General features: G+C 31.7%; 2 protein-coding genes across 2 annotated transcripts; one reads left to right on the top strand and one right to left on the bottom strand.

The window, feature by feature from the left end:
- The first annotated feature begins 35327 nt into the window (after positions 1-35327).
- On the top strand, positions 35328-43896 carry Loxl2 (Lysyl oxidase-like 2). Its single transcript, XM_068769518.1, has 9 exons — positions 35328-35516; positions 36896-37036; positions 38198-38457; positions 38971-39202; positions 39913-40064; positions 40243-40379; positions 41087-41244; positions 41935-42029; positions 43726-43896. The coding sequence occupies exons 1-9, from the start codon at positions 35348-35350 to the stop codon at positions 43846-43848; spliced, it is 1467 nt and encodes a 488-aa protein (XP_068625619.1). The 5' UTR covers positions 35328-35347; the 3' UTR covers positions 43849-43896.
- A 5140-nt stretch (positions 43897-49036) lies between these two features.
- osy (oskyddad) lies at positions 49037-121531 on the bottom strand. The gene is made up of 16 exons (XM_068769605.1): positions 121410-121531; positions 79808-80068; positions 77108-77267; positions 64262-64398; positions 62141-62266; positions 61386-61479; positions 59487-59672; positions 56910-57151; positions 55901-56144; positions 55289-55466; positions 54246-54361; positions 53277-53347; positions 52621-52718; positions 51747-51914; positions 49827-49934; positions 49037-49468 (listed from the first exon to the last, which is right to left on the bottom strand). The coding sequence occupies exons 2-16, from the start codon at positions 80062-80064 to the stop codon at positions 49275-49277; spliced, it is 2379 nt and encodes a 792-aa protein (XP_068625706.1). The 5' UTR covers positions 80065-80068; positions 121410-121531; the 3' UTR covers positions 49037-49274.
- Between the last annotated feature and the right edge of the window lie 13761 nt (positions 121532-135292).

Genomic DNA, 135292 nt, shown 5'->3' on the forward strand with positions numbered 1-135292 from the left:
CTAGTTCGTGGTATCCACTTCAGAATCAAGGCCCCAGTCGCCACATGTTCTGCGGGCAACTTAGCTTGCCCGCTGAATTTATATTCTATTGTAATATTTATTCAAATCATGATTATATATTTTTAAATTTCTTTAACTTTCATACTTGAAAAGTTCTTACCGCTCAGTCCCATTTCATTGAACATTCAAAAGTTTTAACACGTTTATGTGCTCCTCTGCGACGTCATTTAGACAATTAAAACTCCTTCGTGTATTTAGAATTATTCTTAAAAAATATGTTAAATATATGAAAAAGATAGCCTCATTAAAAAGAAACTGTATAAATTGTTGCCTATGAAAGTTTAATTAAACACCCCCAATAATATAACAATAACAACCACAAAACGTTATTGAACTAGCATGAACAAGATGGATAATAAATTAATAAATTGACGAAAAAAGTTTGTTATTCAATATTTAAGTTCTAAGAATCCGTGGCAGTGATGTCACCTGATTATTTTGAATTCATTTGGACTATTTCTGATAACGTGTGTATTTACAAATCTGTATTGTTAAACTTTATTAAAAGATATGTTTGTTGTGGAGTTTACTTCTGCTTATTCTCAACTACAATAACACCTTGCGAAGCAGATTAAAAAATTAAATAGATTAAAAAATAAATAGATAATAAGTTCAAAGTTGAATTAACAAATTTTATATTTTATCTTTAACTATCAGTAATTTAAATTTCGTAATAAATAAAAAAAATATTTATTCCTTACACGATGGATTATATCATGTGTTGAACCTAGCGAGCTTCATATTTATTAAAGAATATAAAATTACATATTTCGTAATCATTGAAATAATATCTTCTATGAAATCATTTACGTTGTATTTACACTGAACACGAAAACGTTGTTTGGATTATTTATTAATATTGCTTGTTGAACGTATTCTGAGATCCTATTGTAAAAGCGCAAACATTAGAAAAGTTCGATAAGTCAATAAAGTCGAGCTGTAGGTGCACAAAATTTATTTATGCTTCTGATGTTTATATTATGTATACTTTCTGAGAAAATCGTGAAATTGTTTTGTAAATATTTAATACATTTTCATACAATTATTGAGAAACAACATTCGACATTTTTATTTCTTTAAATTTTTTTATTAAACATAGTTTATAATTCGAATTATAAATATATTATTATAGACGTATTTGTAAGAGTGGTTAAAGCTACAATTTTTGATTTCTATTGTTGTATGCATTAACCCTTTCAGGACCATAAGGTTACGGTACCTTATTTAATCAATTTAGCTAGATGTAATGAATTAATAGGCATCCTAAAAACATAATTTATACTAAAAATTCAAAAAAATTTTACATATTTTTTGGAAATTTATGGGACAAATATGTCCCTATGGTCGCTAAAGGTTACTTTCTACTTAAACTCTAAATTTTGGTTTACTTATTGGTAAGTCTGTTTTGTTGAAAATAATGTACATTTGTTACTTAGTGTACTTTTTTTTACTTGTTTATGAATAATATAAATATAATAGGGCAAGTTATTTGTGGTACTCGGCGAAACAATTCCTGTTGTTAGATGATTGGTTAATGATTAGATGGATTGTTTTTTTGAGACGTTGAAGGTTCAGGTGATTCTTGCCGTTGAAGAGTCGTCGTTTATTCAACCTCGACATCAAATACCCCTTGGTCATCATCCTGTACTAGAAGTCTTTGGTCTTCGTCATCAAGCACTAAGTCATCTTCCTCATCGCTATTGTCACCCACAAAAATTTGAAGAATTTTATTTTTTCGGAGTTCAAAAACTCCAAGTCCCTTACGAAACATATTCTGAGAAAAATATGAATAAGAAAATGATAGTATTTTGGTATATCACCAGGCCAAAAGTTAAGAAATTCCGTATAAAAAGTATCCCTTTACGCCGACAGGGACATCCGTGTCCCATAATCTTTATAACGATTTATCACAGATTACAACATAAATACATTACTACTGAATATTTAGAATAACAATTTACTTTACAGGTAATGATAATTTGACACTGTAAAAACTTGAAAAGCACTTTTACAATATCAATTATTTATTCCAAACAGCAGATCATTCGCGCCAAAAGAACTCTATCGTTCCGATGACGATAGACAATAAACGGTGTTAGTTATCCTATATTGCCAGTAAAAAATAATAAAAAGGTACTTTCAGAAATATTAAAACAAAAAAATAATTTACAATGGTTACGTAAATATTTAATTAATCCATGATTTTTGCTTGGGACACCGACGTCCCCGTGGTCGTGAAAGGGTTAATATTGTCTATGATTTAAAACAAAAAATATTGTGTGGGAAGGAGTAAGACTTGCAATCATAGGTCGCGAGTTCGATTCCCGAAAGAGTCTCATAAATATAATTCAGGCTTTGTGCACTCACTATATAGGATTGCTACTGAACACAAACATGTTTCCAAAGGATAGGCAGCAGCGTCCTCAGTGTACCATAATACCACAGTGTCGCCAAGCATGGCAATTACAGTATATCCTCCCATAGATATCTTTGGGAAAAGCCTATACCTTGCAGTGGGTGCTGAAACGACGACTTTTTCATGTGATTCTTTAAATGTTAAATAATAATTTAGTTAATTATTTCATATGCTGGTTAGTCAATACCGATGGGTGTATCAATCTAGAGCAAAAAATATTCTTCTAACTAGTCGCATTTCGTTCGCGTGCTGCAGGTTGACCATCTCTGATATACAAAGCTCCCACTTTACGATGAGACTGTTACGGAACTAAAAATAAAGCCCATACTTTAAAAAAATGTTAAATGTACTATAATTTAACACTTGAAAAAAAAAGAAAACGGAATCCTCGAGTAGCTGGTAACGTGCGTGTATACTGAACATAGGTTTGTAATTGACTAACATAAATTTGTGTTAACCTACGAGTAGATAGATGCAAGTTAAGGTGGAGTGTATATCTTGTTTATTAATTTACGGCTACTTTATATAAAACAACAAAATCTTTATCTTCCATATTCAATATAAATATTGGTGATAAATATAAGAATCTACTACTATTCTACTGAGTTAAGAGTTTGAGACTTTTTATGTTTTTTTTTTCACGTAGAAAATTGCTTAGTTATCGTGTCTAAAATTTTAAGGTACATATTACTGTACAATAGTAAAAAATTGAGAGTGTGTTTAAATGTTTAAATACAGGCTTACTAAATAAGGTTAAACAGAAAGATCAAGTAAAATTCCTTAAGGTGCTAACCCTTTATCCATATTTTTCGAAATGCTTCTGTCATTTTCTTTATTAATTCTAATTTACATCCACAAGGTTTTTTTTTCTACAATATATTTTTCGCTTTTACTAAACACAGACAGTTGGAAGAGGGTTGCCGTTATTTGATACGTATATAATATTTCTTCTCCCAGCTGCGAGGCACCATAGCGTTTTACCATTATTTACAATATTTCTTATACAGTTTTATCTTATGGGTAAATACAGCTAAGATTTATACATATTAACAATACAATTTGGAAGTTCTAATTTAAAGTCAATTATAAATTATACATTAAGTGATACATTATTTTATTTCAAGTCGCTGCTTAAGCACTACAGACCGTTAGTTGCCTTGAGGTTTAGGACAATGTGTTTTGACCCAGGTAAAGTGTAATATAGCAGACGTACGTGCGTGTATCAAAATGTGAATTTGTGCGACGATGGGGTGAGTGTTACTTCTATTCTGTAGTGCGACGATAGCCGATTGCGAGTCCGCGTGAATAATTGTGTATGTGTTTGGGTGTGTTGAACTGGCCCACAAACAGGCTTTCAAAATGGCGACGAGCTCGGCTTGCAAAGACCGACAAGTGAAGTCTATATTTTTTTAAAGCGGTCTGGCATCCTTCCAGGAAAGCAACGAATGTCGCTCCTACGGAGGAGTCCTCCAACTTGCTTCCCTCAGTGCAGATATTCAAAGCATGAGGATAGTGTTGAATATAATTACTATCTCTAGAGGGGGAAAGGACAGAAATGGATACTTTAGTAGCGAGGTGCAATAACTTGTGAATAACATAGGGCGTTTTAGAGCTGTATCACAACGGAAAAGATGAGAGACGCCGGTAAGTCAAACGTAAAGATTATTTAAATATTACCCCATTAATTCGTCTATTTTACCAAAAGGACCTAACTAGGAAAAGTGAGAGTCATCATCATTTCAAACATAGGCCTCCCTCGTAAATTTTCTTTAGGACCGGTTGGAAATGGCCTGCATTAACCGTCAAACTCTACAACGTCGTTTGTCCACTTGTAGATGTTTTGAACGGTTGGTTTTCAAAATAATATCTAATGGTATCAAAGCCAAAACGAGATACCACAAAAAGGTTAAGTACCTAATGTTTTCTGTATTATAGGTGAAAAAATGTAATTACATTTGCGATCGCCCGATAAAATTCAACGTTTTAATATAGTTTGTTTAGAAACGACAGCGTCTGTTTAACTCAGTGACCTAAATGAAACTATTTCGGTAGAGCCCGCATGCTAATTTCATTAAAGCCAGTGAGTTTATTTTTAGATCCAATTTTTTTTCTAACTTGCTGTTAGTTGTCGAATATTTTTGAAAATGGTATCGAATTTAATGCTATTTCAGCAATTGTAATTCAATAAAAGCGTAAGTTCCACGTGTTTTTAAATGAAGTGAAAGCGTGAGAAGAGAAAGGTAAAATTTTATGTTTATTTACTATTACTAAAAGACGTTTAAATACTTAAATTGTTGAGAAAATGTACAGACTTTTGAAAAATAAAATCCGGCTCAACGCTGGAATCCTATTGTCATCATCATTCATCATTTCAACCATAGGAAGTCCACTGCTCCTCCAAATGGACTCCACACCAACTTCTTAAAGGCAGGAGACTTCTAAAATTTCGTAGTGCTGAACTTCCTACGAATAATTAAACACTAGTTATTTTTTATTTAGAATTTCTCGCACAGACACTTACTTATGCTAGCCTCGAAATCATGCAACGACCTGTACCCGTATTCAAATTTTAAAGTTGCATTTATTTTAAATGACATTGAAGAATTAGATTAAACATTTAACTATGGTATGTTCACAAATCATTCGTTAATAAACATCTTTCTAGATACATCAGATTTGCCTGTTTATATGTAACAGACAGGCTTTTGTTATATTTTTAAACTTTAAATAATTTCTAAGAAGACCAATGAAATGAGTGAACGTAAAAATATATGATTTTTTTCTATAATTTTTTTATTATTTTTCGTATTGTATGCATATGTAACAGAACCATGTTTTAAAACGCAAAATAATACTGTTCAAATTTTTTATTTCCTAATGCAAAGTATGCTACTGTTGTATTTACTTCATACTTTCAAATAATAAATAAAAAAGAAATTATTTACCTTTCTCGACTCCGTTATCAGCTAATTAGCGTCAAGTTAATTAAGTACGGCTTTTAATCTATTTTAAAGAAATATTCTTTAAGGCTTCTTTACTCTTTTTTGTTTCAAAGCGGCTCTTTAATATTTTCTCCCGTCCATTTGAAAATATAACCGAAAGAAGGATTAATTCTTGAAGAATATTTAGGAAAAAATTTTGAGGAAAGCGTATAAAACTCGCTGATTAAAGTACACTTTGTAGGTATCTTGTACCCGTGTAGCGTCTGTTTATATGTCCAAATATTACTATGTTCATTTTTAGAGCCGTAAAGATATTTTAGAAAATAAATGTACAGACAGAAATTTCTTTTCGAGAAACACTTCGTCGTACTTACTTTTGGATTGCTAGGAAAGGTAATCATCTATTCAACATCACTGTATAGTAGCTCGCGGGGAACGCTTTCATACATCAAAAGCTTCGCCAGTGATTTGTTCTTCCTTCTGGAGTAAAATCATGCTGGTACGTACCAACGCTTTGCTCCAAGTTCTCAAGCCTGCCTACCGAAACCGGCGGGTACCAAGTGAGCAAATAAGGGTAAGAAAAGTACAAATTCAGCTGGACATAGGCTTCCCCATTGATTTCTATCAAAACCAGTCGGGAGTAGCCGGTATCACGCCAACGACCTCAACAAGATCGTCTGTCCCTTGTGGGCAGAGTGGTCTGTGGTCTTCACTCGAGACAATTAACTCGCCAGTGCCTGCCACTTTAAAATTTCATCACTTACCAATTTCGCTAACTTATGTTACATCTCCTCGTTTCATATGAAATCTCGTAGACGAATTGTGTACATTACCTTTTTCTTTGACTCTTAGGCTGATTGCAAGTTTGCCAACAAAATTCAAATTGAGGGACCATGTGTCACACGCACAATCACACTGCCGCCAAATCTAAAAAAAGGAGAGCATTGCTATACTGACTCCTTCTCCCACTCTTTTCCGCTGTTTCATCAATGAACGGTTACCAAAAGAATTTAATTTAATGTATAATAAAGTCAAACTATAGCTCCCTATAACGTACTTTCCTAACCTTCCGATATACTTTTAAATAAATTTGATTATAAGAGCCACACAAAAAGGCCTATATATTACTTACAATTCCTAAATGGTAAATATATAATTTTATTTATTTAAGCTTCGCAATTATAAATCGATGTATCCGACGTTAACGGTGGTATCAATCACAACATGGTTTTTAACACTTACAATTTACGAGTAAGACTTTTTTGGGACTTAATTTTCTTGTTTTCTTTTTTTGTTCTTTAGTAAATGTTATTTATAAAGTAGTTCATTTAATATGTACATTTATTACATTGTAGTTTTGGTTACATACTTTGATTGGATATTTAATATTAGCCAACCGTGAGAAGACTACAAATGTAAATGAAACTGTAATGAAACGTGTATAAAATATTACAGACTCATGATTTGTCTTTTTCCTTTTATATTTCGCTGTAACTTTTCTTGCAGTTTTAATTTTCTGTTTTTGCTTCCCAGAAAAAAGCAACTAATATCTCTCTTATCTTTGTAGTTTTTAAAGTAATAACAATTTTTTTTTTAATTTTAATCCCGTGTAGTAGTTAACTTTGAAACAGTAAAAACTCTTTTGTTATAATAACTAACAAGCTTTTTCGAGGTTACAACATGACAAGCGGAAATTTTTATTATTTGTAAATACGAGGTACAAGTGCATGGTAGCTGTTACAAAAATATCTTTGTTTATTGCTTACTATTATGTATTGTTCTGAAACTTGTAATAATTTGACCTAGTATAAATCAGTGCATTTCATTTTAATACGGTTTTGGAACAATAGTGTTAATACTGAAAATAACGAATATCACGTAAAAAATAGAGCATTTTATTCGACTTTATTTCAATTTATATTTACACAAATTCATAAAACGTATGCACAACTAAATATATAAAATTACGATAAACATAACAGTAAATCTTAAAACTATACAATACACTTTAAAAATGAATGTGCAATTAATTTATATTGAAATTATGTATAACAAAAACTGTTTTTCTTATTTGTTTTTTCCTGTAAAATATATAACTACGTAACAACTTCGATAATATCTTTCACCAAACATTGTGTTCAGGACAAATGTAGTTTTATTTTAATGAACATAAAACTGTGTGACTAAATGCTTATAATATTTTCTGATGTAATGTTCCTGTCGTTATTAATGAGAATGGAATCTTCATTGCTTAATTGGTGACTCTAGATTTTGGGAATAATTAAACAAATGCCCTTTACCTGAATGGCAGGACGGGTGAGATGGACATACGATTAGCTGTCTGTTCTCGAATATCTCGTGTGCATTTTGTCAATCACCGACATATAGGCGAATTCTGTACAGTTTTTACAAACAAATAAATCATGTAAAAACGTATCAAATGAAATATATATAATGGCTAAGTATTGCGAAAGTAAATCTGGAGACGAAGCTAGAGCTTGCCACACGCTAAAACGGATTAAGTTCTTTCCTAAGATCTATTACAAGATTTGTATCAAGCCATTCGTGCCAACTCCGTTCCTCAAGATTTATAGACGAGATGTTTTATAGTGCTTTGCACAAAATAAGAGATATAAATAAAATGCCTTGACGTTTTACTTACATACTTTTTTAAAACACAGATAATATGAATTGAGAAATACAAAAAGTGTAGATTTGCGTGTTCGTAACACTTTTAAGTGCAACTCTAATGAATTGTATTATTGTATGTAAAACCGAGTGAAAAATGTTCTTGATGTGATAACATAAAATTTTTACAATATGTATATAATTCCATGTCTCTCTTTAAAAAAATTGTAGATTTATCTATAGTAACTAATTGATAAATAAATTTAAAAAATTATATAATATCGCTAGGGAAACTCTGGAAATATTGACTTAACTTTTTAACTTGTTCTATCCAAGGCCCATACGGTAGATTGGCGACTGTTTCTGTCTATTTTTTAACTATTAAGAGTCACATTATCTTTAGTTAAAGCGTTATTAAGTTCTCGAGTTGGATTTGACTTAACTTAAATAAGCATGTAATTACTGTTAGTCGAATAAAAAAGTTTTTCCGAAACTATTTTATCAGAAGCAGAGTTATAACAACAATCATGTTAGTCGTATAAAAATTAATAATATTCGATTTTAAACACGCTCTATGACCCACTGCTCCTTAATATATATATGTGAAAGTTAATGTGTATTTGCCTATAATTAATAAAATTTAAAAACTTGGTAAAAATCGCCGTAAAAACTTGATAAAAATTGCCGTAAAAACTTGGTAAATTATAATTTATATCTCCAAGAAGGGTTTTGAAAAATGTATTTGTCTATTACTTTATGTTTAAGGTACCAATACTTCCTTTTTGTTCAGATTTTTAAGTAGATGCATAACACAGACACGAGTGAACGTGTACACCTATTTGTAGTATATTATAAAGTGCAGTATAAATATGTTCTAGAATTATCAGACAAAACTAAAATCTCTGTTGTGTATCTTTTTTATTTATAATCTTAATTTTTATTTGAATTTAGTACATACATTTGACATAAAAATTACTTAAAAACCTAGAATTTTATCCAAACACTAGATTAACACCAAAGCTTTCTTCAAATGAAATTTATCTGTATTGAAATGACGTCGTTTCAATCCAAAGATACTCATTACAAGATATACGCCTCTTCCAAAGATATCTGAGGGGGATATAGCATAAATGCCACTCTGTGCATGCAGTATGGCGGTCGCAGTGTGATATTATGGTACACAGAGAACGCTGCTGCCTTCCATCTGGACATTTATTTGTGAACAGTAGCAATCTTATATAATTAATGCACAAAGTGTAAAATATATACTATATATGGTTTTACACCTATATCCAGTCATACAAACCAATAGTTTATATATATCATACGTACAGTATGTAAATAACTTTAATTCTTTATATGACATCTTAAATCTCGATCTGTAACCAAACAGCTATGAAATATATCAAGCATTTAGAATAAATAAAATTAAAAACCCATTAAAGTGTTAAAAATCAATTTATACTAAGGTTTATAAATTACAAATATCGTAAAATACGTACCATTTAACTAATGGAGTACAATATTTCTCTAGTCCTCTGTTAAGAAACGATTTGCATTAGTTATAGACGTTCGGTCGAATATAAAGTTGGAAAGTTCAAATAAATTATGGCTTTTCCTTTGAATTGAAGTCATTTACATACAGGTTGGTTGTAGGTGTAAAACCTTTAGAGGGGTGAATGTATAGCACATTTGTCAGCAAAATGCTTTAACACATTTTACCAGTCAACCGGTATAGTGGTAACTCGCAAATACGTTACATTATTTTTTAATTTAAGCATTTTAAAAATTCAAATTAGTACAAATTAAAAATTTATTTTGGTTTACTATCTGTCCTTACAGATTTTGTACTGCCAGAAATTATTAGCCTGTCGCATTCCAATAGAGTTTCAGATATATTTACTTTATACAGAATTACTGGAAACAGATGTAAAAGCTTTAAAGTTCTTTGCTGTCAAATAAGCTATACATTCATTCCTCTAAAGCTTCTCATATCCATAACGAATTACTCTGTATTTTGTTAATTATTTTATTGCATCATTTATGGTAACTTTGAAATTAATAAATATTTAATGGAATCAGGCGTTATCTTGCGGAAGTCCTAAGTAAGAAAAGGACCAATATTTAGCCACTTCCGCACATGCAGTGGTAGTCGTGCAACAAAGTGCACCGCCCGCCAGCTCGCTGATAAATGCGTATGCGGCAAACAATGCGAATTACACAACCGCCACCGATAAATCACTCAGCACGTGTTTTACCCCTCAACGGGGCATCTTCAGGAGTCATGTTACACCGATTAGTGTATTATAATAAATTCAAGCCGTAAGAGATCCACTGCTTGACATAGATCTCTCCCGGAAATTATCAGTGGTAACAGTTAGGAGCGATCAGCATTCAACGTTTCTGTCGACCTTAAACCATGTGAGTGAATTTCGTACGCTGCGCTTACGGGTCCGGGTTTCCACTTCAAAACCTTAAGGCTATAGTGAACAGGTCAGATGGTTGTTCTGCGCGCCATGACACACGCCTATTGTCACTTGTATTACTAACGTCGTATACGAATCTCCTCATTCCTTATTCGATCTTATAGAAATATACCGAGCTGAGCTTTATGACTTTTTGAGTGACTTTGAGCTTACCGACGATGCTCTCGTTTTATTTTTAAATTATTATTAACTAACTAATTATTGTGGTAATAAGTCTTCTTTCTCTGTACTGTACATTTCTAAGTTGTGGTAAAGGGAAGTTTTAATAAATAAAAAAATTAAAAAAACATTTTAAAATAAATGTAAGAGATTGGGAGGAAAGTTGCAAAAAGAGAATAAAAAATAAAATAATATATTAACTGTTTACATGTATACTGCGAAAATAATAATATTAAATATATATATATATATATATATATATATATATTTAATATTATATATATATATATATATATGTACATATTTAGAAATATATATATATATATATATATATAAATATATATATCACCCATTATGCATTAATTATACAGGATTATCACTGCTCACAGACAAGTTTTCAGAGGATGGGCAGCAGCGTCCTCTGCGTATCATAATAACATACTGCAATCGCTAACTCGCCTACTAACCGTGGCAATTATGTTATATCTCGGCATTGATATTTTTCTGGAAGGCCTAAGCTTTGCAGTGACGTCTATGAGATGAAACCTTTGTATGTATTACCTATTACGTTTCATTTTTACCATACTTTTTACCATCTTGTAGGGAAGGACTTGACACTATTATTTAATTAAATTATTGAAAATAACTAACCTAGTACGTCCTGAAATGATTTAGTTCGTTAAACTATCTCGATTCATTAAGAAAATTTAGAGACATTTCTAGCACCTGTTTCTACAATCGTATGAAAAGTTTTAATGTGGTTTGGTGAAATTGTAATGATCGGCGATTTAACTCTAAAGTGCGATTCGCGAATACGTGAGATACGTGCTAATCTCGAAGCCAGAAACAGAGAAGTCTAGTCTGCACATCAATCCTGAATGCAGTGCACGTGTTTGAAATAGCTTTATCTTATTAAGTTTCTAATGTTACACTTGAGACACGTCTTTTCTCAGGAGGGAGTTTGGGCCAACGTACAAGGCTCAGTCTATTACCCTTTTGCACTACTGCACATTGAAATGACTACAAATACAGATACATAAAATAACTAAATCCTTGATAAATAACTTGTAAATATTTATTAAAAATTTAGGTGGTTTTTCAACATCAACTTAAAATTTCATTGTATCGGAAATTATTCAGCACTATTAAAAAGTGTAAAATAAAATCGTATAGTACAACCACATTTAAAAAAAGGCGAAATTCGAGTTACAAAATTGCAATCGGTGCGAGCTTTGTATAGGCTCTTTTTAAATTGTTAAATATCAGAGTACTTCACAATAAAAATTTCAAATAAATGTCGAATCGTTGATCACGATTTTTAATTCGATTTTATAACGTAATTTAGTAAAACTACTTTATTTGCATATTTAGCAGCGATTATGCCAATCACCCGAGTGACCAACACTTTTCGAGGGGTAAGTTTTCGACTGGACCATTACCTTGCTTCGGAACTAAGATCTAAGAAACATGATGAAACGATGAAAAAAGTTATTTCAAATTACCATTTAATCTAAATCAAAGCAAAAGAATATGCAAATATTCAATACATTCTTCCTTCCCTTTTACCTGAGAGGAAACATTAAAAAGATGAGCTACCTTTTGAAATGTAAATACACTTCATAAATTCACAACATTGCTATCTTTCTACTGACGTGTTTAGAATTTGGTAATTTTTGCAATTTGTATATTCAATCATTATCTTCAATTCAAAGCCGGGTAATGTTTCATCTATAAAAATTTTGATCCATTATTATCATTTCAGCCGTAAGACATCCACTGTTGAACAAAAGCCTGCGTCTTACGACAACCTTATCAAGGACCTGTGCCCATTCTGTGAGTGGATGTTCTGAGCTGTGCTGTCGGTTTGAAAATTAAACTCATGAACCGTGGTGGTACTGGTGAATAGAATTGTCTAACATTTTCGCTCCGGAGTTGCCGTAAGAGCTGAGAAAATATTTACAGACGATAGGCTGCAACATCTCCTGATCATATTTGAAATAAAAAAGTTGCGTTTGCCAACTCACATGGCATATTTAGATTGGCACAAACCCGCTATATAGGTAAATAGATAAAAAGACAATTCAAAAATGTACTAATTTCGGGTTCTTCTTCTCCTTTACAGCCACTGCAATACATAAGCCTCCCCCAAATATTGCCACGATGACCGTGCATGCTCTAATTCCTAAGTGACTTCTCTAACTGGAACCAACTTACTATCTGGTTCTACTTACTAACTCTATGTAGCAAATTTATAACATAAAACTAAAAATAATGTAAAACAACAGATGTCATCCATAATATATAAAAGATTATAGAAAAGTAGATTCAATCTTTTAAAAAATCGTACATTTACAAAAGAGCAGATCAGTAAAAAAATTAACTCATCTCCTGCCAACGTAACTATGTAAATTTGATTAAGTTGACCTTTTATTGACGCCTATCCAATTTTTATTCAAAAACTTAATTTTATGTTCTAAAAAAGTTTGAAATACAACCTTTCGTGATGCCTGATTTACTTCATTATATCAAAATAAAATGAATGAGAATCGATATGATAGCTTATTTTTATAAAAACTCCTAATTCCTTGTGACAAAGGATTTAGATACACTATCGATGGTCACGGGTTCGAATTCCAAGGAGATGGGTTTTACCACAAGTAAAATAACTGTGGTAGAAAACATCGTGATGAAACTAGTATTTCTTAGAATTTATTCCTGCAGTTTATTAGTCGATATTGGACGTGATGGATTTACTCATGTCGCTCTTCAAAAACCAATAGCACAAAAGCGCATTACTAGACCAGCTAACGGCGAATATGAAGTGAAAAATGTATATTATGTAAATTTAATCTTGTGAATGCAAAACAGCGCTCGAAAATATTTTAACTAATAATTTTTTCGTGCATCACTCGGAAATTTCCAACTGACTTAAGTGGCTTAAGCAGAACATCTCTTATATTTTGCAAGATGCTTTTAAAGTGAACTTTACTTATTTACAGAGGTAGAACACTTGAAAGAGCACTGGCCTTTACAAGCAGGAAATTTTAATAGTACTTTATGCACCTGGAAACTTTCTATTATTGTTAGACTTATTTTTACACAGAAAGTGCAGATAACAGAAACAATGATCTACAACCTAAATTGTGTAAATATAAAATAAAAGAACACATTTTTATGAGTCGAAACCTAACCTTCGCTCTTCGGACGTCGCGAAGATATTGTCTATTTATTTGTTATTTTCTGACTAGAGATTTTTTTTTTAAATAAAAGAAAATAAAAAATTAAATTTTTATTTTTCATGTAAATAAGAGAAAGACAAAAATTAATGTTAGTTTCAAGTATTTATACTTACCAGTATGCACTAATGAAAAAAATAAGGCCGTGTACACACTAGCGGCTACTACGGGTCAACATTTAAATTTGCAATGAGAACCTACTCCGCTGTTAAACGTGCTGGAACGACTGCGGTATTGTGATTAAAAAAATAAAAATTAGAAAGAACAACTTTCACAATTTATTTTTAACGAGAATTGCTAGAAGGTAGGCACTTTTAAAGTTTTAAAATGTATTTTTTTAATACATTTTATATAAGAAATTTGTTCTATGGGATTTACACAGTATAACAAGAGTTAGAATCCAAAGTAAAATCAAAATCTAACAACTTTCTGTAAATATAAACCGCCAATGCAAAAAACATCTGAATTTAAAATTTTAACACTGAGTTCCCCATTATGATGATACTATCATATACTCGTATGTATCTCTTGAAACGTAAAATACAAGTTATAATTGTATTTATAGCCTGAACAATATTTCGTCAAAAAATATTGATATAATATATCTTATAATTATTAGATTATTTCATTACTTAATATTGTTCTAAGTTAATTTTATCTAAAAATGCTATTTTAGAAATGCCTCATGTAACTTTTAGGTTAATAATACGCAAAAAGGTTAAACAGACCTATTTGCTTTACCTCTATTTCAGTCCGAACAAGGAACACTAATGGTAATCTTTCAGATTTATATCATATGACAATAAATGTTCCAAAGCTTCTTAAATTGTAATTGCATAAATATAAAATCATTGAAGTCCGTGGTAAATAGCTTGTTTTATTAAAATATGTACTTGTCAGCTTTATGAATCCTGTCTTCGAGCTATGAAACTTACTGCGCTTGTAGAAGTTGCAACAATGGTCTCTGTAGTATCCTAATCAATCTAATTGAAATCATTATATACAACAACTTTATTTAGATACTGTATTAAGTATTAAGTAAGTTTTTATTTGTTTTTAGTTTTGCAAAATGTCTTATGTAATTAATTTTTGGATAATGTGGAATGCTCCAATTAATAATAATAATATTCGCAGAACGCAATTTATTCGACCGATGCTCATTATGTCGTTGTGATATTCTTATGTCATTCGTATTACTAATAAATTTATATGACATTTGTGGGGTTATATACATCACTCTCCTCCAAAGACCGGTTCACGGGAGATAAAAATTTCTGAATTTTACTCTGCGTTCTGATCTGGTTTGAGTTCTTTATTTTCTCTTTCGTGTTCCTGGGTGGGAGTTTCTTGTAATTTATATGCCGGTTTCAGGCGATCTATGGATACAGTGGTGGTCTTTCCATTCATAATTATCTTAAAACGCTCTGGACTTCCGACATGCAGGGCGACGGCGAGTCCGGTGAGGCTTAGCAGAAGGTGCAGGCGAAGGACTCGGAGGAGCAGACCATGTCGGAATGCGCTCGCCAGTCTAATCAATGAAAATAACTATAGTATCACGTCAGTTTGGACAATGTGGAGTTTCCCAATTATTATTAATAATATTCGCGGAACGCAATTAATTCGACCTATGCTTATTATGTCGTTGTCGCACTATAGTTCTTATGTCATTTGTATTACTCATAAATTTATATGACATATGTGGGGTACCCCACAAATTTTAACCAGTGTATGTTCTTTTGACCTGATTGACACTGCTATAAAGTAGTGTCCAAGTGACATTTGCTAATTCCGCGAGGCCGAGGGCGCCAGGCACAAGAGGTACTTCGCCTAAAACTTCTTTTATGTTAGCAGGGTTGAAGCTTGATAGCTCCTCGAAGAACTTCGGTTTGGGCCGCTTTAAGAATTGATAAGCTCATTAACATAATTGATATAATAAAAAAAGCCTTACAGAAGTGGTGCAATAAAACAAAATCTATTTACGATTTTGTTTTATTGTACCTCTAGTAACATACAGAATTTTAAAAGCTCTATGTATCTTATATTAAGTGCGACAGATAAAATAATGGACTGTCGTTACAGACTATATTACAACGTCATTATTCTTTTTCTACGCGAGATTCCGAAGATTAATAGCAGAGCTGCATTAAAGTATTCGGAGACTTACAAGTACACCGCTTATAGACGAAGTGGTTTCATTTTTATGAAAGAACATTAGTCAGTTTTACATTCAAAGCTGTGAGTTGCATTTATTTTTAATACATTGATATAAAAAATAAATACAGATATGTTAAAAGCTAAAAAATCATTTCGACTTTACCACTTATCGTTAGAAATATTTACCACATTTTTGGTAACTACACTTTTAACTTTCGTCCGAAATATAAATCCATTTAGCTCAAAGTGTAATGCCTAAATTATTTTATATGTGGTGTCAATAATCCGTATGTCATTACAGCAAGCATTCACATGAGAACACTGCGTATTACTATCCACTACGTTCACAATATTTTTAAGAATTAAATAATAATTGGGCGTTCGAATTCAAACTCCGATTAGAATTAGGAAGCCAGCAGTGAGATTGTCGCTGCCATTATCTTTGAGTGAAGGTCATAATTTGTCAATATTTTTTGTAAATACATTATATACAGTACAGCGATTATACCAGGATTTAATTTTTCTCGCCATGGAAGAAGGACTAACTACATGCACATATGGTACCTGCCATTATGCAAAACACGAGCACAGAGTACTTTTAATTTGATTTATAAAAATGTCCAAGATGCTCGAATATTTGGGTAATTAACTCTCTTATCAGACTCTTCCATGTTCCACATAACTTAGATATTAGTTTTAGTAGTCGCTATTGTAAGAGTCCTTAACGCTAATTATTACTAAAATTAGTAGAAACACGTTTCAACTCATTAAACCAGTTGTAAATAGTAATAACAAATGGAGCTTCATTACTAAAATCTAACCAGTGTTGTGACTTTTTTGCTGACGGAAACCGAAACGAAATTCTTAAAACAACTTACGTACATTATACGAAAGTTTATATATATTGACGTGATGTCTAAATAATGGCGCAGAAACGTAATTTATAAGTTCCCGAGAATACTTGAAAATAAATGACCACGTAAGACGATCAGTAAAAAGTTCTATTTTCGAATCAAAAATTATTTTTAAATATTATTATTATACTGGCTGTTTTTAATAACATATTTCGATGTCACTTACTTCTTTATGATAGCTGAGAACAGTTCAAGATTTAACATTCTATACTGAGATTATGTTTGCTTCGGAAATAGTTGCCAAACGACTTGTCGCTGTGAACTTCCGTCGTGTCTGTTCGTTACATCATTTCGCAGACTTGGGAATTAATTTAGAGTCGCTACGTACTCGAAGCTCTATCCAACAATTTCCACTAAGACGAGGCGAGCGAAGCAATTTGAATACTAAGTTTAAGTAAACAACATTTTATTTCTCATATATGCATTCAGTCTGTAAAGTCATTATTCGTTCATTAGTCATCATTAGTTTCATTTTTATAAATCATTGCAAGTGTGACGGCGTTGTAAAATCGCGTAGAGTAGACAAATGGAGTCACAGGAAATCGATTAATGCGAGCAACTGGTTATAGTGTTGATATTTAGAATAGGCATTTGCTTTGCAGTAAGCATCTATCGACTAATAAATTGATGATCTGAAATACTTTTTTAACACCTGATTGTTGAAAAGTATCTGTCACGATGATTATTCTTCTTTTGCACGGACTATAAAAAAAAAATTCTTTGAAGATCTATAACGAAGTTATAAGCAGATACGAAGTTATAATGTTCTTATCAAAATTAAATGAAGTAAGCAAATCCAGAAGTTTTAAAGAAACACTAATGAAGCTGTCTCCTGCATATTTATTACATAGCTAGATGTCCCGACAAATTTCATGGTGACAAAAGTTATTGGTTTATCGCAATGTATTATGAAAATATATATAATAATTTCAAATCATTTTGATATTTTTTTATTGTTTGAAGCTCTGAGTATTGAACAACAATAACGTGAAAAAGACATTTTCTGAGTTATACACTGCTAAACTTAGTAAAAATGCGATTAGAAATAAGTAAACAGTGAAAAGTTTTTCATACTATTTTCTTTGTATTGTTCAATTTTTTTCGTAAATCCTTTGTACGTGTCTTAACTAATATAAATAAAATAAGCTGCATAGATTGAGTAGGCCAATTATGGAGTTATGCAGTCAGTAACACATTTGGTGCTTTTTTCTTTTCATGAAGATATTTAAATACATAAATATTTAAAAATTTATTTCACACCACAATAATACACTCACAATTACTGTATTATATTACACAACGATAATAAAATAAAATAGAAAACGAAAGAAATTCACAAAATGAATAGTAATAAATAATTAAAATATATTTCTGTAGGTACAGTTAATGGATATGCCAGTTATATGTAATAAGACATGATTCAGTGAGCAAAATCACCCTGTGGTCGAAACACTGATACAGTAATACATAGATATTATATACGGTATCCATCTATACCTTCAACAAAAATACGTGTGGACTAATTGTTTAACTTATTTGTGAAGACAAAGAAACTATTTTTTGGTTAAAATCAAAGCAAATTTACTTAGACACTTACACAGAGATTCTGTGTTTGGTTTAATACTAATCGGTGTAACGTGACTCCTGAAGATGCCCCGCGGGGGGGTTAACACGTGTTGAATAATTTGGCGGTGGCGGTTGTGTGATTCGCATTGTTTGCCGCATACGCATTTATCAGTGGGCTGGCGGGCGGTGCACTTTGTTGCACGACTACCATTGCATGTGCGGAAGTGGCTAAATATTGGTCCTTTTCTTACTTAGGATGGACTTCCGCAAGGTAACGCCTGATTCCATTAAATATTTTATGAGTAAAACCACGTCGAACGCTTATTCAAATATGATATTTGTAACTAGTTTAAATAAATACATTTAAAAAACTTTTAAGTTAAACGGTTTTTTGATACTCATATTTTAGTGGTTGTGGAAAAATATGTACCTAGTCCGCCATATTGGAACGGCGTCCATCTTGAATTTTAAATTTTGACATAATCATCGTGTTTTACTAGTGTAGCCCTTTCACTTGATACCCATATTGAGGGGGTTAAGGAAAAATATGTAATCCGCCATTTTGTATCGGCGGCCATCTTAGATTTATAATGTTATTGATTTTATTATATTGTATTGTCATCTAAATTAAATGTGTGTACCAAATTTCAGATCAATCTGACAACGGGGAGGTGCTTAAATTTCAATTTCTAATTTTGACCCAAACAAATAAATTCCGTACGGGTCGAACTAAATAAGACCGTAAAAATCTGCAAAGGAACCAAATCGCCGACACAGCTCGAAGAATTTCGTGTCTGAAGTGGCAGTTGGTGAGGCACATCGCTCGTGCAATCGATGGCTGTTGGAGCTGAAAGGTTCTTGAGTGGAGACCAATTGCCAGTAGACGCGGCGTGGGTAAGCACCATATCCCCACTAAGTGGACCGATGACATAGTTATGGTCGCTGGAAGTCGCTGGATATAAGCAACGCATCTTGGCGATCTTTGCCAGATACCTAAGCCTTGCAATGAGAGTCCATCGGCTGAAAAGAAGAGTTATGGATTGTATAAATTCACCAAATATAGATGCTCATTATGAACAATAAATTAATACCGTTCATTTTTGAACTATGGTATATTATATTTAAATATTTCCAATTCACAACTAATTGGAAGGTCATCTGTTTGCGTAATCACTATACTCAATTTACAAAGAGCGTAGAATAATGTCGACATCTTTGAGTACACAAATAATAGGCTTCTTTTAGGTTAGTTTTATTCTTTAGATTTGTCAAAATTGCAAAATATTACACTTTTACTGATACATGACTCTCTTTGAGAAAATGTTTTATAAAAAAAAATTACGATCTGGACTATGTATATAAGAATATTAATAAATATAAGCATATGAGACTTGAAAAGTAGTTACTAGTCTTATAAATAAAGATAAGCTTGAATATTAATTTATGCAGGCAACTATGACGTAAAAATACACACTCGTGTAATGTATCTTAAATACCGTCTTAAAAATTTAGGAACTTTATAAAATAAAAACTTATACTAATTTTTATACAGCATAAAGGATGTTTTAAAGTGACAATAAAGCAAAAAAATAATTACTGCACTAACTGGTTAACATGACTGGTTTTTTTCATATCAAGTCGCATTTCAAACACTCGTACCACTATAAATGAGCTCAATCTGATTATGTTTACTATAAGATTAAGCTCTTTAAGCTCTTTTTTTGGCATTCTCCTCGAGATGTACAGTGGTGATATCTACAGATGTCGATATCGTTGTTTCGGGTACTCGAGAGTTGCTTATATACTTTTTGGTATTATATTCTTTTTTTTTAATTGTTTTAACATAACGGATATTTATTATTCATTCTAATAAAAATGCTTAAATTGTAAACACACGTTTTATATTAATAAGCGAAATAATGTAACTCTTCAAACCAAAAATAAATAAATATCTTCTAGGTAAGCGTATATTATAGACCTTTTCACTGCTTAACATTAGGCGAGACAGGGGTCAAAAAGGCAAAGCAGCCTATAAACATTAAAAAAAGAGATCGAAATAGATAACAATATGAATAAATATATGTAAACTGCTAGTTAACATTAGCAAAGTAGTAAATAAACCATTGTATTTAAATAAGTAAATGAAGAGACAAAAATAGTTATTCATTAAAGGTGATGAATGATGAACTATGTAGATTGGCACGATGATGTAGCAATAACCTCGCCAAGGACCGGCAAGCGTTGTGTTTATCCACCATCAAGACAGACAGCTCACCTTGTTAAGATCATCAAACACTGGATGCAAGCCATTTCAGACTGGTCCTTTTGGAATTCTAAGAGGAACGCCAGTGTTCAGCTGTGGACGGCTGAAAAAATGATTTCGATGATGACGAAGTACTTTGGCTATTCAAATATATCTAGATGTTTCATTAATGTTTGGTATTATGAAATTTTTAGAAATACGAAATTCTATACAGAAGCGCTTCTTAATGATACCTTGAGATTAGATGGAAAGTCTCTAATTACCGCATCCTACAAACCGTAACATGAAAAACCTTATGCACGGATGCTTGCCAAAAGAAATATTTGCCGCGACAGTGCTTTTCTTAACGAATCCTTGCCGACGAAACTTACCACCTGAAGTTATGTTTAAACAAATAATATAACAAAAATACTCTGTAATATTTTATTAAAACTAAACTTTGTTTTGAAACATTTCAAATTGTTGATATCGTAACTATAGGGCAAAAGATGAGATGAAAATTAAACAATGGTAAACATAATCTATACACTCTATAGACAATAGAAATTATGGAGCTCACCTGTGAACTGGATATGTATGTTAAATATGAACAATAAATTAGATGGAACATTGCGATGCGTTCAGATCTAATTTGATTTATGTTCACCATTAATTCTGTAACTAGAAATTACACACAAGCGATGTATTTGTTGTTGGTATCGGTTATGTGTATAGAATATAATCGTGTAATATAAGCAAAGAATCTATACTTCAGGCTGCTCTGCAACATAATCCGACATCCGACATGCAGATCAAACGCTGGATAGACCAAACGTTCCGAAAGGACCTAATAACGAGGTAAGCCCTAGGTTAAAATGCCCAAGGAAAAACCAAGCATGATCGTTCTAAACAATGCTCGCAACGAACAATATTTGCAGAAGCAGATCAGATACGAAGTGGACCAGGTTAAAAGGAGGTTCTCAAGACTGATCAGGATGGCTACGCATTGGAAAGAAGGAAACAAAATTGCAAGGAAGGAACTTAAGAAAAAGATGAAATACCTAACAAATCCGTAACTTTACAAACTATGATCTCCTTTTAACCAATGAACTTTTAGATTCTGTCAATAAAATACCATCACTTAATTATTAAACAAATAAACAATCATTAACGTTTATTTTTGTTACTTTTCCTACTTTAGTTTTTGTGAATGTCAGTGTTTTGAAAAAGAGCTTTTGCCGATATTAACAATATAATTTTGGGGATTAGAAGAAACTTTGTTATACCATTTAATTATGATAATTATTAGCATTATTTCATTTGGTAAAATATTATTGATTTAAATTTAATATGGGAAAACAGGACAATATCAAGCACAGCGCAGGATGTCCACTCATGAGGTGGAAGAATGAAATTGTTGAGATCGTCGAAACTAGTTGGATGCACGCTACTTTCAACCGGTCTTATCTATGAAGAAGACTTATCACTAGCTTCATGTCCTGCGATTGAAATGATAGTGATGATGAAGATTTTTCAAAAGTTGGCTTAAGTCATCTGATTCTTTACACCAGTAAGCCCATTAATTTATTTTTGAATATTTTTTTTAAGTGTCGAAATATTTTGCGTCAAAGTGTCTTCTCTATAAATCAGTAAAACAACTGCAAACATTCGCAACGCTCCGATCACGTATCGCTTGTAGCTCAGCTCGGCATTTCTTAAACGATCCTAGTTTATATTAAATTATCGAGACGTGCCGTGTCGTGAGCTCGGTGCTTTAAACTAAGGCGAGTACAAACGTCGCCTGTTCAACCCGCCGCGAGAAAGATAGCGACTGTGAGAAAGGGTTGTATGGAATATTATAATTTAAAAATTAATCTCTTCAAAAAAGAATTTTATTTTGTACGCTTATTATAGGTGATATCTACATTCAAATGCCAAAGAAATATTACTTAAATGCTAACCAAAGCAACGTCTATCATTTGTACGCTTAAGGCATAATGATCGAATGGCGATTTGAATTTCAAATCTTATTATCTTTTTTATTAAATTAAATTATTTTTCTGTTAGTGTGACACAACCGACACCCAACACAACGAGCCTATGTTAGATTAACGAGCTCCGGTTAGTCCGCGTTCCCCTATTACATAGGTTCGCTTTTAAACAAACGCACACACCCCGTTCAATAAATAAGCTATACTTTTACCACTATAAAGCTTTTACATATATGACTAACCATTCTGTAGAGGGGCATAAAAACTGAAAATCAAAGTATTTTTTATGATGTTATTTGACCATACTAATCTGATGTAACGGTTGCGTTGACGATGAGTTTTACATTTTTATAAAAAGCCGTCGAATTTGTACCACGAGGCTATATAACCGTTAAATCTATATAACCGTTTAGCGGTAATATGAAAATATTTTTCAGTTAAAAAGCACGTAGCTACTGAAGTTTACAGGTATAGATAACGTAAATTAATTTATTTTAAACTGTCATACAAAACCTTCCTGAAACTCTATTGTAAACCACTATTATGAACGCTTTCATTTCGTAACTTCATTATAAAATTGCTGATGTTATTATTATGTAATCCTCTTTATCATCATTGTAATCTAAATTCAATAGAAGCCAACTGCAAGGCGATAGGCCTCTCCTAAATATACCACGATGACCGATCTCGCGCTACTCGAATCCAGTGACTTTTCGCAACTTTGACTTTTTCATTTATTCATGTCAGCCGATAGATGCCCACACCAAGGAATGATATACTCCAAAAATCGTTACAGTGACCGATCTGCCTTGATAATTAAAAGTATTACACGAATTTAAAACGCGGTTATCTGGCTAAATATTTATAAATAGCAAACGACATAGCGACATGTCGGTTCAGTGAAGCCTACGCCGCATATATGTATCTACTAGTACACAGTGTTATATTGTGATGGAAATTAACGTTATGTTCTTGGTATTTTAAAAAGAAAACTATTTCAAAATGCACTTATTTTTCATTGTACACTAATTCCTTTTTTTGTAATAAAAATGAATTGTTTGCGCACGGTATTTGGGAAAATGTTTAGTTTTTTCATCTTACACAATTTTTTAAATTTGTGGAACATATCCTAAAGTATACCATACGTCATATGTTTTTAACACGTTTTTGTAATGGAGGTATATACCGGGTAAATAAAAAAGTTGGGTTATCAAGTGTCACTTTTTTCCTAAATCATGTCCGAAAGTAACGGATTTCATTGCGATATGATGAAGATAGCACCTAGAATCATGTAGTGTATATTAAACGATGACTTGGGACTTGTAGCCTATAAGAGATGCACTAGTCATTTCTTAACGTATAATTTAAAAATAATAAGATGTTAAAACCAAAACAATTTTACTTAGTGGAACAATAGGGAGGGCTCGGAAAAATTTTGTCAAAGAATGAGAAACTTTTTGACAATGAGTAATATTTAAACAACAAAAGTTACCGAATTTATACTGAAAGCTAAAAAGAAGCTTCCTAAACAGTTAACAGATTATAATGTGATCATTATTAGACTTCAGTCATGGTTTGGTGAAAAGTTAGCTGTAAAGAATTAATTAGACAATATTTTTGTGAAAGAGGTATCATGACATCGGCACAAGTACATTAAGATAAAAACTTTAAGAAGCTTGTTAAGCCCCATAAGAACAACATGTTCAATGACCAAGAATTATCCATTCAGCAGCGCTCGATATCGGGTTATAAAGCTCGATCCACCCAATTTTAGTTAAAAACGAACGTTCTAGACTTCATCAGAGCTGAAGACTGGCTGTCATCTAGACTTGATTTTAAACCATTGACTAGTGATCATTTTTTGGAGAGTAAGGCTTGCTCTAACTGCCAAGATAATTTGTTCCTAAAACAACGATTGGCAGTGAAGAATTTTTCCATAAAAAGAGTACTTGCTGCTGTTGATGCCTGGCCACAACGTTTGAAGGACTGTACTGCTCAACTGGAGACCACTTCGAATAAGCTTTATATGTTTTTATTTTTATTGGTTTTCCATTAATGTAATAAACTAACACATGACTCTGTGTTTGGCACTAATCGGTGTAACATAACTCCTGAAAATGCCCTGTGGAGGGGTGAAACACATGTTGAGTGATTTAACGGTGGTAGTTGTGTATTTTCGCATTGTTTGCCGCATGCGCAATAATCAGTGGGCTGGCGGGCGGTGCACTTTGTTGCACTACTACCACTGCGGAAGTGGCTAAATATTGGTCCTTTTCTTACTTAGGATGGACTTCCGCAAAATAACGCCTGATTCCATTAAATAACACACTATAATAGTAATATATGTTACATGCAAAAAAAAAAGTAGCTGTTCTTGTTACAATATTTATTGCAAAACTAAGTAAATTAGGATCATGTTACAATTAGATTACCTTGTGCGCGCGCTGCTGCAGCACGCATGCACCTGCTCGCCTGCCAAAAGCCTTATATTTGCCAGAGTCGATTAAAACAAAAGGATTTAATCAAACGACTCACACAATAGTGCGAGAAATCTCTTCGTGCTACTTTTCATCTTATATTATTAATTCGATCGGTCATAGTATATATCCGAGCCGCTAAAAAAACTTAACAGAGAAGCATTATATTCGTCCGCGACCGGACCTCACAGGAACTGTAAAATTTCAAAATTAAATAAATAAAATAAGAAAGAGTGTTATAAAATTTGAATATATGACTTAGCGATAAATAGGTATATAATAATTATAATTTTCTTTTACCTCAATAAAATAATATCAAAATAATAAAAATAATCAAAAAATCATTTGCGTAATGAAGTTTCTCAGTCGTCTTTTAATCATCAATAGATCTAAGCACTGTCGTATGCCTTAAAGAAATTCATAGCCTGTCAGCGAGGAGGTAGAAAACGCCGCATACTTTATTTAGTACATTAACATACTATTCTCATTTATTATTGTTATTTGTACAGTACTATTAACATTATTAAGGTCCCGGTGATTTTACACTAAGTAAAAAAACCGTAACAACAATTATCACTGCTATAAAACACGACTATATATACAAATTTCGTTAAAACAGAACAAATGTATTGAGAGGAACATATTATTTACATTTTTATTACCCTATTTCTAAATTCCACAACTCACAAAGTTAGACTACGATAACAATTATACTTAAAGCTTATCTTTTATTAGAGCTTTAACAGCTGAACGTGCTTGCGTAAATATAAGAGCATGATTTAAAGAGTGTATATGTGTGTGTACAACACGCACGTATGCATGATTGTATTGTGGCCTTACATGCAATTATTATACGTAAACTAGCTGATCCCGCAAACGTTGTTTTGCAAAAAAATATTTTTAATTTTAAATTTAAAAATAGGGGTTGATCGTAGAGGGGTGAAAATTTAGGATTGTATGTATTTTTGTATGTTGCATCATAAGAAAATAAAAATAAAAAATTTAGTCAAAAAATAAAAAAAAAATTTAAGGGTGAACAACCCTTATCACTTAGGGGTATTAAAAATAGATAGTAGCCGATTCTCAGACCTACTGAATACGCATGTAAAATTTGGTAAAAATCGGTCAAGCCGTTTCAGAGGAGTTCAAGTTCGAACACCGTGACACGAGAATTTTATATATTAGATTAAGCGTGGTGACTATTGCATATCCTCATAGATATTTTGAGGGGAGGCCTGCGCCTTAAACTGAGCGACTATGCGCTAAAACGATGACGCAGTTAAATTATAAACATAATCAAAGCAAAGCTCAACATCCTGACAATACGATAAAAAAAGAAAGGACCTTGAAAATAATATTAATCTTAAAATTAAAGTCATTCGTATATCAATACGGTATCAAAGACTATTGTCGAATGATTTCAATCTAATGCGTGACCCTTTTTAATCTTTCATCCCTTTTATAAATAAAGAGCATTTTAGTTATTTTGATCGAAGACCTCATAATTCTCTAAAAACAATTGATATTTGCCTAGATGAAATAATTGAAAAACTCCTAAATTCTTTTTTAATAAAGTGATTATTTAAAAATATGATGTAACAAACAAGACATTTTTCTTATCACATTTGATGTATTCTATTCACTACAATGTAGTGTTGACGATCCTTTTGAAATACAAAATTTGAAACAGCAACATATTTACACTTTTATTTTATTAATTTTAAATCTCTTAATTCATTTCCCTTTCCTTCTTCTGTTTCTTTCGGAGGCAAGTGCGATCGTACCAATACTGATCGAAGTCAGTTAGATGTTTTTATTTATTATTGTATTATGTATATACGTATAAAACCTTATTTATTATAAGTATATATGATATATACGTATGAATGTATGTTTAAGTATGTTTATGTATGTTTATCTTCGTTTGTTTGTAAATATGTATTTTTTGTACACGTAAACTATCCATTATTAGTACTATTTCATACTATGGTTGTCTGTAAGAGATTGCCTTGTGTGATAAGACCGCCTATTGTACTTTTTTGTATATTATTGTAAAACTTATTAAATGTATCTTAACGTGTACAATAAAGAATATTAAAAAAAATAATACATAAATTTCACTTATATTTTAATGTATACATTTAATATATAGACTTCTAAGTTGAAACGCCATCTAGTGATCTCTAGTAGTTTTCTCGTGGACGGCAGCGGCTCCGTAATCTAAGTACAAATGTTTGTAAACAAACGAGTTCCTGTTTTTCTTGGTTACGCCCTAACTTGAAAATAACTTCACCAATTTCATTCATTTTCTTTTTTGTACGTTTGCTTATACTTTGTAGCGCTTTTTTATACTCGTGGATAAAAGGAATAGAAAATTGGATAGAAACTTAAAAAATTGGACAATGTTTTAACTATTAAATGTGTTTTCATTGGACAGTTCGCTTCATGGTGTGATTAACAGTACAGGCTCTATAAACTTCGTTGGGTAATTATTAAACACAAAATTAATTTATTTATTTACCTTTAGTTAATTAATAATGATTCTGAAATATGTTACGTTAATAATTTTTTTCTATGGGAATTCGACAGCTTAATAACTTCAAGTCTTCCTACTTACTTCAAGTATACACACTTTATTTAATTGTCTTTAATATTTATTATGGCGTAAACAAAAATTAAAACCTATTAGTTATTAATTTCGCTATAAATGGCTATCTGAAAGAAATTTGTTTGTTATGAGACTGCCGTTTATACTTCTTATTATGCCGATTTTATTAAATTTATTTTCTTTTCTGGTGTCTTGATTTACAATAAATAGTAAAATAAATATATAAATCTTATTACGAAATTATTTTTAACTTATTAAAATAACTTGTAATTATTAAATAATAATAAAATGATATCTAAAATTAGTACATTTAGACCCACTGCAGGCCCATTGCAAATATTTGCATTGTAATACATATACACACTTACTTTTTGTGATACAACTTCACTTCTCCTTTTATTAATCGCCTTTTAGTTTGAGATCATACTTTAATATTTAAATCAGGATTTTTACTTTGTTTTTCTGGTATTTGTGGTACTTACGAACGTAAATACGGCGCTTCTATAATATCAATTGGAATGCAACTATTTTCTACATATAATACTTACACTTACATTAAGTTTAAATGTAACTTATTTATACAATAAATAGTATATACAAGACGAAAGGTTATTTATTTCTATTGTACTGTCTTAATTATTATTTTTTATTCCTAAGCATTGTATAACATCATGTGTAATATACAAATAAAAGTACAATCTATACCTATATAATCTATATCAATATTCCAATGAAATAACTCGCATAGAAATTCAATTATAACCAATTTAAGATATTTTATAATAATAATATACAGCTGGCTTTCATAATGTTAAGGGATCCGTGAGAAAAATTTCTGTTTTAAGGGTACTAGACTGGTTGCCTCTGAAATAAATTACTCTGCCCTAATTAAATAAAACAATAAGTCCTTACACCGAGAAAATAATGCAATCGACTATTTATATTACTGTCACGTTTTAATTTCCAGCTTCAAGCTTCCAACGCTACAGAAACTCTACAGAAATAATAAAAAAATACTAGAAGGGAATATAAAGTTTTATTATTTCTGAAATTGAAGTCGACATTTCAACTTCAAGACGAAGCTTCGACTTGTAAACTCTTGAATACATTACAATACAATGTACCAAATAAATATATGTAGCCCAGTATTTCGATTATTTATATATATATATTATTCGAAGACGGACTTCCGCAAAATAACGCCTGATTCCATTAAATATTTAAGATCAGCATGCCTAGCTGAACAGGCGCGTTTGTACATCAAATTGACCAAATTACATCGGGTGGCAGCTCAAAACTTTTGGTTTAACCAACAACGGAAGCGGTTAAATGTAGCTAGACTCTGTGTTTGGCACTAATCGGTGTAACATAACTCCTGAAAATGCCCCGAGGAGGGGTGAAACACGTTTTAACGATGGTGGTTGTGTAATTTGCATTGTTTGCCGCATGCGCATTTATCAGCGGGATGGCGGGCGATGCACTTTGTTGCACGACCACTACTGCATATGCGAAAGTGGCTAAATTGGCTTTTCTTACTTAGTTTGCGTCATCCTGTGGCATCCTTAGTAGTAATGTTACACCGATAAGTGCCAACTCGGTGTTTGAAGTAGCTATAAATTAGTCCTTTTCTTAATTAATATGAAAAACGGATTGAATTTTTCCAAAGCTAAGGCAAAAAAAACATTCGTAGATCAAGCGTTAAACAATCGGTCATAAATCATACAATGATTCATTCATCCATTCACACTTCAGGTCTCGTTCATTAGTACTTACATTCACTGAGCAGTCCGTTCCAGTTAATCCTACATATTTATAATTTAAATATAATTATTACCAAAAATTTTTTCTTATTACTTAACAACTTCAAGAGTGTTGGAATATTTTCTTTAAAATATCGTCCTAAACATGTCTATTATATGTCATGCTTGAGTCTAAAGGTGTGAGAGGAGAATAAGAGCCTTCAAGCGAGACGAAAGACGTCCACTCATAAGACAGATAAACGATACTATTAAGTGTGAACAGTGAATGCATTCGTTTTCAATAGGTCCTCTTATGAATCTATGGGTGAGGCCTATGCCCAGATGTGGACGTCCAACCGCTGAAATGATTATTATGATGATGAAAATCTTGATTTATTTTCGTTATAAGCCCATTCATACAATGTGATAATATTTTATGTCTTAAACAAACATACTTATATATATTTATACCATAAATATCCCGACCGGATATTGGATTTCAAAGTACCGTATCAGAAGCCTAAACACACTAATTTTGTCTTAAAAGAAGGCAGCCAACATTAACAGCGCTTTATAAATTTCCAATTATTATTCCAATTTCATCGTTAACGAGACAAAATCTCGTTACATCGCTGTTACAGACAGATATTAAAGAGTGATTTCTTCCACAATATATTCTCTGGCCAAAGAGTATCGTCGAAATGTCTCTAAAAGGCAATATATTCACTTTGGATTTCATTTCGGCGGCTCGGTGCCCTCCCCTATTGTGTTACGGGTCCAATCTTTTAAAAACTACGGCTCTTCTCTCTTTGTTAGTTATATGTACCTAGTATGTGATTTTATAAAGCTTTTTTCTGCAATAATTAAAATTTCGAATAACTTCTCAAAGTACTACATACCACTCACTGTCTATTTTACCGGAAAAGATTGTAAATTTTATTTACTACTGACATTTATAGGTACCTCTTTAATATTACTAAATCGATGACAACCTCGGGTTATCGGCGCTGGTCATAACTCTAATATTGTTTTGTTGGACTTGCGTCGAGTCTCTGGGCGCTTAAATCCCTCAGAAAGGCATCAGATGGTGCTGTCGAATATTAATAGAATAAACTGTTGTATATAACTAAATATATTTCAAATTAATACATAATTATACTAGTCAACGTAACAATCTTTTGGGAAGACCTTTGCCTTGCAGTGGACATATATCGACTGACGTTACGACAATGACGTAACAAAATATATATTACTTGTAACATTTTTATTTTTATACTTCTCATAAGAGCGCGTGTAGATTGATGGCCTCTGGCCGCCATAAGGTTCCGGAATGAAGACCACGGACTGTTGATAAACAACCTTGTTAGTGTCGTTGGAAGATACTAGATGCTGGTTATTTCTAAACGGTTCTTTTAAAAATTATGACGATGTAACATAAAGTAGCTCAATATATTATTAAACCAGGAAAATAGGAAATCGGCTAGATCATTTTGTCAATGTAATCCGTTTTTTTTTTTATTTCGTTTGAAAATCGACGTCAATTGATTGACTGTATTCATTACACATAGCTTTACATACAGTTTTATTGAAAGTCTATACACATTGAAATTAGAGCGAGGTAACGTGACATTAACGTATCGAACGAGAACCATCGGTCCCGTCGCGAATAAATCAATTCAAGTTCATTTTTAACCCTGATCTTTGATTGTATGTGTATTGCATTCATTAAAAGTATCGTTTCATGATACACCTGGTACTATTCAATATTTGCGCTTAAAAAATAGCGATGTATGTGGATTGAAACACTAAAGTCAGTTTATGTAACGTAACCTTATTGCCCACCAAATGTGCATAAATAAAAAACTTTCTTAAGCCCTGTTAACTAAAACGAATTTAATTTGCAGAATCTCTATACACTAGTAATATAAACAATGACCTGCTAATAAAAAAATAAGCTTGCATCTACGGTAGAGCCTAGAAAATATGTATAACCCATAATAAAATAATATCTAATATAATATTATTAACTTTTATACATATTGGCATGAAATTAGCGGTTGTGTAATCTTGAAATTAATAAAAATACATGTATATATTATGTTAAACCGTGAAAATAATTTTTAACTGTTTTTTAAACACTTTTCAAAGTTACTAATCTGTCTAATATAAAAAATCCAATAAGATTTTATAATATCTCTACTAAAAAGACTTGCACGGGGTCGCGGGTTTCATTCCGAGAATACAATCTTAAATAATTCAGACTTTGTGCATTAATTATATAGGATTGCCTCTTCTTACGAACAAGTTTTAAGAGGATGGGTAGCAGCGTTCTTTGCACACCATAAAAGTATATCCCCTCCCCCTAGATTTCTTTGAAGGAGGCCTATGCCTTCCAGGGGGCACCTATGGGATGAAACAGCGACGACTGAGATTAAATAAACTTATATTTTATTTGCATAATTATAAAACAATTCTTTATTTAACTAACTTAATATTTATGTGGGGGGGTACTTTGATATTAATACACCAGAACAATTAACAATCAGATAAAAATTTTACAAGGCGACAAAAAATGTTCGTAGAAATGATAACATTTAGGTCAATTGAAACGCTCCGCAATGGGCACTGTGTAAATTGGTCCCATTAAGGCGATGTCAAATTTATTTCGGCACAAAATTCCACTTCACTTTAATGACACTACGTTTTCTAGGGCGCTAGTGTTTTGTATGCGAGATCTTTACTCTTAAAAAAAAAAGTAAAACTTTTATGTCGTTGATATTAATATGAGTGTACTTATAATCTTTCGAAACGAATAGCTTTTAATAAAAAAACTGTTTCCAGTAAATTTATCAGTAGCTTTACCAAAATAAATAAAAACTAACACACCGTGCAATACGCGCGCTCGCATCCACAGCCGCATCCCCCACATACACGTGTACCATAACAAAAGTTGCATTAAGCACACTATGCTTGTGTTTTATGTTCCTTTATACGTTTCTTTTAGGGAGCTTGCAGAAGACGTCTATTGGATGATATAATGATGATGACACACATTTATTCTTATATATATTCAGATTCTCCTTCTTCCTCTACTCAGTCGTGCACTCTTCAGAGTGGTCACGGTCATGCCCCTGTAGGTTCTGGTGCCCCAGCTGCTCTCGCTATTCGTCACCAAGCAGCTTAGTGTTTGATGGATCAAGAGCATTATTTTTTTCATTTTTTGTATGTTCAGATAGTAATGTATTATTTATAGAAGAACAGAGTCCCATATAAAATACCTCCTACGTACCGTATGAAAATGTTTTATTACTATATTATTAAAATTAAGGCATTACTACATAAATAATACACGCAATCGCCCTGAATTCACAAGTTCTTTTGCGTCAAATAAATTACAGTTGGTTGATCTCTTCATCACGGTGACTCTAACCGTAGGAAGATTATTAATGGATATACGATATAAACCTACTTTACAGATTTCCAAAAGGATCGATTGAAAACAGTCAGTCACCGATGCCTTCTGAAAACCTTAGCAAGATCGTCTGTCTAGCTTGTGGGTGAACCTCTTTCAAGAACCTTAAGGTACCACGTCATCCGGTCGCACTATCGTACCCACTACCGCCCCATCATGCCAATCCGATGGACTACGTCAGTTTCGTACGTCTGCCAATCTCCTTATTCCGATTCCGTTACTGTAGTGAAGTCTTGAGCCTTGCTAGTTGAGCGTTTATAAGTTTATCAATGGGGACCGAAGCAAGAGACCACGTTTCTTTTCCATCACTGTTTTATTCACAAAAATTTTATAACTAATTTCAGATACGGTGATAATGACAATGACTTAGATTGTAATGAATTTTCTGTTTATTTATAAAAATGCTTCATGAGCTTCTTTTGAAAAAGTGGCCACCTGTAGAAGCTTCTTTAAATTTCTTCACAAATTTTGTCTCTTTCTTCTTTTTTTCCAGACGATAGACGCCCACTGCTAAGCAATGGCCTCCTTCAAAGATAGGTTGTCCGCTGCTAGCATCCCATGAGTTCCGTCCAGCTTAACTACATCGTCGGTCCACTAACGTTTGTCTCTCATTTGTTTTCAAAAATGCAGTTGAAATAATGCTTTACTACAGCAACCCGAGAAAAAAATGTTTGTTTTAATTTGATTTATTACATAAGTAACATCACATTAAACTGCGAATCCAGATAATGGACCATTTAATGTATTGAAATTTAATATTTTGTTGATACCATGTCACGTCGAGTACTTATTTTGAATTACATAAAATAATTACAATTGAAAATCTTAGCCCCTTGAGGTACGTCCAGAGATTTATCAAAACAATAGAGTAAATTACCTTTTATTAATTACTTTCGAATAAATCTAAAACGAAAAAGGAATTAAGCGGAAAATAATTGATTTGCCGAAAGAGTCTTATTAGAATTTGTGCGGCGAATTTTATTTTTATTTTTAAGATACAAATTATAAAACAGATAATATTTTATGATTATTTTCAATATTCATTTAGACGTAATAAGTACATAGTATAGTATTCTTAATGTTATATTCTTAATGGTACGTATAATTTAATGTTCTGTGTTCCTATCGTCTTTTATGGATGCCATAGTTGGTGAAAATGCAAAATCAAAGAGGAACATCATATATTTATATATATATATATATATATAACGATGTATGTATATATATCATAGTCTTTTCAGCCCATGGACACCTACTGCAAAGTATAGGCCTCCCCCAAAGATATCTATGGAAGTATATACCACAATCGACACACTTGGCAGTCGAATTGACGAACGCAGTGTGGTATCATGGCAAACAGAGTACACTACTATCCATCTTCTGGAACGTTGTTTGTGAGGAGTGGCAATTTTATATAATCAATACACAAAGTGTGAATTACGTACAAACTTGTAACCCGAGAATTGAACCCGCGACCTCCTGCTCAATTTAAAAAAAAATATGTACATATTGGTCTAATATAAACACCTTTGTTAGTAGCCCTTGGCAGATTTAATACCATAGAGGCATTTTCTGCCAATCTAGGGCTGTGCAGAAATGACGAGTGCAGGCAGGTATGTAAATGTAATAGAAAAATAATTAGTTGATTAGTTCATGCGTTGAAACTTATTTTTATCAGTACTTGTGTGAGGGTTGTAACTTTTTCGTTTTTTTTTTCTACTTATGTAACACGTCCTCTCTTGAGGTGGACCTTGTTGAGGTCGTCGAAAGAGGCTAAATGTAGGCAGCTTCCAACTGATCCTATTGGTCCAGAAGTTAACGCCCTATGGCTGGAATAACATAACGAATTCATACTAATACATGAAAATAATGACAATTATTATCGATATAACAATTTCTCAAGACCAATAGGACCCAGCGAACTTGATTTAATTGGTATGCGCCTTGTACATGTTACTGAAACACAATTACTTGACATTGAGCTAGAATCATAATAATATATTGCCGGCGTCAATTTAACTACACAGCATTTCAGTTGCCGGGATGATGTCAGAACTTCAGTTGTATCACTTGTTTCCGTAAGCGAAGTATATATTTACAATTTACAACCTTTAAAATAAATTTGATTTTTTTTTTAATATGAGAAAATTATTATAAATAACAGTGAATAATGTAATGCTGAAATATTTATAGTACGCGTTAGAAAACAAATATAATATTTTTAAAATTTAACATTGCGGAATGAGAAGCAGAAAAAATGATCAATGAGAAAATTTTAATTTTTCTCCTGTTCCAAGCAGTTCTTAGCAGAGATTTAAACGAAGACCAGAGAAGTGCAAGGGCAAATTTCATTCAAAAGATAATAAATAGAAGAAAGCATTTGGATGGAAGAATTAAATTGGTTGGAGGTGCGAATCAATACGAAGGTATGATGTATTAGATAGGTGTTATCTCTCTTGTTGTAGCTATTAATTTTGTTAAAAAATAAAATCAAAATAACCTTTTTTTTAAAAACGCTGTTACACAAACACTTTCGAATCGGTAATGAATAAAATATACCAGTATTGTCACTCCTACAGGAAGCTTTCGGTTCGGAAGAAAAGCCGGCGAGAAACTCTACAGTTACTCTTTTCAAATATAGTTTTACAATGAGTCCATGACAATAATTAGTTTCCGGAATGTGCATTAGCAATACTTATTTCCACACATTAGCATCAGTATAGTATTCTTGAATATAATTATACACTTTTTCATTTGTATGTAGTAATATTGGATTTAGATTTCTCTGGTGGCAGCTCTCCGATTATTTGTATATTTATATTTTATATAAGTATGTCGTGTGCCATAAATGATTTAATTAAATTTATAAACATAAAAACTATGAGTAATCAGTTTATTTTTATTCACATATCATATAACACATTACTAAACAGTATAAGATCATAGAGATAAGCACCGATATTTTTTTATTTATTGAATCCACAGAAGTTAGCGTCTGTCGCATTGTTTTTACAATAAGCGTTAATATTTCTATGACTTTTTTTGGTCCACATTCTTGCGTGCCAGTGTTTACTACGCAAAGTTACTAAAGTTTCTTATTAAACTAATTCAAACTAAATTACACTATTTTTTAACTTTTGGACTTTACAACTTTTTTTTTGTTTTTTTCATAACGCCCTAGGAATGTACAATTTTTAACAATACTATTCTTGCGACCAATTCCTTGTTCCTACTCCATATTGCTATCGTCAGATTGTAAGCCAGTATCAGTGCGGTAGTCGCCGATTTCACCACATCGATGAATCTTGCCATCGCCTCTTGAGACACATAAGTGTAATTCACAAGTACACTGATGTAATACACTAATACTGATAAATGTTACATTTCTTGGAGGCAATGATGATTTGTTATTTGGTTCTCTTTGTCGATGACTGAATTCGTTCGTATCCTAAAAGAAAAGGTGGAAAACTATATATCATTGATAAAACAGTAAAGTGGCTACATTCATCACGAATTTCAAATATTAAGACACTGTGAAAAAATCATTAATAATGATTTATTTAATACAATTTACTATTAAATATTAAAAATTTGATGATTAAGATTGATCTTCTTTAACGTAGAAAAGATATAAGTAAGAGATAAGGTGGACAAACCTTGTTAAGATCGTTGGAAGACGCTTAATGTAGGCTTCGTGCCGGTCCTATTAGTAATCTCTGGCAGCTAAAGTTAAGATTTTCATCATCATCCTTGTTTCAAATGATGCAAATGAGTTGAGATAAGAAGAAGATTGTACTAATTGCAGGTAACGTATATATCTACCATGCCGGGCGATGGGGCGCAGTATGTGATGACTCCTGGGACGACGCAGCCGCCCATGTGGTTTGCAGAACACAAAACAGGACGGGTGTTGCTACTCATGGTGGACAATTTGGAGAAGCAAAAAGTAATTCTCATCACTAAACACATTTCTTTATTTATATATATATATATAGGATCATTTAAAATAATCATATACCAATTTGACAGAAAATAGAACCAGATTAAGCTTATTTTTAATGGCACGCTTCGGGGGTTTCTAACGCGCATGATCTGTTTAGTGCCCATAGTAAACACAGAAGGGTTATATTTTTGGATATAAGTTTGCAAAATGCCTAAAAAATAAAAATACACAGAAGGGTTAAATTTTTCGATATAATTTTACAATATCCCTAAAAAATTCGTAGATGAATTAGTTTCCAAGCATTGTTATCAGTTGAAAATCCTTCACACTTTTAGAGATTTTTTTTACAAGTTTTAGTTTATTAACTTTTTAAATAGGTGATGAGTCCGATCTTCGGGAGGTAAAGTCTATGTGAAGGGTTTGTTCTAATTCACACAAAAAACACCACACACTGTCAAAATATTTGTATATCATAGTACAATAAATACGTTTTGTATAACATTTAAATATTTCTTCAAAGAGACAATTTGAAGAAATATTTTAATGTGACTAAAACACGCAAATTTAACTTACAACGCAACATTACAAGACACGCAAAGTTATGGAATATTATCATGGTAGGAGAGACACAGCGACTTAGCCACGCATGTTTAGACAAGAACTATGTTCTAAATATAAAACTAATGTTAGAAAGTTTGAACTTTACATAGATTATACTAAAAGTTTTTATAATTAACTAGTTATAAAATAATATTGAACTTTTTTTTTAAAAAGCTCTGTCTTCTATTTTTGAAATAGTATTTTTAATGATCATTTAACGCGTGATAGCGTGTTAAAATTTTATTTTATCATTCCTTTGCTTTTTGTAGTTAGGCTCCATCTCGTGCTACTATTTATAACTTATTTAATAAGTTTGAACGTAGTTTATGTACAACGATATGTAGATTGGTACGTTCTGGGCGATATTACACTTTGGTTAATTTTTACTATTCCAAAAACTTTCAGCTCTTCTCCTTATAAATATGGACTCTACCCTTGATTTTCAGTGGGAACAAAGTAACTTAACTACATTTTATAGCTAGGACTACATGTAAGCTTATGTACAGCAAATTACAATCCAATAAAAGTAAATTAGTGAAAATTCGTCTTGTTTTTTTTTTTCAGGAAAATTTTGGATGGACGACGTTGTTTGTGAAGGAGATGAAGCAACACTACCTCAGTGTATATTCACGGGATGGGGCTCATCCGACTGCGAGAGCACTGAGGCGGCCGGTGTGATTTGTAAAGAGAAAGAAGAAGAGGCATCGCCAATAAAAGAGTTGAAGAAGAAAAAATCTAAAGTACTGCTTCATGAAGTTCTAGATATTCGGGAAACAAGTTTGCGTCTCGTTGGCGGGAGAAGTTCTAATGAGGGAAGAGTCGAGGTAAACAGTTTCTTATATTGCAATAGATTTCTAAATTATTATCAAATGTATAAACTACTATTTACCTCTGGAAGTAATTTAAATTACTTTTTATTGTAATTATAAACTATTACGCTCACTCTTATATTTATGCCAAATCCATTAAAATAAAAATAATACACAGGCCACGTACTTTCATAACACAGAGATTAATTACTAGTTTAATTCTCAACATTAAAACCCGTATTAAGGGTATTATGATAACATTTATAACAAAACAGGTATGTTAACAAATAGTATGACAGTCCCAAAAATACTTAAACACATATTGTAACCACAAGTATTTATTTGTAACCTAATATGAAGATACGAGTATATAAACGTAATTAAAACATATAACTTTCCTGAAAAATCGATGTCGTTTTGGTAATCCTCTAACTTACTTATATGACTTATATCTGCAGGGAACAGTGACAGGCCAATTTAAAGATAAGCTGCATACAACTAATAATAAAGATCTTATTATGTTTCAAGATTTATCAAAATGGAGTTTGGGGCAGCATTTGCGCTGATGGCTGGACGTTGTACGAAGCTCTATCAGTTTGCAGGCACCTAGCTCTGGGCTATGCCGAGCAAGCTCTACAAACAGACTACTTCGGTTCATCTCCAGTCGTTTTAAGTGGAATACAATGCGAAGGCAATGAAACGAATCTATTTATGTGCAAACATGGTGACTTTGGCGACTTGTCTTGTTTAGGACAAAAAGGTAATTAGCACTTTAGTATGAATATTTCTTTTTTGCTTTTTAGGTTAAATAAATTATAATTAAATTTATTATCAATGATTTTTTTCATCATCGTCGTCATCATTACGAATCATGTATCAGGGTTTCTATTATATGATTCCATAATACTGTAACACAAATATTTCGTAATGTTATGGCATCAATGAACTTTTAAACATACGATTTTATAATACATACAAACTGATTAAGAACTTTTCAAGTAATCCATAAAAAATATAAAAAAGTTTTTTTTTTATTTTTATACTTCTTGATCGTTTACTTTAATTGCTGAAGCCTTGATCGAGGATTCGACGATCTTCACAGATCTCTATGACCTGATTTTCTGAGTGCTACCCTTATTGTGAGAGCCGTCACTACCTCCCATAGCCCACTCATTAGGTTGGTGATTACCTTTTTTGTCTTTGCTTTTCCTTCAACAACTTTGTTATATTAAGCAGAGGGTTAAAACTTTTAAATACTTAGATTCCTGGCAGAATCACGATTTGTTTGAGTTTTATAACATTGTAACCAAACGAAGTAAAAAGGCGAGCACGCTTTACTCGATTACTGAATTTGTGTAGTAACTTTAAAAAAATTACAACAAATTCATTATCCATGTCAGGAATATTACAAAACTGTCAACAACTCTATACCAAGATACATGTAATTGTTTTTAAAATGTTTCTGTTCAGGACACGTGGCGGGTGTAGTCTGCACGCAATATCTCTCAGATTTACTTCTCGACGTCACCGCTATAGAACGAACTGCTCATCTTCACGACGTTCCCATGTACCAACTACAGTGCGCTATGGAGGAGAATTGTCTCAGCAAATCTGCGTATGAGGTGTTTATTTATTTGGAACTGTCAACAGAGAATAAAATATAAAGTACATATAAATATACAAGGAACCAAATGTTAAGATTGTAAAACGCTGGGTACAGATCGCTTCTAATAAATCCTGCAGAGGACATTCTGTAGCTGTAATAATGATTATGATAAAAGAGTTATTTTCTAATTCAAGATTCAGCAGACCAACTCCAACTGGCAGTTCGAAACTCGTCGATTGTTGCGCTTTACGGCTTCATCGTTGAACATTGGAAACGCTGAGTTCAGGCCATACCTACCTAAGCATCTGTGGCAGTGGCATTTATGTCATATGTACGTATATAACCTTCTAATAAACTTCTAATTTACTTTTTTTTAACTTACGGAAATACTGAGTCATCGTTGTTACACAGCTTAAATAGCCTATTAGTTAATTACATAGTAAACCCATGTTATTAAGGACTTGTAACTCGTCTCTGTAATTTACTATGATCTAATTAGTTATTATTTAGATTATGAGAAAACATCGTAGATTCGCGTAAAGAGCTTAATTTTCGCCGCATACTATTAATGTATATATATTATTATATTGTAGATTATATAAAATATCTAATAGATTCAGGCGTCACCTCGCGGGAGTCCATCCTAACTAAGAAAGGGACTAATTTAGAGCTACTTCCGCTATGCAGCAGTAGTTGTGCAATGAATTGCACCGCCCGAGAGTCCGCTGATAAATGCGCGTGCGGTAAACAATGCGAAACACAACTACCACCGTTAATGTACTCTACACGTGTTTCACCCCTTCACAGGGCATCCTCAAGAGATGTTAGATCGACCAGCGCCAAACACAGAGTGAACATGTGAATTGAGCTCAGCGGGCTTGCGGCCGGTGCACTTCATTGCACGACTACTGCTGCATAGCGGAAGTAGCTATATTTAAGTCCCTTTCTTAGTAAATTATATAAATAAATTTATAAATAAGTATTTATCGATATACTAACAAATTCTAGTTTCATATTATCATGATATATTTGGTACAGGCACTATCACAGTATGGAGGTATTCGCCACGTTCGACATCCTAGACGCGGGGGGAAACAGAATCGCAGAAGGACACAAAGCATCCTTCTGCTTAGAAGATAACACGTGCTTACCTGGTATCGAGAGGAAATATTTCTGCAAAAATTACGGAGATCAAGGTCGGAAAACGGAAACGTTTATGGTGTTTTCTAGTTTACTTAATATAGAATCTAGATGAGAATTGAAAAACATGTTGGGGAACTAAAGATTATTAGATATCGTTATCATAGCCATTTCAGCCGTAGAACGTCCACTGGAGTTAGGGCTCTCCCATAGATTTAAAAGGGACTGCTTGGAAGCGATCTGTACACCTTACCTTAAAATCATACCTAAAAACGCACTATAATTATCGAAGTACATAATGAGAAATAAAAAAATAGTAAATTTACTATAAATAACTATTGTTTACCTTTTTTTTAAAATTGCTGTTCTACAAAGCAGTTTTGGTAGTAAAAAAAATTAACTTGTTTTAATCCACCAATATGCGTGGAATTAAGATATTTATTCTATTTGTCTAATAAATCACTTTTAATTTTATTAAAAAGAGTGAATTAAGGCTAATATGAAAATAATATATAGGACAGATTTCCACAATGATGCATACAAATATCGATTTAATATCATCTCAATGATTTTGAACTAGTTTAAATTCACTAAAACTCTTAACTTCTCAATCTAACAGGTTCGCCTTTTTGCAATAATGTGAAATTTTGTTTTTCAACCTTCATCTTTTGTATTTCATATATAAACACATATGTATAAAAGGTTTTTGATAAGTAAAAAAATATTCTAATTTTAATTTTTTTCAGGTGTCTCCATCAATTGCTCTGACGTATACCATTTCAGTATAGACTGCCAATGGGTTGATGTCACAGACGTTTCACCAGGGCAGTACACTTTTAAAGTGAGATATTTATTTTCTATTTGAATACCAATTAAAAACCTTATTTTAAAATTTTCGGATATTATACTAGCTCTGCCATTGTTTCCATTTCTTTTTCATTACATAGTAAGTTAACTTTTTTTAAATAGATATTAATATATTGTTTAACAAAAATATTTAATATGAATCGATATTATTTAGTGGCGGTAACTCAAATATACAAACTTCGAAGATAACCGCCACAACTTTTTAGTGAACTTAATATTACTTCGTAACAATATATATCGCAAGTAAATTACTTTAGCTATTTTATTTAATTATAAATGGTAATAGGTTCTTGTTTTATTTTTTCGTTCTTCTACGGATTCTTGGTTTCATTTACAATATAAACGTAATTTCTAATTTTTACTATTTATTTTATTGCTTAAGCGGTCGGTTCTTGGCTTAGTCATTATCTCAGGATTAGCTATTTAAAACATAGTAACAGCTAACAGAAGTAATTTGCTAGTAGGGTATATTACAGTGTCATCTATTCTATATAAACAAAGTTACACCTGTGTCTTAGGTACTTTTCTGTCTATTACATGGCACACATGACTCTTGCAGCTAAAAAAAATTCAACCCTTAACACTAATTAAAGCATTGACATAAAAATAAATATTGATACTTTTTATTATTCTATCATCGTAAAAACTGAATCCTTTTAAATATCGGTTACTTATGGTCATTTACACATGTTCTGCGTATCAATTTCAATAAATTAACTAAAAAAAAATGAAAAAGGAACATTTCTCGTTACAAAGTTGTATGCGCAAATATCATGATTGCAAGATTTTATATACCAAAAGCCTAATTAGAAACACATTGTTATAAGTAAAGTTTATCTAACTCCATGGTGGGCCAACATACCGCATTAGATGGTGAAAAGGATCTTGCCACTAGTATGTTTCTCAGAAATTTACTCGCAAACAATTTTTCTTAAACAGGCATTCGGAAGTATTTCGAACTTATTTTATGGTGTAAAACATTAAAAAACTTTAAGTATTTTTTTGTATTGCATCCAAATTCCAGGCCGAACGTAGTTAATTTTTTATTATTTGTTTATCAATAAATTTAAACAATCATCACAAATATTAAAAATATGGAAAGCAGATAGTAATACATAACCAAGTAATCTAGTTTATACATCATAACCAGCTTATGATTTCGATGTTTGTTAATAGATAGTCATTAGAACAATGGAAACGTACATTTATTACGTATAAAATCTTTACCGCTTACTTCAATATTAAATATAAAATCATAATAATCCTGACAGATTTTATACTGTCAGAAGTTACGGGCCAGTCGCATTGCAATAGAAAAAACAAATGAATGTACAGATCGATCATAAATTTGCAGCACGTGTACTTTTAACGTGTTAAGTCCAAAGCGAATTGTCAAATGCACAGTTCCAATTACATTTTTTGAAACTAGAATCTGAAAATGGAATCTCAATAATTCATTTCATTTTCTGGAATTTCTCAAATTACTTTGCAATTTTTTATCTTTTTTCTATTAGAACCTTTAACAAAGTGTAAGTAAAGTTATACTAAAAGATGAATGTACAAGGTGAAGCCTTTTTTCAAGTAACGGTGTGTCCTAGGGAAACAGGTAATACTTTATAGATGTAAAAATACTATGAAGTGATGAACCGGAAAATGTATACTTTTCACAGGTTGCTGTAAATCCACATGCAAGAGTAGCAGAACAGCATTACCACAATAACGCAGCGTCGTGTTCCCTGACTCTTACTGACTCCTACGCAGCTGTATACGGCTGTATACTTCAAAGACCATAGCTTATCATAGATACATAGGATGATTTGTTATCGATGTAAAAACTTAAAATTAGTAAATGTATGTAAGATTTACTGTCAGTTAATATAAAGAACACTTAACAAATAATAAAATAATAATAACACAGAAAGAAAAGCGCTGTAAAAATTCCGATTACTGCAAATAAAAATTAATAAGTCTTTATTGTCTATCACTACAAATTTATTACAGCAAGAAGTTATTGGCTAGTCGCATTGATATAGAAAAAAATATTTAAAATTAGAATCTTGTATCAGAATGGTGTAAAGGTTTTAGCTGGCTAATGATCTATAAATTCATCCCTTTAAATCTTTTTCACCTACAACCAATCACTGTGTTGATAAAAATTAATCCATTTTTCTCGTAGTAACATCTTTACTGGAGTACAATTTACCTATATTATTGTATTCCATCAAATTTAGTAAATTTCCTTATACCTTATAGAGTGTTTTTATTATACGGTTTTATTTAGTTCGCCCCGTACGGAATTTAATTTTTTATTTATTTGGGTCAAAATTAGAAATTGAAATTTAAGCACCTTCCCGTTGTCAGATTGATCTGCAATTTGGTACACACATTTAATTTAGATGACAATACAATATAATAAAATCAATAACATTATAAATCTAAGATGGCCGCCGATACAAAATGGCTGATTACATATTTTTCCTCAACCCCCTCAATATAGGTATCAAATGAAAGGGCTACGTTCGACGATGCCGTTCCAATATGGCGGACTAGGTACATATTTTTCCACAACCACCACAATGTGGGTATCAAATAAAACCTTTTAAGAAACCGTTTAACTTAAAAGTTTTTTTACCGATTTTTACAACAAGAGAAGTGGGAAACTGCGCAAATACTTCCGAAGTATCAAAAAATATAATGACTATTGAATCTACGCGCGTTTGACGGTTCACAATTTATATAGTCGTTAAACAACTGCATCTTTTGTTCTTCACAAATTTATGTTTTAAAATTTAATCAATAAATAAAGTGTTTACTCAGAAATATGCAATATTCATTTTTTATTTGAATGCTGCAAGCCAAGAATTTTCGATAGTGCAAAATCTGAATAACATTTTCATCATTTCCTAATTTAGCTAAGATAATAAAAAATATTATTACAGGGTTACCAAATAACAAATTTATTTATCAAAATTAAATAAATGGTACATTATTTATGAAAATCTTTAGTTTTTGACGAAAGATATTATCGCACAGATTAAGCTCGACGATACTGATGTCGTTCCTTTTATCACTTTCAAATCTTGTCACGGGTTTTATAAAAAAGATATTTTAAAATCCGTAACGTAAGCATAGAAATACTTTCGACATTTTACAAATATAAGTCATTTTATGACCAAACATTACTCTTTTTAATTTAACAAAATATTTATTGATTTTTATTTAAAAACTTAAATTTTCTTTACATTTTATTATATTTTTTAAGTTAAACTTAAACGTATAAACTTTTACTATAGGTATAAACCTATTTTTACCACCCACAACACAAATACAATGTGCTAAATATAAAAATTTTCGGATTTTTCCCTACGTTTTAAATTATACATTAAAATAAAGGCTTATTATTTACCTATTTATTATAATATAACACCGTAATCGTCGTTTTATACATTCACCGGAATGCGCATAAAATAATGTGTTGCGTGGCATTTCTAAGGTCTTTAAAAGATGTAACAAATAACACTAAAAATGCAAACATGAGCTGAAGCCAGAATTCAAGTGAAAGCAAAGAATTGAATTTACATTGAAGCAAAACCAGGCGTCGGTGCAAATCGCTTATTGCGCTTCGACAAAAGAATTTAATCTTTTGTACGACTCGTCGACTGCGGCGGAATATGTTTGGATGTGCATTTATTAAATTTTTTGAAATATTTTTATTTTAACACATTTTTCATTTGCAAATAAGAACTTACTGTTTAAGTATTCAAAACTTGACTTTATAATGACTTATAGGTGTCATAGTAATAATTACGTACAAATAAAAAAGCGGTTTTGTTTTTTTTTGGATCGTTCTGAAAAATAAATCGCTTAAAAATAAACCTTTGACTCTTTTATACAGGTAATTGGTTAAATGCGTAAATGCTTAAAAATGATAAATATATATTACATTAGTTTAAAAAAGCTTCTAAGTTTTTACACCTTTCCAATCGCTTTATATAAAATGATCGCTCTTAAATTTATTTTTCTGTTGAAATGCAATAAATACGCTAAACAAAGTCTGCAAGAACCGGTACAAATAATAACTAATTTTAATATATAGCAACCTGAATTTCGAAAATACTTTTTCTTATTATATTATCATTACGTTGTTTATTATTTCAGTAACCTTAAATATTTATATAGGGTGTACCATACATTAATTAACAGCAAATGAGACATTCACGCAGACTTTTACACCCATAAATAATCACCTTAAATGTCTTAAAATGAATCACCTAATGTGTCTCTAAAAATTCGGGAACGGCTTGACCGGGTCGACTATTTTGTATCAAATATTCTTTATGTATATGTATTTACATTTCTTCTCTTGATGTCCATGTTTGGCTACCACAGATAGCTGAACATGGACCGAGGGTAAGAAGAACCCTAAAAATCAGATGCTTTGATATAAGACGCATTACTAACGTTTACGACTCTCTTGCCTAGGCTCTTAAATCAAAGTGGTGATGAGCTGGGTACGTCGCGCTGTAAAAATCAAAAGGATCAAAAAGAAGAAAGGTCGACAGAGCTGTCTGCGGTATAGAAATGTTTAATTGGCAAAATAAAATTGGTTGGCCGTACAAAAGTTGTGGAGATAAAATTTCAGAAATCGCAGGAAGGGACTGAACAACGGAAAAGAGGGGTGCATGAAATGCGCTGAAGGACTACAACCAAAGTGGCGTCTAAATCAAATAATTAGAGATTGCTAACAATACTAATAACTAACTTTAAGGAAACACTAAACATTACTAATATCACAGTAGATGTAATTTTGTAATATTTAGAAATACTTGGTTTCGTTCATTTATTCATATCATTAGCCACCTAGAATTTCAAATACAGTGGCCACTTGTAGACGTAATGTAAAAAACACCAGAAAAGCCCAATTAAACATAAATAAGAATCAGATTGTACTCCTCTGTAATGGTATCGTTCAATTTAAATGTACAAGGATTCCAAACAAGCCTTGATCTAACAAGACTACATATAATTCAAACGGGTTTTCTTTTGTTGTCACTTTTGCAATATTCTTACTAGACTAGTAGAGTAATCCATCCTTAAGCTCAATTATCATTTTCAATATCCTCCACACTGTAAAAGATTTTTTACAAGATTTTAAAGATTGAAAAAGATAGAATTTATTTATTCAACATAGGAACTTTTAACAGAACTCTTATTAGTCGTCAACGTATTATCTACTTATTTTCGACTCCGTTCTGCTTCGCAAGGTGTTTTAGTTTTGGAAAAGAAGCAGGAAGAAACTCCGCAGTACATATTTTTTATTAAAATTCAATAATAGAGATTTATAAACGTGCACTTTATCAGGTATGGCCTAAATGAAATCAAAATAATCATACACCATCGCTGCCAAGGGCTTTTGCCATTTAAATATATATCAACTTTTTCTCTCTTAATAAGGTTCTTAAATATATAACAGGCAATTTAGAGATGTTACATTCAATTGCCCACATTTAAATAGTTTTACAGAATTTTTTTTACAAACACTCCCTTTGCAATCAAAATAAAAGTAATAATTTATAAAAATCATTCAATTTTATACTATAGGAAAGAGTATAGTTTAGCAATTATGAAAATTATGCCCATTAATACAGAACCACTATCAAAAATATTCACATTTTTGAACCAATACGAGTATATACGAAGTTGTTAATTATAACTGTTATAAACATGCTCGTAGACATAGTCACATAGTTGAAATGAAAAATGACGTAAATGAAAAACTCGTTATTTAATAAAATATTATTTATTCTTAAAATTATTATCACATCACAATCGATGAATTTGAGCACACCACAGTAACTTGTTACTTATTTTACAAACGGTAAGTTATACCAAAAACCTTCTTCAATTAAAGTTAACTTAAATATCAGCCTAACACGGCATTGAGCAACATATAAACTTTATTCCCTAATTTAACCCCGAGATAATTAAATAAATTTTCATTGTGTATAAACAAGTAAGAATTAAAAACAATTATACCATGATTGTTTTGTATATAAATATTTTTTTAAAACTATTAACAAGTTAACTAACTATAGGCTCACTTAAGCGTACTTATTTCGCATCAACTTAGCTTAATGATTTAACAAGTGATAATGTAGCTTATGATTGGATTCTCTTCTTGTTCTAACCGATGATCAACTAAGATCAGCTAAGTTGGTTAAAATTAGCTTAACTTAAGTGAGTCTCCAGTTTGTAGTCTGTATATTTTAAAAGCTTAAAAATGTCAATTTATTTCTGTACTATAAATGAATCGACGATATAGTGAGAAGCCATTGGATGTGAGTAGCGCAAGAATGGTCATTGAGGATATCTTTGTGGGAGGCGTATGGCAATGGCCATCTAGAAGTCGACATAATCATCTGTCCACCTTGTTGGTTTGTACGCTACGTTTACCGCCAAATATACGTAGATTTGAATTAAGACAAATTTACAATGCACTTCCTGATCATTTATTTAGCGCAACAATTGCTTACGGAAAGACGACAGGGAGTAGTTTCATCCAACACAAAGAGTGAAATGTTATCACAAACAGAATGACTAACTACAATTGTAATGAGGCGCTTTAGAGCAAATACCTCAGAAGTGTATTAAGATATTTAGGGTGACAAACAACCGTTTCCCTAAACGGACTTAAAATTATACAAGGAGATTCAGTCCACCGATAACTAAAATTATTTAACTCACTTGTCAGAAAATTAACAAATATCGTTAACAACTATTAGAAGTGTTTATGTCATCCGTTGATATTCCCTACATCTTCCTGAAATATGAACCAACAATTAATCGGTCTTTAAAATTAATTGAAACTGATATAAGTCGTATCTTTATAGATATCAATACGATTTTACAAAAACTGTATTTTATGTGCAAATGTGTAAACAATTTTAAATTAAGAAATTTAACCATAATAAACGTTTAAACATTTTATTATTTCGTATTAATTGCATTTGCTACCTTATATCTATAGACTATACTATGTAGGTAACCACGCTAACAAAATCCTATGGCCGTTAAAACTTTTGAAATGATATTGTATTGCAATTATATCACAAGACAAAGTTATTTTTCATATCACATAAGTTATTCATTATTTCCGACTTATTCTAACCCTTATCGCTATAGGTTTAAGATATAATTTCCTATTGTTAATTGGTAAAACTTAACCCTTTTTAAATTTAATGAGCAAAATGCTTAATGTGAGGTATACAACTATCCATATGACAGTTGAAACGAATCCAGAGTAAACAGTTGGAACTGTAACTGTCCACCCACGTTGCAGCATCGAACGCAGGGACTCCGTAGATTTGGTAAGCGGTAGCACGTAGCTGATCCATTGAAGAGTTTTGTGCATACCTGGATAGAAATAAAATATGTGATCAATAAGAACTAAAAACTAAACTTATCCGGCCCACAACATTTTGGATCTAAGACCTCTGCCACAGGATTTAAATTACGAACAGCTGGAGGCGATTAATGAGCTTGTCTCTCCACCTTTTAAGTGAATGTCCTGCGCTTCATTTACCAGTGGTTACCACTCCAGGGTTTAACCCTAAAGTCCAAACGGCCACCTGTTCTACGCGCTACATGACGCCCACTGTCACTTTAACTTACCAATTCTCAAGGCCAAAGCCTCAAAACCTGCGCCCCGCAGAGATGCACCTGCACCGAGTGTAAAGGAGTAAAATAATTAAAAAATATAATCAGTGTTTACCTTCGACCGGCCATATGATTCCGCATAACAACATCATTGGCAAGAAGGAGCCCAGAGCCAAATATGTCGCAGTCCTTTCTGTGTCACAAACACACGAAACGACGAAACCTGAAGCAAATAATGATATCATTATAAAGATAAGCAAATTATTTTGGTTACGGGTTGGTTACTGCTACATACTAATTTTGATACATTTTTTATATATGACCTGGTGGAACCTGATTCTGTGGAGATAAATAAAAACAAAGTTTTTTAACGTTTTAAACGTGGTAAAATATTAATATGATATTGTTTAAATGATAATTTTTGTGTTTAACTGTTAATTACAAAGAGAAGGCAAAATATAAGGAAACATATCTACGTTGCAGTATTTGAGTAAGAACTTACAGAGTATATGTACATTATTTATTTATATAAACAAAATATATTTTTATAAATCGCAGGGAATATTATATGTAGCTTTAAGTAGAAAAATATTTCAAGTAAAGTAAGATTTAAAAGGAACGCCCTCAAGTCAATTCTGGCATCAATTTATATGTTCCCAAGTGTTTTACCAATGCTTTTGACTTTACCATTTTCTACTAAATATCGATGTATAATGTCGATTTAATATATTTTTATGTCGATCTATATAATACGGTTTTAGTTGTTGTTTGTTATTTTGCTGTTTTATAGCTTCTGAGGAAAATTTATAGCTTCGAAAAAAAATCAAAATGTTGTCTTGTTACGGTTAAGTTTATTTAATTGCGTTTAATTATATTAAGTTTTAATTTCGATCTGATTAAAATGAAAAAAAAATGTACTTATTATCAAATTCAGGGTCCAAACTATAACAACTTATACAGATTAAATATAGTTATGGTTCATTATTATGGCAGCTGAGAGATTCCCACAGCAAGTCATAGACCTAAAGATTCCACGACAATCGATCTTGTGCCTCCTGAGCCCAGGATTATGTGTAGTTATAATTAAACTATCTTAGATTAAAACCAATTTGCTTTAATTTAAATTATAACTAATACTGCTTATGGTATTTCTTGCGGTAATAAAAAGAGATCTAATTAGTTCTGATACTATTTACGCAAACAAATTACGATTTACTGTTAAAAATAAATGTTTAAATCAGACTAAACTAATTTCAATTTATTTATTTATTCCATATTTATTTAATTTTCTTTGTTGTAAATACCGGGATACATTTATATGTACCAAAAAGTACAATGGGCGTTCTTATCACAAAAGGCAATCTCTTTCATACAACCATAATAGGGAAAAGGTAGAAGTATAAATAGTGGATAGTAAACGTATACATGTTTTGTACACAAAACAAACATATATACATATGTTTATAACACATATACTTATAATAAATAAGCTATAATACATTAATACGGTATAATACATATTATAAATATAAATAAAAACGTCAAACTAATTTGGATCGCACTTGCTTCAGAAGGAATAATGAGACAAAGAAAGTAAAATAAATGGATTAACGGATAAATAAAAGGTCTAGTTATTAGTTCTTTTCCAAAACCACTTTCTTTAAAATAGATCGTGAGTTAACACGTTTTATGTTTAGAGGTAAATCATTCTGCAATCGCACAGCCTGTGTGGTAAAGAATTTGGCCGTAAACAAAGAAGAAACCCGGCATTTTTTTTAGATTCTCTGATGATTTCAAAGATCTCTCATGTGTATCATGAAAAAATTTAAACCTTGATTTGAGATAAGAGGAGGTAAGCGGATCGAAGAGAATATAGAAGTTCCAGCGAAGCCTTTTTGGGTAACCAATTGAGTTTAACGCAAAATTCCGAAACATGATCATATTTTCTATATATATATAGAAATATATATATATATATATATATATATATATATATATATATATATGTATATTTAATTTTAATTTAGCTACTTACCAAAAGTCATTCCACACAATCCAGTAAGTAGAGTGAGAATTATAACCCAGCCTACAGGACCGTTAATTGTCAGGCCGAAGAAGACGAAACCAAGGATCAACACCATTGCCGTCTGGATCATCATGACAATCATTTGTACCAACACATGGGCGAATAGAATTTCCGTTCCTGGAAGAAAATACAGATTCTTAACATTTCAATTACATTTAAATATCCATCTTCACTCTTAAGAAAAATATTTATTAATTTAACGAGTATCTCACATATTATTATGTTATTTATTACACATATACATTTTGTACAATTCTACAGTAAACTTTATTTGTTTCATTTCATTTGCTGATCTTCAAAGGAAATTATATTATACATTTTGTATATTTGCTACAAGTATTCCTCACTAGTATTCGCTTGACGCTTCAATTTATTATATATAAAAGTAATATTTATATAAGTAATTTTTGTAAAATTCAAAAGATCCATATTTATCACCAAAATTATTGAGAAGCAATCACTAAGGGATTGATAAATTACTAAAACCTAAGCAATTTTATTAAAACCCAAGTAACAATGATAATTAATAAATTTTGAATCTTGTTTCAATATTACATAACATTGCACACAGGTCCAAGATGTTATTTCTAAGTTCAATCTATGAGACAAGCTTTGCCTAGTGTATTATTTATCAAGCAGTTTAATATTATGATAAAGAATATATTATTATTATTATTATTATGAATGATCGTAAGGATATTTTCAACAAAAAAAAATATTTCATTGAAAAATTTATCAATGAAAAAATTATATTGTTCGAGAGAACAACATACTTTGTAGTCATGTTTATAATTTATGAAATATGTAATTTATATTTAATTACCAGTAATTCCAGACACCAAGGACCTTTCCATTATACCTTCGTTACGTTCCGCTAACATAGAAACAGAAGTCAGGGCGACTGCTAAGAAGAAAATAATCCTGTAAAAAGAATATACTGTTGAATTTAAAATATATAGTTTCGTCCAATATTCTTCAAAACCAAAAGACGAAGCACGGCCAACGCGCGATATCAGTGATGATACATGTTCTCTCACTTCAGACTTCACGGACATCTCATTAAGTGTGCTTTGCCTGGGATTTCTCTACGAGATATAGTCTGAAATAAGGAGATCCGTAGACGAACGAAAGTGACCGACACAGCTTAGCAGATTGGCAACGTTAATTGTTAGTGGCCAGACCACATAGCACGTATAGCCGATGGCTCCTGGGGTTAAAGTCCTAGAGCTGGGACCACGATCTAGCAAACACAGCCTAGTAAGTCTGCTCACAAGGTTATCAGAAGAAGCTAGATTTAGACTGGTTCCAAATGCAATCAAAAGGAGACGGGTACGTTCAGCAATGGAGGTCCAACGGTTGAAATGATGATGATTGAATTTAAATATTTCGCAACTTTGACCATTATATCAGTACGAATAAAAACTTCAAAAACTATCTTGAATAACTTAACACGACAAAAAAACATTTATGTATGCTTACGTCAATATGACTCCTGGACCAGCGAAGTCGGTAAAATTCGGATCTTCCAGACCGTAAATTGGTTTGTTAAACTAAAACAAAAAGTAAGTTAGTAACAATATGTAAATATTAGAGCTAATTTTGCATATTTATGAATGAACACAGTGGATAATTTTACCAAAAATGATGATTTTATGTTTATTTTAGTTTACTTGAGAAACAAAGCAAAAGTATAATTTATTAATTTCTTTCGACTTCTTATTTTTCTATGTATTTTGTATTCTCACGTTTCTTAGTTTATGCATTAGTATGTGAGTCCTCATTATGTATTCCAGAGCCCAGCAAATTCTTAGTCTTAGACAACTTCATGTTAAATATTACGTGAAATAACATCAAGTTCGAGTTTCGCAATTAAAATATAATTACTTATAACTGTTCTATTGTAATGCCACTACTGCGTATATAATATTTATTTACCATGCTAAATTATATCCAGAAACTTTTATTAAAACTTTATAAAGTGTTGCTCCTAAAAAAAATCACTGTGTTAATACAAAACCACAAATCCCTATAATATTGACGGTCAATTGTTCTTGTCTACATTTTTTTCAATGTGCACTAAATTGAAACGACAGTGCGCATTTCACACAGCGCAGAATAAATAACCGCTAAGGCTGATACTGGAGAAGAGACCACAGCGCCAACCAAGCGCAGTATGGTACGTTTACCTGTTAATTGGACCAACCTCGCTTAGATCATCAGCAAAGCTAATCTTAAATCATAATTACTCAACTACCACTGTTTTAGCCAATCCAGTTTTATAACATAGGAAAGTGGGAAAAACCAATGAGAGATTTCACTTGTTAGGTAGACCGGGTAATCGATGGATACAGGTAACGTAAGACTACTAACTGTGGCGTTCTTTGGCGGAAGCCTTCGCTTTGTATGGGCGTCTACTAAAAAAAATTAGAAAAAGAAGGAGAGACTTACATGGATAGGTAACGTCATTATGGTTTTAGGCAAATTGCAAATTTCCGCCAACTGCTCGGCCGCCGAAACGAACGCTAGTTGAAGCTCCCTGACCAACATCCACTCCACCTGTTTATCTGAAAACATTATACACATTTATTAATTATACCGTTATCATTTCTATATTACCTTTATCGATCAATTTATCGTGTTTAACAATTTTCGTTAAATAGATTTTATAATAAAGGGAAAAAGTGAGTAAAGCAAGTAAATAAAAAAGAGAATAAAGGAAGAATTTTTATTCCCAAGAACAAATTTGGTCATAACATGATTATATTTTTAGTAATGATTATTTTACTTTTAATAATATGCTAGTCTAATTATTGTCTTGTACTTAAATAAAAAAAATAGATTAGATATGCTGTTGGAGAGTGTGTTAAAATTATTGAGTTTCTACGAAAAATGATGTTGCAAAATGAATATAATATATTCTGTTTAATCAAAGAATCATAAAAGAGCAGGATGTGTCGTTATGTTAATGCAAAGTCAAAGCACTGCTCGTTAGTTTACATAAAAGAACGTATTTTGTAGATCTTTTTTAAACATGCCGTTTGCACCTGATATTAAGATGCATAGCAAGCATACCTTTTTGTAAATTTTCATACGTGAGTTTGAGTCCAAAAATTACGTTTTTTTTAACGAGTTTTACTACATTACAATATTAATCCGATAACGACAAGTATTAAAACAATTGTCGACCGGATTAAAAGCGTAATTTGCTTACATCAGAATAATGTTATAATGGTTTATGTGTTGAAAGGTATAAAAGTGGAATTTTCCTACGAATATTCATCTAATAACGACAATGTTTAAAACAAGGTTGATTATTTTACAATATTGTTTACCTATGATAGTTTAAGTTTAAAATAGATGTGATATATCACATTTATTTTCAAACAAAGATGATTTTTTTACGTCACGATTATCGACCAAAAATAACTGTAATCTTTACAAATGAAGCTTCATTGTTACTTAATACTGAATAGCATTCTCTAAATATTTACCAGTATCATCCATATGTGTTTCCATAGCTGAATTCAAAATGGTTCCGTCGTCAGCGTGCCGAGGGTCCGTTACTCTTTGTTGAAGACTTTCAGAGAAATTAGCAGGGAACACTAAAACAACACGAGCCTTCCCTCTCATGGCGTCGCTCATCGCTTGTTCTTTGGTTGAATAGTATATCTGCAAGTATTCTTTAGTTTTAGCACAACTTTACATCTTTATTTTTTAAAACCAACTTTTTATTTAAGATATTTTACAACGTGTACTTTTATTCTTAGCCTGAAATGTTAATGAATATATTTACTTGTTAAAAATTGCACCTTATTCTAGTACGTCATTGGCAGCATCCGTCTCATTGAATAAAAAAATAAACTCAAATTAAAAATTGTACTACCACATATGCAACTATTATTAAGTTTGTGTACAACCTTGAAGTTTGTTTGTGCGTGTGTGTTTAAGTGTTTAAAGATTTTAAATTGCATATACTATGCATCTTGTGGCACTGATAAAATAACAAAGGACAGATGAAAAAATAAAATAAGTAATTTAATTGTTATAAACACAAAAATTATACGTATACCAATAAATAAATTAAAGAGACAAAAATAACTTACTAAATTAGATTGACGTTTCGAGAGATAATCCAGGAATCGACAGCTAAACCTGGTCAAGTTCCACTCGTAAGTTACCGGGTCTTGTGGACAGTAGTTCTTGTCGTAATCGCATGTAGTCATCGAGCTGTTAGGACCTAATTCATAGTTGACAACTGCGAATGGCAAGCCGATGGGATTGTGTCCGATAGCGAGACAAAATAGTACCATCTGCGATACTGGCAGGCCGATAATAAATGCAAGGAGACTGAAAAAAAAAACATGTTATAATATGTCTATACGGGTAACAGTGCAAAATTGAAATCTCGGAATGATATAAAACAATGTCAATGTTAATAATAAACAGTTTTTTTTACATAACAAAATAAATAAAAAAAATTATTACAATCTTCATTAGTTCAAAATCTTATTTTTTATTATTTTTTAGGAGGCCTATATCTTAAGAGACAATATAAGAAACGAACAGAAATTAATGGCTTTAATATTTGTTGCGTCGATGAAGGCTTTTTTATTTATATATATTTTTTAATTTATCACTTCTGTTATTATTATTTAAAAAGCCGTCAAAAATTATGTGTAGATATATTATCTTTTATAAGAACAAACAGTTTAATTATTGTATTCATATTTATAAATATATAAATAGAATCAAATTCCGGATACTATGTCACAAATTTCCCATTGTGACTGCCTTAAACAAGTAATACGTTAACCATCATCATTATTATCATCATCATCAAATCAAATGATAAACGGCCACAGGTCGCTGACCGTTCTTGCCTGCCCGAATCCAATGACTTCGCGCTTTTCGTGTCGCTTTATTGTGTCGTTTGTCCACCTAATGGGGGGCATACCTACTCCGCTTCTAGCAATTTAAACTATAACATTTACATAGATACAGCAATATTTATCAATTATTTATTGATGTAATATATACGATAAAGTATACGATAATAAATTTAGCTACTCCTGGTGGCCCTTTTCAAACAATATAAACAATAATATTACTTACCCAAAGTTTCTAAACAGCGTAAGGAAATTCTTCCAGATTAATGCTCTCATGTGATGCAGTTTCATTGGCTTAATCCGCTCTATGCATCCAGTTGGAGGTTCTTCTGGAGGTAAAGCCTCCACTGGGGCAATTATATCCGTCGCCACTACCACCCGGGATTTGCTGCTCATTGAAACGTTGTCTCCAAATTCACCAGATATCTCTCCTATCTCTGCTTCTTCTAAGTCAATCGCCGCCGGATCCTGGTGGATTTAGGATATATCTATTTCAATACATTTTATATAGATAATATATAAAAACATTAAGCCTGTTTTATCATCCTCATCATTTCAACCGTAGGACGACCACTGAAAGACATAAGCCTACCCCATACCTTCAGAATCGGCTGAAAGCGGTCAACACCTAATCTCTTCCGACGACTTGCCTGTCCATCTTTCACAGCGTTTCGCAATTCGTGTTCTTTACTCCTAAACCTTAAGGTGCTAGCAGCTAATCCGCTCCGCTAATTCGATTGCTTTCGTTCGTCGAAGCCTATTTAGTTTAAATCAATCCCTTTCTATCTAGTTTCTATGCGCAATATCATGCATGTGATACCCGTCAGGGTTAACCCAAACGGGTTATGCCGGACTCCTATCTGCTAATATCCCATGTTGTTCTCCTAAGGCCGCATACAAGCCGGTAGACGCGAGAAGAATTTATAATTTATTTTTACTACTAGAAATTAGTCACATTTACCCATAGGGTATCATTTATGCTGGACTTAACGTGGAACGCGTGGTGCAGAACTAAACGATACACAAATGATAAAGTTATCAAGTCTATATACCTAATAATATTAATAAATTAAATAAAAATAGCGAAGTACACAATACTAGCATTAGAAATAAAGATAAACTTGTTGTATCAGATTTCTTTTGTGAAATATTCTTTTGTGTGTACACTGTTTTTATATTTAATTTACATTACACTCCCGTGTAATGTCATTTTTATGTCATGCAATAAATCTTTGCTTTTTATTAAACTTCTTAAAAATTCTATTATACTATTAAAGAACTTTAAAGTGATAATAAAACGGGAATAGTTTTTTCTATTACTGTTAAGGATTTTGTAAAAGAAACCACTGAAACAAACTTCTAAATTTGTTGTCGGTGCTCAGATTGGGGCGCTTTTGGAACCTGTATAGCTATAAGTAGAAGTAATGATCCTATGTGAATAATAATAAACGAAGCAAAGATTGAATTGATAATTTATCGGCGAGCAAGAAAAATTTGCCTAAACATACAGAAGCTTGCTTTTAATTTGCCTAAACCTCGTACCTCGTGGTAAACCAATATTTGTTTAGGCTCAAATCATTGATCAGTTGTTTGTTGAGCTTTTTTAACGATTCAGGGCGCACAGTATTTTCTTAACGAATCTCACAAAGAAACAATTCAACAGAGCGATTCTATTACATTTCTATTTTTTACAAATAAATAAAGTTTTACAATAGAAACTATTGTTCACTTAAAAATAGTTTCAACACAAATTTGGATTCCAATTAAATTCGGCTAAAAGTCATGGTTTTAACAAAGCAAAAAAATAAATATTCCGGGAATTACAGCATAGCTAAAGCTTTTTTAAAATACGATTTTCATTTACAATTTAACTGTTTTTTCATATTCAATTTCAAATCCATATTTCAACGTACGATAGATTACCAGCTGATCAAATAATGCCCCAGACCTGAGAAGAACAGCGGCAGGAAATTAAGCAGGAGTACATTTTTTTCTTTTCGTCGTCTCAGGTCAAAGTCCAAACATATGAGAGGATATATCACAATCGCCACGCCTAGCGGGTGGGTCGGCGATAGCGTAGTGTCGCTTTATGTTACACAGAGGACACTGCTATCAATCCTATAATAACTTGTTTTTGAACCGTGGCATACTTTACATACAATACTTTATAATTAATGCACATAGTGTGAATTTTTAAAGATTGTATCCCGGACTTATCGAACTCGCGACATGACGATCTCAAGTCTCAGCCCTCTACCACTGGGCTACCACTCAACATATATTTTATTAGTTATACAAAATTATATATTTTGTAAACATTGAAATAGCCCTACGGCGAACACATCATTCCCAAGGTAAGCTACTTTTTTTCAAATTATTTACATTAAAATTTAGCACACAAACGTTTTAACATTTTTTTAAAAATGTAGTTAATGAAAAGTTTCTTAACCATATCTTGTATCCTATTGTAAGATGTTTAGACAGCCTACAGAAAGGTTTTAAACTTTAGCTTCCGAGGAAAATCGGTAATATTTTTGTGGATACAATTTATTTTCATGCGCATGTCGAGAAGCAACAAACAATGTTTAAATTTTAAATATATCATATAACTTCGCTATTTACTCGCTAATTTTATACAATTTTTTTGACGAATTTTACGACTGAAGGCAAGTTTTTCTACCTTCATATTGAATGGAGATAATTAATTACTTTTAAAACATTAAATATATATACATCTATTCTATTCACTTATGCATATATTACTATAATACAAGAGTAGTTTCTTCTAAAACAGGACGCTTACCGGTATAGAGGGTAGTTCAACCTTTTCCACCACATTAGCAAGGATGCTGGAGCGTCGGCGTTTTCCCAAGTTCTGCAGAACTGCCAACTTGAGGAAGACATCTTCTAAACTCTCAGCTTGATAACGACGAATCAACTCACTTGGTGATTCTTCGGCAAGGAATCTACCGCCACGCATCAATCCTATCTGTAAGCAAATACAACTATTAATAATATCTAATTAATTATTCAATTTGCGGTCAAATAAAATCAAGTAACTAAAATACATCTACAGGATAATTAGTTTTAGGTCTAAAAGCCTTAAATATGTGAATCTATAGCTTATTTGTCAGCAAAACACAGAAATAAACACTAGTTCATTTTTTTGTATTACAGTATGACATCTCAATAACTACTGGCAGGATAAAGTCTGCAGTAAACAATAATAAATTTTAATATGTAATAATTAGAATTTTGTAAACACTTTTTGTCGTTGTATTATCATTACTTTGTTTGTAATTTTTGTAACCATTGAATTTTGGATAGGATGTGGCATACATGAATTAAACATAAAGGAGTTACATAGTCTCATCTTTAAAGCTTTCATGCTTAAAACCAATCATCCCGTATAAACAAAAATTAATTTATAATTAGTTTAGCTATGCGCAAAACTTGTGAAAAGCCTTACAAATTCATATATATTAATGCTAGGTTCTTGTGGAAAGAAACATCACATATCTCTCTCATTACAAACTATCGGATAAATTAGAATGTCTCACTAGCAGTCAAATGTTTAACGTTAGTCAAAAAACAAAAGTGTACGATTTGTAAATGTTATGTTTGTAAATAGTAGTTGTTTATTATTATGTTATTAAATCAATATAGATATTATAATAAAGTCATCAGCCGACAGAGGTCCACTGCAAGGCCTCTTCCGAAGATCGCCTCGATGACCGACCTTACAGAGTGACATCTTTCATTCGTTTGAGCCCATAGACGCCCAAAGCTTCTCTCAAAGATATTTATGGGTTATTTACAATAATCGCCACGCTTGGCAAGGGTTTCGCGAACACATTACGGTACCCAGAGGACGCTGCTGCCCATCTTCTGGAAACTTGTTTGTGAGCACTGGCAATCCTATTTAATAAATGCATAAACTGTAAATAAAATAAAATTGTGTCCGGGCATCGAATCCGTGACCTACGATCGCAAATCTCAGGCCTCTATCGCTCGGCTACCACTGCTCAAAAAGCTCTTATTAAAGGTATTTTTGTATACAGAGAAAGCTCTTTATTTGCGCTTCCGTCATTCGTGTTTTCTCTATTCACGGATAAAAATAACCTAATTCCCATATTTGCGGCTAAAAATTTCTTTATTCGCGGATCTAATAAGTACATGCATAATAAGGAAAGGATTCCAATAGGTATGCAACCATTGCTTAAGCCTTAAGATAATTAATCAAAATGTTCAGAAACTTCAATTAAATTCGTTTTTATACAAAAGTTTTTTTTTATTTTGTCACCTGGAAACGTGTCCTCTGTACATCCTCTGTCCCATATACATTACCATTCCGTATTCACGGTTTATGTATTCCCGGCATATTTATGGAACAAATACCGCGCTAATAAGGACTTTATATCTATATAAAATTTCATTATCACTAACGTATATCCTGATAAAGGTGAATACAGGTCATTTTGCCATTTTTTTTTTTGCTATTGTGTTCACTTCTCCACCATATGGTCATTTTGACCATGTCCTCACAACAAATTAACATCTTTCAGATTACCATAAACAAACGTCCGCCCAGAAATATTCCTACCACTAGCCATCGCTCATTGCAGCTAATTTAATAACAATATCGGCTATTACTGCTATATGACTAATGTAATGTAATTTAAACAGACACATATATACTTACTATGTTTGCTTGTTTGGTTTCGTCAATGTAATGTGTTGTGATAATCACAGTAGTTCGGCCGCCTTTAGTTATCTCCACTAGATGATCCCAGATACTATAAAATAATAATAAATAAGTTCTTTGTTAACCGTTACAAAAATATAAATTAAATATTTAAACAAATATGTTTTCATTTATTATTACTCTTATATTGATAGGGTGGTAATTTTATTCTATAAATATGTAGTTTTAATATTATTTTTACTTAAATATTTCATATAGTACTGGTGCCTCTGTGGTAAATAGGTCGCAGTCGAATGACACTACTTCACTTTTTTACTACCCTACATTATGTTTTTTTACTTACTTATAAAAATGAAATTCATATTAATGTATATAAAAAATAATTTGATAATATATTACTGTGAACAAAACTTGAGAACGGCTATACCTATACGCCATTTTTTTCATATTTCAGTTAAGTCACTTTTAAGGAGTTCTAATGGAGAAAAAAAAAACAAGAAAAATAGAACAATATACATCCTCTTTTCCTATTCAAACCACAACATATAGTGTACCATAACACATAATGTATGAAACAGAAAAATAGTAGTTTTTTCTAAGTATTGGACTACGCCAGGCTAATAATTTTTAAAATAACGAAGATTACGAATCTTCTTACTTCACAGAAAACAGACAAATCACCGACCTTGTATCGCATTAGGTAAAATAATTACATTGAGTTTTGAAATTGCGTTGTTTTCCCCTGACCTTACCTTTGTCTTAAAACTGGATCAACTCCCACAGTCGGCTCGTCCAATATCAACAGTTCGGGCTGGTGAAGTAAAGCCGCTGCAAGCGAAACACGACGCATTTGCCCTCCGGATAAATTCTTTACTTGCCTGTACAAATATTAACATAGGGATAACAACTCACACAGGTTTGATTCTTACAGTTAACGTTTATATTGAAATTACTAATTATAATAATAATAATAAAACAACATTTTATTATACATCTACTGTAATTGTTTAAACAATAGGCACAATAATCGCATCTTACGATCTTAACACGCAACCTTTCCAATAGATTGAAAACTATTTATAATATTTATATTTAGAATAATATTAAGAGTGGTGTCGATCGATAAAAAACAATAGGTCTTATATAATATAGATAATGCTGTTATATATAATATATTAAATATAAAATACGTAAGTAAGACGGAAAAAGTAAAAAAAAAATTAAACACCAAACAGTACAAACAGTTGAAAAGAAAAATATAAGTCTAGGCGAGTGACAATGAAGTTTTACTGGCTTCATACAAGTTACAAATTAATTTATCTTTTTAACCTAACACGGGTAACCAGATAGAATAGACAGGAAATAACTTGCTAGGATCCTGTTACATGTGAAACTTCTATAGCGAGACTTTCAGATGTGTGACTTAGTGTTTTTCATGCAAACCACATACGTTAAATGTATTCTTTTAAATAAGCAAGATTGTTTACATAGAAAATCATTTATAAAGTATTCATTGAAATAATTGAAGGCTATAAATCATAAGTAGAGGTCCTATGGTTGAAATGATGACAATTTATATATGTAAAATTACAATCTCATATATATAAAATCCGCGTGTCACGGTGTGCGTGATTGAACTCCTCCGAAACGGCTCCAACGATTTTCGTGAATCTTAGCGAGCATATCGGCCAGGCTGGAGAATCGAACAACATCTATTTTCCATCCCCCTAAATGTTAAGGGTGGTCCGGTTAGACAAAATTTATTGTTTTTATTTTTTTATGATTCAGCATACAAAAATACATACAACTCTAAATTTTCACCCCTCTACGATCAACCCTTATTTTTATTAGTTAATTAAAAACTTTATCTTTTTTTGCTAACAACGTTTGTGGGATCAGCTAATAACTTATATAATTCTGACCGTTTTTATGTATTGTCGTTTCAGCCCTTAAATGCCCACTGCAACGTATGGGCCCCACGCAAAGAAATCTATGACGGGATATACCATAATTGACACGATTTGCAGGTGGATTGACGATCGCAGTATATTATACTGGTACGTAGAAAACGCTACTGCCTATTCTTTGGAAATTCGTTTATGAACAGTGGTAAACCCATATAATTAATGCATAAAGTATGAATAACATAGGATTGTATCCCGGAATCGAACCTGCGACCAATAATCGCAAGTCTCAGTCTTCTACCGCTGAGCTGATACTGCTCGATGATAAGTGATAGTGGAACTAACTAAATTAAAGAAAAGAATAGGAAACAAATCATCATGCTGCTGTTATGAATGACTACAATAACTTGTACATCGCTTCTTGCTTTTATCGCGTTCGAAACGTAGAAAACGAAACGTAAAATATATGTTTCAAAATCGCTGCATTTTATTCGATATTTTTAATTGAAGTCTATTTCCCGATGAATTGATATAGTAAGAATGTTAAAAAAATGAATAAGTAAATAATTTTCTACAATTAAAATACTTAACAACGCTAATATTTGTTGTCTGGTCATACAAAAGAACTAAATATTTCTCTTGTTTGCTAAGAGAAATATAAAAAACAATAAAAAATATATAAGAAGGAAAACCAGTAATATTTCCACAGAAGTATAATGTTCATTGAATCGCTTGTTCAATAACATGAGTCAAAGCGTTGTTATTAAATGACTTATCAATAACTTACAAGGTAATTAATCATTATTTTATAAGTAGGATATAGTATATCATATGATAGAGATACAAATAAAACATATATCACTAAGGATTGATATATACATATATCACTATATATTTAAATGGAACGTACTCTCCATATTAAATAAAAATAATCTTTACTTTTTATAGGCTGCAGTGCATTCTTCTTACCTGGTAGGGTTTGGTAACTGGAGAAGTGATATTAAGAAATCCGTCCTTTCGTCAACTTCTCTTGAGGCCATCCCCGCGATCCAGCCAAAGTAAATCATCGTCTCCCGAATTGAGAACTCCCCGAAAAGAGCGATTTCCTGAAACAGAACACAAAAGATGAACTTAGTATTGAAACTGCAGTATATTTTAATTAATCACGTTAGTTAAATAATGTATTTATAAAACACTGTTATAAATTATGACATACCAACATTTACCATTACGAACTAACATATTATATTAAAGAATAAATTTATTTTCAATTATCTTCACACAGCCCCAGTATAGAACGATCTGCCAGATTCCTTATTTCCCGAGAATCGTAGTCCAGGTCTCTTCGGGGTCAAAGTGAATAAGTACCTACTGAATCTGCGTGCTTCATCTTCGACCACATTGTCGATTTTTGTCAGGCGAGTTGATGGTGATACGCGAACAAAAAAGCATCAAAAAATATCTCTTTGCATTCTTTGACAAATACACATTTATATTCTTTAACAATATATATATATATATATATAACTAACAGATTGTGGTCATCTTTTTACTTCTAACTGGGTATAAATGTATGTTAAAATTAATTATATTAATATTCATCTTTTTTCAACTAATAATTCTGTGTATACTCTAAAAATATTTTGATTTTTTTTATCCGTTAGAAAACGAAAAATCTTGTGGACATTTAATACACGTGCCTCTGGTCATCCCCAGACAGGTTTAAGCGGGGTTTCTACCCATTTATAAAATTCCCTTGGTCTCCAATGAAAACCGGTAACTCCATTAGGAAGACCATAAACCCTCGCGCTATGTTATTTAAGATAATATCTAGGGTATCGTCCCCGGGTATGCTTGTTTGAAGCTACTCTTGAAACTCCTGGTCCGAGACCACACCGATCCAGGATCTCAGAGTAACTTAAGATTGTGGAAGTATCCACCCTAAGTACCCGCACCTCCGAAAACTCCGTTTCTGGTAGTAGAATAGCATTTTTCGGAGAATACTTTAAATTTTTACAAATTAATTCCTGATAGATACATTACTAAAATTTTACATGGGACGGATACGATTCAACGAAGAGACTTGCTACTGTACAATTTATATAAAAAGTTTACTAGATTATATAGATAGCTTAAACAGGAAGGCGATATAAAGTCCACTAACAAGAATAACCAGAGTTTTTTTTCCATTTCACACGTGAAAAATAGCATTAAAAATTAGTTTCGGTCTGGTGAGTCACGTTATAGCTTACGTCAGATATTATTATAAAATTTATATTCACTGTCATGGATATCTATGATAATAAATAATAAAAATATCTATCGCCACTTTAAAAGTGAAAAAAAAAAAGATTAAACAACCACATTAAAACCAAATTAGCTAACGCGTTCAAAAGTATGTTTTGAACTATTGATGACAAATTTATATTCAAAAATTCCTTTTTTAACAAATAACGGTTTACATCTCATATTAAAGAGTAGAGTCAAGATGAGTTTAGACTCAAAACGGAGCATAACTGAAATGAAAACTCAGCAGGAGTACATATACTTAAAGAACATAAAACTACATGATATTTAATTTAAATAATTCAGTTTAAATTAATTAAATATTATTTAATAGGGATTGAAATTGCTAGGAGGTGAACATACTCCCAAGGTGTCTTCTGTGACATAATATTACCTGTGCAAATAACTACATAAAAACCCTCAGCATATATGTTTTTTGCTTTTTTTTTAATTTAGTATTAAGAGCCTTCTGGAAATCAACTGAGATTCTATTATAAAAGCGTAAATGCACATTGCCCATACAAAGATTTACTAAGTCAATATATTCTAGTGTCAGGTGTTTTGACAAAGATTATAAAATCTAGATTTGATTGGTACCTGTCATGTAACCAATCAAGATTTGATTGGTTACATGACAGGTATTCATAATCCATACGGATTGCAGTCAACATTGTGGTAGAGTCCACCCATAATAGTATATTCCTAAGCAAGATTCTGTAACACAAAATCCAGCTAAGCATCACGAGTCGAAATAATCTCTCATTAATTCAGTAGTTTTACTAGCTAAACGTCAAACCGAATTATAATAATGCTTCCGTAGTACAATTTGGCGGTAGTTAATAGCACCGGTTTTGATTACTTCATTGCTCGATGACCTTCTGCTACGAAAAACTACCACTAAAATTTTTTTTCGGATGAATCAGGCGCTTTTGGATTTACAGTTTTGTAACTAAAGTGTAAAAAAGTACAGATAATTATAGTGGGCTTCAACAATTTTTAACAGATTTCAAGATGTATTTCACACCTGATTACTATATTAAAAGTGTACTGGTATAAATTTATTTACTTTTTTTATTTAAAAAATACTTTTACAGCCTTAATTGTATTGAATATTTAGATGCCATACATCGTTTCCTACAATAACATCATTTCCTGGAAAACTCTACAAGTCACAGACTTAATGGGAATCAATACATCGAATCAATAGGTAAAAACATGTCTAAAACACTTTGAGTTATGAGAAAAACACTATAAAAGCGAGATTTCGCGCCCGTACAGTGCAAACGATGGATAAGTGTAAACGCAGCATTAGTTCTTTATCGCTAACCTTATTAAAGGTGTTATTTCTCTATGATTAACCCTTTCTGGTAAATATGGCATAATTAATTTATATAAGGTAGTCAGGAGAAAGTTATCTGAAAGAATTATTCAAAATTCAATCCTAATTCAAAAATATTTTTTTTCAAAATACGATGGATTACATCTCTTATTTAAACCAAAACCCGAGAAAAACCCGCAGGACACACAGCGGTACCACATTTTTGTGTAAATATATGTAATTTAAAATTACTAAATAAATTTTAAAACCGCCTAGAGGTGAACAGATGATTTGCTAATACGATAAAGTCGAACCTTAGGTACACAATTTTTTTTTCTTTTGTTATTTATATTCGACTTTGGAAAATCTATAATATTTTTATGGACAATACATTTTAATATTTTTTGGTATACACATATTACTATAAATAAAAAAAATATTTAAAATAAATTAAATTTCGAACAGCTATCCATTTGTTCTTAAGTACCGAGGAGGTTATATAAAAATAAATGGATAAGTCATCACCTAGATAAACAAATACAAGACCACTATGGGCAATCCGGTCGATGTGCAAATAAGTCTGAAGTCCGTACACTCGACAGTACAAGGTCGTCTGTTGGAAGAAACACAACGTTGTACGTAAATGGCATATATTAACGTCACGAAACAAATTATGGTGTAATGTAAGTTTTGACATCTTGCTGGCTTACGTATGTATACAGAATTTTAGTTTTTTCTTAAGTAATTGCGTCAGCCTTCATTTGCCAATGCAACATTTTTTTTACTTCCTTTATCTTAACAATTAATGAAATGACACGTGTAAAAATTTAAATCATTAATGATTATTATAAATAACTTTTAATATATACGGATAAGATATATTGAATTTACCGTACTTCTAGGTCACCCTGTGGGAGTTTTGCACAAAAGCAGCAGATCATAGCCGTCAGCAATTACAAGAAATTTATGTACGCAAATAACAATCGATTTACTATCATATATATTCGAAAAAATCGTTATAATCTCATTTACATCAATTTCTGTATTACCTTTATTAATAATAAAATTTACTTTCCTTTTTCTAACACACGATTAATGACTTTTTTAAGGTTTTACCTGTTTCAATCACAGGTTAAATATTAATCTAATAAAAATAATAATCTAAAAACACGACTGGCCGTAGAGTAAATAAGAACAATAGACAGAAAAAAGCAAAATAAGACGTGCATCGTGCAAACGACAGATATACCGATACAGAAAGTAGACAGAAATTTTGCTAATGTGAACACATCCTTAAATCTTAGTATCTAATTCATCCTGATAATTTCTCGGTGTTTTCACCTTCACTTTTAATGGTAATGTAATAAAATAAGCTAAGAGTGTTTATGTACTTGCATTGAAACTGCAATTTACGATCAAAAACCTGGACCTGGCTATTTATAATTTGCATCTATATTTGGGTATTACAATAAATATATGGCCGCAGATTCTTTTACATAAAAGATTTACAAGTTATATAATTTTGCAATGATACAACAAAGTTTTTCAATCTCATTGCAAATAGATGCCTGTATTGCTTGCTATCTACCTACAAAATTACTCACGTTTTTGATTAACATATTCAATTATTCTCCGAGTTTTTACACCTCTCCAAACAACCTTCATATGCTTTTAAATTAATAGAAGCAATTAACAGGATCATGCTAATAATGCCGGTTTGACGTAAAAACAAATTGACACTCAAATACATTACATACGTTTTTATTTTATTGGAAAATTGTTACTACTAACAAAACAGACGAACACTCTTTTATTATTTCTGTTTCTTTCGTCGTTATTCGCATTTGACTAAGTAAAATATATTCTCTCGACATATTTATTTATTCATATTATTATTTACACAGGACCAACTATACTGACCGCTTGTGAACGTCATGAGAAGAATCTCAGAAGTGCCCAGTTGGATAGTAACTAGAATCAGTTTAATCTCCCCTTTAATGACAATAGTCAACTGAAGTCTACGTGGGTTTTAAGCACAAATTAAATTTCCTGATCTGAAAAGAACCACCCACAAAATCAAGCCTGCGGTCGCTTTTACAATATCCTAGATAAGAAGAAGTAGTGACTCACTCCAAAACTTCACTGTAACAATTTTTTTTTCAATAGTTTTTAGAAATAATACACTCCGTATTGTAATACCGTACACAGCTCACACCCACATAAAAATTACTACTTTAATGAAATCTAAAAAAAGGTACAAGAAAGTTATTTTTATAACTCTAACCTTGTGAACATCGACATTTGATGTAATACAAAATGGTTGGCAAATAAATTCTTCGGAAACACTCGAAATTTGAAATTTCGAGTATTTCGCGTTCAATAAAACGTTGCACCTCTATGAACCTTACATAGAGTTGTACACACCACAGATCAAAGGGCCGGACGTGTTTAAATAATAGAGTTAGTGAAAGTAAACGTCGCAAAAAATATTTTTAATGTCATAGACAAAACCATTGTCCTTCTCTATTGTCTTATTGGATATAAATGGCCTATCTCACGACTTACTTCCTGCACTTACTGTTTTTCATATCATTGTGGTAGTTGAATAGATAGCACATGAGTAAAAACGCTTAAAGGGCATATAATATTTATCGTAAAACGTGTAAGCCTTATAAAATTTTAATGTATTTTTTGTAAGTAATGAATGAGACTTTAAACGAGTCAAGATCCAGCGGTCGCTCAGCTTTGCGGTGGACTATCAGATAAGAACCCTAGTGGAGTCACTACTGAATCTGCATGCGATGTTTTTTGGAGACAAAAAGATTCTCCATGACCAAATATAAACATATAATATGTCTTAAGGTGGCGACAGGAATCGTAATGCTTTTCCGTAAACATTTTTTTATAAAAAGTGCATATAACACATTATATTTTTGTAAGTTACAACACTTTGCAATAAAAAAAAATTAATAAATTTACTTCAAATGAATATAACATAATGGATAATTTATTCAAAGAAAACATGGTTCTATCATGTTCTTTGATGTTGATTATAAGTCATCTCCGGGAGTATATTTTATTTAAATGTAATTTTCATTCAATATTGATCAATAAATCATATTATCGTATTAAAAATTGTATAGATGAACATCTGTGGAATTAATATCGTACTGATTTTCACATGAAAAATAGATGATATGTTACAGGAAAAACTATAATATAGGCGTTAAAGGAGTAACAATCGAATTTCTTGTCAACATTCGTATTCTATGTATAAATACATATTTAAAAGTACGTTGTTTATGTTAAATAAATATTTATTTCATAAGTAAGAACAGGACCAATATTTAGCCACTTCCGTACTAGCAGTGGTAGTCGTGCAACAAAGCGCACCGCCCGCCAGCCCGCTGATAAATGCGCATGCGGCAAGCAATGCGAACTACACAACTGCCACTGTCAAATCACTCAACACGGGTTTCACCCCTCCACGGGGCATCTTCAGGAGTTACTCTGTGTTTGGCACTAATCGGTGTAACATAACTGGCTAAATATTGGTCCTTTTCTTACTTAGGATGGACTTCCGCAAGGTAACGCCTGATTCCATTAAGTTTTTATTTCATAGTTTAAAAATTTAAAAAAATATATCAATGGTTACATCATTGTCATCATCATTTCAGCGGTAGAACTCCTGTTAGACATTTCCCATAGATTTCCAATATAATCAAGCCAAATCAAATATGATAGGTTGGAAGTGGTCAACATCTTCCAACGACCATAATACGGTCGTCTGTCCACGCGTGACACGGTATCCACTCCAGTATCTTAAGGTTCTAGAGTGTATCTGTTCTTCTTACTATGCGATCCGCCCACAGCCCCTCCAACATTTTCAAAAATAAAACAAATTCAAATTCAAAATATTCTTATTCAAGAAGACAATTACATAAGCTTTCAAATCGTTGATCTGTTAAGAAGCGTCAGCTAGAAACTCAACAGTTGCTCTTATAAATTTTAATGAAATTTAACAATTTTTCATACGTACATTATAATATCGATCGTGTAAATAAGGCAACTAACCACGTTCCACACATTTCGATCAACTAAAAACTTTTGATTGCTAATAAAATATATTTATTAATATCAATCATTACTTTTATTGTTATACTTGTAATTTCAGAATCAAAACTAAGAAACGGCATATCTAAGATATTTTGGATGAACTTTATTATATACATGCACCCAGACTCCTGAACGGTTTGTAATTGTGTAAATTTTTGAAAACGAAATGCAGGCGTTATGAATTAGGAGATGTTATTTATTACTTCACAAAGCCTTCATTAGGCACTTTCAAAACGACAAAATATTGATATAATATAATATACATTATATGTGTATTCATATATAGTTTAATATCTCATGCTACTGCTAGGTTCGGAATGTTACAAATAACTCAGTATTTACTTTTTTAACAAGTTGCAGAATTTTCATTGCATTTACCAAGTCTTTCCTTGATTTAAGTTCGAAATTTGACAGTAGCCTTCAAAAAGATAGTGGTTGGCGTCAGCAGTGTTCCATTTAAAGTTACTACGAGGGAAGTTCTAAGAGTCACAAAGTTATCAAACAATCCTCATAGATAACTTATATTTAATGTACTTCCAGATTTCAAATTTACTTCAACTATTTATAATATATAAGGACATAATTAATTAATTTAAATTACACTTACCGTAACCTTCTCTCGTGTTAATAATTGGTTAGCTCTCGTGATTGGAACTCTTAATAATTAGCTCAAACTCAAGCTCTTTTTATTATTAAAAATTAACGATATATGACAACGCAACTTGTCCTTACCAGAGTAGTACAAGATTTTTCAATACGATGACAAGCACTGATTATTCTAAAACAGGGGTAAGCAACCTTTCTAATGAAGGGACCAATTAAAATTTAAAAATTAAACATAGGAATAAAAAATGTGTAATTACAAAAAGTAAAGTTTTCATCTAAAAATTTAATACCAAAAAGACGCTTCGCGTTCAGATTGCATGTTTGAACAAGTTCTTATGCGAGTAACTTGCCACAAACAGATTGTTTTGGTTTAGTATGTACTACCACTTCATTATAAAAAGTTTTATAATAAGATATTGATGTGAAAATGTCGATAAATAAAGTCAATTTTCTAAATGCTAGACGGATCGCGTAAACATGTTTAAAAGGCCGCAAGCGGCTTACTGGCCGCGTCTTGCTCATCCCTGTTCTGGAATGTTCACTACCTACACATTTAGACTCAAATATTATAAATAGAACAAAGACCAATTTATGTAATATTCCTCTTTGAATCCTTAATCAAATCAACATAGCCAGGAGCTATAACGCAATTTCAAAATAATCTAGATGCCTTTATCGGAAGAGCGTTATAATTCGATTAGTGTTCCCAACTTGCGTAATTACGTTCCTTTTGACATCATTATGTTCCCTATTGAGGTCAAAGACAAAGAAATGCTCTCAGATATGGATGAAAAAGCTAATTGTGAAAATAGTATCAGAGATTTTACGTAACAGAGATGAAAACGCTACTCAAGCCAATGAAAATCCTCATTAAGGAAGTATAAAAAATTGCATTATTGACATATTCAGAGTTGTTTATATAACGCATATAAACAGCTTACAATGGTATGGTTATGTTATGCGGACAGAAAACGTTCATATCAACAGGAAAGTTTTGGAATGCATAAACGTAAAATAGCAAAAAGACAGGCACTTATGACTCGGTAAGCTTACACATTAATTACATAAACCGAAATTTGACCTAAAAGATAGAGTTGGAAACAATCGCATTAGGTGTATCTTCGGAATTGGTCATGTAACGTGTAAGCTATTAAAGTACTACCTACTTGTAACCATATCATGCATGGCAGTTGCAAATTAGAATGCTAACCATTACGAAAATCACCTGAACAAAGATTTTACATAATTGGGAATAATTACATCAGGTACACGTTTAGAGTCACGGTACAAGTTTCATCATCATTACTTCAGCCGACAGACCCCCCCGCAAAGCAGAGGCTTCAACCAAAGGTAGCAACAGTACCGGTCTTGCGAAGCTCGCATCCAGCGATCTCCCACCTACTTATGACCAAGTTATGGGTGGAAAAGATTCATGTGAATAAAAAAGTTAAGAACATAGTTAAAATAAAAAGAAGTCTATGATGGACTATCAAGAAGAGATAGCAGAAGAGACTTCGAAGTGTCAACTGCGTCTCATTTGAAGGAAATAAATTAGGAGATCCGGCTTAAAAGAAAGAACGTAATGAAAATGCTAAATTATATTTGCAAAGATAATATTCTTATCACTTAGTATCATCATATATAATTTTATAATAAAAAGTTATCATTTATCTTACGGAATCTTTATCATCTAGAAGTGATTAAATAAAATGACAGTAATAACAGCTAGGTGAAGCTAAATATAATTGATGTTGAGCATACAGCGTAAAACGCTAAGGTCGTGGATCGTTACACAGGTTGTTATTTACTTAGTGCAACCTCTTTTGTTTTATCGAAGTATAAAATACCCGTGGAAATTTACTGAGTAAACTGTTTACTATTACAGCTAATAGAATACAATGTTTATAATTTAGTCGCGTACTATTATTTACTTGCAATCTATATTGCTATAATACACTATCATCCACACGCGGGAACAGGCCTCTCTTTCAAATTTCCAAAAAAAACGATGGAATGCGGCCTACATTCTGCATCATCTACCTATGATCTTAACAAAGTCGTGTGTACACCTGGAGGCTGCCATGACCAGTCCAGGGCTGTTCGCATCCAGGTACATCTCACGACCTTGACTATGACGCCGGATCTCTTAAATATTTAATTTGATTCCGATTACTCATGACTTCTATAATACTATAAATTTAAAGGAAGGCATGTGCAAAACCTTGTCAATACAATTATAATTAACCATGAACACGAGCCTTGCAAAAAGATAACAGAAAATGTAAAGCAATAAATAAAAGAACAAGAATAATGAAAATAATTAACAAGAGTGATAAAATTGCTGTGATATTAGAAATGTAAATTAAATACGATATAGACACTAAGAAAATAAATAAATTAATAAACCAAATAATAAACATAAAAATTGTAGAACTTTGGACCGAAGGCGAAGGAAGTTAAGCTATGTATATAAGTAAAGTGAGGAAAGGAATGAAAGATATTGCGAAGAAAATAGGTGGAAAGAATGAAAGACTTTGAGAAGGACAAAAGATGACTGTGGACATTAAATAAAATTATTTGAGAAATTATAACATAAATAAGGACTCTGTCCTCTCATGCTATAGGTTGAACGAGAGATCCCAAATAGGGAACCATAAAAAAGCCCAGCAGTAGAAGATTGAAACTTGCGAACGTAAGTCTCGTGTTCGATTTCCGTGTTTCAATCTTATATAAATCACACTTTATACATTTGTTGTAAAAGATTGACTGTTCACAAACAAAATGGAACTTGTTCCAAAAGATAAGAACACGTTTGTGATTTCCCGTGAAAAATTCCATGATTTAGAAGCCATATCCACAATTGCTTAGCACAAATAAAGAACCTATTATCCGATCTCTAGATATAAAACATTATAAATTGAATTTCTCTCTACCTTCGTCACGTCGTAACTTGAAACGTGTACAATAACCTATGTATTTCCCAGTTTATCTTGATATTTTTTCCGTGTTACATGACAAGGAATATAATTGATAGTGAATGGCATTCATTCGGTTTACAATTGCATAACCAGTTCGATTCAACGTCGTTATTAAAAAATAACAACATCATTCTAAACCCTTAAAGGTTCTATAAACTAATAGGATAGTTATCCACTATCCTATTAGTTCATAGAACCTTAGCACTAGAGTATGAATACATGTGTGTGTTAAAAGATTATAACTTTGCCGCGTTTGATCTTACTTATTTATTTATTAAAAGAAACAATATCTTTACAGGTACAGAAAACCTAATAAAATACTGCTGCTATGAACTTATTATTATTGTTAACTATTCTATTATATATCACAGTACTTAATACCATAATATATAAACAAATAATACCTACATTTTATACAATTATCATTTCATCTTTAGTTTCTATTTATTATACGTGTAAAATCTTTAAAAGTGTGAATGAACAGCAAATTTAATAGCAAAAATCAATTCAATACATTCTCTATGAAGTCATCACTTACAATAACTTTAGAAGCATTAGGCTTAGAGATCTTCAATCTGTTTAGAATATTACTTCCACCCAGTAGTAGGCAGCAATAAACTCATTCTGAGATATCCATCGGCACAAGGCGTTCAAATAACAACATCAACAATCACATAACAATTTTAATCAGATTACCGGATATTTCAATCCTCCCTTAAGTAACGTTGGATATTTTAACAATACGTGTCACGGCTGTTTGTACCAGCAGATTGATTATGGCCACTGGTACAAGAGCTATTCTTGGGGCTTAGCTGCCATATCAAATCAAAAATTAGGAGATTCGGAAAGGAATGAGGTCGTTTGAAGTGACACTGGAGGTGAATATCGCAAGGATGGGTCGACGCTAGGTTAGGACCCCCATTACCTGGAAGGACGATATAGCCAAGGTCGCGGAAAGTCGTCTGATGCGGGGAAGACAAGGGCGGTCATTGACGCGATCTTTGCGAGAGGCCAATGTTTGCACTGGTCCTGCACGTGTAGGTTAAAAAGTCGCAACACTCCTAAGTTTTGTGTTACACCGCGCCTATTGTAATTGCCAAGCCTATAGTATCCTACTATCATTTTCATCATCGTCATTTAGGCTTTCTCCATAGATTTCCAGGATAAGACTGTTTCGTGATACGTATTGATCTTCCCCCAACTTAATAAATATCATGATTTGTTGAAACTGTTAAAGTAAATATTAATGTAACCTCCTAATATAAAGTTCTGTCTGGCATAATCTGCGTTTAATTAACTTACATCTAACAAGTAGCTGCTTAACTTCTTAGTTTGATTATGTTAAAGATGTTGTTTATCTTATTAATCACTTACTAATTATTTGTTTATATCTACATTAACGTCTACATAGAGCTTTGCAAAAGTACAATAGAATTATTCTAGTATTTGTTAAAAAATACTGAGCTTCTTGAAAACAAACTAAATATTGTCTCAACACTTCTATTTGTGGCGTATGTTAATATTTATTTACTATGTGTGTACATTTCTAATAATATTAGATCTTTACCTAAGAACTTGCAATACGTAATTTATTTATAGCTGTCAAAAAGTTCTTATTTTAAATAAGTTTTATTTTGTAAATGCTTTCAATATGGATACTTCGATTTGAATGAACCTCAAGGTTACCCGCAAAGTCATGAGATTGAGGAAGCTGAGGAAGTACAATTTATAGTTAATACTTAGGGGTTAGCGGTGACAATAATATTTTTATTAATTCAATATTGGTATTTTTGTGTCAAATCGATAAAAGTAAAGTGGTAAGAGGAGGTAGCATAAACTGAACTAGTGCAACATATTAAAAGGTCTTGCAATTAATAGGGTGCAATGGAATAAAGGGGTTTGATATCGCAACATCACCTGCTTTGAAAAATAAATTATTTTTGACAATCGTAAGTGAACATGTAATGGTGTCGAACCTAGGCATTGCCTCAAAGAAAGCTTAGCCCCCGAAGAGTGACATTTTTGCACATAAAAAGTTCTAACTAAACAGTACGACCATACTGTCTCTGAGCTACAACAACCAGAGTAGGAAGTCATCCACCTTACTAAACAAATCTTACGCCGACCGACTACTACTTTTTAAAAATTTAAAAAACTTCTTGACGGAAAAAAATTTCAATACTCGATAGTCAATCAGTACAAAAGGTCTTCAAAGATTAACTTCTTCGAGAAAGATATTGAAAAATTACCACTGCGCAAGAATAGAGGCATCGATGGCACGCATGCACATTTTTATTAACAGAAATATACAGTAAACAGCGATTCCGTAGGTAAAAACCCAATGTATCGGCTTATGTTTACACTGCAATTATTATATTTAAAATAAATAATTGTATTACCATTTTAATTATTATTTTGCACTCCATATAAGTTACACTGTTACTTCAACTTGCCAATTCGTTAGGCTGTATTGGTGTAATAAATGTGTACATAGACAAAAATCTAACTCACTTGAGGCATATATCCTATTCTTGGCCCAGGCACTCCACTGCCGGGACCTCCGGGGCGACCTCCCAAGACCCAGATCTCTCCGCTGTTCAGCCGCCGTCTACCCACGATGCACGACAACAAGGTCGTCTTACCGCAACCGGATGCGCCAAGAAGACCATAACTGTGGTTAAAACATTCTTGTTAAAATTAACCAAAAATAATTTTATTTCTAAAGTCATTCACCTTGACATATATTAACTTTTATTAAACTTCAATAGAGGTCTTAAATTGTGTCTCTTGCGGTCTGGCTTAGTGCTGCAACAAGTGTGCTAGGATAATGTATTTTTGTTATTTCCACAGCATTATGTCCTATGGATTGATGCTTTGGAGTAGAGATACGGATATTGAAAAAAAATTGTTTTACCAAAGAAAGCCATCCGCGCCATTTGCGGTTTATTACTGTTCTTATGCAATCGTCTTTATTTATTACAAATTAAGGTGTGTTTAACTTGTAATAATCAGTACTCATAAGGAAAAATACAACATACGTTGTCAATTAAGTGTTCTGTTCTGTATTCCTGAGGTGGTATAACATTTTAATAATCACCATGTATTTACATTTTTTTTTTGACAAAAAATTTCTTCAGAGAGTCATGGCTTTATTATTTCAGTATACGATAAAGTTATTTTACACTTGTGTTTTTTGGGTTTTAAATGTGCGTGCGTACTGCTCTCCTTAGATATAATAACTGTCCTTCACGAAATCCGAAATTAATCTTAGAATATGCAAATAACATAGCAATAAACAATGTAAATAATATACGCAATTTACAGTAAACAAACCCAATAAAGACGATATTTTAAATGTAAACAAACCCACATTTTTAATTTATTATTAAGATTGATTAAATAGTTTTGTAACTGTCCAAAACAATTACCGAATCTATAATACATGTAAAAATTATCAACGCTGCGCATAGACAACGAAGTTAGTATTTTTGAAATTTAAAATCTTGCGGAGCCCCATTTGCTCCCTCTTTACACAAAAGTTATTACGTATGTAAAAGTTATTATGTATACATTTTTTAAAATCTAAAATAACTTATAATAATTGATAAGTAATAGATAATCATAACAATAAAATTAAATTACTTAAAATTATCATTGCCCAACATAATACATTAGGTGGTTTTTTAAATAACTTCTTAAAGTGGTAATGAGTTTGGATATAGAACGTCCACGTCCTGAATACAGGACACTACAGATTTCCGATAAGACTGGTAAGAATCGGCCTGCATCCAGTGTTTTTTTGAACAAGGCCATCTTGGATAGATGCCAAGATTTGTGCAAAGATGTCCTATGCTGCGCTTTCCGATCCTTGTTCTCTAATTCAGAATCTTAAAGACCCAGCTGCTATATGACCTACACGCTATGTAGCGTGCCAACTACCATTTCAACTTGTAGTTGTATTTATATAATCCATTTGTCGTTAAAAGTTTATTCCAGACAAGAAAAATTGTTCAATCTCTCTTAGCCTCTATTATAAAAACCGAATACAAATAAAAATAAACATCATTGCTAATAAACTCGATTAAGACTCCATTCAAAACCAAGGACACATAGGTCGCAAAATACGAGCAAACACGTTCATAATACGCCGCATCTTGTCTTTTTTTTAAATTAAACCTACGGCAACAGATTAAAAAAAGATGAGTCGTATGTACTGGTTTAGTTGGAAAATTGTTAATTAACGGAACACTCATGTGCGCAAGTATGAACAGCCCTTGGAAATGGAACACTTTGTATTAATGTAACATATAAATTTAAATGCATCGCTGAATAAAGGCAACGGGACCAATGGGACGTTATCGTGATGTAGAACCTTTTTAGTAATAAAAATGCAGTCTGTTTTTATGATCACGTTGTGTTTGCAACCCGCATAGGTTATTTTTAAAACGAGGGATGCTAGAAGCTATATTCTTGGTAACTTTATTTTCATCATTATCACATATCAGCCAATGAAAGCTCTCTACAACACATATGTCTCCTCGAAAGGTGACAATGATGATCGGTCTTACGCTGCTCACGCGACTTCCCACAACCTTGAATAAGTCGTCGGTCCACGTAGCGACGGGCCTGCCCACGCGGCTTGTACCAGCTCGTAGTTGTCACTGACCTTCTGGTGGTTTTCCTCATTTCTGATTTAATCTCCAAGCGTAGCCCTTGCAATTGCTAGGGCCTTTTTATAACGCCCATCTTAAACGACCACATCTCAGGTCCATAAGTCATCACCGGCACACACGCTGATTAAAGACCTTCATCTTCAGACTTGACGTAAAGGTAAAAACCAAACGACTATCTCGATAAATTTTTTTTTCAATGTTTTTGTTATAACATGAAGATGATTGTAAAGAATAAATAAAAAAAGTGTGGTATAACAATATGTTTCTTTTCCGACACTAATCTCTAGGTAATAAATACCTATAACATAGCTGAAAAATATTTGACGTCAATCAAAACAAAATATATCGTGAAGCATAAAATTTAAAAATGAAAATCTAATTTTATTATTTTTAAAATCCGTGCACGTAATAGTAAAAATATTTTTGTGAGTAATCGTTGTTTTTCAACTTATAAATAAAACTCTTGAATATGTTATATTGAAATAATAGAATTAAAATTTAAAAAGGCAACTGGTTACTGTATCAAAAACTAACTTACATAGCTCCTTTGGGTACAGTCATGTTCAAACCGTCAAGAATAACATTTGGATTCTTCGTAGGTCCATATTTCTTATGTGCTCTCCTTACACACACCGCCTGTTGTCTTCTAGAAGATATTGTTGACTTTTGCGGCTTGAGTTGTCGCATTCTTCTGTTATTCAGCTGTTCTTCTATCGTGTTGATCGTGATGTGTTCTCCCGCGTCGCGTACATCTTCCATCGATATGGTGGCGCCTTCATTGTCGTACGCCGGCATTATGCTGCGACAGAAGAGAGAAATTTCTATATTTTTTGAGACATATAATTATATATTTATTCATTTAATCATATTATTGTCTCTGTAGAATAATTTACAATGGTCATACTTTATTAAAACAGACAATAGAGCCTTTTTTGACCGAATCTAGATTCAGATTGAGCTCCCCTTTGAAAGCATCTTTCAACTTAAAGCTAAAAGAATTCCAAACTATGCTATGAAAAAGTTCATAAACAAACTCAAAAAAGTTTTTATCCAGACTTTTACAATTTTCTTAATGGCAAAGCCATTCATTCCCAAATTATATTACTAAGTTACAACATCGAATATGAATTTTCCGGCAAAAATAAAATTCATACCAATGGGTTCTCTTACATATAAATAGGGCTATAAAATTATATTAAAACGTTTATTAGGAATGGTGAAATTTTTTTATACGTTTATCACTGTTGCCCTATTGGCTTAAGTTAAACTTTGTTTTGCGTAGCAAAGCTTGAGAGATCCCTCGAGAGCCTTAACTCCAGCCGCTACATACTACTTTGATTCCCGCTTCGCTTATATCGACGCTTCATGATAGGACTCGGCGCACGAGTCCCCGAGAAGGACTTCACCTTGGACTATATGGGTATTTTATTCTATTTATTATATATTAACACACCAGGTTTTTATTTTCTGCCAGAGTTTGATTAGTTGCACAGGTTTATTTATATAAAAACATGACTAGATAACAAAATATTATTTATATTACATTAGTTAGCAGTTAAATAGATTATTTAACAGTGTAATGATGCTATCAAGATTTTTTTTCTTATGGCAAGTGATCATACTATTTACGATTCATATAGAAATATAAATAATTTAAAATGTTTGTAAAGTATGTTGAATGAGTAAGACATGCCTATTATCTTGTCGCAATTTAACTATTTAAGTACAGTCATTTGTAAATAATGCCGCATCATATTTTTCATAGATCGATGTTTACGACCCGCCATTACAAAGCCACGCCGGGCGTGAGATTTGCAAAAAGCGATTTACGTCAATAGCATTATGACGTGAAAAAATCCATTTCGTATCTCATCCGAGATCGGAAAGGTTCTGACAACGATGTGGATGGAAAAACACTGCCTCTAAGATTTTTTTTATGATTTAATATTAATAAAATATCTGTACGGCAAATGCCAAATCTTTTCGATTTATGAATTGAATTGATATCTGAACAATGATGTAGTTTATTTTATAATGATATTCTTATGATACGTTATTTGAATGAAAATCGCAACAAAAACGTCTGCGAAGACCGCTTTGGCTCTTCTGTATTATGAATTATATTATGTGTTTTATTATATTATTATATTGTATTATGTGTTTGTGTAATTATATATATATATATATGTATATATATATATATATGTGTATATATATATATATATATATATATATATATATATATATATATATATATATTGTTTATAATACCGACAAATTTAGATTTTTTATTTACTCAAACTTGCTTTTACATGTACAATAAAAATACAAAACTATAGTACAGTAATGTTGACGCCAATTAATTATTTTTTACTTAAGCTTAAAACCTTGTGTGCCATGAAATTCTTTAAACATAAATTATTTATTTTTTACCGTTTCGACCTTACACGAAGGTTAGTTACTAGCATATATATAATTAATTAACACGCGGGTATGATATAAAAAATCACATTATGCTTTTAACAGCCAACTGTAGAAGCCATTAGATGGATAAATCATCTTATTCATTAGCTCTTTGTAAAATGGTCGTGATCATGGGTGTGTACGGTCTTTCCCATAGTTATGGTCACTGTTACCCTTATTAGAAATTAGCGTTCACGCTTTCATACTGCTGGCCATTACGACTGAAATACTTCTATGTTAAATCATTCACAACATTCAAACGCCTTTTTGAATTCGGACGCCACAAGTGATGTTGCCTCTACCAATGCTTTCGTTTTGTAAAATTGAACGTAGTCATTAAGAAATGCCACAATACACACCACCTTGATCGTTCTTGGCTATCTTCATCGCCATTAAAAAGGAAGACGAGTTCGAGTGGTGACCACGTATAATGGGGACGTCACTATCAAAGAGGAACATTTACGTGCTCAAGTGGTATTTCACTACCACCTGCTTAATGTAAACAAATTTCTGCAGAATAAGATGAAGATGGTAGATGGCTTACACTGGAACCTGAGCTTTGGCCCAGTTGGGCTTGATATTTTACCGCCGAACTTCTGCACGATTGGCTCTTAAAAAATAACTTAAAATAATGTAATTGGATTATATCATATTGCCATATACCACAGCAAGCTTTTAAAATTAGAATTTAATTATGTTATATGAAAAATAGTGACAGACATATAATAAAATAAATAAAAATAAATTCATAACGATTCATTTTCATCTTCAAAAAGTTAATAAATTTTTCATGGATTCCACCAGATATCTTAATCTGCCGTTTCTTAGTTTAAAATCTAAAAGAAGATCTGGTCAAAATGTTTAGAACTTCGTTTGTTGACTCATTTTCATGATTGATATTATAATGTATTTTAAAAAATTTATAAATTTCACTTAAACGAGCAAATGTTGAATTTCTGGCCGACTCTCAACAGGTCAGCGTTCCAAGCCGGTGATAGCTTACTGCTTATACTCTTAAAATAATAGACCAATCAAAAGCGCATATTAATGTATACAGAAATATTTTGGAATTTGAATTTGACTAATTTATGCTCCTAACTAAATAAAGAATACAACCAACAACATTTGAAACGTTAAAAGTTATTTTCGCTTTAACAAGTTAATTAAAATATATTTCTTAGTATTACGCACGTCTTATTGTTATTTTAATTTCCACGATTAAATATGACCTTAATATCCTTCCATTGTTTATAATTTGTTGCCAGAACAATTTTAAGAACATTACCTTTTCTTTACATCACATATTTGTATGTACCTGTAAAAGTATAGTATGTTTTTATGTTTCTTTTATTATGTACACTTTGAACTACCATTTCCCACATGTCTCTCATTTCCATCTAAAGGTTGTCTAGTAGAGATTACCTGAAGCGATAAGACCGCCTATTGTACCTTCTCTGCATAAATTTATTTAATTTTTACTTATAATTTTTTGTCATATTTCCTTTAAGACATATTTTAATGTTATTTTGTTGAACAATAAAGTGTAAATAAATAAATAAAGGATGTAAGCATTTTTTAGAACTCAAATTATCATTTTGTTTATATGTTCATCAATTCATTTAAAATATATATGGAAAAATGTTAGATTAAAAAGTGATTTATGTAATATACATAAGGTTAAGTATAATAGAAACTAAGACAAGCTTATTACTGAGTTATCAACTTATAAAGTTAGTGATTATTTCGTAGTCAACTGTTTGCGATACAATAAACTCCAGCGTTAGTTACTTTAAATGGAATTGATTAAGTAATTATATAAAAAGTTGTACAAAAAGCCTATAACAGTGCAAAGGAATTATATTCTCGAAATTAGAACTGAACTGATCTAAATACTGTATTATAAAAATTAGTAAAAGTAATCACAAAAAGAAACCTGATTGAATTTGTTATGGACTCATCTCACATCAGGGCGTATTTAAAACCCACAAGCCAAGTATTACAAGTACCAAGGATGACGTTATAGGAAAGCTAAATTTGGTTTTAATGTTTTTATAGTGATTAAAAAATCACTATAAATACTTCTAAAGATCGTTTATATATCTTACTCATCAATTTTTATACAATTACGTTCTTTTAAATAATTATATCAAAAATTGTAAATTAGGTTTTCGTTCCAAATATTTTTTCATTCAAATAAATTAAAATTCAAAAATTGCGGTTTATTAATTTTGCTTTTGTGTGATCTATTAATTTGATATTAATTATAGATTTATTATTAAAACGTCTTTCATTTACAGATAATAACATAAATGTAAGACTGTACACTTAGTTAAATGAGTTTAATCAGCAAATTCCCGTCAGAGTAGGCATGACCCCACTAGTCTCTAAGGGATCAGAGCAGACGATCGACGTTACTTACGATCACCGGGTTTGTCTTTGGTCCTTGCAAAGGTCCTTGAATAACTAAGTTAATTAATCCTAAAGGCATAATAATAAAAAACTTAATACTAAATTCTTTAACGTAATTCATTTGACAAAGACTTTGATCAACGGTGAAAAGTTTTTAATACTAAATGGAAGAGTAATTTTATTATCACCTTCAAGACTTCATCGTTTCTATCCTTACTAGCAGCAAAGTATTCTAAATATTCGTATATGAAAATATAAAACCTTTTTGATTCTTATATGCAGCTTAACACTTCCACTTAACACTAGATTATTATCGGTATCATATGCAAAGTTTAACATGCATCGTCCACCTAAGCGATCTAAGATCTCAGCAACTCCCCAGTCCGATAAAATTGTAGCCTATATCGGCCCAAGTCGAGGCTTTCAAGGAGCACTCAATCTTCGCTATATTACAAGAATGTTTAGGATAAGCGCACTTTGGGCCCTACTCCCTTTAACTCGCGGAATCTACAAATGCCACTAGGACAGTAGCGGAATCCAGGTCAAAAGAAAATATATATGAAAAATTATATAAATGTCATCATAATCATTGCGATGTTCTCTTTCTGATGACTGACACGATTACTCAGATTGTTTAGTTCGGTTCTCGAATACGAAGAAATTAGTTTGAATTTAGAAATGTCATGAATATTTCTAATTTATCATCCAGGATATCTAGAAGAAGGTTACGAAATAAGATAGAGAAAACACCAGAGCTCCTCATCTGCTATTGAAGACTTGGAAGAGGTCATACCACGTCTTCCTCCATCCCAAATTACCCACAGCCTTGGCGGCTATCGTAATAGAACGGCATCTCTCTCTACGACGCGTTCAGTAACTGTGAACTCATCAATAAGGCCCAAGGTTAGAGACCACGTTACAATGACGTCAATAATTTTTTTATTTATTTATTATTTTATTGACTAGCCTAAATCTTTTTACGAAGTAGAACACTTACATTTACATAAGCGCAACAATCTTTTACTAGTTAGTTTTACATACACAGTACAGAAATAGAAACCAATAGTGGAACACAATTCACAACATTAATTAAAAGTAAGTCAATTATGTAGAAAAAATTAACTAAACTTATTTAATTAAATTCTAAATTATTCTTCTCAAATCCGCTCCAAGATTATTTTACATAATTTTCCAAATCTTTCAAGAGAAAATCCACTACTAGTATTAGTGAATTTGCAGCCAGAATCATAATCACTGATAAAACACATCGGTCGTAGACTTTCATCTTCTTTTATTTATAAAGCACTACAGCTTTGTTATTTTCACTTTAAATGTAACAATTTGGGAAAATAAATTAACTATTTATTTTTCTAAGCTATTATTCTTTATCACTATACAGTTTTGGAGCCGCTCTGGAACAATAAATACCGTGGGAACTTTTTCAATGAAAAATAAATCGCGACGTCAATGTGATAACGCTTCTTACATCGCGTGTAAGTACTTTTAAAGAGCTAATAAATCCTGAGATTACCCGCGGGTCAATTTATCTTGGACAGAGGTTACACTTAATACGTTCGTTTAGGATCCATAAATCTTCAGAAGGGCGTTATTAAATTTTTATGTTTCTTTAAATCCGATGTTAGTTTTGTTTTTAAACACTTAAGGTACAGCTATCTTAGTCTAATACTCATACACTTTATTAATAAGTGAAAAACTTATTATTGCAAATGTAATGTAGGGACAGTCTTTTACAGCATTACTTATCAGTAGTTGAATAGCCATAAGAGTCCGGAAAAATAAATAAATCAATAAAAAGGGATGTGCCAATGAGTAGCTTCGATTTTTTAAACCGAATATCCTTTACTGTGTTATCTATCGAAATAACAATAAGATATATCATTAAAAAGTATATTTCAATGTTTTTTCCTAGACCACACTTTTCTCTGAACTGCATTGAAAATGACCCATGAGAATTAATATGGGTTACCTAACCTTTATTTTCAACAAATTCGTAAAATCTTTTTAATGTTAATTCAAAGTCAACTTGACTTTAAAGATAAAGAATACATCCATGTTACTTAATTACTGTTCCATGATTTTTCGGTAGAAATCACCATAACACAAATTATTTTAACAAATGGTCTTTAACAAAACATTTAATTTAAATACTTTTTTCGTAACATAAACTTGCTATATTATCATGGGAGAGGGAAAGCCAGTTTATTCTTATACGATTTATCATTTGTACGAAGGAATAAGAACTATATAGAGGTTAAACTACGCCTGGAACTAAACAAAGTAATCGTATCTGTGGTGCATCCTGTTGTCCTATAAAGAAACGCATTAGTAACACGTTGCCAACAACGCAATAGCTACATGAAAAATATTTTAAATTTACTGATTAATTTTGACTTAAAAATCTTAATCTTTTCAATAATTTGTAATAATTATTGGCTACACCACTCTTTGATGATTTATCCAATCATAAAATTGCACCACGACAATCCACCCATTTGATTGAAATAAGCTCTCACCTCCGATACTTTAATAACTTTTGACAAAAGCAAACAGCTACCAAAAAGGCTTCTTTAAAAGCTCAGAAAAGATTAATTCCGTACCTTTTTTATATCGTTAATTTATGATTAACCTTATTTCTAATTTGAATCTTCAAAAAAAATTTTATGGCTTTTATCTGTGCAATTAAGCTTAGAACTTAACTAGTTGAGTCGATTCCCTCAAAACCTTTACAAAGTTAACAGTGTTTATGTGAGGCGTACGCCTCACAGGGGGGCAATTTGAGAATTTATATAGGTGACAAATTTTATAGAATGCAAATTTGTAAATTATGATTTAAACTATTGATAATAGTTTTTAGTTGGTATCGAAATCTCAACTTTGTTATTAGAGTCCGCAGGTGAACTTTTCAGCGTTTCCTATTGCTGTGTGTCGCAGGAAATTTGTACCTTTTAAAGTTGCTAAATAACAACGTTTTTGCACAAAAAAATCACAAAAAATTAACACTTATATTTTTAAAATCTATAAGTCGTAATATTTTTAATTGTGTACCAATTTACATACAAATAAGGTAATTTTATTAAGACATATTATAGAAATATTATTATTACGCATTTGATTATATTTATGTTTACTTTTTAATCATTTTACTTTATTTATAAGTTTGTAACCTGTATGACTATTGATAATGTTTAAAAAACTAATTATTTGTGCTATTTTTGATAGTTTAGATATCTCTAATAATAGTCATTGATGAAGAAGTCCAGAAGTGTTTACATCTCGCAATCTGGTCTGCTGGAATCTTCATGGCTTGCGTTTATTTCTATTGTTACTTGCGACATAATGTGTCAGTACTTCACAATACATTTTCTTAAAATTTACGTTTACTTTGTACATAGACTTCATGGCATATAAACAAAACCGTGACTACAATATTCTATTCGATTATCTTTTATTTTATATTATCATTAATGCACAAGGAAGCTTCTTACAAAAGAAAAATTTTAAAAACAAAGGAGTAAACATTTTCTCCCCACACTAGTCAGACAGTAAATTGAAACACAAAACAAAAATGGCGTACGGAGATGAAATCAAACAAAAATTATCGTGTAACATAAAACAAAAAAGGATATTCTTATTAATATTAAAGCTTAACAATAAAGAGAAAATTGATTTTTTGTAAGTAATCGTTGGTTAATATTAAATAAATGTATATAGTGTGATATTTGACTTTAACATACGTTTTATTTATTTATTTTATGTAGTGGTCAATTTACGACAACTAGTTATCAAGTATACAATTTAACATTTTCAGTTGAGTCTATCATAAATTAAACTCTGGTTTATCGAATTTAGTACCAACTTTACAGTGTTAGACTTATCTTTGATCCATAAGAATTACAACGCAAAAGTGAATGAACCCGTTGAATGTCTGAAAGAGACAGAGGCAGTTTAATAAAGCGAGATAAAAACAATGTAAAAGTCGGCCACAAAGACAAGCAATGGTTACATAATAACCACACGTGTTTCACCTTGAACTGAATTATGGTAACGCAAGATTTCTTATGGACAAACACAGCACTTGAGTGCATTGGGATTTGCCAATTAGCACTATCTTGATGGTGAACAATTTTCTTGTATTAATCACATCTGTTTTTCATTACGATTTGAGCGCACTACACTTAAAACGTATAACGCATTTGAGCCCGCCAAGACCTCTTGGGAGGTCAAGTCGCTCAATGCATGCTCCATTCTTAACAACAAAAATCGTGTAACGACTAGCCATGACTAATCCTGTGAAAATAAAAAATAAGTTCCAGCCGTGACGTATAGTCTAAGTGCCCTCTACGCTCTGCCACCTTATAACATCTTCATTAACATTGTTTTAGATGCAGGACATCCTTTACTTAACATAATCCTCTTCCAAAGGTATCTAAAAAGACCGGTTTGAGGCATCCTACATCTAGCATCTCCCGACTTCCTTAACAAATTCCTCTGCCCACCTTGCCAGTTCTTTTTTCTTCATGCTGCTACTGCTACTGCAGCTTGCCAATCCGCTGGACCGATATACGGTTACTGTCATTCAGATCTTTTAATTCTTTGGATCTTTGAGTGACTGTGAACTTACCAATGAGGCCTTGTGAATGAAATACAGAACCACAACCTTTTATATAATTAAATCATCATCTTATTACACAAAATCGTCCCCAACAAAATGTTTTGTCAATTAAATTTTACTGTTAAGTACGGTTCACTTTACCTAAATCACAGAAATATTTTCTCGTATCTACTTCAATCAGGAGTAGCTAACGTAATTGTCTTTGTTGAGGTTTGCTGTCGAGGATCTTTTTAACAGGTTACTTCAAGAAGTGAAATATGTTGAAAAGCTTGGCAGCGTTCCAAATTTCGACGCGTTTTACATTCCGTTCCCAACATACCCGAAAGGTTTATTAGTGTATTTGTTTACAGATCTTGTGCAACATCACAATGATGTAGGCGAAGATTTATATATAGAATGATTGGTTAGAGATGTGAAAGGTTTAAAGAAGTGGTAGCATAGTTCATATGCTGTCAATTACTGTTTGGTACATTCTATTTAAATATTAATGATTCGGGAATAGTATTAACGTAATGATAATATAGTAGGAAAAAAAAGGTTTTTAAAATTCGAATTACTACAGATTAAATTAATTTATTGCTTACTATCTATGTTATTAGCCTGTGACGTCCAAAAAAAAAAGGCACATGTTTCAAAGTGATCACATTATGCATGGTGATTAGAAATATTTATAAAAGCTTTAATTTTTTTAATGACGTTTAAGATACAACTTTAAAGGTTTTACACCCATAACCAATCGCCCTGTATATATCCTGTCTCGTCAAATTCGATCACTAATTAGCATAAGTACAACTGTACTCCGACTATTAATAATACAACTATTTACGCATTTATTAATTACGTCTTTACTTATCTCGTACCGTTATTTCAACGTTTCGCCCTGTTTCCGATCGTTTCGTAACAAAATGTGTAACACCAAATGATTTTGTTACAAATATTGTAACAAGATGTGACTAACGTAATAATGACGCCACCGGTTAATGTAACCCAAACAAAACCGGACTTGAAATGCCACATGACTTGGCGAAATGTTTTTATTTATTTTCGTTACGAAGTGTCATATTTAATTTATTTATTTTTGGATACAGTGACATCTATCGATGATTCAAAGGTTTGATATCAATTTATTGCCGTTTTTTTTTCCTGAAATAAACATTTCAATACATAATCATGGTATTTTAACAGTTATATCGATTGTACAATATTTTTAACCAAATAGGTTATAAAAAAAATCGAGATCGAACCAGGAATGAGGAGGTCCCTGGACGAACAAAAGTAACCAAATTACCCTAACGTATTAAAAAATTAAGGTGGCAGTGCACAAATCACATAGCAGAACAGTTGGCCGCTAATACCTTAAGGTTCTGGAGTGAAGAGACCAGCAGGCGCTTAGAAGACGTCACCACACGAGTTCTGCAGCCTTTTTAACATACGGCCTTTTTAACATTCGGCCTTTTTAACATTCGGCCTTTTTAAGGTTGTAGGAGGGGTGGAACACGTGTTGAGTGGGTTTACGGTGGCGCTTGTGTAGTTGGCATTGTCTGTCGCATGCGCATTTACGAGCGGGCTGGCGGGCGGTGCACTTTCATGCACGACAACCACTGCATGTGCGGAAGTGGCTAAGTATTGGTCCTTTCTTATTTAGGATGTACTTCCGCAATGTAACGCCTGATTCCATTAAATATTGTAGGAAGATGCTAATTGTAAGCCTCTTCAAACAGGTCTTAGAGACGGAAGCCTTATCTCTAGGCACTGGTAGTCCTGCGGCTTCCATAATGATGAATACTCCTATGGTTTCTAACAAAGAGACAGCCTCTAGAAAAACAAGTGCAATATCTTAAGGAGTTATAAAAAAGGAAAAATGGGTAATATGCTTCCTTGTATATACAAGTAAAAGTAATTATGTTCCCCACGTCACTTCCGGAATAAACTCCCTTTATATCAAGGGTGTTAAACTCGCGGCCCGCAGATCACTTGCAACTCGAGATTTGAGAACATTTTTGCAGCCCAATCAATACATAAGCAAAGAAAAACTAAAATAGAAATGTGAATTAAAAAGGTATACTGGCATATAAATTAAATTTATCCGTCAATAAAAGTTCATGTATTAAACAAATAGAGAAGGTTGTATCAGTAAACAGATTTCAAGATGAGAACGTGTATAATATTTTAATATTATATATGTTTATTGCAGTGCACTAGTCAAAATAAAATAATTGTTTTTTTTAGCAGCCCATCTAAAATTATCAATGTTTATTTGTCCCAAGATTACTTTTAAGTTTGACACCCCTGCTCTAAGTAGTTAATTCTAGTATCCCTTGGCGTCATATCCTGTACTAAAAAACTTTGACACGAAGTCATTTGTTTTGATCCCTTGTCGCTTGATTTATGAGGCAAATACAAGAAGTGGCATTGTTAAGCATGTAATAGACATTGGTCTTGCATAAGAAGCACCTCACGCAAAATACGACCTTATCTAAAGGCCGTATGACGTATTATTGTTGCACGAAAGTCGTGGGCGTTATTTATGTACGCTTGGATATTTTCATAGTGACATATTGAAACTTGTAACACTACGAGAAGGTATTTTTATTACTTTTCATATAAAACTCATAACTCTTGGTAGGAATTTTCATGCCTCTAAAGATAGATCCTTTTTCAAATCCTTTACGTAATATGTTCTATTTTTAACAAAAGCGATTACTATTCTTGGTTAGTTTTTTAATAAAAACCATTTATGAAATATTTACCATTTGGTTTTTACCAAGAGGTTTCTTGTGTTCAGGATCTGTATCCTGAAATACAACACAATAAATTCATCTCAATCAGAAATATATCAAATAAAGACATATAGAAAAAATAATTTCCAAGTAAATCATACATTATCTCCTTATGGCAAATATGTCGTCTCTCTCGTACCTACTTTATAATTTAATTCCATTTTTAATTTACAGCCGTGTGGTACCCATTGGTACTTCTCCAAATGGAAAAACCACCGTCAAATGATTTTTTTTTATTCAAGCAGAAACATACTTGCACTTTGAATCAACAATTATCTTATCTATACTGATCTGCTGAGAAGAGCCGGCTTAACAGTCGCTTTTTTTAAATTAAATTGCAATGTTTCTTATATATATTATAATATCAACACATACACATGTCCACACATTTCGATCTGTTAAAGATATAATAAGATATATTTATTAATACAGTTTTAATTTTAGATAGCGTAGCAAGCAAATACTAGCGACATCTATCGGTCGCAGCTTTTGGTGAGTTGCATCGTTCCAACAAATACATCTAATTTGTTTCAATATACAAGCGTAAAATAATACAACATTGTAATAACTTTTCGAATTATGTACACGAAAATACCGAATAATCGATTTAAATCAAATATATGTTGTCAAAGTTGACTATGATTCTACTTTTAAAAACTCCAATCGAGAAATGTTATTGTATATACCATGAGTTTTTTTTTAACTAGTAATACTCGTTTAAGTCAGCCTTAAGTATGGTTGCACAAAAACTTATACAGCCGATTCGAAAACATGTTTAATACAAAAAAAACAGTGGCCATCAATAAAATAATTATAGAACATACGATGTTTTTAAACATCGAACGCCTTGACACCGTTCGAAATCTCGTCAGCCTTGTGTCGACTACAAAACTTATCCACTAAAATCAAAAATCGAATTTATCGCGAACATTACCGCATCCGGAAATCATTTGTTTCTTTTAGAAACGTCCATGAGCGTTGTGTTATTTATGTTTTTCGTGACCAAAAAGCATTTCCCTCGTCGTTATGGCGATATTTAATCAAAATACATACTTTCTCATACGATAGTACAGATCGGAAAAGTTTTTTTTAGATAACTAGCTGCCCTGATTGATGTTGTTCAAACAAAAGTTATTCCTCGAAATCCATTAGAAAAGAAAGAGTGGTGACTTTATTCATTAACGTATTTTTCTTCTAATTTTCTTTTGATAGACACCCACTACAAGGCATAAGCTTCCCTCGAGAGATCATTACGATGACCAATCTTGCGCTGCTCGCATCCAGCAACTTCCTGCGATCTTATTTACTATATTTGAGATTCGTGGTCGCCACTCGAGACGCAACGAACATTTATAGCCATAAGACCGATTGCACGAGCGGTGTGCCCTGCCCCCTGGCGGTTCAGACGAGCAACACCTGTGAACATGCTTCTTTTACGAATCTCCGCTTTCTGATTTGATCACGTAAACTCCGAACATGACCCTTTTCATTGCTCTCTACGTGACATGAAGCCATTCTGTTAGACCGACTATAAAGTTAATGTATAATAAACAAATTATTTACAAGTGCTGCGTCGCAATTTTCCTCAAAATGTAGATAGATAGCCCTAGTGAGTCGTTGGAAGACGCAAGACACCTGAACCTTCTAACCGGTCTTATCGTAAATCTATAAAGGAGGCCTAGGATCAGCAGGGGAAGTCCTTCGGCTGAAATGATGAAGACGATATTCAAAAAATGATTTTATATTTATTGTTTTTTAAGGTTTTAGTAGTAAAGTGATTATATTTTTATTATATCACTTCAGATAAATGATATTTTTAGTCTTATAACATTACATATTTATCTATTTTTTTTTTACATTTATTGACATAAAACATTTGATAGGTAGTCATGATGGTTTTTTTCTTCGGTTTGTACGTGAAAAGTGTTGTTTTCACTACATAATTCTATATATATTCATCTTTTCTTTTTGTTTAGCAACTCTTTATTTTCATTTCGATTTATTTTCATTTATGTGCCTATGCACGGCGTTTGATTATAGATGTTAAAGCTTTATAAAGATGAATATACAGTTCATTCCATGTCAATTATTGTATAGTACACCCTACACAATACATCATATACCAATAATAGATAACGTAATGACTTTATACTAAGGAAAAGCGGTTTTGAAATCCAATCACTACATATTAAAATTAATTATTGTTTTCTATCTATCCCTGCAGACTTTGTACTACCAGAACTTATTGAAAAAAATAATAGATATGTGTTAGCATGGTCATTTAAATCTGGGTGATTGTAAATAGATCTATAATCAATCTCCATGTAAACTCGACTTTGAATGAGTTCGTAACAAAAGAGCTTACATCGAAAGAATAAAACCTTTGCTGTATGGTTATGTATTTACTTAGGTGCATATTAATAACATAACACTACATATTGTTCTGCCAAGATAATTCAAGATGGAGCAAAAACCGTGAACTCCGCGCAGCCTTCTGGTTGACGGGTGGTAATTGAAAAACAAATATGAAAATTTATTCTAACCACGCGGAAAACATAATAATTTGAAATAAATTAAATCCGTGTGGACATTTTAATAATTTATTATTTATTTACCTTATTCTCGGAGATTCTCTAGCGAACGACACACACACTTTACATAAGATATGAGATTATCACTTACGTAATAATTATTTTTAAAATATTTTTTAAATATACAAGTTACAAAAAACTTGCTTAACTTGCTGAAATTAAAACAGGAATATACCGTTAATCGTCATCGCCGTCGTTGTCGTTTTAGCCGACACCAATAGGGGATATACTATAATCGCGATTGCAGTGCGGTACATAAGCAGAGGGATATAAGCAGAGTACGCTTCTGCCCATCCTTTGGAAACTCATTTATGAGCAGTGGCAATTCTATATAGGGTTGATATATTAATACACAAATTGTGAGTTATACAATATTGTATCCCAGGGAATTAGCCCGCGACCTATGATAACAAATTTCAGTCCTAAGTAAGAAAAGGACCAATATTTAGCCACTTCCACACATGCAGTGGTAGTCGTGCAACAAAGTGCACCGCCCACCAACCCGCTGATAAATGCGTATGCGGCAAACGAATTACAGAAATTTCAGTTCTATACCGTTGGGCTACCTCTGCTCGTACCTTAAATAAATATGTTAAGGCATAACAGTTTAAATAATAAATTCAATGTGAAAGTTAAATTATATTAATGGATTTATTTGATTGAAACTTTATATTAAATTACGTATTTTAGCGTTGTAACCCTTCAGTACTTCTAAATGTATTCTTCTTTTATTATACAAATGAAATATATAAGTCGCTAATAGAGTAAAGATAAGATAGAAGTGATGTAGTAGCGAGCTGTAACAAGTATCATCGTTTTAGCCTATAGACGCCCACATAGGTCTTCAAAGATATCTATGACATGATATGCCATAATCGATATGCTAGGCAAGCTGGTTAACATTCGCAATGTAGTATTATAGTACACAGAATACGCTGATGCCTATCCTCTGCAAACACAAGAACAGGTTTATTTTGTTTGGCGATTATTCTTTATCACTTTGCGTCTAAACAGATGACGCTACTACCATTCCTCTAGAAACTTATTTGTGAACAGTGACAATCCCAAATAATTTATGCACAAAGTGTGAATTATTTAAGAATGTATCCTGAGAATCGAAACCGCAACCTACTATCGCAAAACGCAGTCTTATATAACTCTATTTCAGCAATATGTCCGATGAAATTATATATACATATCCTTGTTACTAGAGTTATTTAAAATAGTAAAATAATGTATTTCGATTCTTGATTAAATTAGGATTAATTATTACAGAAATAACAAACCTATTTAAATTTACTTGCAATGTTAATAAAATGTTATGCACTTTAAATGTCGATAAATTTCAATTCGACATAAATTACACAAAAGTTAACACAGTTTTTGATGAAATTCGAGCATTGAAAATGTATTTAACACATAAAAATATAAAGTAAGATTATTCGTTACGTATTCTGTCGTCTAAATGTCAATTCTGTAATTGTATTTACACAAAATTTGTTATAATGGGGACAGTATCTGATACTCGAAAAAGATCTGACTTACAAGCGAGCTCTTTATGAATAGCCTTACGGAATTCATATGACGTAACCATCATGAATCAGCATTTTTAAGAAAATTAACTCTTGTTTCTAAACAGTCATTGCTTAAGTAGAAGATTTATACTAACGCTGACTTGTTTCCCTTGAGACATATCTAGTTAACATAATTACACAAACTATTTCTTTGAGTTTTACATAGATATCTGTTTCAACCAGAACATTACTGTTCTTAAAAAAATGTATCATCTTCATGATTTCAGCCGTATGTAGTCCACTGTTTGATGCGGCCTGCGTATCATCATCATCACATAAATATATCCATCAAAAAAGGTTCATCATCTTGCCCATTATTTCAGTTATAAGACAACCACTGCATATAGGCCTCCCCCTTAGATTTGACCTGTCGGAAGACACCTGCATCCAACGACCTTACGGGCCCAAGTTAAGGGTAGACGCCCTGCGCGGTACCGTCTTCGGATCTTTAAGACCACAGCGGTCATATATTAATTTTAAGCGGCCTGCCCTGTGCTGCTTAAGACGTATATTCCAAATCAAGTAAATATAAATAAACATCTTACTTCAATGTTACGGAAATAAAAGGTTTCTGTTTAGAATATTTAAAATCTTGGCAGCTTCCATTGCCAACTGAATATCTTATAACGCACTTTATAATATATCATTTGTTTACTCTACAAAAATATACTTGGAAAATTAAACTACATTCTGTTCTGAAAAAGATACCCTGTACTATGACGGATGGTCGGGATTATGAGGGATCTCTCTGTTGGAACTCCAGTAACTATAAACGCGTTTTGCTATTAGACCGTACTGAGATATTAGTTGTACATGTAAAACCTGGTACTCTCAATAAAAGATTGAGCATCAGAATACGTGAATCCATCGTATCAGAATTGCGAATTTTAATTAAATATTTTTTCGGAAAAAATAGTTTATTTAAAAAAAAGTATTTATACGAGTATATATCCCACCAAACATAATCAACACAAAGCGTTACTTTACGGATTTCTGTGTCGCATTAGTCTGATCTTCAAATACCCAATTTATTATTATCACACAATGTACGTGATATTATGTATCTAAAATTGCTAGCACTAACTCTGTCTTCTACATTTCAGTCGTAGGATGCCCACTGCTGGAGATAGCTCTATCTCAAAAATTTATAATAGGACCAATTAATAGCGGAGTGTATCAAGCGTCTTGTTTTGACCTTTACAAGGTTGTCGGTTGATCTTGTAGGTAGATGTCCTACACTGTGTTTTGCTAACCATTGTCTATACTTCAAAACCAATGAACCATTATTTGGTCTGCGTACTTCCGCTGGACTATATATATGGACTATATACTTTGTAACAGCAAATGCTTTACAGTATTTTTTATTTGTGTTTGGCACTAATTGGTGTGACATAACTCTTGAAGATGCCCCGTGGAGGGATGAAACACGTGTTGAATGATTTGACGGTGGCAGTTGTGTGATGCGCATTGTTTGCCGCATACGCATTTATCAGCGGGCTGGCGGGCGGTGCACTTTGTTGCACGACTACCACTGTATGTGCGGAAGTGGCTAAATATTGGACTTTTTGTTACTAATGTAACGCCTGATTCCATTAAGTATTATTTATTTTAAAATCACCTGTACCAATAGACAAGTAACCGATCATGCTTGCCTAGTAACTTTGTGATATAAAAACAGCGAGACACAAACTTGACTTCATTGTATACAATGTATAAACATTACATTGATAATCAGTGAATATTTCCAACCGTCATAGAGGAAGGCATTGTTAGATTGTTTCATTGTCTTATTCAGAATTCACGGTCGAGCGTGCGCAATAGAAAACTTTGTGCAATAGTGTCATGTTAGCTAATCGTGCATCACACGATGGTCATTGAAGCGAAGATTCTGTACGTAAGAAATATGATATATCGTATTCATAAATAAAACTTTATATGATAAAACGATTTAGTTTACGACCATTTTCACAGACGACCTGAATATAAAAGTACACAAATCAAAAAGATTCTCAATAAACCTATGTCGGAGGTAAATACTTAGGCGGAATTCTGTAGAAAGATAAGAGAAGAAATTGTGATTTTTGGACTCTTCAATATAATCTATGTAGCGCAGTGGATGCGGCGTCAGTGATAATGGGAACATCATCCACAGCCACGTTATGGTTGATGGCATGGATAAAGGCCACTATACATAAACCTCCGTGTACGACATTACAGACTACTGTGTATTGTCTCTGAATTATTATCTGATATATTTGAAATGTAACTACACCTATCCCCCGATTTACACGGTACTCGTTTTACACGTTTTCGCTTTTACACGGTTTTTCGAATAAGTTTTTTTTTGTTTTAATAACCGATTTTATTACCTTCTCTCGTAATGTAAATATTTCTGCTTCAAACATCTAATCGGCACAAATAACTTCGAGTGATGAAAGTGAATTCGAACCTTCGATTCCGAAAAAAGATTGGGAATAATTTCTTTTTTGTTCTTTTGTTTAATGTATGTTATTAAATATGAAAAAAAAACAGTTTTTTCGTAATATATTAAGTATTCTTACTTGTCAATGCATTTTGTTTTTATTTATGTGTATACCTAAAATTATTGAAAAAAATCCGCAACTGTTAAATAGCAAAATTATGCACTTTCTGCGAGTTTTTCGATTTACACGGTTTTGACTAGAAAATTTTTAATTTTCGATTTACACGTTTTCCTCAGGAACGCATTTACCGTGTAAATCGGGGAATAGGTGTATTAATCTAACACCAGCCTCACACTGATTCTTTTTTTCTAATAGCTCTTGGAAATGATTCGTTTTACTGCTGCATTAAACATTTTGTGTAAAAAATACCAAAAAACCCATCCGTGTTTATTGTGGGGTCATTTCAGTTGAGAACGCGACTGGAACTGTGTAGCTATAGTAGTATATTTTAAGATGCAAGATGCTAATACACAAGAGCCTTTGATACTCGTTCCTATCAAACTAGACACTTCCAACATTCTTTTAATGACGTATCCATTATTACAAAAATTAAATATTTGCTGAGATGACTTCCTTGGTCTCTGAATGACGTCCTTGCAATCGGAGAGTTCGTTACTCGAGTACGTGTTAGCATTTTGCCCACATTAAACCAAAAAAGGCACGTGATAAAATAAAAGTTAAATATATTTAAATGTACTATAGTTAGACCGATGATATAGTTGAGGTTGCGTAAGATCAATCATCATGGCGATCGTTGAGGAAAGCCGAAGCCATATATTCGGTGTCTATCGGCTGAAAAAAAGATACCATATCTGGCATATAATTCTATAGTTGTAATGTAACATAATTCCTCGAGAAATCGATTTTCTAGTAGCGGTAACTTATAATAAAATAACAATATGAATAAAAACAACTATAACTAAAATATCCACAGAGTTCGAGCTATTTATAGTAAATATTACTTATTCGATCTGGACTCGATAAGACGTGTAGTTTATTTTCTTTGCTATTTTGTACTTTAAGTAAGTAATAAGTATTCACAACAGTAGCAACTTGAACCATCGCGAAGGAAACTGCGCATTTCAAATATTTTCGCTCAACTTATTTTTAACTATGATGTTTTTCATCTAAATTATTCCTTTTATTGCTAAACTGTTCTTCCATTTTTATTTGCTTATGATTGCCGTATTTACATTTTTATTTATTTAACTCTTTATTGTATTTCGAAACGAAAGGTTATAAGGTACCCTGAATACTCTACACTATGTTTTGTAATACCGTCAAAAAGATTTCATGTTATCAATAGAATTTTATATTGTCGTTCTGTTGTGAAACACCCAACTTATTGAGATCTATATATATATATATATATATATATATATATATATATATGTATATATATATATATATGTATATATATATATATATATATATATATATACATATTAACATTTTATATAAATATAACAACAAACAAACAAAATTTATATATAATGATAATTCTGTATTCTTATCTTCTTATTAACATGTATTCTTCTACTTCATGTATCTCTTTAGTATGTATGGATAGATGCCCGTTTATAAGCCAAAGTTATCTTTTTCCTTAACTTGGGTAAACAGTCCATACTCTGTAGATGATAAAAGTTGTAAAAACTTATTAGTTTCAAATTGATTTGTAATATCGAACAAGGTCTGATTGTGAACAGATAAAAAAATTACTATGCAGTAAACCGAATAAAAGAACAAATTTGAAAATTGCCTTTAAAGAGAATAATAAGTAAATCCTAATTTCGTCCTAGCTGGAATACCAACGGTCGTTTGGAAGAAAGAGCCTAATTGATGCAATTATCATCATTTCAAATTTAACATAGAACTCCACGTTTTTGCTGTTTCACCTCCGCCTTTGAACGGGCCGCGCAAAGTTCACGCGATTTATAATAATAAAACTTAATGGAAAATTCTGGAAACAATGAGAAAACATCTCGCTTGTAATAAACAATAGGTTAACGGCACAAAGGAGTTCCTTCTGGCGACGGAAGTCATAATTCACAATGTAATTTCGTGTTAAAATTTAGTATTACTAAAAATTAGTACCCATATGAAATGTAAAAGAGCATTTGAATACTATTTGTGTTCTTTTGATTGCATCTAACGACAGACAATCGCTATAAATTTTTTTTTTAATGATTTGACACTTTTGCATCATTTACATTGACAAATAGAATGAATCATGTGTTAAGCAGTTATTGTACCGATATGATTATCTTATCCTCATTAAAAGAGCTCTAAACCGTGTGTACAGAATCATTTAAAGAAGCGAATACAATACGGATACGATACGATGTCAAAGAAATACTTATATACATTTTTCTAATTATAGAAAACTCACAGGTTATACATATATACATATTTATATTAGTAACAGAGGCATTAAAAGTTTTCACTTAAATTTATACTCTAGAGTCAATTTAGAACAAATTTATTATACAGGGATATTGGTTATAGCTGTTAAAGCTTGTACACATAGCTTATTTATCAGCAAAAAGAACACTTATTTTTAGAAACTTTAAAAAGGGACCACTCCGATATATTACATACATTTATTTTTCCTAATGGAATGGTACGGGCTAAAACCTTCTGGCAGTAAATAGTCTATAGGGACATGGCATGCAATAATTAATTTTAATATTTAGTTTTACTAAGTTATCCTTACGTTATTTATCATCTGAAATCATTGATTTTCAATTAGAAATATTAATTGTCAGCAAAAAATTACATATTTACCCTTTTAAAGCTATCATTCATTTAACTTATAACTTATTTATAACAATCAATAGAGGAAGATAAATTTATTTTACTAAATTTTGGAACCATTAATAAGACATAAAATATTTAAAAACAAAGATTTCTACGTGTTTTCATCAAAGGAGCAATTTCGTATTTATTTTTTGCCGCGTCGTTAAATTACTTTGGAAAAAACGAACTTCAAGCTCACAAAGCTGGTGAAAACTGGCTGCCTGGATTCATAAACCTTCTTTTTTCAAACCCGTAAAAAAAGGAATTCCCCGGTTAGGTAATTGACCTTCGTACAATATTTTTTGGACTAACCTCGTCAAACAGGTTATACGAATATATTCCACCAGCTAATGGATTATTATAACGGAAAATTACCTTCAAAAGTTTTAAATTGAATGTTTTGATGTTTATTCATCGTCTATTATAAGTGCCTTTATATTTTAAATTGCTTAGAAATAAGGTAGGAGGGACAGCGACAGAAGAACGAATTTAAGATTGTACGGTATCGTAAAAAATACAACAAAAGTCAGTGATATCAATTAAATCTTTCATGCAAATCGCACCCTCAATCATCAACGTAGTAAATATAACCGCTAGGATAAAACTAAATAAAAAGAGAAATATTTAAAATGAACAAGGTTATTCTGCTCGTGATACTAAATTCATTCACGAACTCATGCTTGAATATCTAAAACAGAAAGGTGGCGTTTGATTTTATATACCCCTTTGGTTTTAAATAATCCATTCATACCATAGAAAATATCTCTTTTCGCAGTCAAATTGACTTCTCTAACACTATTCGCTTTGAATTTCGTTCACCGAACGAATATTATAATTTCTAAAATTAATCAAGCCATGATGAAAGCCTTATGAAAACAGCCTATAAAATTATTATGCAAAAAAAATAGAAATCTAATGAATAACATTTCAATTAGTGTCTCAATAACAAAGTATCAAAGCGAAATACAAATTTATTGTGGACATATTTACACTATTTCGTATTGTTATAAATATTAAATTAATAATTTTATTAACATAAACAAGTAGTTCGTAGGAGTTATTTATTTAACTAAACCAAGACAGCAACCTTCGGGAGATTCCAATCGAACAGCATTATAATGAAACATCAAGGCTTGCGAAATAAACCGTCTCTCATCTATTTCGAAATGGCCGACATTAGCCAAGATTTCAGTCATGCTTAGTCACAAACGCTGTCTACAATAAAATGCGTTAATTGCAATGATCTTTTTTTACAATTGCGGAGAGAGCTTGCGCAGTTCTAAATGGTGGATGGATAAATGAATTCACTCTTTCGGATTTATAAGCCTAAAATTCATATTGCATGTACCATTTATTCTTTCGATTCTTTAAGCCCAAAAACTGTATCCTAAGGAGATCCCAGCTTTTAAACGGCGATTTAAAAATATTGCACCTCTCGAAAATATTTTAAAGCGCGGCTGTTCTTATTTGCTCTGGATAACGGCATCTCTGCCACTAAATAAATAACATTATTCTATTTGATTTTACAATTTTAGAAAAACTCAGACTGCAAATAAAAAATTTATATTCAAACTTTGTCAAAAAAATTCAAGGGCAAAAAGTTTTAACGTAACAAGCCTTTGCATATTAATAATACATGGTTCTTTTTTACTGGCGTAATAGCTTTAAAGAAGTGAATATAACATATCACATTTACTAGCAAAAACTATCCTGTTCCAATAGTCCTGTATACAATGATCATTCTGTAATATATTATTGATTTATTTTAATTTCACTAGAAAGTCTGCAGGGACAAATACTAAACAATAATTAATTTTTATATGTATTGATCTGAAATTTGAAAATGCTTTTTTCATTATTCAAAAGCATTGATTGGATGTATTGGCAGCAAATGATCTTAACAGCCATCTCTTTAACAATTAACACTCTGTCTTAATAGTTTTATGAACAGGCATATTAAAAAACAAATAATGGAGAAAAGTAAAATTAATAAAACTAAAATGTACACATACGACGATCTAAAAATAATTATAACATTTTGCGCCTAACGAAAGGCTAGGATAAAGCCAAACTACTAATGTAGAATAAATCAAGGTCAAATGACATGAAAACTCAATGTATTTACTTATACTACGTAACATGACACCAAAGCGTCTATAGTTGTTAGATCTTATTTAAATTGATGTGTGTAAACGTAAAATAACAGAAATATTTGATTTAGTAATAAATTGTACTATGCAAATCACTTTTGATCTCAATAATCATAAATTATTAAAATTTCCTCGGAATAATAAAAGCGTAATTGTAAATTAATTGCCAAATTAGATGCTTAGAGAGACTTCGTAATGACAAAAAAATATTTACCTATCTCTGTTCAACAGATTAATAAATGAAATGTATTTCAGCGTGATTATTTCATCTATGACTTGATATGTTACCATAGTATTGCTCGATATCACAGTAGCTAAAGCAATACTCACTGCTGAAGACCACCATAACGAAAAATTTGGACAAGACTTCATCCTATCGGTCCTATTAAAAAACTTTGGTACGATTTCTAACTAAATAAAATAACTTTTTTTATTTCATATGTGAAATGTTCTGCAAGATTTTATCAATAACGTGATTATGTTTTCAATCCTTCATAGCAATGCTTTTTGTCACACGATTTTTTTTATTAGATTTCATCCTAACACGCGTTTTTTGGCTTTTAGTTTATCTTAAAAGATACAACTACAGCTACGCATGGGCGTTTTCATTATCTCTGTGATTTAGAAAGGAAAAGTAATAGGTTTTTTTTAGCAAATATTTATCAAAATATGAAAAAATCAAGGATGAATTGAAACAATCATTTTTATAGGTGCACCTATACAAATAAGAAGTCGAGTTATCTAAGTTATCCTTGTGATCTTCGAGCTATTAAGTAGCAGGTGTGCTCTCAGACTATGGCAAGTAATCCATGCCGTTCGAAAAGTAACCGGCCTCGAGTATCACAGGGTTCGCTAACCCTCGATCATTCGATCATTCGAGATAGAGACAATACTCCAGTTTCTTCCGCCTCTTCCTCTCACAGTACTAACGCTTATCGTAATGATATTGACGTTAGACATATATTAGCAATAGTAGTAAATATCAAGCGACCAGATCGAGATTCAGCTCTCTCGGGAAACCTTGAAACAAAATGCTAAACAGGTATTAACTACGAGTGTGAAGTGATAAACAAGCCACAAAAATGATCTAGAAGCTCATGCTTGTTCGGTTAGTTAAATTGAAGCCTCCCAGGAAACCTACAAGCAATGAAGCTTAAAACAGGTGTAGGCTAAGTGTCCTCAGCGCTTTGCCACCTTGCAGAACCTGAGGAATCTATAAGTGTCACTACAGCAGCAGTGCAAACTTAGACAAAAAAATTAGACATCATTGAAAGCTATCACAGGAAATAAACCCGACTGATTGTTATAGACTCAGGAAGTCTCAGATCATCGCTCGATATCCTCATATCTGTATTTTAATAAAAAGGATATTATTGAAAAAAAACTCAATTCATACTAGTCTCTCCTAATATCGATAAACCACTATTCGATCAATAAAAACTTACGGATAATAGATCATAATCCTTAATAACAATGTGGAAATATTTTTACTACTATTTACTAACGAGCAACCATTTTAATTAATTTTAGAATATAAATAATACATTCAGTATTTATTTAAATAAAGTAGAAACATCCGTCGACAGCGATTAGGTTTATTCCCGTCAACATTTCCATCATTCTAATTTTAAATATTCAATGATTACTCAGGGTTTATGTTTTTCCCATAAACTTGTTATCCATTAAGATTCCACTGTATTAATGCTAATTCATCGGTCGTCGGATTTTAATGTTAATTAAATATATTCTGACGCGTTTAATTTTACTGAGAATCGAGTAAGATTGCGTATTCAAGACTGTCTCTAGCATAGTAAAACTGTATGACAGATCAAATCCTCGTGATATTTTAAATCAGGTTTTAATAATACGTGATGTGCAGATTTACATACTACTACGTAAATCTGAACGTCACGCCGAAGTGACTACGTCAGAGCACTGCCTTGTCGTCAGTAGTATTTTACTTTATGTCACAATCATCCCATACGTTATACGCGACAAACATTTGGGATTTTTTATGGAAATTTATATCATAACTTAATAATTACGATACGTGGATACAATAGCAGGTTATTCTTAGAAAATGTGCATTGCCTTTCAATATTTTCCATTGTCAAGACACAATTATACTCTCAGAGAGTATAGCATTAAATATGATATAATCCGTCAGTTAGGAATCGAATCTACTACCTACTATTGTAAACCCTTAACCATAAACAATAGAATAGAATTGCTTTAAAAATACAATCTATTAAAAATATGCAATATTGTTAAAAGGTATATTAAGATCATCGTTAGTTGTTATTGAAATATATATAGTTTAGTATTGGTATATGACAGGGATAGAACAATATTTATGTCGAAATTCCTCCCCCCTTTGTGACGAATGGTCACTTTTCCTCTTTTGGTATTTACATATTCCGCAGATTCGAGAAAGCACCGATCAAACCTGGTTTAGACGACTCGTTTCTGGTAGCAAAACTCCAGAGCGCCTTTTGGAGCTTCAGCTCGAGCTGGTACATACCGGATTGTATGACAGACGTACTATAGACTCACCTGATGTCAGGACCCCCGAGAGAGGACCTCGACTTAGGTGACAGCCTTATCTACTGACTATTACCTTACTACCATTGCCATAACTTTGAAAAGCATAAGCGCTGGGGAAAGTGATTGAAAGAAACTCCAGGAACGCTTCTATTTATAATGATAAGGATTTGACCTCAGACAAATCAATAATTAAAACTTATCTCAGAGAATAATAAATAAAAAAATAATTTAAAAATAAAAGGCCCATTCGGCACGTATTGTTGACAATTTTTTTATGTACACGATATTGTTTAATTGGTTACATGAAAATACTTTTTTTGGTTATGATTTATATAAAATGTTTAGATGGCTAATGACGGTTTATATGGGAAAAAAGATGTTTTTACTATGTATCGCGCAAGCTTTGTATGTTTTCTATCCATCAGAGCCTTTTTCATGTCCTATCGAAAATATAACAATATACATAAATGGAATAGTTGGAGGCGGTCTCGAGTTAAACGCTTACTTATATATTAAATAAGCTAGCTTAAAAAATGTAATTTAAAACAATTTTTATTCAAATACGTAAGAATATAAACATAAGTTTTAAATTGTACTAAAATAATATTTGTACAAAGGATTTTTTGCACTAAGCACAAAACCTGCTAATACAATTTTAGCTAGAAAAAAGTTTTGCCAATTTAATATTGTTACGAAGCAAGAAATTGATAAGGAAAATTTCCGGTGCGACAGCTGTTCGGAAGTTTTCTTAATAAATAAAATAATTATTTCCTTTTCCTTCTATATAATTATGAAACATACTACTCCACGCGACTTTGTCCTTTTTAAATTGATAATTTATTGTAACGTCGATCTAATAAAGTGACTTCTAATAAGCAAACTGATTAAGCAACTGATTAATATATCCTAAAAGGACTTTAAGGCCAGTATAAACAAAATACGTAGAAAGAAAGGCTCCAGTAGTAAGAGAGGCTCCAGTCACACAGGAACATCTACAAGTGACCACGACGGCATCACGACCCAATGTATGTAGCATAATGAAGAATGAAGAAAGAAGAAGAAGCCATTGAGCTTATTTATTGCAAAAAGATTTAAGCTAAACTATTAATAATCTGCCACATTATCTCTGCTAAAGCCGTAAATACAAACAAACAGACAAAATTCATTAATGTTTAAAAAGCAAACGCGATGGAAACTTTTGAACAGGTATTTTGCTTAAATGTTATTTAACTCAGACAAGCAAAATGGTTTATTGACCTTGCCGCATCAAGGATATAAAGAAACAAAAATGATTTATGAATCCAACATCCAAATTGTACTCCACAAAAAAAAACTGTTATTATCATAACTATGGAATTCCCAATTATATAACTAAACACGATGTTATACAATAATGATCCGAATCACGAGAATATTACAGCTGATAATCGCAAATAGATTTTTAAGGCAATTAGCAACAATTTAAAATTAAGGTTTAAGAGTATGACGATGTATAATTTAAAATAATTAATATTTTACAGTAATAACCTGTAGAGTTTTTTTTTTGGCTCCGACTATACAAGACATACCTGAACTGTATGGTAAGCTCTGGTTAACATAGGGAGGTTTGTTCCTATTATTACACTATCCATCCAATGTGCATATCCCATCGTAAAATTAAATATACATAGATATATAGAACGAATCACAAATGACGAGATTCGTAGACGAACAAAAGTAACTGAGATAGCCCAGCAGATTGACAATTTGAAGTAGCAGTGGGCATGCCACATATCTCACAACTATAATCTCAATGAATGTCCAAAATAGATGACAGTACTAAGAGTGAAAATGAACTAATTTTCACATTATCGCATTTATTATTATAATTACTAAGATATTTTATAATCAGAAATTTTTTTAGGTGTTCTAATAAAAATTTAATGCATATTATAATATGAAGAAACCTGTTCTCGGTCTATTTCCGAGCATTAAAATAAAATATAGTAATAATATGTTTTTAAAATAATTATGTTAACCTCTGCTTGGGATTTTATTTATAATCCATATAATAATGCTCAACAACCTTATGTTGTCAACGCTTCAAAAACTAACATAGAAACGCTGAAATGTTTAGTCTGGTTCCGATAGATGGCGCATAGACTTGTTGATTAGTGGTTCTGCTCATAATAAAAAATGGATTGATTCGTTGATAGCCCCAAAAGACGATCACTTTTATCATAACTGTATCCGTACTCTAGCAGAAAGACAGCAAAAAGTTGTAGCTAATAATGGACAATATAATAGTATTTTTGCACAATGACGATGCATTTTTATGTAAAAAAAACACCGAGTACTTATTTGCACAACTAAGTATTCTTATATTTATTTGTACATATATTAATAATATTTATTAAATAATATTTTATTCGTACAAATAAATTGTTGCGCTTATATATTTTAGAATATTATTGCTTATTTTTGCATGCATTTTTTTGTATAACTGACAAATTATAACTGTTAATGTAAATAATTAAAGATTTGAAATTCAACGGTTGCGAAAATATTGTATCGCAACGTACACGGATTTTGTTTTACAAACATAAATATTATCAAGAAACCATTTAAACAACACTTACTTAATTAGTCGAACTTCATGAAATTAAATTATATATATAACTTTAAAATTATAAAAACCATGTCAAGGAAAAAATATTCTTAGTAAAAACAGCTAAGATTAGAGGCCTAAATACTCCAAACACGTTTTAAACGTCAGATACGATGTAACATTGTTGCCTTGTTTACAAAGTACTATGCAGAAACTATCCTTGACTGTAAGGATGTGATCTCCTAAAATAGACAGCGACCATATATAAAAGCGTTCAAATAACTTCATCCTTATTCTATAGTACTAAATAATTAATTAATTTTTATTTGCTTCTTTATGTTTATAGCTCTTTGTTAAAATAATATATAAATATATTTAAGATAATAGTGAACTTTTACGTGATATTTTAATCTAATTGAGAAAAAATTAAACAAAGCTTTGTTAATTAGGTTGTTTAGTTTAACATAGTGACCATTGATAATAAATAATAATGAACATGGCCACATCTTTCTACATACCGATTTATATACAGTTACTAATATTGACACGGTAAATTTATCTTCTAGTAAATTGAAGAAATTTATGCATGGCATCGACTCTGCCAAAAGGCATATTACTCTATTTCCGAATATGGTCAGAATAAAGGTGTTAAGAAATGAATTTATCTAATTTTAAAGAAAAAATAATTATTATTATAAATTAAAACATAAATCCCACTAAATTAATCGTTAGTTTCTCTCAATCGGTGGCGCGTTACGAAATAACGTAAACTTAATTTTGAACTGTTATTTATATATGATTATGATGGTCTTATATGATAAAACCATTTTGACTTTGACTTGAATTCTAATTTGATACAAATACGAATACAAAATGTATTCGAAAAACAAATAACAAACAAGGTAAAAAATAACATATACCAATAAATAAACTAAAAAATAAACAATACTAAAACCTATTCAAAATGTATAAAATATTTTGTATTATTACATTTGTATATAGTATCTCTTGTAATATTCCCGAAGTTAAAATTAAGGGCTCCTCTTAAGTATAGCGTTTGGATCCACTGTTCCTGCCCTCGACAATTTTTTTTATTTCAGATTTTTAGTCTGGTACCTGTTTCTACATAGTTGTACCGGTTGTAAAAGGTGACCATGTTACCCAATAGACATACAAAGAATGCCTGCCGCAAAGCCTACCCGCAACATACGAAGGTCGCATTCCTAAACCACTAAGTGACGAAGCCCATATCTCTTAAACTTAAACATTGAAAAAATAAGTTCACGTCATACTTTTAAATTATTTGTCACGATCTTCTTCGAAGATATGAACTAACCTCTTGGTTGTAAAGTTGACAAAATAACAAGACTTCAAATCATTCCTAATATTTTATTTTAGCTCATTAATTTCTTGAACGCATTTTTAATGTAACTATATAATATATATTAATAGTGCCGTAACTAGATAATTACCGTTTTTACTATAAGTTTTTAAAAAAAAATTTTAACATGCACTACCACCCTTATTATAAAGTATATTTCATTTATTAAACTAATTAAGTACATACTTAATGTACTATATTAACTCTGGACATCATAGTACAACTTCACAAAAAACTAGAGAATTTAAGACCTAAATCTTTTATCAACGTTAATAGCGTTTAAACAGAAGAATAAAGAAATACTCTTTACCTCGTGCTAAATGTCCACAACACCATATCTCAGAAATAATTCTAATCTAAAAAGAATGGAAAGATCTCAACTGATTGTAAAAAGTAAAAAGTAGTATTACTCATCTTTTTAAGAGAGAGAATTTTAATTTGTTCAGAGGTTCTTTTGCCAAATGTATATTTGCTTGATATTGAGACATTGTTCGAAAACTTCACGTATCGAGTTACTTGCTGCTTCTCCTTGCTTCGCTAATAAGACGTCCACTAGAAACTACTCTAAAGATCGCCCCTACGGGCTTTGCACTGCTCGTATCCAACTTCTTCCCGCAACCTTGACTATGTCGTCCATCCACATATTGATAGGCCTACCCACACTGCATCTACCGGCTTGGAGAAAAACGATCACAACTTTTTCCGAAAACCGAATAGAAAACAATTAGTCAATATAATACGTCAGGTGACGCATCTGTCATAGATTTTTTTTTAATTTATTAGCACGCGGATTTAGTGTCCGGGAGCCCTGAGTCACAGGAAGCTATAAAAGCCAGAACGGCTAACAGCGTCTAGCACAAATGGAATATAACCACAGTAGACCAGCTCGTGGTACCCTCTTAATAACTTTTCGACCCCAAAGGCTGTCATTTGCAATTTTTCGAGCTATTTGCACATAGCTTCGATTTTAAGGCTTCTTATACTAACGGATATTAAAAAAATCAACGACTATTCGACTGCAAAATTATGTATATCATTTTTAAATATCCATTATATATACACACAGCATATATAATTTTAAAAATCATACGCTAGTAATTGATTTATACTTTAATGACGATTAAACATTGAGTCTTTATTGTAACAGTATTCTTATAAAATGTCTACCAAACTATTAATGATCGTTAAATAATATCAGCAATAATGAATTAATTGCTTCCAAAAACATTTCCGCCTATTATGCAATGGTATGGTGAGAAAAAACACATGTGTTTTTTTTTCTATTAACAGTAAAATAGTGTAAGTATTCTCATATTCATTGTCAATCAGGTCATTTATATTTTATAACTAAAAAAGTAAGAAAATCTAATACTTATCTAAACTATATTCGTCGACCTATAAGAATATCTCATCGTTTAGTAATGAAGGGGTAAGCATGCATTTACAAACACACGTCAGTTGCATGGTACAGAATTGCTGTTGGCGCAGTCATGCTATTACGTTCATTGTTACTGTTTCTGTTTATTCTAATGACTTGCAACTTTTTACCCTGATTTCTAATTAACCTGTAGGCTAACAGGTTTTTAATTAAATCTTTTTTAGTCTGTGGTCTGGATTATTTGTAAAAAAAAATTCAAGCTCATAGATGGAGTCTGTATCATTCTTCATTTGAAAAAACGATTTTAAAATGTGGTAAACAATAATTCAAAATATTTTTTACTTAAATTATCGTTTACTTTAATAATGCAAGAAACGTAAAGATAGGTTTACAAGTGAGGTTTTTCAAAGGTACTTAAATAACGTCGTAAATTCGTTATTTATCACATTTCAAAAAAAACACCTTTGTGAACTCCTCTTTATATTTCATATAATTGTTGAAACTCATTACAATCATGTGTCCTATTCACCTGCTAACGAAAGTGTGGTTGAAATAGCGCTATACTGTTTTTGGCAAAATAATCCACTGATTCTTTAACAAAAGGAATTTATTATCTAATATACTTCTAGTTACAACACAATGATGTTTATAACGTTATATTATGGGCAATGTTTGATACGTCGTTTACAAGTTTATTTTCGTAAAATATTACCTTATTATTTCTTACTCCGGTTACAAGATTCGTTTTAGAACTTTATAAAGAAGAAAATAAATTTCCTTAATCATTGTTCAAGGTAAAAAGGGTTTTTGTTCCAATGGCAATAATAGGCAGTTATACACCTAGTAATGGTGGGTAATTGCACAATAAGCATTTTCTTAACTGCTGCTATTTACCTTTATGCACGCTCGTTCTTGCAAATTATTGTCAACAGGGTTCCGCGAACGTGTTAGTGATTAAAATTACGCGAAGTAAGAACCACGTGATTGATTTCAAACAAATTACGTAAAAATGTTGCATTTTCGAATTCTTTGTTTATTAAAATCATATTTAAATCTTTGATTGTAATTTTACAGTGTTTTTTTTATATACTGTCCCAGTAGATATTGAACTGCCAGAAGTTATTGGCCTGTCATATTTCTACACAAAACTGAAAAAAAAAAACACTTTATTTTTTCATTATATGCGTCATAAATAAATTAATTTTTTGATTGACAAATTGTCACTACGGATTGGAGCCTCTATTTAAAATGAGTAAATACATGTTTCAAGGGACTTCGCTCAACGATAACTTAAACTATGTAAACTAAATTAAACTTTCTTTGATACTACAAGTACATAAAAAATATAATTTTGAGCACTGATCATCATCACCATTTCAGCCTTAGGACGTCCACCGCTAAACCTAGGCCTACCCCAAAGATTTTCAATAGGACCGGCGGAATCTGGTCTGCAATCAGCGTTTACTTATCTTAAAAAGGTCGTCTGTCTACCTTATAAGTAGACGTCAAGCGCTGTGCTTGTTTCCCTATTCATTATGAAAATAATCAAACTAAACTATTTTAAATAAATATTTATTAACAACTTTACATTCTTTCCGTAAAATTTTAGTAATTTTGTTTTTGTTTACTCAACATTTCTGCGGATCCCTTTTGTAATATTGCCATGTCGCCCTTAATGCTGTTTTCTTAAAAGACGCAATACCAAGGTCGCGGTACCTCGTGTTCTACTTCTTTTATAGTTATTACGATATTTTGAGACCTCCTAGATACATTTACTAAAATACGACTTCGCAATTTTACCTTCCAAAAACGTTACATAATTTGCATATTTAGCTAGTTCAAATGTACCAATGTCGGTTTCGAAATTTTACTTCGACTGAAGTTGAAACAAAAAAATAATACGACAATACGTACGATTTTCGTAATTTTTGTTTATATAACTATTGTAAATTATTATAATCTAAGTAGAATACCACGGGGAAGTATTCTTTGACCTGTTCTATATGTAAATGATCATAATAAAGCGTTTCGAAGATTGTTTTCGTGATAAATATTATTTCAGATTATTAAGATTATTGGTTAATAGGTTATGACTAATTTCAATTTGTTCAAAATAATAAATTGATAAACTTAAATAAAAATCTAAAGCTATATAACCTGCAATCAATTACATAAGACTAGGCTCAGACACTGTTGCTAACTCCATTTAGACTAAAAATAAAAAAAATAATATTTGTTTTTCTATCCATTTCACCGGCTTTTATAAAATACTGGCTGCCCGAACAAACTTTATTCTACCAAAAAGTTATTTGCTTGTCAAAGTAAAACAGATAAATAAATATTACTCTAGAATGATCATGTTATATGGAAATGGTTTATTACTCTTAAGAGACATAAGCTAAGGTTGTGTATTTAATAATTATCAACGATTATTAATAACAAATAAAATAGATTAATGGGATTTTTTTCATGTTCGTTTCCATGCATTACACGTTACATGTACGAAGAGGTTTTAATTTACTCTGTGGTTAGTTTAAATAAATAAAAAGGTTGTTTTAGTTTTTTTTATTTCATTAGATCTTTACGAGGATCTCTTGGCCCTAAAGAAAATTATCGTAATTATCATTATTTATCCTAATTATAATAAGTCCTCTCATTCTAAAGTTTCGAATTTGAAATACTTTAGATGATTCTTTTTTGTTTATATGAGCATTATTATTATTAATCCGGACCTAATTGTCATCGAGTGATAGAAAAAGGTTACTTAAATATTGTGTTAAAGTTTAAAATCGACAAATATAAAACAGTAGTTGAAGTATATTCTTGATAATAAACTCAGATGCTTAAACCACACGGCGTCGGCAGCCGTCGCAGAAGTGAGTGGACGGAGTGATGCTAAGAGTGAAGGTCGTTCCAATTACGAATCTTTGGTAAGATACGAAACTCGATTCAAAAAAGTCGATTTCCATAAACCAGAAATAATTTTGTATGAAAGAACTACATTCAGATAAGATGTGAAAAAAAATATTTTATTTCTTAATGTTAAACAGATAATAATTGACTATTTAAGTAATTCTGTCATGGTTATTATTTTACATGTCCGTTGTTGGACAAGCCTCTCTCGTAGATTGCTAATAGGAGCGAAATGAAGCAACTGACCACGTTACCAAAATTTGTCCACCTTGTGGTTAGACATCCTACCCTGACCGGTAACAGCACGGATGTGGACTTCATTCCAGAACTTTAAGGCCACCGCGGCCATCTGTTTTGTACGCTATATAGCCTGACCACCGCTACTTCAACTTGCCAAGCCACTAGAAATTACTTTCATTGTTCGTTCTTTATATGTATTTATATTAGTTTTTGTTTAATGTACAAAATAAATATAAATTATGTACACGTGTAGTAACCAATAGAAAATATTGCCAATAATATATCTCTGACGTCCTCAACCTCCATCTATTATTAATAAACATTATTATTTAACAAATAAAGACAAATTGTTTATCAATAAACGAACACGAAATAACCACTCTAAAAACTTGATTATTAACACAACGAATATTTCACTCGCCTTATCACATTACATCACGATACTGTAGAAAATTACTTTTGTTTTTATTGTCACGCCAAAAATTCACTTATTAATTTGAAAAGAGATTCTATTGTTTATTAAATTCGATCAAAACTTTTACCTTTGTAATTTTTCACCTCTAAGTTTTTCTATTACATAAGGCCATGTAACTCGGCAAGTTCCCGCTTATGACATTTAATTTTTATTTGAGGAACGAACAAATCATCACATCAAGAAGATATACTTATTAAAAATGTAGAGAGTCGTAACAGACAGCGGATTATACAGGGTGAGACATTTTATAATATATCTAAATGCGACTCGATGTACTATGAAATTATAATCACTTAACTATTCGAAGATACTGACTTCAGTAGTATAGAATAGAGTATAACAAAGAAAGTGTTTTTTTGAATTATTATTATTTATATTAAACAGTCACTATAATCCGTGCCTTTGTTTGTACATTTTCCTAACATTTCCCAATTTTTTGTTTGCTCACGTTTTTACATGTTACAGTGTCTCTTAATATATTTATCAGACTAACTTAACTTGTAACTTATTTAAAACTATGTTGAAGTCAACTAATTATTATGATTTTTTTAAAACCATTGGAGTCTAGTTTGTTTATGACGCCCTTACAATGACCAGTTTTAGAAATTACAGTTCCTGCGACCACTTCCTCATTCCTACTCCATATTGCCATCTACAGGTTGTACTCCAGTATTTGTGCAGTGGTTGACGTATTCGCCAAATCGATGAATCTTGCGATCGCATCTTCAGTCTCGTCCGTATAATACACGCACGAGTTCTTATGTCGTGATATTGCTACCACCGCATGATGGGCACTGTTATACAGCCCGAGGGTGTCTGTTGATTGACGAACACACCCACCTCGCTCTTTAGCCCCTGAGCCTAGTGGATGGTGAGCGTCATGAACCGGCCACTGTACCGTAGCCTTGGCTAATGAGAAATTGTTTATCGGCTTAGGTGTGAGTTAGGTACAGTGTTTCTCTGTTTCGGGATATTCTCCCCAAGGACACTTACTCAGAGTGTCCACCATAAATACCACTTTCTTTGTAGTTGCAACGAGTGTTTTTATAACAAGATTTTATTACAGTATTACAAAGTAATTGGTTACACATGTAAAAGTTTGAAGGTGTATGTACAGTACATTTGTTAGCAAAAAGCTTAAAAGCTTTTAAACCCTTTCTAATCACCTTATATTATACATAAAAGAAAATTTCATTTCAGTTATTGAAATATAGCTGGCAAATATCTTCTGGCACTACAAGTCTACAAAGACAGATAATAAAACAAAAATAATTTAAATATGCAATAATCAGCATTTTGAAAACGCATTTCATTACCATATTATCATTACGTAATTTATTATTTCTAAAACCATTGATTTTTGGAAAGAGTAGTATATCGTATATTAATTGACATCAAATGAGATATACACTATGTATACAGTGTTTTGTTAGTACGGTTAAATTAAATTTAAACAGAGGGCTTATTATTCGAAGTGATTATCAATAATAAAAATAAATAAAGTCTTTTAAATGTAACCTTTAAAGGTAAATGCTATTCAAAGAGTAACCAGTAATACAAATAATATTAATAATTTAAATAAAAATAAGAACCTTGAAACATATAGTTACGTCTCGCTGTGAATATTTTAGAGAATTTAATCGAGGTAACTGGAAGCTAGCAGACAATACGATTTTTTTTCATTTAAATCATATTTATACATATATCTATATGTATATTTAGATCTGAGCAAGTTATAAAGTTAGGCTTATATTCATAATTCCTCTTTACTGTCATTTGGAATTTAAATCGTCATATATATCTAACTTTAATCAGTGATAACTTAATATTTAAAATATTTTACCAATGGACATACTACACACACCAAATCTTTCCATTGTTTAACTTCCATTTGATTTAATTTTTTTTTTCAGAGAATAAATAAATATACATGATTATTTATACGTGAATAAGCGTTGGAAAGAAAATCAAAAGTAAAACAAAAAAATATTGCTTTATACAAAATGAGAAAGCGGCGTTTTTAGTGGTAAAATTAAATTTGCATTGTTGATTTTTATTCACTTAGCCAGGTAAATATATAACAAAACGTAATCCTGGCCCGTTGTTCCAGACCCTAGATGTCTACTGCAAGTGATAGACTTCCCAAAAATATCTAAGGGGAGATGTACCATAATCATCATGCTTGGCAGGCGGGTCAGCGATCACAGTGTTGTATTATGGCTCGCAAAGGACGCTGCTACCAATCCTTTGGAAACTTATTTGTGAACAGCGGTAGTCCTATGTTATTAATGCAAGTGTGAATTATACAAGATTGTGCAATGAGAATCGATTCCGAGTCCAAAGATCGCAGTCCTCTACCGCCAATAACAATCAATAATAAAAATACTGGTTCGAAATTCAAATTTTACATACAGAATCTGGTTACTGAAATCGAGATGTTAAGTCTAACATAAATAAAGGGTTATAGACGACTATTCTTAATTGAAAGTAACAAAACAACTCTGATAATTTTCGATATACATTTTCGCCAATTTTACAGATATGCGAGATAACTTTAAGTTCGCCCACTATAGCCTAATTTGTTCAAATGTAAAACACAGGGCTTTCTTTGTGAGGGCACGTAATATCATCGAATGATATTTTGAATATATCTAAATATTTAAGAAGAAAACTGAAAAACAATATTATGTTAAAAAATATTAATTATCAAGATAAGTAATCTTTAAAAAAATTATTATTATCTATTTATTTTTAATAGGCCGAAACAACCTTATTTAACATGTTTTTTCAAAAAATACGTTTTTAGACATTAAAACAAAAAACTTTAATTTTTATTTCAAAACAGAAGAAGAAGGAATGACAAAAAAGGCCTCTGTAAATAAATGAATATATAAAATACTTTAACTCAAGTATCGTATCGTATCGACCGTAATATGGTCACAACATAATATTTTGTCTATCTACCATGAATAACGTGAAATTAAAACTAACCAGTCCAGACTGAGATATTAATGATTATGGTAATGGTCCACGGAAAAAATATACAACTAAGCGAAATAACTTCATATAGATACAAGTAAAATTTCACTACACCCCAAAATTTTATCTATAATTTTTATAATGATAAATGAAGGCGTTATACCGTATGTTACGAAAATATACTTTGAAATTGGGTGAGGATTAATAAAGAATTGTGACAAAATTTTGTTTTTGGAAATAACTTGTCTGTTTTTTAGTAAAAGATTTCTTAATAATTATTGCAAGAAATCGCAAATTAGTTATTTTAATAGGCTTTCAAAAAAACGAAGAGTTAAAAACAATAAGATTTAAAAGAAAAATTATTCAAATGACAATTTTATTCAAACCCATTATTGCACCCGGCATTTGATTTCGCACATCGAGAAAAACAACAAACTTGTAGAGCTTTTTCTTTATCGCACAGTATTACTTACGATTAATAAAAATAACGCTATTTTTTTGACATTCAAAATCAGATTCCGGGTTCTATACTAGCCTAGTTATGAGTATATCAATTTAAAAAAATATATTTTTAGCTGACACCCGCATTTGATTAACCTAAAACTTCAAGATTTGCATCAGAAACTCTTGACCTTTACATGCAATATAAGTTCTAAATAAATATTTCAGACCTAAGAAAAGATTTTTTACTCATTTTTTTTATTTCAAATTTAATCTTGAACGTGCCTAAAATTTGTCTACTCGAGCTGAACATTAATAAATGTTTTACTTCTAAAATACTTTCATCTTCGAAGTTCTCCTTTAAGACACCGTTTCACGGAAAACTCATTTTAAAAAACAGAATGTACAAGAGAATGGATGAATTTCAAGGTTGTATTCAATCTTCATCACACTTTTCTGGTATTTAAATATTCTGTCATCATTGAATCTGATACGGAAGCAATAATTTGTAAGGTTACATAGTTTTTGTTCAAATAATACTGTGTAATCTTGTATGTTATAACTATGTAATATAATACGCATGCTCTGTGAACAATATTAATTACCATTTGAACTGCAACAGATATATTACGTAAAGCAATCGATAGCAAAAATTCTAAATATAATAATATTAACTTTTGTTATCAAATTGTACTAGCACAGTTTGTAAGCATAAATATTCTGTCAAGATCTTCTAGAACGTAATAAATAATAAGATTTATTGAAACTACGAAACGCCTCGTTCATTTAAACCTTCTTGCGGTGGACCTCTTCGTGTCGAATTTATTATCTGACATTCAACAAGCCTCTAAAAGGCCTATGTGGGATTTCTTCACGAGATGGAACTAAGAATGAGGATCCATAGAGGGATTGACAAGTGGTGACTGCGAGAAGGTTACAAAACGCATAAAACAAAAGGCCGCTGAAGCCTTGTGGTCCTGGAGTGGAGACCACGGATCTTCAAGGGGAGTGTTGAATGTCCAGCCGCAAGGTAGACAGATGAGCCTATTAGAATTCTCTTGGGAGGCCTATGCCCTGCTGTGGGCGTCCAGATGAAATAATGATAAAACGCCCTAATCCATAAACGCTCTAAATTAGAAAAGCCTGTTTTACAAAATAAACAAGAGACTGCTAAAACCAGATGACAATAAAAGCGTGTTACGACTGAATGTATAATTCAACATTGACTTTAATAAAAACAAATACAAAAGTAATATTGAAAAAGTTGTGAAAACAATATAAGAAAAATTAAACTATTGAAATCTACGTTAGCGTAACAACCCGGATTATTAAAACGTATTAATTCAAATGAAAACAAAATCCAAGAGACAATTCAATATTCTACAAGAAAAAAAATTTACATTTGCAAAGATCTGATTTCGTACGATTTATTTGTTCACAAAGTACGATGAAACTTGGAAAATAACTTTTCCGAATACTCAAATGAACTAAAGTTAACATGCAAATTTTGCCGCTGAATCTTTCGACAACTTTATACCGGAAAAACTTTGAGAGACAGTCCTTGAATTTATTTATTGCATATCTCATTTAAATTACAAATATTTATTAAAACTTTTGCTTATTTAAAAATATGTTAGTAACTCACCAGGCAGACGATGTTCTGTCTTAGCTATGAATAATCAATTCGAACATGATAGATAATAAATAAAAATATTTCATAAACACAATATTAATTCCCATGCATTTTGAAGAACAATGTTGTTAAACTTATTTTTGATGCGTAATTAAATAATATCAATCTTTATTCAACAGGAATACTGCTTGAAATTGATCATTGAAAAACATGTAATTTCAAGACTGATACTACAAACAATTATTGCCCTTGTTATTTATTTCTCGACATTGCAAATACTAGCTGCGCAGGAATTTATATCCATGAGAACCTTTTACAAAATGTTATGAAAAATAATGTAGTTGTCAAAGTTGTTCTCAAGCTATGGCGTGACCAAAATAAGGATTCATTTTCATTTATACAGATGTACTTAAACTTTATATACTTCAGAAAATATATTTCTTACTTACATACTTTTTCTGTATCTTTATAGGCTAAATATTTTTAAACCTTTAACATTTATGACACAATAAAAGATATAACTAGTGAATTAACGGTTAAATGTTATGATCGTAGCGAATTCAACTCCTAGGTGACACCGAATTGTGTAAGGCACAAGGATCGTGAGAAAACCAGTATACCACAGGTCAAACTCCTTAAAATATTTTACAATAAATAAAATTACAATGCTTCCTTTGTTACTACATATAAGCTGTATTTATTAAATACATCGAACACAAATTTAATTTAAAAAAAACAACTGTTGAGTTTCTTGCCGGTTCTTCTTAGCAGATTGGCATTTCAAGCGGGTGTTAGCTCACAGACTGACTATAATGCCCTTTTCACGACTTTAAATATGCATAAAAATTCAAAAGTGAGTAAATGCTTATTTTAATAAAGATATTATGGATTTTAGAGTGTGAATTAGCTATTGTAGTATTAATACATTAAAAGAATTAAATTTTACAAATACAACGTATTTTAGAGCTATCACTTAATGCATTGTTTTAATGTCCATATACAATAAAAAACAACGGTTAATTACGTAACTTTAGTAATAATATGTTTATCCGTAATACTTATAACAGGATAATTTTTTGTTACATTATACCTTAATAGATATGGTAAAAGAAAAGGAGGAGAAAAGTATTGTTTCTACAATTTTCCTAGCTTTTATTATTCAACTTCGTCTTTCCTCAAGTCTTAAGAAAAATAGAAAAAAAATTCCGAATTGAGCAATCAGTTGGCGAGTTTTGCACTTGACAATGCATATATTTTTGTTTTTATAAATGTTTTAAAATTATATACAAAAATAATAACGTACGCTGCTTAATATAGTAATGATAAAATTAATAATTTTAACGTCTTCCAATTGAATTTGCTGCTCATTTACACAAAACACCAATTGGTAATGATCAGATTTATCACGAAACATTTTTATATGTTCCTAATAAGGAGGTAATTGACTAATTAGTCCATATCTTATATTCCGCAATCCCTAATGATATCGACAATTTAACTATTCAAGTCGTCAATCAGTAAATGAGAATTTAAAAAATAACATACCATCGAAAGAAGGCCTTTGTGGCCGCGGCATAATTAACTCTAATTATTAACTTGGTTTCAATGACTCAATTAATAAATATCTCATAAAGATATTATTGTTATTTAGTAATAAAATAAAAATATAACACATAATGTCATTACTCACCTATAAGATATTTGCAGCTATCCAAACGCTGAGAAATCATAGAAATAATAATTGCACAGAACACAGACTGATCACAAGTTTGAACACTTTATTATCGAACTAATATTTTAAGAGCTGCGCGTGCGAAGACGGCGCAAGCTGACTTAACACTGAACTTGAGTTATACTCTTGCGCAGTCCGCACCTCGTTTGCCTTCGGCTTCGTTAACTGGAAAACAGCCTTTAACTATATTAGTAAGAAGAACGAACTGAGTACATCGCTCAATTGTCCGCTTATCGACGTAATAAATATATAAGGATTAATTAACTTCTTAGATTTACCGGAATATAGCTTGATAATAGATTTTTTATTCTTATAATATTTATGGTTAATCGCCGATAGACTTGGCGTGAGTAGACCTAGTTATGATCTCTGGAAGTCGCTGGATGCAGGCAGCGCAAGACCGGACGTCGTAGCGAACTTTCGAGAAGGAAGGAAGAACTATCAACTAAAAAGAAGAAGAAGTATCACTATAATATTTTCAGCCGTAACATGTCTGCTATTTAACATAGTTTTTTCCGACGGGTAAAAAGCGGACTGCATCGAGCGTCATCTTTATTATGTAATAATTTTTCGTAATAATATTATATAATAACTAGCTGATCCCGCAAACGTTGTTTTGCAAAAAAATTAAATTTATTAATTAACAATTAAAAAATAAGGATTGATCGTAGAGGGGATGAAAATTTAGCGTTGTATGTATTTTCTTATGCTGTGTCATAAAAAAGTTAAAAAAAAAATTTGCCTAAAAATAAAAATAAAATAGGGGTGGACCACCCTTAACATTTAGGGGGATGAAAGATAGATGTTGACCGATTCTCCAACCTGGCCGATATGCACGCTTAGACTCGCGAAAATCGGTTGAGCCGTTTCGGAGGAGTTCAACCACGCTCACCGTAACACAAGAATTTTATATATAAGATTTTGTAAAAATTATTTTTCCAATTATTAATCCGATGTTTATTCTAGCATTAGAATAAATATAAAAATTAGAAGCAAAACACTTTTTTTTCTAATTTTTTTCATTATCGTTATAATTGGTAAAAGTCTTTTTACTTATTCAGTCAATAGGAAATAATGACTATATCAAAGTGAACATTACGATGTACCTCTTTTGAAGCTCACACCGAGGCACGGAGAGGGCTAAGCTGATGTGATTTCTCTGTCAGATTTAATTAGGAATGAGGGAATCTATAGAAGAATTTAAGAAACCGACACATCACAGCGAATTGGCGAGTTGCAGTGGCAGTAGGCATGCAGCACAGATGTCCGCTATGGCCTTTAAGTTCTGAAATAGACAACAGATCACCAAGCGAAGCATAGGATTTCCACCTGCAAGAAGTACAAGTCTTAGTGGAAATCTATGGAGAAGGCTTTTACATAGCTATAGACGTCCGTCAGCTAAAATTATGACACATCGATATAGTTACTACACTAAAGTTAATGAACAAAATAAGTTAACCAAAAGCGAAATGAAAGAATAATTTGTTTTTAACCATGGAAGGCTACTGTTGCTCTATTGGAATTTTTAGATTCCTTTTGGATGAAGGTGCTCGACACAGAAGTCACTTAACTTAAACCTCATTTTAAGTAACTAAGCCCAAAAGCTCAAGAAGCCTTAACTCGGCTCATTACACGCACAGTACTATTACTTGATTTAGAGTTACTGTTACTTTTAGTTTTACAAATATATATACCTGAAATAGAACACACGAATTTCGTTACTATTTATATCATGATATTATATACTGTCTGAACCGTCCAAAGCATTCGTCATAATAAATTGGTAAAGTTATCGAAAAGAATAAAACAAAAATGGTATAATTAAACTTAAGATACTCCAACAAATTTTACGCGGTTAAGACGTTCCAAAAAAAGGGTGCAAAAAATCGTGCTCTTTGTTAAATTTAAGGCTTTGTTCCAGAACTATTAAAAATTGTGTTAGATGAAAAACTCAATATTTTTCTAAAAAAAAAAACGACGCAAAAGAAGTAATAATAAAATCCATATTATATAAGTAAGATAAACCGATAAAAAATTATTTTTATTACTAAAAAAAAATTGCAGTCAAAAATTCAATGCATAAGTACAAAACTTTTAAAAATACAAAACATAGGTAATAACTATTCGTCACTACTTTATAATAAGCGTGTACGTTTATTATGGAGTGGACCCAAATTGTATCATCAACCGTTAGGTTTGTAGAACTTCGTATTCCCCCAATTGTATTTAATTTCTTGAAAGCACTGTGAAAATAATATTTAAAAGAAAAGTAGGGAATCTTTTGTATGAGCATTGTTAGGCTAGCAGAGAGGTCACTTTCCAACGTAGATCGCGGGTTCGATTCCTCAGGTACAATACTATACAATTCACACTTTTTGCGTTAATTATATGGAATTGCCGCTGCTCACAAACAAGTTTCCAGAGGATGGGCAGCAGATTCCTTGGCATACTATAACATCCAAGCCAATTCTCCTGCCAAGCGTGGTGATCATAGTATATCCGTAGTGATCATGATTCATAGGTTGATGAAAAGGAATCTTGTTAGAACAAAAATCTTCATTTAAAAAGTAAATTTATATTTATCAGTGAACCGCGCATTTCAAAATTCTGTAAAAAAAGAGTCTTGTGTATTTATAGAGTTAGATCAATACTCATAAGTATATAATATAATAATACAGAAGTAGACATGACCTCAGGCAATGAAACACAATGCCGTTTTGCGATACAATATTACGTTATTTATAAAAATCGAAAGTCTGTATAAAACCCCCAAGGTTTCAATACGTGGGTACGCCCACATTTCATATATCGTACGTGACAATATCGCGATGTATCCGCAGCGACCTCAATATATTGCAGATATATATAATAACATATACAAACTATCAATTCATGGCCATTGAAAATGCTTATTAATTTATATTCTTTTAGTCACTTTATTATATTCTTATTTTAACTACATTAATCATTTGTACGTATCAAGAGTGTGAGTAATAGCCCAAATCTACAGAAAGTGGCACTAGAGAGGCGTCGCAAAAGGCACAGAATAGATAATTTAGGGCAGAGTTCCCCAAACTTTTTTGTGTCGTAGACCCCTTGCCAAGTTTTTCCGTGTTGGGTAGACCCCCTACTTACCTGATATTGATTTCCTTAAATTTCTAACTATAGTGAAGTTTAGTGTTAAAAACTTAAAGTAAAAACACATGTTAATTTATACATTTATTAATTGAATTTAAATTAAAACTACTCAAAATAAAGTTTTGTATCCGTTATGTAAAATATACGTAACATATTAATAATTTTTTACATCAAAACATTTACATTATTTATAAAAGTACCAATACTTTTATAAAAAATGTAAATGTTTTGATATTATAAGATAGTATGATGTAAGTAAATAGGTACTATCAGTGTATGTGTTAAGATCCACTAACGTGGACCCCCATTTTCATTTCAAGGACCCTTTTTTTCGCTGACGTAGACCCCTTGCAGGTTGTCATAGACTCCTAGGGGTCGATATAGATCACTTTGGGAATCACTGATCTAGGGCATTAAGGTTTTGTAGTGGAGACCACAGAACGTCAAACCCAACGTACGATCACAAGGCTGACAGAACTTTTAAGGTTATTGAAAGACTGTATTTTTACCACTTCCAACCGGACTTATTGAAAACCTTTAGGAAAATCCCATGCGTATAAGTAAATGATAATGACCTATCATTTCAGTCGTAGGACTTTCCTTTTTCTTCCTGGTCGTTTATATTAATTGCTGAAGGTTTTCTGGAAAGCCTTGTTCGAGGATTCTATTAGAATTTTTGTACGCTAAAAATAAAAGGTATATCTTATACATCAAAATAGTTTCAAATAATTTATTTAGTTGTTGTTGCGTTTAACAATCCTATTTCGTCACATTAATATCCATTAAAGATTAACAAAATGTTGAATTATTTAAGTGCAGAAAGTGTTTCGGTGAAACGAGCAGCCCACGCAAATACGGCGGGATCATCATATTAATCAATAATTTGAAAGGCACCGGGATTTTATAAAGAGAACTTTTTAAATTCGGCCCGTGTAACATGAGCTTAGTATGAGAGATGAAAATACCAGACCTACATTCCTAAAACTGTGTAGAAAAATTTCAAAAGATGTAATAGAACGATATAAGACTTGAGAAAAATTGTAAAACCAATAAAAAATTAAATAAATTGTTAACGAAATAATAACTGTAAAACAAAATTTAATATAATAAACAAAAATTAATTGTAAAACTAAGGAATTAGGTGACGGAAGAAAGGAATCGGAAAAGAGGGAAATGAAATGAAAAGAAAAGACATACGAAATGTGGAAAGTAAGAAAAATAATGAGAGAACTTAAGATGAATGGATGTAGAGTGCGGAAAAAAAGATGTTAAAAAAATTATTAAACAAAAAGAAATGACCCTGTCCTTCCACAAGATAGGGGAACAAGAAGCCTCTAATAAGGGAGGCCATTGTTTAAAAAAATACAAGCTTAGAATTTTTAAATTAATGTTAATAAACGTCATAACGGCAACAAGATATATAAAGATATAATATTTAATTCAAATTCAACTCAATTTCATTTTCAAAACGTCGTATACGTCACAAAATTGAAGGCGTTGGTTGATAAAAAAACAGCATTAAGAAACAAACAGAATGAGGTCACTCCTTTATGTTTATCGGGTTTAGCTTGAACCTTTTTACCGACTTAGGGTTACTCTGACAATTATAACTAAAGCCTTTAAACATTGTGAAAAAATTGAAATAAAGTGACTACCATTCATAAAAATATTTATATTTAGGATTACTTTGCAAACCGTGTTCAAAAATAAACATTTGTTATTCCAACAAGACTTGCCTAGATCAATTATTGATCCCTTACATTATACAAGATGACTGGTTATAAATATAAAATATAAATATAAAGGTTATAAATAGCAAAAGCAGCAAAAATCTTACAAAGGAGCTATACATTCAGTCTTTTAAAGTTTTTACTATAATTAATACCCTTAATAGATATAAATTCGTCGTCATTTAAATTTATATATACTAAGAAAAAAAAAATTTTAAACATCACACAAACCTAAATTGGTTTGCATGTAATCACATCTCCAACCGCTAACCACTGTTTTTAAAATTATTACTTCACTTTACATAAGGATAATAATCTGTATATATTTTTAATTACTTGTGCAATAATAAGAAATAAAACGCTGCGATTTAGTAAGATAATGATTTTTAGTTGCCTTTTAGATTTTTAGTTAGAATTTTGTTGGCAGCTCCTTCGTTAATCTGGCAGAATAATTATTAAAATAGTATGAAAAACAAAAAAAAAGCTTAAATAAAATAAGGACAGCAACATGTTGAGAACAAAATGGTTTTTCTGCAAGAACAAGATCAAACGTCACGCTATGTAATGCCAGCACAGTAGGAGTTTCTGCATATGATGTATACGCTTGTGACATTTATTTTCTATAAATGTGCACCAAACGTTTCTTTTGTTTACTATCTGATTTTGATATATGTGTAGCTCATTTGTCTGCAGAAATCTTTATTGTTACTTATGTTTAATGGAATCAGCCGTTACCTTGCGAAAGTCCATCCTAGGTAAGAAAAGGACCAATCACTACCACAGTTTCACCCCTCCACGGGGCATCTTCAGGAGTTATGTTACACCGATTAGTGCCAAACACAGAGTTACCTATGTATTATGAACCTGCATAAAATTCTGTGCGACTCTCACATATTCGCGTCTTGTAAAGTATTTTGAATTTTCCCGGACAAAAATCAAAAATCAAACGACACTTAAATTCTTCAGCTCTTTAGTAAATTATTATAAATAATGTTTTTACGTTTTTTGTTATATATAAAATATGTAAACATTTTTTAACTTTAATTATTATTCTGTTTTAGATATCTAAAACATTGTATTATCATTTGAATTGTAAAATATAAAGATAAAGTTATGTACACGTGTCAAATATAAAATATTCTTTAGCTTAGCATTATTTTATTGATAGATATATTCTTCTTCGTCAATGTTATTGCCGAACAGTAACTAACTAAAATGATTACTTTAAGACTATTGAAATACGACAGGCCCATACCTCCTGGTAGTTCTCTCTACAGAAAACGATAGTAAACCATAATTAATTTTAATATATATTTATTGAATTTGAAAAATGCTTTTTCTTACTGTATTATCATCAGGTTATTTATTATTTATGAAATCATAGCTTTATACAAATCTATTACCGCGATAAGTTAATAAATATGCGTTTGACATTGGTACTTGATTGGGTGCCAATCTATGTAGCAGTCAGAGAACTGTCAAAGGTTAATATTAACACTGTCAACGTAATCTATGTGTTGTCTTATAATTGCGGTGTCACCTACGTTGTTCTTAAACACGTGCAACTCTGACAAACAGGTTCGTGAGCTAATCATACTTCTGTACTTCCCAGAAAACCCACGGACTTTGCCTTCTTTACAGATATTTCTGGCCAAGAGCCCTCTGCCCTCCACTACCTCGAACTTGCAGGATCTGTAAAAGCCACTAAGGTAGCAGTGTAAATAGTTCACACAACAAGGTCTAGCAGAAACTCTGTGTTTGGCACTAATCGGTGTAACATAGCTCCTGAAGATGCCCCGTGGAGGGGTGAAACACGTGTTGAGTGATTTGGTGGTGGCGGTTGTGTGATTCGCATTGTTTGCCGCATGCGCATTTATCAGCGGGCTGGCGGGCGGGGCATTTCATTGCACGACTACCACTGCATGTGCGGAAGTGGCTAAATATTGGTCCTTTTCTTATTGACATGTCAAATTGACTAAAAAATATGTCTGATTCTCTTTAACATATACGTCTTAGCGGGCGGTTGGAAACTGCCACCCGTGCACGTATTTGCTTCTCAAAACTGAAGGCGTCCGAATTCAAATCCTCTTTCTAATTTTAATTCTAACGCGCAGGAATTATTTTAAACAAAGAATTGAGGTCGCAGTGGCCAGCAACACGAAGCGTTCTTAAATAAATGCTACAGATATCAAATAAATTGTTTTTACCTTTTCTTTTTCTTTACGAAAGTTTAATTACTCCGTGTTGGAATATAGTAGTGACATCTTTATTGAACATAAAATATACAGATCTTTATAAAGTAGACTTAGTGGACTTACTGCAGTAATCCCTTATAAATTATGTTTATTATACTACTTTGTAGTATAAGTGTTTAAATTACTTTGTTTATAATTTTAACTAACATAATAATACATCTAAATGACGTATGAATATTTAATTAAAGTAACTAGTGTGGGACTGGAAAAGGGGTTAATGTCATTATGTATCAATGGCATTATTTAACTTAAAATGAAAATTGTTTTAATGATAATAATCTAGCACTAGCCTACGTACCGGTTTCTTTTGAAAGAATAATTAGTAAAGTAAAAAATCAGTAAATTATAGCATATAATACATACAGTATTTCAATTTTTAATTAATTCAACAAATTAAATTATATTGAAATCATATTGTTGTTTCTAACTTAATCATTGGAAGTCACCTTGGAAGGTCTAATACTGGACATAGACCTCCCCGGTGGATATTGAGTCAGGTTAAATTATCAATTAATAATCTTATCAATCCGTGGTCTCAACTTCAGAACCTCAATTCCGAAAAGTTCTGTGCATAATCCATGGTTCTAGTGACTTGGAGCGTTTTTCAAATTTAACACTAATTAATTAATCAAATTGAAATCCACAGTTTTGAATTACTGGTAATTCAAAATTAAGAATTTTAATTATATATTGATGATATTAAATAGCTATATAAAAAAATAAATTGAAGAAATTCAAATCATCACCATCGATAAGTTAACCGCTATCACCATAATGACTTGTCCTGCGCTGCCTGCTTTTAGTGACTTCCAGCGACCTTGACTATATCGTCATTCCACCTGGTAGGAAGCCTACCGAGGATCCGCTTACCAGCTCCTGGTCAACACTCGAGAATCATTCGCACGAGCGATCGGTTTTTTTTAATATAAATTAATTCAGTGTATATATAAAGTACCATTTGTAAGCATAAATAAGGAAATTCACACTTATAACAATAAGCCACAGCCTTTGCCCCTAAGCAACCACTATTTATAACCTTAATTAAATTCAGCGCTGTAGAGAGCTTATTACTACGCTTGATGATCATAATATACTCAGGTTATAAATTAACATACAACGTATTGAATTTTACAGAAATTACAGCTATTTTAAATAAGGAACTTTTTCCGATGACTTAAAAAAAAGTTTGTTTTTATGATGATATTGATATTTATACGACAACTGAAATATGTAATATTCTAATAAATTTGGAATTAATCTACAGGTAAATGAAGAAAAGAAAAAAAGGAAATCTGTTCATTCATAACAGTCGCAACATAAATATGTACAGGTTACAAAAGCTAACAAAAACACAAGGGGCTTGTAGCGGCCATGATTGTTAGCTGACCACTAAGAATAATATTGTGAACCAAAACACACCACAATACTGATTTCCTATTATCACCCAGTGATATGTCTACGAGCTTTGATAGTTTGCTACGAGACAGCAGTACCGGAAAAGAAACCTCCAATATAATGTAAATGCATACCTGCAGACACAATATAAACACTGCAAACTGTGATTATTGGTTGCCAGCTGCTTGAAAAATTTAATTAGCCTTTCTAAGCATAGTTTATCAAAATAAGATAACATACTGTAGGAACAACCATAGATTTACTTCATAACACAATACTATTTAACATTTAAAAAATCAGCTATCACAAAACAAATACAAAATTCGAATGAAGCTAAATTCCATCGATCCACAAAAAATATTAACCATTCATATATAATATAGCAAAACAAAGAAAGCGCAGTATAATTTAGTTTTAATGAAAGTCTGGAACTCTGAGCTCATCGAATAAAAACAGGACATTATCCTAATGAGTGTGTGTTACAATTAGGGCTCGATAGATTGAGAACATTAAGGAGATACTCGTGAAAAAAATTGAGAAGTCATTTTCTCTATTATAACTTAAAAGTATATGTTTGTATACAATACATATATACCGTTATACGTGCAATTTTTATAAATGTCAGTACAAAATTTGTCAGCCCAGCATTCTGGACTGTATTACAAGTACCAATGTCTTCCCAATTATAATCTAAATCTAAGTTAAAAATACAAACAATTATATTATGTAATATTCATATATTCTCAGATTGGCATGATGCAGTAGTCGCATAGCGCGCAGAACAAACAACTATTGGGGCCTTAAAGTTCTAAAGTGGCGACCACAGATAAGCAAGCGACGACCAAGTAAACAACCAAGTAAAGGTAGTGAGAAACTGAACTCAACTTATTGGAAATCCATGGAGGAGGCCTAGGTCTAGTAATGGAAGTCATACAGCTACAATAATATCATCAACATCATGAAAGAGAATACAGAAAAAAATACGTAAATAAAAGAAAAAAAGGACAAAGCATATGTTAAGCAGCAGCTATTAGTGTATATGTATTCAATAATAAATGTTTTTTTATACATTTATTTAAAAAGTAGATAAAACAACCTAAAAATCATAGTCCTTAACTCCCAATGCGACTAAAAACTAAGTTAATAACCAGCTGTCTATAACCTTAGGCGAAATTCAGAATAATAAATCATTCATATTAATAATGTTATTACAATAATAAGAACTTTGTTTTACTTTTGCGGTTAAGCCGAAAACCTGTAAACATATGTTTTAGTACTTTGATTCTCACGTTTTGTTTACCATGCAATTAACTTAAAATATGTAGTTTCAATATTTATTACATATCCTTTTTAAAGATTATTTCGCAAAAATCCGTTCTTAGCTAAATTTTATTTGACAAAAGGAATATTCTTGCTAAATTTTATAATTTTTAACTTTACGGTTCCAAAGATATCGTGATGAGTCAGAGCATAAATGGAAATCTCTTATATTAATAAGATAATAATTATACCATGGAGGAACCAAACAGCCATAATAGTTTTTACATTTATTTTTAGCAGGACACTTATTCTCGGTTGTTTCTGATAGCCTGAGGGCTTCTACAGCTTCATCAGAACTGCCATCACGGAACAGAAGGTTCCGTTAACTTATCAAAATAAAATTCTTGCTAGACAGTCGTATTTCAGTTGTATAGGGTGGGCCAAAAATTTTTGCAAATAGCAACACGACATACTAACAATAGTCGATTACAGGAGTGTCAACGGCGAGACGGAGCACATCTCGATGTAATTTTTAAAATATAAATTTTAATAAATGATAATTACGGTAAATAAATCATAAACAAAATAGCATTTGTACTTTTATTTCTACACATGTTTCAAAAGTGCAAAAATTTATGGCCCTCCCTATACTATGACGTTCGTACGTAGCAAACGGCTCTATCCGAGTAAAGGTGAGTAGTGTCGATGTTGTGTATGTGAATTAGGACGGCAGGTTGGGCCACTCGGCGAATCAAGGAGGAACCCGGATCCCTTCCCCCGGTTCGCCCACATTCGCGGTTAGGAAGCGAACGGCCACTCCCTACATACGGATATGGTGTTGTGGTGTGTACCGTCTTATCATGTTGTGTATACCGCTGTATCTTGTGCAGAAGTGCAGTGGTTGTTGATGCTGCGTGGTTAGCGCTTGTAGCGTTGTGTTTGCAGCGTATTTGATATGGCGCATGTTTTGTGAGAATTCTGTTATGGGCGTTAGAAGTAGGACTTTAGGACGTGTCTTGTCCTTTACTGAGGTAAGAGGGAGTAGCGATAAACACTCTAAAAATTTACAGCAATAATGTAAAACTAACAACTTTGCTAAGAATATATAAGCAGGCGCTTATTTTATTTAAGTTATCCATGAATTTAATAAACCAAAGCAGAACTCTGTATACGTAATCAAACATATCTTTTTAAGATTATAATTAAGCTTGGTCATAATTAAAGTCGCGGGAAGTCGCCGGATGCGGGCAGCGCAAGACCAGAGAAAGATCATCGCGGCAATCTTTATAGGAAGTCCATGTCTTGCAGTCTGCGTCTAGCAGACGTGTGACAGACAGTGACATAACAGAGGAAAGCTTTTTAAAGAATTAACTATTTGAAATAAACTAGATAATGTAATACTCTGGAGTACAGTGACCACCAAAGCAGGTTACTTCGAGTTTTCTAAAAAAAATCGCCTCTTGTAAAATTTTAAAATAACTGAAGAACGATTTATGATTACACATTAAAATACACACTCTATTAACACATATATTACTTAGGTTAGACCTTTGCAATAGACCATGCTTAACATGGGTGACATACTCATTTTATGTTTCACCAATAGATGGCGTTTTAAGATAAATTTAATTTTCAATATTTTGTAGCATAAAAATATTTATACCAACCAGTAAACGCAGTACTACTATAGGTTCAAAAGCTTTCACAATCAAATACTAAACTATTGAAATATAATTAAGACATAAAAGAAATCCTTTGATCACAGATACCTATTCACAAAAATATATTAAAATCATTATTTGTACATAAACAAAGGCAATTAAATTTTATGATTTGACAACAAAGGCGAAATTTATTTAAACCAGATTGTTAAAGTAAACACGTGATTAAAATTCAAAACTCTTCATATTATCCTATTGAATATGTAGGAACTGGTTTCCCTTTTGCGTTATTAACGCTTATCAAAACAAAAACAGAGAAAATGTTATGTTTACTGACGTTAAATATTATAAGGCGATTAAAACAAATGTATAATTTTATGTTGCCCTTGAATATAGGAGTATATACTATACACATCGAGATTTACGTACATTATCACTAAACAGATTTTATGAAAAATATAAATCTGTTGTATAGATTATATATACTTGATACTTCTTAGTAAAACTTTTCAAGGAATGTTTTCCTAGTCAGCGACGCTTCTACGGCGAAGAAAACTGCGATATTAATTCAAGACCTTAAGACGGATTCGAATATAGTTACTTTATGGTGTTGGGTACGTACAAAGGCGCTTGTGTAACATGAAACTGTACCATGAACGCTTTGATACAATCTGTAAATTCTATCGAATTTTCGCATATAATTCCTCGGCCTTGTTCAATTAAATGTTTCATTTGTAATAAACACTAGGACTAAAACATCCCCACTGTCAAAGTACGACGACTTATTTCATTCTTTAAACTTGTAGAACCTTGTTTACACCCTTAATACTTTATGTCATGTGGTAAGGGCTAATTGAAGTCAATTTATGTATACATCAATTTTCATGTGCTGACATCTCCAAAGCGCACAAAACATTTTAGGATGCTGGTTCCAACAGAAGAAGATTTATACTTCTAAGAGCGCGTACTCTTTTTTAAATACAACTGCTACCTTTCCTGTCTTATAATGCTTATGGACAATACGGTTACATAAAATCAAATCAGATATCAGGTGTCGTCATTGATTTTTCCCGAGAGCCACAGCGCCAGGTATATCAAATCTACGAACTCGGTGGCCTCCAATTAGCTAATATATAATTATTGAGCTAAGTTATGTAAACCAGACTTAGGCTAAGATATATCGACATTCTGCTCCATCGGTGTAGAGATTAAAGGACTTGAAGTCGTAAGTAATATTTGCATAAAACACTAGGTAAAACGCTGGTAATATAAAAAAAAAACAATGTTTTATTTTGAAATAATCAAATTTACCTTACTTATATTTTCTTTAATTCACACGACACTTGCGCTAATTTTTAGATGCCATAAAGTAGAAATAAAAAATTGTAGAAAAAAAACATGTTGTATGTTAGGTTAGAAAAGATTTTTTTTGATTAATTCATATGTAAAGAATATGTTTAAGAAAAGGGGGTTTAAAACAAACTCAAAAACTATGAAAAAAGAAGGTAATTTATTTATAGGTATCATAATTAAATTATGCTAATTCAGACAGTTTTTGAATTTAGTAGACATTTTTATCCAACGCTTGTCTAGGAAGTATCTTAAATTGATATAATGCATATAGGTACTATACTGGCGTACATTTATGTTTTTTTCTTCGTTTTATTGTCGTGTAATTAACATAATAATAAATAAAATATTAATTCCTTAGTTCGCAACATTTTCAAGATTTCCGGGGTTGATTGAGAGATAATTTATTATAATAATAAGATGACACTTTATCCTTATAAAAAGTTTGTTAAAAAAATATATTCTGAAGCAGCCGTTATAAATGTACAAAAGAGACATCTTTTATCAAATCATAGTAACTGGTTCAATGAACATTAGCTTTTGAACATTCTTATTATTTGTTTTCTATTTATTGTACTCTTTTTTTTAATTAATTAGCATTTTGTATACTATAGAGTAACTATACTAGTACTAATAATTTGATTTAGAACAGATATCAAATAATATCAAAAGGTTGTGTACAAAAGGGATTTGATTATAAAAATTCATTTTGCTTCTGATTTTGATAAACATTATAATCCTATGTATGTGTAGCAAATATCGTAAATTATTAAAGTGATGCCTTTATTTTTTTTAATCTATTATTCATATTGTCTACTTAATGACAAATATGGCTAAAGTGAAGTACACTCCCCACAACATTTTGAAGGCGGATTGGGATAGACATAGAGGAAAATATTGGAAATATTGGATTGACATAGAGGAATTTTACTAGCGTTTATACGATAAAGTTTAATAAAACTTAAACTAGTAACCGTTATGTATTTTGTAGTATAGCGACATCTAGTGTCGTACATTAGTAATTTGTCTAACATCAACCTGAGGCCATTTAC

The sequence above is a fragment of the Battus philenor genome, unplaced genomic scaffold (genome assembly GCF_028537555.1).
Source record: "Battus philenor isolate CCGP_79_NKW_IND1 unplaced genomic scaffold, ilBatPhil1.0.hap1 SCAF_28, whole genome shotgun sequence".
NCBI classification, from domain to species: domain Eukaryota; kingdom Metazoa; phylum Arthropoda; class Insecta; order Lepidoptera; family Papilionidae; genus Battus; species Battus philenor.

Excerpts from the sequence above, each read along its gene's own strand:
- Loxl2 (XM_068769518.1), top strand. The coding sequence starts at position 35,348 with ATGATCAATGAGAAAATTTTAATTTTTCTCCTGTTCCAAGCAGTTCTT. Across the intron at positions 37,037-38,197 it reads ACAATTTGGAGAAGCAAAAA|GAAAATTTTGGATGGACGAC; the intron begins GTAATTCTCATC and ends TTTTTTTTTCAG. Across the intron at positions 38,458-38,970 it reads CTAATGAGGGAAGAGTCGAG|ATTTATCAAAATGGAGTTTG; the intron begins GTAAACAGTTTC and ends TTATGTTTCAAG.
- osy (XM_068769605.1), bottom strand. The coding sequence starts at position 80,064 with ATGCCGGCGTACGACAATGAAGGCGCCACCATATCGATGGAAGATGTA. Across the intron at positions 62,267-64,261 it reads CAGTTACCAAACCCTACCAG|GCAAGTAAAGAATTTATCCG; the intron begins GTAAGAAGAATG and ends ATATTTGTACAG. Across the intron at positions 56,145-56,909 it reads ACGCTGTTTAGAAACTTTGG|TCTCCTTGCATTTATTATCG; the intron begins GTAAGTAATATT and ends TTTTTTTTTCAG.